Source organism: Pygocentrus nattereri, chromosome 9, assembly GCF_015220715.1.
Source record: "Pygocentrus nattereri isolate fPygNat1 chromosome 9, fPygNat1.pri, whole genome shotgun sequence".
In the NCBI taxonomy this organism is placed as follows: domain Eukaryota; kingdom Metazoa; phylum Chordata; class Actinopteri; order Characiformes; family Serrasalmidae; genus Pygocentrus; species Pygocentrus nattereri.
Genome location: NC_051219.1, coordinates 8,267,947 through 8,410,401, shown reverse-complemented (window position 1 = coordinate 8,410,401; position 142,455 = coordinate 8,267,947). Strand labels below are relative to the sequence as shown.

Sequence of the window (142,455 nt, the reverse complement as noted above, 5' to 3'; positions counted from 1 at the left end):
GTTTCCAACACCTTGTTGAAAGTCTGGCAAGAAGAATTAAGGCAGTTCTGAAGGCAAAAGGGGGCCCAACCTTTTACTAGCAAGGTACACCTAATATAGTGGCATATTTATGACTCTGAGTAGAGGAGATTGGGCTCCCCTTTTTGAGTCTAAATGCTCATAGGGGCTTGTACCTGGACTGTTCTGTAAAGCTGAGTCTTCAAGTTATGCAAAAAACTAAAAAAATAACAGAATTTTTGTGTGACAGCAATGATGAATCGCTTTTTTGTTTCTTTTGAATGCCCTTATGAAGTAACAGGCCAAAGAATGCAAGTCTGGACTGATAAATCTGTGGAGTCCCTGCGGAGCCTCAGCTAAAGAAGCTCATATCATCCTGAGCGATCACGTTCCGCTCATCAAAGTGCTCCTGACGTAACAGCAGGTAAGAGAAGACCCCGTGTTTGTGAGAGTTATGAAAGAAGCGGATGACCAAAAGCACGTAGCGGGTGTAGAGCTGCGGAGAGCGAGGACGCAACAATACAGAAACCCTCCTGCGAGCTAAAGCGTAAATATACACCTTCACTCTGCTGAGAGACCACCAGGGGAGATTTGAAACAGAATGCAGGGTCTCGTATTACAGCACACATAAAGAGGGGGTACGTGTGTTTATCCCTTTCGAAGAAACCCGACTATACATTGCACATGACATCACAGGTTTCGTGCAGAGCGGGTTACTGTAGGAAGGAAACTGTAACATTAGTACTTTTTAGCGTCTTCTCACACAAATAACATCAACTGACACATTATTCAGCACGAGCACCTCCGTGACAACTGCGAAGATTCTAATTGGGAAGGAATCCTGAGGCTTTGATACTTTTAGCCATATTCATCTACATCATTTTATTAGTTTTGCATACATTGCTGATGACTGTCGGTTGGCTGATGGTATAAACATCATTCAGAAAGGTTTGATGACGCCTTTTCTCACAATGGTGGTGATAGGAACCAGGGGTCGCCATGCTGACAACACAAATACACTGACGTGCCAAAAGTCACGGGAGAGGAACTGGTATTGTGTAGGTCCCCCTCTAGCCCAGTGAAGCGCGGTAACTTGATGTGGCGTCGATTCCACAAGTGGACAGAAGACGTCTGAAGGGGATGCTGAGCTGGACAGCCACCCACAGCAACGTGGTGTTTGTAGGTGCAGGGTGTCTGGTGCGAATGGACCTCTTTAGCACATCCCATAAATGCCTGATTGGGCTCAAGTTGGGTGAACATGCAGGCCACATCATTCATTCAAACTCTCTGGAATGCTCCTTGAACCAATTCTGGACAACTTGGACCTGATGTCACGGTGCATTATCTTGCTGCAATATCCCATCATTGTCAGGGTACATGAAGTCCATGAAGGGCTGCAAATGGTCACCAAGCAGTGATGTCAATGATGTTTTCAGGCACAGTTGGGGACCCAACCCATACCATGAGAACACACCCCACACCAGCATGGAACAACGGGGGTCCATGGCTTCATGAGGTCTGCTTCACATATGAACCCTACCATCAGCCTGATACAATTGGCATCAGACCACGCCACATGTTGCCAGTCTTCTAGGGTCCAGCAACCTCACTAACTCAAATGAGGTGCTGTGTCTGCTGTCCATATCCCATGGAAGCTAAAGAACGATGCACTGATCTGCAGGATATGCACGTGGGGCCTCATGCATTGAGTGTGAATGTGATCTTGCTTGTCTTTTTGCATGGACAATTCTAGCCAGATGCCACTGGTCTTTAAAAAGTTTAAAAAAAAGGGAGCTTTTAGAGGTGTGTGTCTGGTTCCTATCACCACCACTGGGAACAATGCTGACTCTGCAAATTTCTCTAGAACAAACAAACAAGCAAATAAAGTGTAATTCTTTAACCCAATAGGTTTTAGAGGCTGCAATCCAGAGCCCTGGCCACCAGGGGGCGACCTAGATTGTGAATGGAAGATCTAAAGTGGAGACCACTTTAAAGACTTAACCTAGCCTTACCTCTGGATGATGTCAAACACAAAACATGAAAGGGAAAGCTTAAGCTTGAAAGCAAACAGTCTCTCAATGAATGATTTTATCTTAAAATGACTGATTTTACAGCCTTTTTATAGACTTGTGTCTGCAGACTGCCTTCATGTGGTTTCTGTGGTGACACAAACTCAATTACATGAAATACCAGTTTACATGTTCTCATAAATGATCTTCTGAGGTTTTGGCTTCACCATTTTTCAGGCTTGCTTTTAAGACGTCTGAAGAGTTTAAAGCCTCTAAAAGCCCTCTCCCAGAAAGCTATTACATGAAATGGTTACAAATACACTGAGATGTCTGAGACTTTGCTTTATGTTAGTTTTGAGAAGGTTTGCCATCATCAGTATTACATATAAAAGCTCAGAAGACGTGTGGATTCACTGGTGGTTATGGATAGTAAATAACGTCTATATTTATGTTGTAGTCATGGCGACCCCTGGTTCCCATCACCACCACTATAAAGAAATCTGAGTCTGTAAGTTTCTCTACAATTAACCATTTCACACCAAACCAGTCTGAATGAGCTTGTTTTACATCTTAATGACTGGATCATTTAGAAAATCAGGATTTGAGGTTCTAGCTAAGCTCTCTGTCCTCTGCGTGACCCACCAAGGAGCTTATGTAAATGAAGGCTTGAATGCAGGCCTGGGTCAATGTTACATGAATGTGGATAAATAAGGACAAACTATGTTCCTAGAACCTCTCACAGTCTTGCCAGGCCAAAAGCCAAGATATGTCATATTAATACTAAATATGTTTAGTTTCTAAAGATCCATACAGTTATTCTGAATGCCGCCTAGGCCTTGAGTCCGGTGGAGTGAGGTGAATCTCCAACAAAGCATTCTGAGTCATTTACCTGTTCCTACAGAACTTTCCTTTGGTGAAGGGGGGTCATTCTTTTTGTCTGAAATAAAAAAGAAAGACATTTTTTAATGTGTGGAGCTATACAGTGGGTTGCAAAAGTATTCAGCCCCCTTGAACTTTTCAACCTTTTGCCACATTTCAGGCTTCAAACATAAAGATATGAAATTGACATTTTTTGTGAAGAGTCAACAACAAGTGGGACACAATCGTGAAGTGGAACGAAATTTGTTGGATATTTTAAACTTTTTTTAGAAATAAAAAACTGAAAAGTGGGGCGTGCAATATTATTCAGCCCCCTTGCTTTAATACTTTGTAGCGCCACCTTTTGCTGTGATTACAGCTGCAAGTGGCTTGGGGTACGTCTCTCTCAGTCTTGCACATCGAGAGACTGAAATTTTTGCCCATTCTTCCTTGCAAAACAGCTCGAGCTCAGTGAAGTTGGATGGAGAGCGTTTGTGAACAGCAGTTTTCAGCTCTTTCCACAGATTCTCGATTGGATTCAGGTCTGGACTTTGACTTGGCCATTCTAACACCTGGATACGTTTATTTGTGAACCATTCCATTGTAGATGTTGCTTTATGTTTTGGATCATTGTCTTGTTGGAAGATAAATCTCCGTCCCAGTCTCAGGTCTTTTGCAGACTCCAACAGGTTTTCTTCCAGAATGGTCCTGTATTTGGCTCCATCCATCTTCCCATCAATATTAACCATCTTCCCTGTCCCTGCTGAAGAAAAGCAGGCCCAAACCATGATGCTGCCACCACCATGTTTGACAGTGGGGATGGTGTGTTCAGGGTGATGAGCTGTATTGCTTTTACGCCAAACATAAGTTCGATTTTGGTTTCATCTGACCAGAGCACCTTCTTCCACATGTTTGGTGTGTCTCCCAGGTGGCTTGTGGCAAACATTAAATGAGACTTTTTATGGATATCTTTGAGAAATGGCTTTTTCTTGCCACTCTTCCATAAAGCCCAGATTTGTGCAGTGTACCACTGATCGTTGTCCTATGGACAAAGTCTCCCACCTCAGCTGTAGATCTCTGCAGTTCATCCAGAGTGATCATGGGCCTCTTGGCTGCATCTATGATCAGTCTTCTCCTTGTTTGAGCTGAAAGTTTAGAGGGACGGCCGGGTCTTGGTAGATTTGCAGTGGTCTGATGCTCCTTCCATTTCAATATGATCGCTTGCACAGTGCTCCTTGAGATGTTTAAAGCTTGGGAAATCTTTTTCTATCCAAATCCGGCTTTAAACCTCTCCACAACAGTATCTCGGACCTGCCTGGTGTGTTCCTTGGTCTTCATGATGCTCTCTGCGCTTTAAACAGAACTCTGAGACTATCACAGAGCAGGTGCATTTATACGGAGACTTGATTACACACAGGTGGATTCTATTTATCATCATCAGTCATTTAGGTCAACATTGGATCATTCAGAGATCCTCACTGAACTTCTGGAGTGAGTTTGCTGCACTGAAAGTAAAGGGGCTGAATAATATTGCACGCCCCACTTTTCAGTTTTTTATTTCTAAAAAAAGTTTAAAATATCCAATAAATTTCGTTCCACTTCACAATTGTGTCCCACTTGTTGTTGATTCTTCACAAAAAATTACAATTTCATATCTTTATGTTTGAAGCCTGAAATGTGGCAAAAGGTTGAAAAGTTCAAGGGGGCTGAATACTTTTGCAACCCACTGTAATTCTCTATAAGCTCTATGTATTTTCTCTTGAATCTTACCTTTCACTTTGCTCACAGCACTCTTGGGTTTCTTTGCACTCATGCTGCCTGCAAACATACGAATTATATGCATTTAGGCATTTTGGTTGAAGCACCTTCAGACGTTTAACTCATAATAACAGTGGAAATTAAATTTGAGTTATTACAAACTCAAGCGACTCGGGTTCACGTAATGAGAACTGAGGAGAAATGCCTTCGTAAATGTACCCGAGTAGAAATAAAGGTGGTAGAAATTTGAAAAGTACGTCTATATCCTTGTCTGCTTTCGTCTCCGCTGACAAACACTGGCATAGGGTGGCATCTAGTGGTGGAAAACGATTTACACATACAGACTACTGAAATGTGTTTATCTACTCTGTGAATTGGTGAGAAATACGATTCAGGCTTAACCAGAGTTGGGCAGTAACTAGTTTCATGTGCTTGGGTAAAAAATTGTTGGGTTTGCTGAGCATTTTCAAATAATAACCATACTGCTACTCAATTTTAGTGAGGAAAATATTCTTCCCCTGAGTTTCCTTTTAAATAAAAATCACAAATGAAAGCATCTTCTTAAGAATTTCTTAAATCAGGCCCCAAGTGTGCATTTTCCACTGAACTAGCTCTACATCAGATCACAAGCCTGTGAGACTGATATTGTGATAGTGTGATCGGAATGGTTCACAGTGGAGGTGATGGGAACCAGACGTCTAATATCTCTAAAAGCTCCATCACAGAAAGTTATCACATCTAACAGTTATCACAGTAGACTGACTGATGTCTAAGACACTGCTTCATGATAGTTCTGTGATAGTTTTGGTCAGAAAGGCATTTAAATCAGTTTATTTGAACCCATTCATGGTGGACGAATACAACTAGGGTACTGTGAGGAAAGATAGTCCCCAAGAAAACATTTTTCTTCAGATTTTCCACTATTTTACCATCATCAACATTACATAGAACATCTCAGGAGACACGTGTAGGTTCATTGGTGGTTCTGGATAGTAAATAAAATGGCTATATTTGTGTTGTAGACATGGTGACCTCTGGTTCCCATCACCACCAAAAAAAATCTGAGTCTCCACAAAGAGCCATTTCACACCAAAACACCCTGAATGCCTCGGGTTACATCTGAACCCCTGAATTACACAGATTATACAGAAATTTTGAAAACTCGGTGGAATTGTCCTTTACAGCTCTTATGCAGCTCTGCTAACTAAACAGCTAGTAGATATTAGCTGAGAGGACATTAACTGAGATCTGAACTATTTAAAAACATTCAGTATGATTAATAGCTAAACCTTTAGTTTAGTTTTGTTTACAGATTTAACCGATATCCAAAATAATAAACCAAACCTCTCAAAAACGCGGTGCTAACTGAGACGAATTAAAGCCCTCCAGTGAACTGAGACCACAGAGCGGCAGCGTTAACCTAACTTACGTCTTAGCTAACCTAGCTTGATAGTTTTAAACCAGATAAAACGCTGAAGTTCGCTTCTTAGTCCAACTTTCCGTTCCACCTTAAGTGATGAGGCAGTCCATTACATTCCGGCGCCTGTACCAACGGCAGAAGTGCCATTTAAGGTGGAACGGAAAATTCGAAGAAGAAACGGATCATACTGTGAAGTTATAACCCTACAAAAAGACACAATTAGTATAAAAACGTAAAACGCTTAACAGTTACAGCATATTTAGGGTGTTGTTACCTGTCAGTCTGAGAGCTCCGCCGCTTTAATGTGCGTTAATAACTTTAAAGCGCCTCGGTTTAGCTTAACGTGGCTGTCTGCACACAAACTACCTCAGCACGCTAACCGTCATCAAAACGGTTGCCAGTGGTGACGAGGGCGGGACTGTTCGCCCGCTCTCTTTGATGGGCAGGAGGCTAGCCCCGCCCCTCGCTGTCTCGGAGCACTGTGGTGTGGAGGCAGTAGCTCAGTCCTGCAGAGCCGAGCCGAGCCGAGCTGAGCCGAGCCGAGTCGAGCCGAGTCTTCATCACTTTCACTCAGGGCTTATTTTTATCGGGCTAATCGCGGGCACCATGTTGGAAATAAGGCGGGGGCGGGGCGGGTGAAGCAGCTCTGGAGGGTTTTTAATGTTTTGGAGTGTTTTCAGGCTTTGGCTGTTCCTGTCCCCAAGCTGCTCTTCTGCTGGAGTGTTCTGAGTGTTCAGGCTGTGGCTGTTCCTGTCCCCAAGCTGCTCTTCTGCTGGAGTGTTCTGAGTTTTCAGGCTGTTCTGAAGTTTTTGCCCTGTTTACTGGCTGATTATTTGATTTCTTTGCCCTGATTTTGTAGCTCTGGGACTTTTTGCCGGCTGGTGTTTTTGCACTTTTTTACTAGATAATTTAGGCTGATCTTTTTGAGTCTTTGCCAGTTTTCAGGCTGATCTTTTGGAGTATTGGGGCATTTTACTGGCTGATACTTGGGAGTTTTTGCAACTTTGTCTGGCTGATGTGGAGTTTTTGCACCATTTTCTTGCTGGTTCTTTGGAGGTTTTGCAGGCTGATCTTTTTGGAGCTTTTACCTGAGTTTTAACCTGATTATTTGGAGTATTCTGAACATTTTTACAGGCTGGAGCTTTTGCTCTTTTTGAAGGCCGAGGCTGGAGTTTTTGAAGTTTTGTGTCTTTTGTGTGGGCTGCTGTTGCCCCTCGGTTGCTCTTGCATGAACAGAAGACTTGAGTCAGAGGAAGCTGTGGCCTCTTGGTGGACAGGAGGAAGGGCTAAAGGTCTCACTCATCAGCCAATTGGACTTCATTATCTGCAGGTGAGTCGGATGTTTTTTCCTCCTGCCAGGGTTTAGATCTTTGCTTTAGGGCCTGTTCTCCTCGCATTCTCCTGGGTGCAATGCAGGCCTTCGGCTGTGGCTCTGCCTCCCGAGATGGAGGACTTTGGCTGGGTTACTGACTGTGAGATGCAGTTTGTTATTCAACACTCCTCGGATCAAAGCTCAGGTAAAGGAGGACTGTTTTTCCAGTCTGTCTCCGGTTACTCCAGTTGGTGAGAGTCATCATTACAGTGAGATCAAGCTTAATAATGTGGCTCAAACAGACTCTTATACTCTTGGAGTAGATGCTCCTAATCGGGTCTCTATTTGGACACATGGTTGTGGGAAAATCCTTTAATTGGTGCAGAATTTCTAAATTACATGGAGGTCCTTAAAGTTTAGAAAGGCTTTTCACACTCATACATCTCACGTTCTATGAAGAACCACAGTGTGAAACCATGAAGAAGCCAAAAAAAAGAGGTTCTTCTATGGCATTGCTCTAAATAACCCTCTTATTATAGAGTGTTTTCACATCTCTACCAAGATCTCTCAGGTGTAACGAGGTCACATGGCTGTGATGGGATCATGTGATGTGAGTGTTTTTGGAACAGGTGGATCACATGACAGTAATGAAAACAATCTCTCAGGAGATCTACATCCCGTCAGTCATTGAGTGCATGCTGGCAGGTGTGTTACCTTTCGCACTGTAAGAACACAGAGTGTGTATGTAGGAGTCAGATCTGAGGTTCTTCAAGGGTTCTTTACTAAAGGAAAAAGTTCTGTTTGGAACCATTTCAGGCTCTTTGCTTGATGAAATTGTTCTTCAGACGGATGGAGAATGTTTTGCATTTTTATATATAAATGTGTTTTATAACATTTTTAAAAAATGTTTTGAAGTAGGTTCCTCTATTGTTATGATGTGAAGCTTACAATAATGGAAGAACCCTTTTTTGGTGCTATAATAGAACCATATACATCACATTTTCCATTAATTAATTCCATGCAAAGAACAATTTAAACATGCAAATGGTTCTATGCAGAACTCATGGTTTTAAATAGTTCCATTCTCTTTACTAAAAATTCCTTTAAGAACCATTTTTAAGCTTGTAGAGCACATCATGACTTCCACTCAGAGCAGAACTGAAGATAACTGATGATATTTGGCTTCTGAAGATCAGATATCAAACCAGTGATGGTAAACGAGGATGCACAATGATATCAGACTGAAGTTTACATTTGACCAATATTTAATGACTTGCTCGTTCTGGAGAAGTGCAGTGTTTCATGGGTGATGTTTCCTCAAACTCATTTTTTTGCTGTTAGACAGTGTTGCAGGTGATGCTAGTGGTACTTCTTGTTGAATCACACGATTTCTTAAAAATGAGAGTTCTTTGGGGTGATTCTGTTGTTCACTAATAAACCTTTCAGTTGATGGTTCCATATAGCAACCATTTGTGGAAATGAGAAGTTTGAAGCACCTTCTTTTAATGTTTAATGTGTAGTTGCTCAGCCATGAAAATCCATTTCATGAAGCTCTTGGCGCTGTTGTTTTGCTGATGTTGCTTCCAGAGGCAATTTGGAACTCTTTCGTGAGTGATTCAACAGATAGGCACTGTGTGCTTTAGCACTCAGCGGTCCTACTCTGTGAGTTTGTGTGGTCTCCTGCTTCATGGCTGAGTTGTGTGTTTTTTTTTTTTTTTTTTTTTTTTTTTTTTTTTTTTTTTTTTTTTTTGCTTCTAGGTGCTTCCATCTCACAATAACAGCACTTACAGTTGTCTAGGGCAGATCTAGCAGGGCAGAAATTTCACAAAAATGATTTGTGGCAGAGGTGGCATCCTATGACAGTGTCATGTTTAAAGTCACCGAGCTTATCATTATGACCCTCTACTGCCAGTATTTGTCTATCCAGACTGCAAGACTATGTGCTTAATTTGATCCACCTGTTAGCAATGAGTGTGGCTGAAATGCCTGAACTCTAACTAGTAGTTGTGCCCCAAAACTTTTGTCCATACAGTGTGTGTGTATATAAGCATACAGCTGTTTCCCACCGCAGGCCACCTGCACTGTACAGTTTGATGTTTTGATGTCCTGCACCTGAATGATGTATTTTAGCAGAGTGAAAACATTCAACTGTGCAATACAAGTGGATGGACTGGAGCTACAAGAGGTGAACAATAAGAAAACAGCTTTCCAATCATGTGAGTTGTGTGTTCTACTGAGTGCTCTTCAAGACCAGGTTGGGCAATAAAACATCAAAGAAGAGGAGTATCAACATACCAGATATATGGATGTGTGATAGTTCAAGGATTACTGACCGCTCGAATCATATACTCACAATGTAGAGACAATGTAATGTAATTTATTTACCCCTCTATTCCTAATGCCCAGCTGCCGTCTGCTAAATCTTTGTATGTAAACCATTAAAGCTTTCTATCCTCTGAAATGACCGTATAGTAAACCAGACATCTAGACTAGCCAGTCTGTACTGTACACACAGAGGAGAGATCACTAAAGTTCACTGGAATGACCTGCGTGGTGTTTGTTTTGCAGCCATGGACGACCCCGATGCTCCGTATTTGGCCTTTAATGACCTGAACAGTAACGGCGGCTCAATGTGGTCAGACATTCTGGCCCGGCAGGAGCAGAGGGAGGTGGAGAGCTTCAGGAGGAAGCTCAAATATTTCTTCATGAACCCCTGTGAGAAGTACCGGGCGCGAGGCAGGAAGCCGTGGAAACTGATGTTGCAGATCATCAAGATCGCGGTCATCACCATCCAGGTCAGAAAATTTTCTTGATCTGGACTTTTTGGCTTTCGTCATTTTTCTGCATGTTATTAAAGGACCAATATCATAGACAACCACCGTTTCTTTCCTGGTTGGAGTAGTGTATATAAACTCGTGCTGTTTACTCTCTAGTCCGTTCAGTCCATATATGGAAATCACAAAAACTAGCTCATGCATATACATCCACCGATTCTGTCTATAGCAGTGGAACTCCCCCCTATTCATACTGAACCTTTAAAGAATATTTCAATCTGGACTGCTGATGGGTCAGGCTCAGTACAGGGCAGCCAATGAGAACAGAGCTTGTTTACATATATCAGTCTTAAAAGCACAGTAACAGAAAAGCCTGGTCAATTTGTAGGGGTAAAGAGAGGTCGGAAAATGGTCATGTAGAAAAGAAATGGCTGTTTTTGGTGCGTAAAACCTATGATGGTCAGTTGGCACTGTACACATTGCCCAACGTTACTGCATAATTCAGTAACTGAAATGTTTCAGAGTAGTTTAATGTGTATAGGTTCACTGTAGAGAACCTTACTGACTGATGGGAACCAGGGGTGGGTGGGTGTGTGTGGTGAAATTGTGGAAAATCTGAAAAAGTTTTCTTTGGAGACTCTTTTGCCTTACAGCTCCCTGCATGTACCTCCTCTATCATGAATGTTTAAAAAGAAAAATAAAATGGAGCCAAAATCTTCATGAATAACTTTGAGGGAGCCTTTGGAGGTGGGCATCTGTTTCTATCACCACCACTGTGAACAGTTCTGACATGCTTCTCTAGAAAAGAGCATTTCATGTGGGTTTATGCATCTTACCTTTTTAAATATGCAGAACCTTTGACATGGTGGAATTCCCCTTTAAGTCATAGACCTGATTATTTGGTGTCTGACACAGCATGACATGTTACCTATAGACATGCATTAAAGCCTCTCTCTCTCTCTCTCTCTCTCTCTCTCTCTCTCTCTCTCTCTCTCTCTCTCTCTCTCTCTCTCTCTCTCTCTCTCTCTCTCTCTCTCTCTCTCTCTCTCTCTCTCTCTCTCTCTCTCTCCCTCTCCCTAGCTGGTGTCATTTGGTCTCAGTAACCAGATGGTAGTGACGTTTAAAGAAGAGAACCTGATGGCATTTAAGCACCTGTTCCTGAAGGACTACACTCACCACAGCTCTAACAGCTACGCCGTGTACACGCAAGCTGAGGTCTACTCTCACCTCTCCTACATCGTGGATCGGGTGAGAACACAGCTAGAACACGGCTCTGAGGTGCTCTGTGGCTGCTGTGAGGAGTCGTTTCAGTTTGGGCCCAGTTTGATTTGCAGCAGTGTCAGCAGCACCTGCACTCGTTCACCCAAGATGATTGGCATCCGCTGCGCTGTCTGCGTTTCTGTTTATCTTTCGCAAAGCATGGTGTCCATGTTCTCTTAACAAAGGCCAGATCTTTAGCCGCTATCAGTTCTGGCCCTGATTGTTTCAGTGATTAAACACTTGCTGAATTTTTACTTGCGGTGAAATGAAAGTGTTTGCTCATTTCCGTCAAGTTTACAGAAATCATTTATGTAATGACAAAAAAATTGGCAGTGAAGACCGGAGTATCAGTCTGAGCGCTCGGTGTAGAGCCATACTGCCAGTTAGTTGTGATTGTTATCAGATGGGTATTTAGTTACTCCTGACTGGCCCAACTCATTTACAGGCAGTTCACCAGCTCTAACTCGTGTAATTGGGGTAAATATCTCCACTTAAAACTTAAGACAATGCTAAATTTAAAATTGTGACTTGAAAATTGTAACAAAACTATTAATCTTATTGAGAGCAACAGTGACCGCACACGCTGAGCCAGTCGGTAAGAAAGTAGCAGTACCTGAACGTCACCTGCAGTGTGAAAGCACTCGAGCACTACGTGACCTTCGACAAGTGTGAGCGGTTTCGCAACAGCTCACGGGACAAGTGCAGAGATGTTTATCAGTTTGGTTCATTGGTTGTCACTTGACTGAAATGTGGGCAGAGAAACTAGCCCTGGATGTGAAACGGCAGAACTGGTTTGCTGTGTGTCACCCAGAGCTGAAAAGGAGCAGACAGTAGGGGAGAGTGGAGAGCAGTGGGACACTGGGTCAGATGGAATATGGCTTTCTTATGCAGTTGAAGTAAATTTAAGAAGTGCTTTTGCCCCGTTTTCCTATTCAACATAGAACATGCAGATTTTGACAGCTGTCTGAATTTTACATCCTGGATGACATCAACTTACGTAATACACACCTGATTTATTTGTCACCCTCTTGGAGGCTGAAAGACAATAAACCAGTCACAGTGAGAGCTAGCCAGGCTAAAGTGCGGCCTCCTCAGGACGGGGTTAGTTTAACACTCTGTTACAACTAAGGCCTCCAGTCTAAACACTGAGGGGTGTCTGTTCTATCATGTGAACTTCATTTATTTACATTTCTTTTTATTTACAGATCAGTTAAAAACACTATAGATGTAATCTAAACACAGAATATTTTATGTATATTTTCATTTATTACAGTTGTGAGCGGGTCTGGTTCATACGTACTACAGTATATTTAGTCTGCATCTCCCTTTAGTCTAGGCATGTCAAACTGGGGACCTTCTGGGCCAAAGTGCCCCACATATTGGCATTTACCCTTATCTACCACTCTGAATCCAGTTCATGAGGGCCATGCTAATGAGCTGATGAGCTGAATTGGGTGTGTTTAATGAGGCAGTGAGCTCAAGTCTGCATTGTTGTGGCCCACAAGGACTGTAGTCTGACGCATGTGGTGTAGTCTGTTATTTATGGGGTGGATTGTAACATGTGCACTGATGCCACATTTGGCTGAATTGTTTGTAAGCAGTAGGTGCTACAAACAAAGCTAACATTTTCATTTGTAGTAGAGATGTGTAGGTTGTTTGTATATAAACATTGCTGCTCGTCAACTTTTACTCCTTTTATCTGTTGTTGTACCACTACGTATAACTGTACTAATAACAGTGTGTTATACAGCATCACAAAGCATGTAAATCTAATTAGGCCATGCTAATTGGTGCCTATAAGGTCCCATTACTTGTGAGCTACGTTAGCCTCAAAGTTCTGGTGCAAAACCCAGGAAACTTTTTCAGACACTTATTTAAACGTGTTACGCTCAAGGATATTAGAATTAGTTCACCGTTCCATTGATTTGTGCAGATAATAGTTTTTGATGTAGTGATTTGAAAGCTAAATCATATTCACCCGGTTCTTCTTAGAGTTACACTCATATCTAACAACGTTCATTTTCTTGTTCTAGTTCCTGAGGTTGCGGAACATAACGGTAGGGAACCACGCGTATGAGAAGGATGGACATTACTTCACTCCTCTGCTGATGTGCCAGCAGTTCTACCACAACGGCAGCATCTTGCCCGGCAATGAGACCTTTGAGATTGACGCTCAGGTGGAGGAAGGTAGGGGTTTGTGTAGACAAAGGCAGACATATACATTTATGGCATTTGGCTGACGCTCTTATCCAGAGCGACTTACAGTTTGATCATTTTACACAGGTAGGCGAAGGTGGTGTTAGGAGTCTTGCCCAAGGACTCTTACTGGTATAGTGTAGGGTGCTTACCCAGGTGGGGGATTGAACCCCAGTCTATAGCATAGAAGGCAGGGGTGTTAACCACTACACTATCCCAACCACGACAAACATCTAAAGCCCATGTGTCAACAAGGCCCATGAGCCAGATCAATCCTTTCCGGTCTGCTATTGTATTTTAATTTTCCATTAATATTAACCCATTTATATTAGTGCTGCACTACAGTCCACAGCAGGCACGCTGACTCTCCTACCCCAACAATCATCTGTGGGGCAGTGGTTACACTTTAACTCTGCACAATTCTATGTTTGACTGAAATAGATTGAACAGAAAGGGTATTTTTTGTTATGTTGGCGGGTTAATGATTAAACAGACAGTTAAATGGGGATGAGCTTTCCAGTGGCACAACTGTCTGAGGTTTTGTTCTATTATAAGGTGATCACAAGTCAGAATCCTGGCAGTGAAATGACCAATGAAAATTCACTATTTCTTGTGTTCTCTGTGATGTGTTGGTCAATATGGGCCGATCTATTGGTCACCCCCAGCATATACTACAGCTTTGTTTCATCAAATTGCTTGTATTGGATTCTTTTGAATGGGATTCTAAAGATTTTTGTTCTGGCAGTTTTGCCTTCATTGTGGTCCCAAAACAAAACATCAGCCCGGCATTGCCACTTTTTTTTGCTAATCTCAGTTCTGCAGCTATCTTCTACTTTGTTTTATTCCCAGAGTGCCTTGAGATTTACCCTGTTCAGCTTCCAACCACTATGGAAGGTGCAGACCTGTCCAACTTCACTCTGCAGTTCAAACGGTAAACAGCAACAACACCTTTTGTCTTTTAGTAGAAGCAACTTTTTAAAGTCCTGTGACATGGTGAAGCATGTTGGCCTAATTCAGATGAGTGTATGTTAAACAGATCATTAAAGTCTTCAAATATACAGTCCCTGGCCACTGTAGTTGGAACACGTCCTGGTTTCTACACTTGCTGTCCACTTTATCAGCTCCACTTACTGTAGAGCTGCACTCTGTAGTTCTACAGTTACAGACTGTAGTCCATCTGTTTCTCTGATACTCTGTTACCCTGTTCTTCAGTGGTCAGTGTCTTATCCACTCAGACCAGCACAACACGCACTAATACACCACCACGTCAATTTTACTGCAGTGCTGAGAATGATGCCAAATAATACCTGCTCTGTGAGCGTCTTTTGGGGGCTAACAAAGTATCAGAGAAACAGATGGACTACGGTCTGTAACTGTAGAACTACAGAGTGGAGCTGATAAAATGGACAGTGAGTGTAGAAACAAGGTGTGCCTACTAAAGTGCTCAGTAGGTGTAGTTTAAAAGATTAAGGTCATAAAGTGCCGTGTTTTTGCTGCGATGGGAATTACATTTGAGAAAAGAGTCTAAATCAGACTAAATTACAGTAGTCTGCCAAAAATGTCCAGCAGACAGTGATCCTGTGGTCAGAAACTGACCGCTAATGAAAAGCTAGAGGACAACAGAACTGATCAAGCACTTTGAAAAGTTTAATTTCCAACCAACATGTTTGAATAAGCGGAATTGACGGTGGACTTTCTTAAAAGGATCTTTAACAGCATTGAGTTTTCTTATTTTAAAAGCTGATCAGCCGCCTTAACACCTTCATGATAGACACTAAACTCGTTCTGCCGCCTCATTTCTGGCTTCGTCATTGTGTCCAGGCTGCTGGAGGTAAATGTTTACTTCACTTTAAAAGCCATAAACCTGCAGACGGTTCAGCACCACGAGCTTCCTGACTGCTATGACTTCAGCATCACGGTGCGTCACATGACCTCTCGCCTCTTCCTCTTTTATGAGGATTGCGATTCTTTCTTACCAAATCTTTCCAGAACTATTAATAGTATAAACTTGCCTGCCTGGGTTCTTGTTCATGGGTTCATGTCTGGCTCCTGTTGTGCCTTTTAAAGCAGTAGTTCAGTTAAATTTGACTTGTTGTTTTCGTTTAGTTTTGCATGGAGTTATGAGGCTATTGTAGCTAACAGTCAATGAAAGCCAGTTCCCACCAATTAGCATAGTACCGACTACATGTCCAAATCATCTCACACTAACCACAAACACGGACACTGTATGACTTTGGTTACCAACCAAACTCCAGGAGATCTACCCTCCTGCGTAGTGTTGTGTAGTCTGTGCATGGATGGCTTTAAAAGGGTGGCTGGGTTGGCCGTGGCATTGTCTGAAATCCATACTTTCATTTTAAAACGTGCAGATTCCCGACTGTGGTTTATATTTTTGTGGTCATGCTTTGTCCTGTGGTGTTCTGTTCCATGTGGCACAGATCAGGTTCAACAACAGGGCCCACAGTGGGCAGATCAAAGTGGATCTGGACAATGACGTGGACATTAATGAGTGCAGAGACTGGAAAGTCACGGGAGCCTGTGAGTGTACCCATGATTCCATTTTTCCCCTTAACCCACGCCACACACATACTCGCACGCAGTTTCCATGGTGTTTGTATTGTAAACACTCCCACGTTCTCTCCTAAACACCCCACCCCACTCCACCCCACCCTCTTGCCTCCCTATCAGATTTTTATATGATTCATGATGAGTTAAGATGATAAACTTTAAATGTCACATCCGCATAACGGTTTGCTTGCATGTGATGAATTAATGTTTAAATTAAAAAGATAAGAAATTTGATACATTGAAAACGGAATCCCTACATAAATATGCAAATGATGTAAATGTTTGTTTGTTTTTGTAGCTGTAGAAACACTATTTCCAAAAGTATTTGCTCATCTGCCTTCGCACGCATATGAACTTGAGTGAGATCCCATTCTTAATTCATAGGGTTTAATATGATGTTGACTCACCCTTTGCAGCTATGACAGCTTCCACTTTGCTGGTTGGGCTTTCCATTTTTGACCGTTCTTCCAGAAGCTCATTTGTGAGGTTGTTGGATGAGAAGGCCTGGCTCACAGGCCTGGCTACTCTCTAATTCATCCCAAAGGTGTTCTATCGGGTTGAGGTCAGGGCTCTGTGCAGGCCAATCAAGTTCTTCCACACCAAACTGGCTCACCCATGTCTTTATGGACCTGCTTTGTGCACTGGTGCGCAGTCATGTTGGAGCAGGAAGGGGCCGTCTCCTAACTGTTCTCACAAAGATGGGAGTGTGAAATTGTCCAAAATCTCTTGGTGCTGAAGCTTTAAGAGTTCCTTTCACTGGAACTAAGGGCAGAGCCCAACTCCTGAAACACAACCCCACACCATGATCCCCCCTCCACCAAACTTTACACTTGGCACAATGCAGACAGACAAGTACCGTCTCCTGGCAACCACAAAACCCAGACTCGTCCATCGGATTTCCAGATGGAGAAGCGTGATTGGTCGCTCCAGAGAACACGTCTCCACTGCTCTAGAGTCCAGTGGCGGCGCTTTACACCACTGCATTCCACGCTTTGCATTGTGCTTGGTGATGTAAGGCTTGGATGCAGCTGCTCGGCCATGGAAACCCATTCCATGAAGCTCTCTACGCTGTTCTTGAGCTGATCTGAAGGCCACATGAAGTTTGGAGGTCTGTAGTGATTTGACTCTGCAGAAAGTTGGTGACCTCTGCGCACTATGCCCCTCAGCATCCGCTGACCCCTCTCTGTCATTTTACATGGCCAACCACTTCGTGGCTGAGTTGCTGTCGTTCCCAATCGCTTCCACTTTGTTATAATCCCACTCACAGTTGACTGTGTGGAATATTTAGTAGTGAGAAAATTTCAAGACTGGACTTGCTGCCCAGGTGGCGTCCGATCACGGTGCCACGCTGGAATTCACTGAGCTCCTGAGAGCGACCCATTCTTTCACTAATGTCTGTAGAAGCAGTCTGCAGGCCGAGGGGCTCGGCTTTATACACCTGTGGCCATGGAAGTGACTGGAACACCTGAATTCAATGATTTGGATAGTTGAGTGAAAACTTTTGGAAATAGTGTATGGGACTTCAGGGTTTTTTTTTTAAGCATAAAGCTACCTGCTGACTGATAAATAAAAATAAATCTCATCAAAGTTAAACATAGCGCTAATATTAGAAGGTAGACAGACAGACAGACAACCAGTGCTGCAGCTGAGTCATTATGTTAGTCATTTCATTCTCTTTGTGAACTCTCTTGATGTAAAACATTAACGATTTTCCTGTAGATTTGTAAAAGTTTTCTCTAAAACCTTTTGTTGTGCTTCATTCACATAATATTTTTAGCAACATTTCAGTTGTCCACTTGAAATTAATTCAACAAATGGATAGAAACCTGGCTAGTGGTTCTCAATTTCCAAACCCCGAAATGGGCAGGGCATTTATTTATTTATTGATTGCACCACTCATACCAAAGTATGTAAATCACAAAACACCAAAATTAAATTTAAAAGTAATTTTTAAAATTAAAAATAAATAAAAAATTGCATCTCAAAACACCCCTGTAGCTAGATTTCAAAAAGTCTAGTTTCCCTTGCCTAATTGCAGTTGTCCGAAACCATACGGCCATTCTCAGTATTCATCTGTCACACTGAAGCCAGTTAACATAGCAAGGGATGGTTTGGAGCTCCATATGCTTGGATCTCTGCACTGCAGAATACAAGGAATAAAAACCACTTTTTAAAAGTTTGACTTTTTATCCACTGCTTTGGTGGTTTTAGTTTCGTCCCAGTAATAAAACAACGTCATCAGCTCTTTTCCATTTTTCCTTCTCAGCCCCAAAGAACATCTACTACACTGTGCTGTTTGATGTTGTGATCATTCTGACCTGCCTGGCGTCTCTGGTGCTCTGCACGCGCTCGGTGAGCACCGGAGTACAGCTGCAGTTTGTGAGTATTTATCCTAACGTTATAGTTAAAGGGGGGAAAATCATATGGTTGATCAGCTATAAGTTGAAGTTTTAGCTTTGTGATTATAGTTTTGCTCGTTTTTATCGATAACGTTAGTCATTGACTTTCATCGGCTGCAAGTGATAAAATGAAAATGCATAAAACAGTTTGCAGTTTAGTTGTTTATCCCCATTAAACTGATTTGACAATAGAAATGCTTTTTGTAATCACATTTTACATTGCAACTTGTGTATACTTGACTTTCCTGAGTAGAGGTAGTTTGGTCTGATTCAACACTGGAGTGGTTACATGCTTTAAAGGGAAGTAAAGAGGTAAATGTTTATCTTGTCTTGCATCATCATTTCTTCTGTACAGGAGTACAGAGCCTTCTTCCTGAGGCACTTCGGTAAACTGGTGTCCTGGTCTGACCGGATGGAGTTCATTAACGGCTGGTATATCCTCATCGTCATCAGCGACATCCTCACCATCACCGGATCTGTGCTCAAAATCGCCATTCAGCTCAAGGTCTGCTCTACATCACTGATGCACAACAACTAGCTCTGCCCGTTTGTGCACAAACACATTTTATATCATTTTTACTTATTTATGAAAATGTTTTGTAACATTTAATTGCATGAAATCTCTTTTCCGAAGTTCTGGGTCGATTTTCTTCACCGAGATGTAAATGGAGTCATTTGGTGGTCTCATGTGACATGATTCATTATAGAGAAAGTTACCGACTCGAAAGTCTTTACAGTGGTGCTGATAGGAACCAGGGGTCGCCATGACTGCAACAACCACCCGTTTGCATGTAATGTTGATGCTAAAATCAGGGGGAAAAAATGGTATGTGAGCCAAATCGCCTTGGAATGCCCTGCTTGTACCTCTCCACCCAGCATGTTTTAAAATGATGTTTTAGCAAGAACCTTCACTGAACTGTCATAAAACAATGTCTTGGACATCAGGCAGGGTATTCATCGCCATTTAAATCTAATAACTTTCTGTGAACAAGCAGTGATTTGGAACTCTTCCCCATTTTTTTTGTTCTCTAATGAATAATAATAATATATATATATATATATATATATATATATATATATATATATATATATATATATATAATTTATTTATTTTTTTCTTTCTTTATGTATAGCATGTTTTCTATAATAAAATACAGCTCAGTGGTTTACAACACAAAGGTACAAGGCAGAAATGATATAATTACCAAATATTAAATAACAAAAAAGACGTGAGTAAAACAACTACATGATAAACAGATATAAAAGAATAAAAATCAATAACATAAAAAATATAATGCACAATTGGTAATTAAATTACCAAGAATAAAACTGCTCTTTCAAAAAAAAAAAAACATACAAAAACATGGTTCTTTAGTAAAGAAAACAGTTCTATAAGGAACCATAAACACTCAAAGAACCCTTTGGATTGATGGAGAATGTATATGAATGTGCTATAGATGTTTCTACATAGAACCTTTTTAAAAAGGGTTCTATACAGCACCCAAACGGATTCCTTCATTTGTTTCAAGCTTGATGCCAGATGATAACAAATGGACCCTTTTGGGTGCTATGTAGAACACTTTCCAAAAAGTTCTATACAGAAACATCTATAACACATTCTCCATCAGTCTGTAGAACCCTTTCACAATGCAAAGCATGCTTTAATCAAGCAAAGGGTTCTTTGAGTGTTTGTGGTTCTATATAGAACCGTTTTCTTTACTGAACAACCCCTAAAGTACCATCTTTTGTGTAAAGGAAAGCTCGGTCCACAGTTTGGGAGTATATCCCTGTGCGTTACGAAATTGGGTTGGAGCATAAATCTGGACCATCTGGGGGTCCCTGTGGACCAGTTTGAGAACCAGTGCCTTAGAGGCATTGAACTCTTCAGATGTCTGGTTCTTACCACGACCTCTGTGAACAATTCTGTCTCTTAACCATTTCATTCAACTTTTATTGTTAAATTTCTCTGAGCAGGGAGTGTCACTATGGGCACTGCGCCATCACCATGCCTGAAATTCAATATGATCAACTCTGTGATGGAATTGTTTGGTATAAGAAGTTTGGCGAGGCTGTAATCCAGTCTTTGGTATGTATTTGTGTTTTTATGTCTCCCTCTCTCGTAGGCTCTGACCAGTTATGACATCTGCAGTATCCTCCTGGGCACCGGCACCATGCTCGTGTGGATCGGGGTGCTGCGCTACATGGGCTACTTCAAGAAATACAATGTAAGCTTCTTTAGTCTTCGCGGCAGTGACGTCAGTATCCCCAAAACATCACAGCACAAATCTTCATAGTGTGAACAAGACGGAGCTTGTAGTCTTTCTCTGCCGACTGGTTGGGCTGAATTGGGACACAAACTCTATAATGTGGTGCTAAAAGTTCCACTTTAAACTTTTTTATAATTCAGGCAAGATTAATTGTGGAGACACTTTTGGGGGAAACTTGCCTCTGCGTCGTTTTATACCTCCCTTATCTCTTCGGTTCAGGCCCAGGGCTCTTCTTTTGCTTTTTGATGATAGAATAGATGTTTGTGTGTGTGTTTTGATACCGATGTGCACTCTGCCTCCTCACAACTGAATGGGTTCTAGATTCTGATCATCACTCTGAGGGCAGCCTTCCCCAACGTGATCCGCTTCTGCTGCTGCGCTGCCATGATCTACCTGGGCTACTGCTTCTGCGGCTGGATCGTGCTGGGGCCTTACCACGACAAGGCAAGTACTGACTTCCAACAAGGAGGAAAGTTTCTCTTTATTATAATAAGTTGTTTTAATTCAGTCTATACAGTTTTCTTTATTTTCAGTGTTTTTATATACAATATGCCAATTTTTGTCCTTCCAGCTGTGTTGGACAAAATCTACACTCAGTGTAGCACCAACATTTAGCCTGATTAACCGATAAATCATGGTTCTATTTATATGCGGTACTTGAAAGAGTTGGCAAATATGAGTTGAGTGATGTTTAGTGTCTAGCGAACGCATGCTGTAGAAAAATCGGTCTTGAAGTGCTTAAAATTGTACATATCTAGCTATGCGTTTTCTGAAACAGCTTCTCAGGCTTCCTCATTGAACTGTCGTAACAATCACTCAACCTTTATTTCAACTACACTGAGGGTGACCCTAATATACAATGCAGCCAAGCAGATTGCACAGTGATCGAAAAAGCTGAAATGAAATGCATCAATAAAAACAAATGAAACTCAGTAAGACAAAAAGATTGATAAAAAATAAATCACATTTACAGCTCAAATAGGAAATGGACATCAAATATATGTTAAATATATAATGAAAACCTGTTAAAATGAAATATAAACCAACTTGGATAATAATCCATAATAAAACTAAAATTTTCATAAAAACTCCAGGTACCTGACGGGTGATCCAGTCGCTGCAGGGTGTCTCATCATTGGTGTTGTTCATAGAAATATAATCTGGCATATAGTTGGAGAGTGATTTATACTTTATCAAACAGTCTGCAGTGGTAAGTGTACAAGGGTCAGCAGTAATGACTCGCATGCACCCACAGTGACTTCCACTGACAGCCTGTGTTTGTTTGACATTGTCCATACACAAAATTAATTACGGGAGTTACGGGAACTAAAGCCCAGCAGACATGACCAAATGACTGAAACCTCTGACGTGGAAATGTGCTATGGAACAATCGGCCAAGCTTGAATTCCCAGGTCCTGGTTTTCTCCATAAAGCATCACTTGGTTATGAAAATGTGCTAAAAACGCAGCGCTAAAAAGGTGTTCATAAAATTCCATCATCTGGAAATATTTGACTTCTGGGTACAGTAGAACATAGCGTAAGGACAGATTGATTCTCCTACTTCCTCTGCTGACTCTCACTGCAGGATTGTCCAATTCTGGTAGGTGCAAACCAAAAAAACTGCAGTGACTTTACTCACTGTGTTCAAAACTCAGCCAGAGAAATCACCAAACTGTGCTCTACATTGAGAGCTGGCCACTGTAGTATTTAATTTGCTGTTTTTAGCTTTAATGGTTCTTTGAGCTGTCCTCCGTCTCCTTCTCCTCAGTTCCGTTCTCTGAACACGGTCACCGAGTGCCTCTTCTCCCTGATCAACGGTGATGATATGTTCGCCACCTTTAAGAACATGCAGCAGAAGAGCTACCTAGTGTGGCTGTTCAGCCGCGTCTACCTCTACACCTTCGTTTCGCTCTTCATCTACATGGTGCTCAGCCTCTTCATCACCTTAATCACAGACACCTACGAGACCATCAAGGTAACAAGCCTCGTAAAGACACGCTCCAGCTGCAGTCTTACTTTTTCAGTTGCAGTAGGTTGCCTACCGGACAGTTTAACACCTGGTGCCCTGGTGAAAGGCTCATGAGTAGCATTACTGAAGAGTAATTATGTTTATTAGTCATTATAAGACGGTTATCCCATTTTCCAAAGAGGATGAGTAATGATTGACCATGTTCTTTACTAAAGAACCTTTTGAAGAACCATCTTCACTACACCAAGAGTGTAGTGAATGAGTATATTGTTGCTGTCAGGACAAAAAATTTATCCCATGTGTTTTGAAGAAGAAAACCTGGATCTGAACACTCCAGGGTGGTAGATCTGCAGGACCATGACTGCGCACCCTTGTTCTAGATCATTATTCCTCATTTTCTGAAATCTTGTGGGAATGACAACTTGCAATGAGATGATAAATTTTTATTTTTTTATTTTTTTTTGTTCAGCAGCAGCAGTCAGATGGAGAGCCTGTCTCTGAACTGCAGGCATTCATTTCAGAGTGTAAAGACCACCCCAGCTCTGGCTGCTACCGTGTGGAAGGCCGATCCTCTACCTGCCTGTTCTGCTGCGTTCGAAGGTGAGATTTTATTGTTAGCGACTGTCAGTTATTGAATTTTTAACCTATGTAATAGGAGCTTTTACTAGCTGTTTATAATTGCCTCTGACTTTTTCTTTATTTGAAACTTTTTCACTTCTAATAAAAAAAGCCACAATCTATAAAAATGCCACAAAATCAATAAAAGTGCCACATTTATTTAACTTTTGCATTGTCTTGCAATAATTGAACACTTTCAAATTCATATAGTTTATATCTTCAGTTATTCTTTTTTTTTTTTTTTTTCCTGTGAAGTTGCTCAACTTTAGCATCTAGATTTAGGTAGGAATCTTGATTTTAATATAAGATTTTTGTCAGGAACATTTATACATCTGTACTGTTCAGATGGTGATGGATCTACCATTGCATGGTGAAAACTTTCTTCTTCTGGTCCTACTGTAGTAATGTTACGGTTAGCATTACTTGCTGCTGGAAGATGCAGTTCATGGTCAGTGGTTACCAAGTACAGTACCTCGCAGGAATAATGCTAATTTACAACCTTGTGAGTCTTGTGACCTGTTTCCTGTGAAGGTATATTAAGATATATTCATTGTGAAGTCATATTAATTTGATATCTTTCTTACAGTGAAATATTTGTGAAATATTTCTGTGTTGAGCTGGTAGAAAGTTCATGGCCTTATTTTGTGTGCAGCTGGTGAGGTGTGGTGTTCTGAACTAAATTGATCTCTCCTTTTTCAGGCCTAACGATTTGCAAGAGAGACTGGAATGCTAAAGTGGGATTGCATCACTCTTGCATTAATGGATTTTTCCAGTGGGTCCTAACCAGAGACTCTGAAAACTCCTGCTCTGTTTCTCTGCTTTAACATGGATTATTCCGGTGGTGCAAGTAATGAACTACTAAACAAACCCCCTTCTTTGAGGTGGGTGTGTTGGAGAAGAGAACATGGTGCAATGCACAGGACAGGGATACTCTAGGACCAGGATAGGCAACTACTGAATTCTTCCAATTTATACTGTTTACATGTACAAGGTATAAGGCAGTAGGGACATATGAATATTCCAATTCTTCAGAAGTGTTGATTACTGTTTTCACACTGGCTTTTTTGTTATGTCTGTTATGTCTTCAGTTTTGATTGTGGCACTTGACACTTTGGCAGATGTTAATATATTAGGTAAAGCTAATATAAATAAATGCTTGTTGCTTCAATAACTTTGCTTATTCTGAATTCATGCATGACATTTATATTTCATAAGTCAAATTACTTAAAAGTGCATTATTTACAGTGGGATATCCAAATGTATTCCAAACGGCCATCAGTATCCAGGCCCTTAAATTCCAGTAAAACCATGTTTTAAATAAACTTCTGGTTTGAGTTAAGATAAATGCATGTTAACCATTAAGGCCATAAATCATTAGCTTATGCATAATTAGATCAGAATCATGATTGCTGACCAAGTGTATGAACTGAGCTTTTTTTGTGCATTTCACATCAGTGGCTTGTATTTGGCCTTCTAGTAGCTGGATTTATCTGAGAGGCGGACCACTGCACGGTTTGTGAATTTAAGATATAGGTGTTAAAAGAATTTGCAGTTGGTTGAAATCTCACAGCAAAAGGCTGTTCAGCTCTGACCTCAGCTCTCATGCTACCTGAGAGAGAAGAACCTAAGCAGCAGTAAACTGCCGGATTCAGGAGTCGAGAAACCAAACAGTGAACTGGAGAAACGGGTGAGATCATCACTAACTTGAGGACGGGGGTTTTGAATAACATACAGAGTTTGGTTTCCTCTGAAACATGAGTGTTTGCTGCAAATTGAATGGTTTAATTCATGTTCACATGTTCACTTATCCTACTCGGCTTGGAATTCCTGGCAAGGAGGAGATATCCAGCAGAACAAAGAACACACACAAGCCCAGAGGGTGGAGCTCTGTAACCAGTAGCCCATGTTGGTTTATGGCTAAAAAGTCCCTTATCTGCATACTGTGAAGGCAGGGCCTTAATAATTTCCATTTAAAGAAATTCAGAATTTTCATTCTGATGCTATTTATTGCTCGACAGCACCACGCCACAGGTCTTTAGTTCTGTTTCCTTGGTGGTCCAAGGTGCGAACCATCTCTCATCACTAACCAGCATGCTGAAATTGTTTTATTGAGGTGACTGGAAGGATGGAGTATAAGGTTAGTGTTGTAACTGGAGAGATGACCAGGGGAGGAACAATGGACAACGTCTTTATCACCCTGATCGGCAGTGAAGGAAAGAGTGAACGTACGCTCCTCAACCAAGGCCGAGACTTTGCATCAAACCAACCGGTAAGATTGCACTCGTCTGAGGGCATTAATCTAAATATGATTATAGAGGACCGTACATGAGCCAACATATGGATGTGAAATGGACAAGCTCCAGAAACTGGTGACAACAAAAGTGTCTGAAATAGTAGATTTGATGTATAATATTGGACTGTATATAATAAGGATATCATTGGTGTTGGATCAAAACCTTGTATCTCCAAACCTTATATTTTTACAGGAGAAAGAAAAAACCTTCTTTCCTTTTAATGTAAATGGATGGAACCAGACATTTTCACCAGACACATCAGTTTGAACGGTTTCTTTTGGTCTGTTCATCATGAAATTTACAGACAATGTAAAGAACAGGCACTTCCAAATGGTCAAAAACTGAAAAATGGTCAAAACCAGCATTAGACACACTGGATTAGATTGTAAATTGGACTACCTTCACCTTTTAATGGCAGTTTCAAAGACAATGAGGCAGTGACTATTTCTGTTATGAAACAGGGTAAGATGATTAAATCAGCTATTATAAACGCCAAACAAGTGATACGGTCATGATCATGAAATGCAGACTGATGCTTAATTGTCATGCAAATGATTGCAATTAATGATTTGACCTATCTAGTTCTTTGTTTTGCTACTATTAAAATATCAGCCTAAAGTGGCCAAATTAGCTTAGTCTAATAACAACTAGGTTTATTTGGTAGCTACCATTGGTTGTACTGTTAAATCAATACTTATACAAATGTCTACTGGTAAACAGAATAATATGTAGAATTAAGATGTGTGTGTGTTTTTTTTTTTTTTTTTTTTTTTTTTTTTTTTTTTTTACAAGCGTGAAAATATTAAAAAAAAAAAAACACACATTCAGCAATGAATAAAATGAAACCTCTGTTGCACAGGACCAGCACTATTTAACACTAATTAGCAAATTAGTTTTACATTATTGCATTGACTCCAAATGTTTATGGTGGTTTAACCTCATATGAATAATGACCTGGATCTTACTAGCACATTTTAGAGCAGAGATGGAAGAGGTTATGACTGAACCACAGAATGAGGTCATCTGTGATGTAATGAAGCAGAAACGAGCGAGAGAGAGAGAGAGACATGGAGCAACAGTGTCCACTTCCTTTGATCAATGGCGTCAAATTTGCTATTCAAATTGAGTTTGTTATCTATGGTTTACTGTAAATTTAAACCCTGAAAAGCAGTTAATATGTTAAACATGGTATCTCTCTCTGTCTGTCTGTCTAGTATATGGATATGAACAGACAAAGAACTAATTAACCCATTTCCTATATTTTTCATGTTTCTTCTGAGGTCCACATGTGATGTTTGTGTGGTTTTCCATCCTTTATCCTTATAACAGGCTGTTTTTGTTACTGCACCTTTAAGACTGATATATGTAAAAGACCTCTGCTCTGATTGGCTGCATTGTATTGTGCCTCATACAAAAAGCATTCTGACTTGAAACACTCACAATAAATTCAACATGGGGCCAAACTGCTATAGCTGAATGCATAAACAATGAATTCATCCTTGTGTTCAAACATGGTGTTCGTGATGGACAAACTGTGGTTTGCACAGAAGTCCAAAAACTGAACACCACTCGGGTTCAGATCAGAGAGGCCATTCCTCCTGATCACACCCTTCCAGCTCTCACAGTCATTGCCCACTTGAGCATTGAAGTCCCCCAGTAGGACAATAGAGTCTCCAGGAGAAGCACTTTCAAGCACCCTTCCCAAGGACTCTAGGAAGGCTGGGTACTCTGAACTGCTGTTCGGTGCATAAGCACAGACAACAGACGGGACCCGTTCCCCAACCCGAAGGCGTAGGGAAACTACCCTCTCGTCCACCAGAGAAAACCCCAACATACAGGCGCCGAGTCGAGGGGCTATGAGAGAGCCCACACCTGCCCGCCACCTCTCACCATGGGCAACTCCAGAAAAGAATAAAATGCAGTCCCTCTCAAGGACTGGCCCAAGCTGTGTGTTGAGGTGAGCCTGACTATATCTCTCAACCTCGTGCTCAGGCTCCTTCCCTGCCAGTGAGGTAAAATTCCAAGTTTCAAAAGCCAGTTTCAGCAACCGAGGATCAGAACGCCAAGGCCCACGCCTTCGGACACTGCCCGATCCACAAAGCACTGAACCCCTACTACTGCCCCTCCCATCGGTGGTGGGTCGATGGGAGGGGGGACTCATGTAGCTCCTTCGGGCTGGGCCCGGCGGGGCACCATGAGTAAATGGCTCCAGGGTGGGGCCCCGGTAACCTTGATCTGGGCAGGGTACACAAGTCCTGTTTTCTTGTTTTCATAGGGGTAATTATGGATCACACTTTGTCTGGCCTGTCACCTAGGACCAGTTTGTCCTGGGAGACCCTACCAGGAGCTTTTGCTCCAGACAACATAGCTCCTAGGATCATTCAAACACACACATCCCTCCACCACGATAAGGTGGTGATCCATAGAGAGGCAGTATTTACAATAAGCATATTTTAATTATGAAATGCAAGAGTCCTATGGCACTGTGGCTAATACTGTGTGTTTATTTACAGGATAAAGAGTATACAGTGAAGACTGAGGCCTCTTTAGGAAAGATTGTTCTGATTGCTCTGGAGAAGGAGCAGTTCCTCCCCTTCTTTGATGATGATTGGTTCTGTTGTAAAGTTGTAGTCAAAACCCCAGACAGTGAGGAACTACATTTCCCATGTTACTCCTGGATCAAGGAGAGACAGCTGGTGTGTGTGAGAGAGGGCACAGGTAAAACATAACACTTAGACCAACAACATAAATGCCTTGATGCATAAAGTCATACTGTATACACCCCTGTGCAGACTGTGTTTACTGATGATTGTGGTCAGATGGCCATCCCATACTAACTTACTGCATCTAATTAATTCTTGTTAAATTACTAACTAATGATTCATGTTAAGACCAATAGAAGCTTAATGTTTTGTCATTTTGGGCACGGAAGTGTATAATTCCATCAAAATTCAGTATAATTGCTGAGATTTAAACAGTCATTCAGAGTGGTTTGATGTGAAATGCTCTGTTCTAGGGAAACGTATCAACTCAGATTTCTATACAGTGGTGGTGATGGGACCCCGAGGTCCAAAATAATGACTGTGAAAACTCCCTCTGAGAAAGTGTTTGCATGAAATGGCTATAACTATGCTTCCTAAGACATTGTTTAATGATAGTTTGGGGATATGTTTCTGGTGTAAGGTCCATTAATGATGGAGAGGTACATGCAGGGTGTTGAGGCAAATACCCTTCAAACTAAGCTTTTTTTTTTTTTTTTTTTTAATTTACCACTATTTCACCATCAGCATCATTACATACATAAATAAACACTCAGAAGACTTGTGTAGGTTCACTGGTGGTTTTGTAACCCATAGTAAGTAAAATGCCTAAATTAGCGTTCGAGACATGGCAACTCCTGGTTTTTATCACCACCACTGTAAAGAAATCTGAGTCTATAAATTTCTCTACAGTGAACATTTGGACCTTTGAAACTTTGTTTACATTTCAACAACCTGACTAACTTGAGCATCATGGTATGTCATATGACCTCGTGTGTGTGTGTGTGTGTGTGTGTGTGTGTGTGTGTGTATGTACAGCTGTGACTATACTGAAGGAGACCAACTCTATGTTAAAGAAGAGTAGAGAACTGGAACTGAAGGAACGCCAGGCCACCTATAAGTGAGTCCCATAACGCTGCTTGTGTGTGTCTAATTCACAGAATGCTGATGAAAAGCACTACTACTCTGCGTCATTTGGGCTGTGTGTGTGTGTGTGTTTCAGATGGAGAGAAACAGCCAACGGTCTGCCACACACTTTGAATGTAGATGAAGTGAAGGATCTACCCGTTGATTTGCAATTCCCCTTCAACAGAAGCCTGCATTTCTTTTTCATGTCCAACATGTCGTGAGTTGTGCAAACACACACTAAAGTTAAGACTAGTGTTTGAGATATGAGACCTGGAGCCTGTGTCATGGAGCATGCTTACCTTCCTGAGTAAGGCTGTGTTTGAAATACCATAATGTGTACTGCATTCTGCACCAGTATAATGCTGTATACCATATACTGTACCAGTGTATATACTGTATATTGCACCAGTAGAACTGTGTACTGTGTACTGCCCCAGTTTATCACTGCTGTTGGAAGTATAGCTGTTGGTATACTGCGTTCTGGACCAGTATATACTATATGCAGCATACTGCATATTTTATATACAGTATTGCACGTGCTGTACCAGTACTACTCTGTATACATGCAATAAGGGTTGTTTTTGTACACCATTGACGTTTCAGCTTCACAAACTCCTAACAAATGCAGGCATCATCAATTTTCCACAAGATTAATGCTAGAAAAGAACATGAATTTAACAGGCAACCTGAAAAGACCTCCATCAGAAAGCTGTCCTTGAGTGGTCCATGATCTCGAGTGCGTAGAATAAGTTGCCATGGTGAAAAAATTGATCCACTGTTGTGCGCCAGAAAATCCAGGATTAGATCAAACTACATGTAAATAGCTGGCTAAGGAAGAAATCCTGCTTCGTGAGACAGGCCCCAGCTCTACTGAATGTGAATATGCATGTGTGTGCAGGCGGGCGGAGCTGAAGATTAAGTTTTTGGCCGACTCCAAAAAGGCGTGGGAGAGTCTGGATGCGATTGGTAGAACATTCTTCTTCAACAAGACCGATATTTACTGTAAGAAACCAGCCACAAACGCCAAGACAGCAACACAAGCACAGTCCAGAGCCAAAAACCTCACGCAAGTATGGGACTGTGAACGTTTCAAGCTAACCAGACTCAGCATTTTTATTATAGTGTCTCATAGTGGGATGTTGGTAGTAGACTGTTGGAGGAGCTTATACAAAAATATCCCACGTATACGCCACACACCCCACCTTCTATTAAGTCGTTTAATTTTTCTCCCATGCAGCAAGCAAAGCAACTGTGAACATCTTTGTCACTGCTGATGGATTAACAGCAGGTCTGTTGTTGTTTACGTTTATTAGTGCTCCTTCTTGAGTATTGAGGCCTATGATCGCTATAGTAATGTAAGCACACATGCTGAGGATGGGTGAGCTGGTCATTGGCATTTGTGTACTTGCGTGAGGTCTGTTTCTGGTCATACAGACCAGACTTGACTAGACCTTAACCTCATCATGTCTGACCAGCATATGTGCAGGCTCACTGGGAGGAAGACGAGTTCTTTGGGTATCAGTTCTTAAACGGAGCCAACCCCACAGTGGTGCGCCAGTGCAGGAGACTCCCGGACAACTTCCCCGTCACTGACGGCATGGTGCAGGCTTCCATGGAGGGCAGCTGTCTGTCTGCCGAGATAATGGCACGTAAATAGCCTAAAGAAAATGTGTTTTGGTGCCAGTGCACAAACACATTTATGCAACATGGTCTCACTCTTATACTGCAAGCCATTAATCTGTTTGCCTCAGTCTACCTGAGAGTTGGACATGATCGAACAGAGCTCCACTCCCTAGCAGTAGTCATTTATTTACCATTGAAGTCAGTTGTTTACTAGTTGTAGTAGTCAATGACTTGTTTTTATAGAGTGATTTTATAGTGTGTGTACAGTGGGATAAGAATGCAATGAATGTAAGGAAGATGTTTACATTTTTTTCACATTATATCAAAAAAGGGTCTAAATTTACTAGAGCAATGAGACATTTAATCTATATGAATAACTCACATTATCAAATACACCGATCAGGTATAAGTTCATGACCACCTCCTTGTTTCTACGCTCACTGTCCACTTTATCAGCTCCACTTACTGTATAGCTGCACTCTGTAGTTCTACAGTTACAGACTGTAGTCCATCTGTTTCTCTGATACTCTGTTACCCTGTTCTTCAGTGGTCAGGACCCCCATGGACCCTCACAGAGCAGGTACTATTTGGATGTTGGATCATTCTCAGCACTGCAGTAACACTGACATGTTGGTGGTGTGTGTTGTGCTGGTATGAGTGGATCAGACACAGCAGTGCTGCTGGAGTTTTTAAACACTGTGTCCACTCCCTGTCCACTCTATTAGACACTCCTATCTTGTCGTTCCACCTTGTAGATGTAAAGTCAGAGACGACAGCTCATCTGCTGCTGCACAGTTTCTGTTGGTCGTCCTCTAGTTCTTCATCAGTGGTCACAGGACGCTGTCGGCTGGATATTTTTGGTTCACATCAGACACATCAGAGAAACAGATGGACTACAGTCTGTAACTGTAGAACTACAACTTTGTTGCCTATTGGCTTGATTTGCAATGCTTTCTGGGAAGGACTGTTAGAGCACCGTTCCAGCCCCTACATTTATATTTATGGCATTTAGCAGATGCTCTTATCCAGAGTGACTAAAGTAACTACGTAAATGTAATCATGTAGTGTTAGGAGTCTAGCCCAAGGATGCTAATGAAGTGGATGGTATAAAATGGTGTGTTTGCCTGAGTGGTGTATCAAACAACAGTCTGCCATGAAGGGCAGCAATGTTACCCACTACAGTACACCAGCCCCTACTTTTTGAGGTACATTGTGGGATAGGTTTGGAGTGCATTAGGGTTATTTCTACACTGACAATTAAGTGTGTTAGGTAAGATAACTAATCTCTATATGGAAAACAAGGGTCAATTTATGACACGGCCATGGTCATATACAGGACTTCTGGGTTGTGTGGTATGACCTTTTATGTTCCTTTTACATTAAAATGCCTTATAATTATGTCATATAATTATGTTTATGAATATAATACAAGACCAATGCACATGCCGTCCAAGCCAGAGCCCGGCTTAGCTGTACAAACAAAAATTAAAAAGTTTTTTTTTCTTTCTTTTATTCCCCAGAAAGGAAATATTTTCCTGTGTGATTATGCACTGTTGGACGGTGTGCAGGCCAACACTATTAACCTGCGGAAGCAGTATGTGGGTGCACCCCTGTGTCTCCTCTACAAAAACAAAGATGACAAGCTTATCCCCGTTGCCATACAGGTAGTCTGGGAAACTGATGGATAATACACACTGCAAACCACCGGGGCTATTTCATCATAGGCATTGTTTAAATTACGTAACTCTTGGTTTATACGTTTTCTAGCTAGTTGTATGGTTACCGATAGAGGGGTTTCATTGGCATTCATGCATGCTGTGCTTAAGTGTAACCAGCAGGCAGGAGAACAGAACCCGATCTTCGTGCCGGGCGACTCTAAGGAGGATTGGCTCTTGGCCAAAGTTTATGTGCGCGCAGCCGACTTCCTCCTACACCAGATGATCGCTCACCTGCTGCGAACTCACCTGCTGGCTGAGGTCTACACACTGTCCACACTGCACAACCTGCCCACAGTGCACCCAGTTTACAAGGTCTATATTATCAGTTCTGCTAACTTGGCTATTGTGGCCTGCTCAGTGGTCAGGTGGAAGAACCCATCCAGAGTTCTAGGACATTCTAGAAGACTGTTACTAAAATAACTGTGCTTTTTCATTTGGGTTTGAGCTGCTTTGACTAGCGTTTTGACTGAATTTGAGCCACGGTACTTATCAATTATATCCTCAATCACTCCCACCCATTGCACACTAATATGCCTTGGTTAAAAATGCTTAAGACTGGAGGTGGTTAACGTGGCTCTAGCTGGGTAAGTTAAAAGGTTAGTTAGCCATCTGGCCATTGAAACAGTAACCAGAGGTGGACGAACTAGCTAAGATGCTAATCTCAGAGGTTGTACTAAACACTATAAAATGGCCATAAACATAGCTCAAATCATGAATTAGTCGACTATACAAGTACAAGTGTACACTGATTGAAAAAACCTGATTTCCCTGCTTGAAAAAACAGCACAGACTATCAGCTAGTCACCACCAAAACTAGCATATGTTGTGTTTTGGATGCTTGTATGCTGGTTTTGTTTAAACTGATTGGGGTCACAACTCAGATTTGTTAACAACAAGGTTAAATACAGCAGACTAAACATGCTAAACCCCTTGTCTGTTAACATTCAGTGTTGGGCTTTGAACTAAAGTATTTACTGAAGAATTCACTGTTAAACTGAAGTACAGAAATATAGAATGTGTCATGTGAATATCTTACAAGCTTCCGATGTCTCTGTTTCTGCTTACATCTTCCAAAGCTAGTATTAAACCCAGTGTGGGAAAACAAATGCATTGCACTGCTAGCTTAATGCTAACACATGTGAATGTGCATTGAGGTGCTAGAGGAAATCAGTATTTTAGATGTGGAGGCAATTTCTGAGTAGAATCTAGTAATAATGCAAAGTTTCTCTGCCAAATACTTCTGTTTTATGACGTTTCATTATTACATGGAAAAAAGAATTCATCACAAAATGACTCTTATACAATGATGGATGACAAAGTTCTCGTCTGTCAGCTGTCCGTATTCGATTGGCAACAAAGCGAACTGTAAACAAACTACATTTTTCTTTGTTTTGCTCTCTGGCAGCTGCTGATTCCTCACACACAGTACACACTGCACATTAACACGCTGGGCAGGGAGAGACTGATGGCAAATAAGGGACTTTTTAACCAGGTACACACACACACACACACACACACACACACACACACACACACACACACACACACACACACACACACACACACACACACACACACACACACTTGAGCAATGACATTAATGACATCACAACCATAAGCGCTCTCTATCTCTGTCTCTCTGTCTGTCTCTCAGTACACTGCTGCGAGTCAGGAGGGAATGGAGCTGCTGCTGAGGAAAGATCTGGCTTCTCTGCAGTACAGCACCCTCTGTCTGCCAGATGATATCGAGGCACGTGGCTTGAAGGACATACCAAACTTCTACTACAGAGATGATGGCCAAGCAGTCTGGGACATACTAACGAAGTACCACAATTACAAGTTGTTTTGGCTGTGTGTGTATAGAGAGATAGATAGAGAGAGAGATACAGAGAGAGAGAGAGAGAGATAATGTGTGTATATGTACATTGAAACAGATTTTCTTTTTGTCAGGTTGTACTTCGTACTTGAGTTGTACTTGAGTCATTTTCATTATAATGTACACACTGGTTCTAACTCTGTACTTCTCTCTCGCTCTCTCTGAGGTATGCGGGAGGTGTGTTAAAGGTTTATTACTCATCAGACACTGAAGTGGTTCTGGACACAGAACTTCAGAAGTGGATTGCAGACATCTTCGTCCATGGTTTCCTGGGTAACGAAGACTCCAGTGAGTATGCACACTGAGTTTTCAGGTTATGTACAACTATCTTGTAGCTACACTCGCTGGCCATTTTACCAGAAACAGCTACCATATAGATGCACAGTTACGGACTGTAGTTCGTATGTTGCTGAAGAGTATCAACCCCTTCTACCTCATTCATTATTGGTCAGTTTTGGACCACAGGACTACTGTTGTCCCATGATGGATTTATCTCAGCACAGCAGTGACTCTGATATAGTAGCGTGTGCGGTGCTGGTACGAGTGTATCAGATACAGCGGTGTTGCTTGGGTGTCGCTGCTAGTTTGAGGAAAAATCCAGACAAGAGTGGCTCTGTGGTCAGAGACTGACCGCTGATGAAGGACTAGAGGATGATAAAAATGGCAGGACTTGAGGACCAGAACTGGGGAAACACTGAAATAAACCCACACTACACATTTCTTTTTGCCCTTCAGACATTCCAAAGTCTTTCCATTCAGTGGATGACCTGGTCAAATTCGTCACCATGGTGATGTTCACTATGACAGCACAGCACTCTGCAGTGAACAATGGGCAGGTGACACATTCACACACATACATAGACTGTGACCTAAACAGACCCCATTAGTGTTGCACTGTATCAGAGAGATCTATATAGGTGACATGTGAGTTGCTTGAGTGAGCAGTTGGCTACTTATTCATTGTGGACATGGGTGTAACATTTTGAAAAGTGCGGAGGATGAGGAAAAAGGAAAAACTTGGCGAGGGTACACACGTCATCATTGGTTCTTGACTGCAGAAACCTGGAATTACCAGTAATATTTTTTGCTGTGTAATGAATGGCATTAGTGTCTGTTTTTAACTGTACAGAGCTGCTATTGAGTGTAGTTTTACTCCAAAGAGGCAGAGTGTCCAATGAGTTAAACTGAATATATTGCATTTAAATGTCTAAATTAAATTAAGTGTCTGTTGCATGAGTAGTAGTAATAGTAGTAATGAGAGATTCGCAGTGCACGTGCGAGTCGTGTGAAAATATTTGGGTGCCCCAGAAAAATGTTTTGTTAACACATTTTTTATACAGAATACACTTCTGCTGTATTTGATGCACCATTACTGATTTTTTGCAGAATTTAACACTCTAAAAAAAGCATAAAATCAGACCTATGCAAAAGTTAAGGCACGTTTTGTGTTTAATTTTTCCCTGTTGTGTTAAGCTCAGCACATCAATAGAAACTGTACTGTAAGGGAGGGGTGGGGGGTGTTTGCTGAAGCCTATCCCAGCGGTTATTGGGCGGAAGGCAGGATACACCCTGGACAGCTCGCCAGTCCATCGCAGGGCAAACAGACAGTCACGCATGCATTCACACCCAGGGGCAATTTAGCATGTCCAATTGGCCTGGCTGCATGTCTTTGGACTGTAGGAGGAAACCGGAGAACCCAGAGGAAACGCATGCAGACACGGGGAGAACATACAAACTCCAAACAGAGAGGACCCCGGTCACCCAGCTGGGGAATCGAACCCAGGCCCTCCTCGCTGGGAGGCGACAGCGCTACCCACCGTGCCACACTTAGAAAATCAATGCAACATAATTTTGGGGGGGATTTTTCAAACATTTCCACATCAATGATGATCTGGAGTGTCCACTAGAAATTCCAAATGCACTGCAATTTTAGTTCCCTCAAATCACTCTGGAAATCTCTTCTGTGATTCAGCTACTATGAGAAGAAAGGCTGGCACAATGCGCCAAAAACTTAAATAGCAATCTATTTTGGTCACTTCTACCAGACCTTATTTTTTTCCTGCATGCCAGTAACTGTGAAGGAAAGTGAATAGTGAAAGTCAAAAACACTGCAGAGCAAAATAAGATGGTTTTTGACGAGCAGCATTGTTCACACAGTTTGTATATTTTAAACATGATTGATTTTTGTAATGAATAAATAAAAAAATTCATCCAGTTAACTTCTCTCTGCAGCCCCCCCCCCCCTAGTGGTTATTCAGCTGGCAGAATGGAAATCAACTTGGTTATTTAATGAATATAATCAAACAAAATATTTTCCCCTATAACTCTGTGATCAGATGAACTAGGACAGCGTTGTGTCTCTGTGAAATATTGAGCTGCTAGTGAGCAATGATGGGCCTCGTACCGGACGCCATAAACAAACATGTAACCACAATAAGCAGTACCAGTAGAACTTTTAGAAACGTTGACTTGCTCTCTCAGTTCTTGCAGTTTCTCTGTTTTTTTAAATCTTACTACAAAAATATTTCGTTAATATTACTGAGGAGAAAAGGCGCAATTTAACTGATGGAGCTCAAAAAAGCCAGCAGAAGTGGCATTTATAGCTACTGTGCAAACGAGTTAACAAAGTAGGCTGAATTAAAAATTAAGATCATAGTAACTTCACCTTCTCTCTCTCTCTCTCTCTCTCTCTCTCTCTCTCTCTCTCTCTCTCTCTCTCTCTCTCTCTCTCTCTCTCTCTCTCTCTCTCTCTCTCTCTCTCTCTCTCTCTCTCTCTCTCTCTCTAGTTCGATTTTGGGGGCTGGTTGCCGAACAGTCCTGTCTCTCTGCAGTCTCCCCCTCCAATGGTCAAAGGTCACGCTACTGCAAGCACCCTGTTGCAGACTCTGCCGGATGTAAATGCGTCCGTGCGGGGCATGGCCGCCACCTGGGTCCTGACCAGGAAACCAGAGGAGTTTGTGAGTTTCTCTGCAGCTTTGAATAAAGTTGTGTAACAGGCGCCCTCTTGTGGTCTGAAGGAAAATTACCAGCAGAGCAAGTTTGCCTCTTTATATTGAAGAAAATAAACAAAATGCAAAACTTGTAATTATATGAATGTCTTCATGTTAAAGGCCTGATTTAGCCTAGATTTTATCTGGATCGTACCAAACCTTTAGAGAAAACGACGTTAGATGTGGCTGTTAATTTTGTATTTTTAAATTTTTTTTGAGATTAGACCTTTTTAATTTGATCACAGTAACATCTGAAATATTGTTCAAAATGCTTATAGACACTAGCACATCCCTTTTAACTTGGGCATATCTCACTGCCAGTGTACCTGCTTAGTGTTGGGAAAATGGCACCGTTCTAACAAGTGTCTGCTAGCTTCCATTCACCGTTAGCCTTGTTAGCATATCGCTCATGCTACTTCTGGAAGTTGTGGAACAGCTCCTCTGCTTTTCTTATCTCAGGTATCCTTGGGGAACCACTCGGAGCAGTACTTCACCGAGCCTGATGTTGTGGCTTTGGCTACCACCATGAAAGATGAGCTGAAGCAACTGAGTGAGAAAATAAAGCAGAGGAATGAGGGAAAGGAGCTGCCCTACTGTTACCTGGACCCGGCCGAGATCGAGAACAGCATCGCCATCTGACCAACACTCGTCAAGATGCTGGTTGTGTTTCCAGAATGTTAGTGCCAAATTTTAGGACACAGTAATCTGAAAAAAAAAAATGAACGTTAAGAAATCAGACTTTTTTTAGACATACTTGCCTATTGAAACAGGCCTTTCTACTTCAGTAAGCTTGCTTATTTATTTATTTATTTATTTATTTATTTAACCAAATAATACTGAGGAATACAACCCCACATAGAGCTTATGACGGGATATATTTTATGTAAAATTGGCTGCCATGCTCACTGTTAGACCTTTGTATATTCATTTTTTCCAAACCCTGCACATAACATTGACATAACCATATCATAAACATGTCAGATGGTATGAGGTCACAGACTGTATTCAGAAATGTGACAGTGTCATGTTACCATCACTTTGAACTGTCATTACAGGTGCCATAACGTCATAACAGGCTATGTGACATTATTTCTAGCTGATAGTGACATCGGTCATTGCAATTACTGGTGATGGTAGAATGACACTGATATATTACTGAACCAAATCTGTTATGGCATGGTCATTACAAGGTTATGGCCCTGTTATATAGCAGAGGTCAAGTAAAGTTGACTGAAAACAGTTTTTCTGTCCTTTCTGTGTGATCTTGTAGACGTTCTATGCTTGACACAGCTCTCCTTTTTAGGTTGAATTCTAAATGTTGAATGAACCCATTTTTAGGAGCTTTTGAACTGCTAAAGGCTTAAACTGTTGCTTACTCTTCCTCGCGTCACATAATGTGATGCTACATTATTTTACTGCTAAATCAGTTGGTGTGACAGGGTGGAAAGCAAAACTTAAGTCTGCTGATAAATGACTATATTACTGTTTATATGGTCAATTAATTAGCAGTCCTATGCAAAACTTTGGTCAAATTATGTGAAAATAACACATTCTACAGTTTATATTTATTTAAAAAAACTTTTGCATAGGCCATATTTCGTGCTTTTTCCAACATGTTAAATTCAGTAAATAAACTGTAATGTTCAGGATGTGTCAAGGTGAATCAGACATCAGAACACATTTTTCTTTTTAACATGTTTCTATTTCTAAGTGAAATAGGATAATATAAATACCTGTGGGCTGGACATGATGTAACTCCTCAGGATTTGAAAAAGTTTGGACATCTTTAGAAAACAGTGCAAATAATGTCAGATATTTTTACTAACCCACTTGTGTTAAAATGAACAGATGTTGTCATTGTAAACAAAGTGACATAACTCATGAACTATCATTTTAAATCCAACCTAAAACCTGAAAGTGAGAGAGTAAAGCGATAAGAAGACAAGAGGTCATCCTCAAACATACATGTATGTGCAGCTGCTCAATGACTGGTCAAGATTGTGGGACGCAGAGGGATAGTATAATTTTTCCCTGCCACTGTAACACAGAGATGCAACCAGGTGGCCAAAGTGCAATATAAAAGGTCTTCCATCACTTACTGTGCAGAATATTGTGAAAAGATTCAGGCGGCCTAAGAGAAAGCTCAGTCCATGTAGGGCAAGGCCTGAAACCACTGTTGGTTGTGTATGGCCTCAAGGCACTGCATGAGAAACTCTAATGTGACTGTGTTTAAGAGCTTTGGCAAACTCGTCACTTAAGTGTCTGCTGCCGCATCAAGAAATCTAACTTGAAACTCTATTAAGCAAAAAGAAGGCCATACAGCAATTCTATACAGAAACACCACTGAGTTCTCTGGGCCTGAGCTCATGTTCAGATGGTCGGGAAGACAGTAGAAATGTGTGCTGTGGTCAGATGAGTCCACGTTTCGGCTTGTCCATGGAGAAAATGGATGTCAAATTCTTGTACCAAAGACGAAAGGCACCATTTAGACTTTTATCAGCGAAAGATGCAAAAGCCAACATCTGTCAGGTATGAGGGGTTGCATCAGTGGCCATGGCATGGGTGATTAGTCTATGTGTGAAGGTACCATTGACGTGGAGGCATATATTGGGATTTTAGAGACATGCATGCTGCCATCAAGACATCCATGATTATTTCAGCAATGTCTCATTGTGCGCATCAGCGTGACTTCTGCATAAATACAGAATGTGTGCTTGACTGGTCTGCCTGCAGTCCTAATCTGTCTGCTATTGAAAATGCACATCATGAAGCGGAGAATCGGATAACAATGACCATGGACTGTTGAGCAGATGAAGTCTTTTATTAAGCAAGAATGGCAAAATTTCGGTGTGTGGCAGGCATGAAAGTCTAAATGAAATGAAAACACTGGAAATCTTTTATTTGTATTTTTGTTGATTAAATACATGTTCTCGAGAATGCTCAAACACAGATTTTCATTTTACACAATAATAAAAAATAAAAATATTTTGCCAGTGACGCTTCTATAATTCGGCGTACCTAAAGCTAGTTTTGGTTATGTTTTTCAATTAAACCTGGAAATGGACAACAACGTTTTAGAATTTGTAGAACTTCTAGATTCCGCACGTTTTATTAAGTCATTGAAATTGAAAAAATTTAAGGAACTTTGAGACGTTGACCATGTTAAGGCCATTGTGTAAAAAAAGGTTTGATTTCATCAGACTGTGGTTCAGGCTTGGATGGTGATTTCCAGTTTCAGTTTGCAGTGGTTTGAACAGGAAGTGTACAGGAAGTGTAGAGTACTTCTGACTTATTTCAGCAGATTTTTGTCGTCGTACATTCCTTAACACTTTTTTTATTCTTTAGTAGATTAATCCAAATTTTAAAAGCTATTTTCCAACAGATTTTCAACAAAATTGGCAGGCAAAACCGTCTTTCCTGCATAACCAATGACAGGCCACAGCCAGATATGGTTCCTATAGTACTGTTAACTCATATTACTGCCTGGGGGGAAAAATGTAAATCAAATGGAGCATCTTGTGTGAAATCCTAAACCTGTTGCTTTTGTTCATTTTATTTCACTTTTACCTGCTTGATATGACATGGCAGTCTACACAGACAGACAGAGAGATACTGACATGAATTTCTTCACAGTGATATCCATTTTAATCAGAGCCTGTTTCATAAAATGTGTACTCTTGTGACGTGTGCCACTGAATGTGCACAGAAACCACACATCCTCTTCTTTACTTTCAGTTATGAGTGTGGGTTATTCTCTTTTGCCATTTTCAGCTGCACGGCTTTTGAGTCACGGCCAAAGCTCACTGCCTTTGTATCAACGAGATCTGGACTAGTGCGCATTCATGCATTTCTCACGTCTCTTTAGTTTACATATCTCATTGATGAGCACTAAAGAAAGGCCTTAAGGAATGGCTTCAATGACATAGTCTTGTGCTGCTTGCTGTATATAACCTGGAAGATCGTACAGCATACTTACTGAAGACGGTTCCAACTTTTATCAGGTGAGTAGAAATAATACGATAATGTTAACTTTATTCCTCAGAGTGTCTGAGTTGATCTACCATTTCAAAAACATTACTCTGAATTATTCAATATAGCATCATCATTAAGCCATTTGGTGAGATCAACTATAGGAAAGAGCCAAAACAGTTAAAACATCTATCTAATATCTATTTATCCATTATCTGGATTGCCTTCTTGAAACTTAAGCATAACACCAGTGAAGGGGCAGGAATTTCACTTGCACCAAAGAGCCTGGTTGGAAAGATGTATAGTTCCAGCCGAGTGAAATGTAAAGCAGGTTAAATGTGAAGCATAACAGTTTTTATAGGAAACACATATGAAAGAAAAAGAAATCTAGTGTAAGAGTAGTGTAAGAAGGGCATTATGTGGAAAACTTTGCACTTCTTCCCATGCCAGCCAGAAAAAAACCCTCCGTTTCACTTCTGTTTAAGAGTAGGAAATCTGTTCCTTATATGGACAGATCATGCAGAGAGAAATAAATGTGGTTTTTTTATTATTGAATCCAGATCTACAGTACACAAAACAATTTTAAATAAATATTAAATAGACCAAAAAACTGGTTTAGAGGTCAAAAATAATGAGCATTATAAAATGTGGCCTACCTTAGTTTGGTCACTCTTTGGTTCAGTATAGATGAAGGAACATTCAGTATTTGGAAATCTGGTAACTTTATTTGTACTTGCATATGACAAAGCAGTCAAATTTACACAGTCCACTCAGCCCAGATATGGTCAATCAATCAAGACATGCTTTGCCTATTTGGTACTGTAGCTTGATGCTAATGTGGCTAACAAACACTGGATGCCAATAGAAACCCATATCTTTTCAGTAAGTGTATCTGCAAAACTTCTATCGATGTACTCAAAGCTAATCCAGGTCTTAGTTAAGGTCATGCAGACTTGTAAATGTGGTTTAGGACAAAGTATGACTGTGAACCAAAGAAATTAACAAACTTCCTCACAATTTTGGTGCAAGACCTGTTGTTTAAACAGCTGACTGCAGTGCTTAGGTCGGCAGTGATCAACAGAACTGGGTGCAGTTTGAGAGGTTTTGCCAATGTATTTATGGAAAACGTTTGGGTGTCTTGACATCTACTGTTGTTTTGTTAGTCTTGGCTGACTGATTATGTCTGGCATCAGTGTAAAATTGTGTACATTTTTTTTTTATTAACTGGACCTAACAAATTACCACATATGACTGTATATGTTTAGTACTCCATCAAAACCATCTCTCAAAATAGTGCTGGTTTTTCTATAAACACATCATATTCTAAACCACCTGTGGTATAATGTAAAGAATGACCAATTGTATAAAATGTTTCTTTGCCAAAATTTGTCACATTATATGTAAATGTTTATAATTTTTCAGATGTGTTTCTATTCACTGGTTTACAACCGGTTTCTTAGCCCTCCAACATGACTCACTCTGAAGTGAGAGACACAGAAGGTTCATTGAGGTAAGAGGCTTTCAGTAAACTGTATCTATAAAACCCAGTCAGTCGGTACTCTTTGCTTTACACACTTTACAGTAGAAGACATCTTGCATTTTTTCAACATTGCAAGGCCTTGTGTTATGTTTTATAATACTATATAATGCTTGCAATGCTTAGAACAATTTAAACCCTCGAAAACCCAGGCTTATTACATACTAAGGCTTATTAATGAGTAACTACAGGGATTTCAGTGCAAACTATCTGAAGTATTCTATTAAAAAGGTATGTGTAATAAAATTTTGGGCCTGTTTTATAACGGTATTTATGTGACATGAAACAAAACACTGTGATGGCCACATATAAAGAGTGGGATACAAGTGTGAGGAGCACCATGATAGGCTAGATAAATTCCTAACAACCAAGGTCAAAACCAGAAAACACCGAACTACGTCAATCACACTTTATTGAGCCTTCATAAAAAGACAGCACTGTGAAATGTACCCTGCACCCCAAAATATTTTGTAGGGGTAAATTGGAAAGCTTTTGAGTTGTATGTTATAAAAGGGCTATGATTTCACAGAAAGGCAGACTTAATGCAAACATTAAACATTTAAAACAAGGGTGGATGGATAAGCTAAGTGCTTTTATGCTGGAGTTTCTTTGCTGGATGTGGTTAATATGCCAAATGTAGTACATGAGTCTGTGAAGTTGAAGTTGTCATAAGACTTCACATGAACCCTGCTATATAACATTGATGTGCTATAAGCATGTTATAGCAGATGTTATATGGTGACATTAATCTGTCATGTGTCATGTGAACATCCCCCTTAATTGTCATGACATATGTCATAATATGTGAGGTAATGACAACTACAGTTGACTTAGCATAAACATTTCATAAGCTTTTACGACATTGAACATTATGACATCTGTCACGACAGTTATTGGTATTGTTAACATGACCGTGTCATATTACTGAACATAATCTGTCATGACAAACCAAGACAGCATATTACAACTGCTATTACATGTTTTTGGCATGGTAATGTCAGTGTTATGTAGCAGGGTGCAAGTGTTACTGATGTTCTAAACAACTGCGATAAGAGTGTAAAGCACAATACATTAGAACGCAGTATCCTTTGTGTTCTATGACAAAAGTGTTTCAATGTGGTATTCAAATCTAGATGCCTATCCATGAAGAGTGACCAATCAATGGAACCTCCCATAACCTTAAAAGAGGGAGAGCTTTCCACTCTGTTCAGGTATGGACAAGAATTTGACCCTTAAAGTTCAACAGAACCAAACAATACTTTTTAAATGCCCTGTCTAGTCATATTTTGTGATCTGGTAATCTGTTATTATGGCATCTTTTGACTTGCTGCTCATATCTTAGTCAGAAGAGGAGATCAGAGCATAGCTATGTGTCCATGGAGAGTGCCTGGTCAATGGATGTCCCTGCAAACTTCACAGAGGGAGCCTTTTCTACTGAGTGGAGGTAAAACGTATTTAAAGAAATATATATATTTTTTTCATCAGTGTCATCATTAATGCAAAGTTATGTTAAGTTTATTTCACTGAGGCTGAGTCGGGGGTACTAGAACATTAATAACTCATTCCACACCAGCTCACCTAGGACCTACCAGGTCACCTCATAGATTTCCACAAAAATTACAGCAAAAACTTCAATTTACTTCATGCAACCATGCCATGTTTTCAAAAACTGTGCTCAAAATAACTTTGAAACTATTAATTTCTATGAAAGATTTGTCCATGTCAGCTTATAAATGGAGTTTAACTGCTCACTGTTTTGGAATTTATCATGATTGTATGAATTAAACATGGTTTTCCTTAATTTTTCACAGAGGTCAATAGCATTCTGGATATTAGGGAACAGTAATTTAGCCATAGTCACCTCGTAACTTGGATTGACACATTTCTTATGTTATTGTCCTGCAGTGGACAACCTGAAGCAATAAAGACATCATATGGAAAACATCTGGAGTCAGTATTCCAGGTACATTAATGAGTCCTTAAAGCTAAGCAACAGGAAAGCTTATCTAGTTTCAGAGATTTGGTATTATTGATTACTATCCACCAACTTCTTTATGATAATTCCCCTGTTGAATCTAAGCTTTAAGAACTGTGTCTAATTTTAGGAACTTGAACACAAGGTCATCTCTTTGGTGAAGAGTGAACTGAATAGATTCAAGAAGCTGCTGAGACCAGATTATTCAGAATGCTGTGAGAGAGAGGCAGAGGAGAAGGAGGATCAAAGTTCTCCTAGACAAGCAGCACTGAAGATCACACTGCACATCCTTAAGAGCATGAACCAGTCAGACCTTGCTAATACCCTATTGACCAGTGAGGGATTTTTCATTATACTGCTGCATTTACATTTTGACCATAGACAGCTGACATAGACAAACTGGATTTTCCATTGCTTCCAAAGGAGTAGTGACTATGACAGCAAACCACAGCTGTTACCAAATATTTGTCTAATGTTCATTTTTACTTCACTTTTTATTTCACTGCAACAGTGAAATAAACCAGCTGCTGATATTTTGAGAATCATGAAGGCAAAAGTCTCATTATTAATTTCAGGTGCACTCTGTATTGTAGAACTAAAAATCTATACAGAGTATCCTGCAGACTTTTCTCTATATTACATCCTTTAAAATGATTCTTCAAGGGTTCTTTAGTAAAGATAATGGTTCTACGTACAAGCATGAACACTTAAATAACCATCTGTATGCTTAAATGGTTCTTCAGATTGATGGACAATGGGTTATATATTTTTGTATAGAACTTTTTTGAATATGATTTTCAAAACCATTTTCAGGACTGTATACAACAATATTCAACACATTCTGCATCAATCTGAAGAACAATGCAAAGAATGCTTTAAGCATATAATTGGTTCTTTGAGTGCTCATGGTTCTATGTAGAGCCATTGTTTTTACTAAAGAACCCTTTTTTAAGAGTGTACATTAACCATCAATAATGCTAAAGCTGTCCTTTGAAAATCACCCCTTCTTTGGCCACTGTCAGTCGTGTTACCCTTTGTCAAAATATGCTACATTTAACTTCCTTCTTAATTTGTTGTAAGCTCATGAGTCATAGAATGCATTTGGTCATGCTAAAAAATACTAACACTTTTAATTGGTAATGTCTTCCTCTGTTTGTCAGAACTAGCACCGGTGGCTTACAAAAAAATCAAATCAAAACTAAGGAAAAAGTTTGAAATGATTAATGAAGGAATTTCAAAACAAGTAAATTCAGCATTTCTGAATGAGATCTACACAGAGCTCTACATCACAGAAGGTGAGAGTGGGGAGGTCAATAATAAACATGAGGTCAGACAGATTGAGACAGCATCCAGAAGACCAGCAGGACAAGAGACACCCATCAACTGCAATGACATCTTTAAACTCTTCACTGGACCCAACAAACCAATCAGAACTGTACTGACTAAAGGAGTTGCTGGAATTGGGAAAACAGTTTCAGTGCAGAAGTTCATTTTGGACTGGGCTGAAGGAAAAGCTAATCAGGATGTCCACTGTATATTTCCACTTCCTTTTAGGGAGCTGAATTTGATGAAGGACAAAAAGCTCAGTTTGATGGATCTACTTCACTGCTTTTTGACAGAAACTAAAGATATAACATTGAGCCACAATGATTTTTATAAAATCTTGTTTATTTGTGATGGTCTGGATGAGTGCAGACTTCCTCTAGATTTCCAAAACAATGAGAGCTTGTCAGATGTGACAGAGGTGGCTTCAGTGGATGCGGTGCTGACAAACCTCATCAATGGAAATCTGCTTCCCTCTGCTTGTCTTTGGATCACCTCTCGACCAGCAGCGTGTGATCAGATCCCTTCCAAGTTTGTTGACCAGGTAACAGAGGTACGAGGGTTCAGTGACCCTCAGAAAGAGGAATACTTCAGGAAGAGGATCAGTGACCAGAGTGTGGCCAACAGAGTCATCACACATATGAAGTCATCAAAAAGCCTCTACATCATGTGCCACATACCGGTCTTCTGTTGGATTGCAGCCACTGTTCTAAAGAAAATTTTGAGCCAAGCAGCAACTGGAGAGATCCCCAAGACTCTGACTCAAATGTTCACACATTTCTTATCCTTCCAGACCAGACGGAGCAGTATGAAGTACCCAAGAAAATTAGAAAATTCTCCTAACCAAATCAGAAAGCACATTCTGGCACTGGGAAAACTGGCATTTCAACAGCTGGAAAAAGGTAACCTGATTTTCTATGAGGAAGATCTCAGGTTATGTGGAATTGATATCACTGAAATGTCAGTCTACTCAGGGCTCTGCACCCAAATCTTTCGAGAAGAGCTTGGGCTGCAGCTGGGGAAGGTGTTCAGCTTTGTGCATCTGAGTGTTCAGGAGTTTCTTGCAGCTTTATATGTGCTTGTCTCATTCACCAACAAAGATGTTCTAGAAATGCAAGTCATCGAGCACACTGGCCTCGTAAATAAGGCAACACTATCTGAGTTTCTTAAGAGTGCAGTGGACAAGACCTTACAGAGCAAGAATGGACACTTGGATCTTTTCCTCCGCTTCCTTCTGGGTCTTTCCTTGGAGTCCAATCAGGCTCTTTTGCAAGGACTGATGACACAATCAGGAAGCAGCTCACACAAAGAGGAAACAGTCAAGCACATCAAGAAGAAAATTAAGATGAATCCTTCTCCCGAAAAATCAGTCAATCTGTTCTACTGTCTGAATGAACTCAATGACCACTCTCTAGTGCAGGATGTCCAAGCATATCTGAGTGGTAGTGATGACAGTTGCCTCCAGGGAGTCAAGCTATCTCCTGTTCAGTGGTTAGCTATAGTGTTTGTGTTGCTGAATTCTGAAGATGAGCTGGAGGAGTTTAAACTGAATAAATATGACCCATCAGAGGAATGTCTTCAAAATTTATTGCCTGTGGTTCAAGTATGTAGAAAAGCTCGGTTAGTATTTCTCAATTTGATTCTCTAATGGGATAAATGCCTTTACAGAAATTTTAATGGCCATTACACTCAAATGTAAGAAATATGAAATAGTTGCTCAATTCTTTTGTGTAGTGTGATGTTTGTAAGTGTTAAATGGTACAATGAGACATTTGGAGAAGCAGTCAAATTGTTTTGTTCATATTAGTGAGTAAGGTCCCTGGCAATGCCATAGCCATATGTAGTTGACATAACTGACAGTTATCATTCTCCTCTATGTGTCTGGAGCTGTCCAGGGACATTTCATTCATGACACACAAAGATGTGGTGACACTTCACATGTCTTGCTGATAGAACATGGTAGCATTGTGTGAAAATCTAGCCAACAGGTGGAATTAGACATAACTAAAATTATGGAGAAAATGGGTTAGTAAATAAAAATAATAAAAAGCACAATGGAAAAGGGTTAATATACATTATTATTTGTTTTTTAATGGAATCATCAGCTATATTGGCCTGGTCTCTCTTGAAAAAATAATTCTTTATGTTCATTAGGACATTTTTGGTAAAATAAAGGAAAATTATGTTATTGTTCTGATACATCTTAATTTCTCTCCCAGGCTTAGCAACTGCAACCTTACGGAGAAAAGCTGTGAAATTCTAGCCTCAGCTATCAGCTCAAGCACCTCAAATTTAAGAGAACTGTATCTTAGTAACAATGAACTGCAGGATTCAGGAGTGAGGTTGCTCTCAGCTGGGCTACTGAATCCACACTGTAAGATAGAGACATTAAGGTAAGATTATCACTTATCTATAGTCCATTATTAAGAGTGTCTCATCAGGAGAATCCTCTGGTGTCCAAACCTAAAATGTGCACTAAAAGCTATACAGGTTACTGAAATATGGTACTTTACATTATACGGGGTGATTTCAAAAAGATTCATCTGATGTCAAAGTGGCATATTTTTACAACCGTGAGGCAGCTAGGAACCAATCACATACCAACTGAAAGAGGGGGTGATAGAGTTTATGACTGTCACCAGAAGATGCCTCCCTTCAGTCTGTAAGGAGATGGTGACCCCTGAGCAGAATCCGTCATAATTGTGCAGCATGATTTTCATCGGCAGTGAACCTCCAACAGCTCCGAGCATTCATCGTTGGTTCTACGACACTGGATTATCTCTGAAATCACACTGAAAGGGCTGTGAGTGCAGTGACAGCTGACATGCTCGGTCGAGTATGGAATTAATTTGACATCCATCCATTTTCCAAGCCGCTTCTCCGTCAGGGTCGCGGGGGGGTGCTGGAGCCTATCCCAGCAGTCTTCGGGCGGAAGGCAGGATACAGTCCAGTCACCAGTCCATCGCAGGGCAGACAGACAGACACAGACAGTCACTCACACACTCACACCTAGGGGCAGTTTAGCATGTCCAATTGGCCTGACTGCATGTCTTTGGACTGTGGGAGGAAACCGGAGAACCCGGAGGAAACCCACGCAGACACGGGGAGAACATGCAAACTCCACACAGAGAGGACCCTGGTCACCCGGCCGGGGAATCGAACCCAGGCCCTCCTTGCTGTGAGGCCCTCATATGGCGCATGTGTAAAATTAAATAATAAACTTTATGCTTACTTAAAACATTTACAATTTACTGCATTGTTCTGTAATCATTTACAAGTGAAATAAATCATTTTAAAATCGGATGAATTTTTTTAATCACCCTGTAAAGTATATGGAATAGGTATGGACTATGCTCACAGCCCTTTCCCATTAATGTTAAAATAACTTTTGGTGGATTTAAGCAGAAGGCATCTCAGGTATGATAAGCTGATATACCAGTCAGTTCTCAGTCAGTAAAATTGGAAAAAGAATGAATTTGAAAGAAACAATAAAATTTTAGATGCCATCTGGTTGCCTAAACCTTTCTGTTTCATGCAGCATCTCTATCAAGAATATCTCTGACTTCATTCATTCAGATATTTTACATGCTTATTTCCAAATAACGTAGTATATGTGCTCTCTCCTAGCCTGAATGGTTGCAATCTTACTGAGAGAAGCTGTGGAGTTCTGGCCTCAGTACTCAGCTCAAATATATCAAGGCTGAAAGAGCTGGATCTGAGTTACAACGAACTGAATTCTGGTATGAAGCAGTTGTCTGCTGGACTGGAGAATTCACACTGTAAATTGGAGAGACTAAGGTGAGACTTTCTATTCTACATTGGCATTGGCCAATAAAAAAAGCACTTGCTGCTTCGTGGTTTGATGACACATTCTTTGTTTCAAACACTGTTTTTAAGTGACAAGGCAAATAAAACTTTGGATTTGCTCGCTGTGTGTGTGTGTGTGTGTGTGTGTGTGTGTGTGTGTGTGGTAATCCTTCAAATTAGTTAAGCTTAACTCTTTCTTTTTCTGCAATAGGTCTCGTACACAACATACACTGTAGATTTCTTTAAATGCTCCAGGTGTTTGTCAATACTGTCATTTGTTTGTTAATTTTTAGATGCATCAAGCTGTAATTATAGGGAATTCTCTCTCTCTGTGCAGCCTCTATAACTGTAACATGGACGAGGAAGACTGTGCTGCTCTGATTTCAGCTCTGAAATTAAACCCCTTACACCTGAGAGAGCTCAATCTGGGCTTGAACAAACCAGGAGATACAGGAGTGGAACATCTCTCTGCTCTACTGGAGGATCAAAATTGCAAACTGGAGAAATTAAAGTGAGTGACTGACAAACAGGCAATCGTTATATCTATAATACTTTTTCTGTGCTGTAAGCTGACTTTGAGAAAGAAATGGAAGAAGATATTTTCAGCAAAAACAGATAAGCTTGACTGGTTCCTTTGTCCATTTCTGTGATCCCATTTACACAACTCAACCACACATAAAATGTTGTATTAAATGAACATGAGCCACTGATAATTCAGGCTTCCTTTTCAATCTTTTATTACTGAAGATGAATTCAGCCAGTTTGCATTCTTTACTATGTAATTATTGAATAATAAGCCTTAATACGCCAGTGAATTTTTAGAGTTTAAAGTTAGTGATGCATCAATTTTATTTTGTGTATTGATAACTGTAGATGATAAAGAGCATATGGGGAACTTTGAAATTATTTAGAGGACTGAATTGATTCGCTGTCTTTTTCCCACTCTCACAGCTGCTTTATATAAAGAAAAGCTTTCTTTTTCTTACCACAGGTTGTTCAACTGCAGTATTAGCAAGGAAGGCTGCGCTGCTCTGGTGTCAGCTCTAACTTCAAACCCATCACATCTCACAGAACTTGATCTGACATGGAACACAGTAGGAGATTCAGAAATTAAGCTGCTGTCTGCTCTAAAGGGGAATCCACACTATAAACTGGAGAAACTACTGTGAGTTACAGTCACACCATGTCTTTTACTTTAGATCAAACGTGTTTGACATTTATATTAAAAGGAGACTTAAAATTTTACAAGACAGAAAAAAACTTAATCCATGGGTGTCCAATCTTATCCGAAAATGGCTGGGTGTGGCTGCAGGTTGTTATTATTAATTATGTCTTGTATGATTGTGTGTTACAGCCTCCATGTACCTGAACAAATGAGAACCTTGGACAAGAAGAGCAGTCAGCGAAAATACCATCAATAACTGAATAACTCTATGTAAGCATTTTTCAATTGTAAGGACTCCCATAGGACCACCACAGAGCAGGTGGATCATTCTCAGCACTGCAGTGACACTGACATGGTGGTGACATGTTAGTGTGTTGTCCTGGTATGAGCGGATCAGACACAGCTGTGTTTAACACTGTCCACTCACTGTCCACTCTATTAGACACAATTATTTTGTTGGTCCACCTTGTAGAAAGTCAGAGAGAGTAGCTGATGTGTTGCTGCTTAGTTTTTGTCACCCTCTAGTCAAGTTTAGTGTCATTACAGGTTATGTCAGATTCTAATATGTGCTGTATACTGTAGTTAGCCATCATGACATCAAACATTCTGACTCTGTCATGACAATTACTTGTAACATGGCTACATTACTGAATATAAATCATGACAGCATATTGTTGCTATGACATGCTTATATAGCAGGTCCAAGTGAAGTTTTATTCAGATTTATCTTTAAGTTCTTAATTTGCTAATAATCCAATATTGCAGCAGATACATTTAGAACATTTATTCACAGAGAAGTGAATGACATTGTACACTGAAAATATAATGCACTGAACTGAACTTGATTCAAATGTGTACATAATTTCCAAGTGAATAAAATTATTACATTAATATAGTTTTGTCTTTTAGTTGACTTTCCCTTGGCAATAATTGATGTCCGGTTTGTGTCAAGTAAAGTAAATGTACTTTTATCAGTGTGTAACATTCTAAAACATTACTATCAACACAAATGTGAACTTAATAATCTAATAACTAAATAAAATCAGATTTCTTCATTAATCAGATCAACACATTTACATAGCTGGAGATGCAGAAACTCCACATCTATAGGAGTCAGGCAGTAATTGGATTTCTGCTTTGCAACCAGCCAATAAACTCACAGCAGAAGTGACATAAACTTATTTATTTATAACTTGCTTATTTATCTCTGGTAACACTAATGTTTTACACATGCTCATACAAAGAAATCAGAGTAAGAGTTCACATATGCTGACAAATGTGATTACTGAGCTAAAATCCAGCCTCTTTATCAGATTTCTTAATCGTATTTTCAGACCTTACTTCGATCAAAAAAAAAAAAAACAGACTGTGCTGTTTACATGACCATTTGATTAATCAGATAACTGCAGAAATCTGATTATGATTATATTTTAATCTAAGCTAATGATAGTTTTGTTCATTTTATTAGGACTGATCCTCTCTTCACTGTTTATATGTATTTTGTGCCCCGCTGTAATTTTTAGAACAGCATAGCAACAACAAGTCTGGGTAAATCATTTTAACTGAGGCTGAACTTAAAGATAATAACCACAAGATGGTGTGCTACCTTAAACAAGACAGCATGACTGAGCTAAGCAGAGCTTGTCCATGACTACAAAAGCAGTATTTATTCCAGCCAGTGTATTTTGTGAGTGCGGAGGTGATCCTACTTATCTTCTCTTTTTGTTTTATTTTCAGCAGAATTATTTTAGTTAAATGAACTGGTAAATGATATATTTTTTTACCAAAAGTGTTACTTTCTGGTACAGAAAAGGGGACCAATAGAGTCCTATTAGTAAATGGCCCTGAAAAATTACTGAATTAGATTTTTATCATAAACACACCAAGTTGTTCACTTTTGCTGGCTACCATATGGTAGGTACTAGCTATAGAAATCACTGGCCTTGATACAGTAGAATTCTACATTTTAGCCATTATTTTAGAGTTTGAGTTATCATTTTAGAGTTTATGTGCAGGTTTTGAACAGTTAGAGTTACAATTTTTTTATTTCATTGTGCTCTTAATGTCAAAACACATCATGCTAGATACAGCAGGTGTACTCAATAAACAGGCAACTATTGTGTGTTTCAATGAATACATAAGACCAAACATTTGCCCAAAATGTAGTATGTCCCCTGTAAAGCACTTCTTGTAAGTCGCTCTGGATAAGAGCGTCTGCTAAATGCTGTAAATGTAAATGTAGTGCAAAAAGGAACAAAAAAATGTTGCATCATTAAACATACATGTACAATATGAATCTGACATCTTCACCTCCTGTTGAGCAGGTGAAGGTGACTATCTACAGTGATATTATAAGTAGTTCAAAGTACCATGATCAAAGTCAGTGACCTTCATATCTTCTCTGTGGACACATGGGTTATAAGTACTATTTGAACAGGATTATTTTTAATAATAAAGGAGGTGGGATAAATGAATTTTTACTATTGTTTCTCAGTGATTTTAGACCTGTCTGAATCTGACATCAGTCATGTTTACTTCACACTCCCACATAGACACTTTTTGTTGTAAACTGAGTAGCTGCTCCTACCTCTGTAATGTAACCTAAGATTCCTAATTCTGTGTGAACTTGTCAGAAACATTACAGAGGTTAAAATCACATTAATCATATAATCCCACCCCAATAGTACTATGGATATTAAAGACATAAAGCAATTATTCCAGGCAAACTTTCTTGGCAGCTATCATGTTTCATATATGATGCATATATAATCCATATCTATAGTACAAAAATATACATACTTACACATTTATGTGGCATCTGTGTCCATTACTGCATTGTTTCTGTGAAAGCCGAGGTAAATATTCATGTTATGCACAAGAATCCTATGCATGTCAGAACTATGTGGTTTTCCTAATAAAAATGTTCTCAAGTGTGCCTCTATTAACTTTTAAGTGTTTTGCAAACCTTGTTCTAACCTTGTGCCTGGAGTCTCCACCTCCTGCTGACTTGCATAAAAGCCGAGCAAGACAAACCAGTTCAGACCAAAGTGACTCTACCTGAGTCAAACATGTTTCTGATTGTGATTGACGACAACACAGGTGAAGTTTACAGAGGAATAGTGAGTATTTTTATTTGCAGTTCTAACTGTTCTAAATGTTCACTCCTTTCACTTTCTATGTGTAGATATTATGTCATAATGTAATCTGACAGAGTGCCAACCGTAACCCCAGATCTAACATACGGGTTGCATTTGCTAAAATGTTGTCAACGACTGGTTGCTGAGTATTAAGAGGAAGACACTGGTTATGATCAACACATTAGAAAACACAACATTGAGTTTGTATAGGTAAATGAGTGAGATTCAATTCAACTGGTCCCATTTCACATTAAGTGCCTCTAATAACTGTGCAGTTATAGATTAACAGTGCTGGTAAAAACAATGTAGTTACTGGTGATGTATTCACCATGATGGATTATTGAATTACAAACTGTGTATTAATATAGATTTATTGGCTCCTATTAAAATCAAAAAGGGCTTATTGCAGAAAGAGCAGTTCGCTATTTAAACATGTGATTTATATTATGCTGTTATATTAGGATGCACAGGAATAAAAACTGAAATTTATACACTTCTCTGCTTATATGAGCTGTATTACTGTAATCTATATGTAACAGTAAATACATAACCAGTAGTTCCTTGCTTACTGCAAGTTGTTGCATGCAATGTTATAGTATAACTACATAGTTATGAGAGACAATATAAAGTTGGACCATTCAACTTTATTTTTATAGCACTTTTTAATAACAGTCACAAGAAATGTATGAATATGTTGAGTAAATTAAGCACTATTTAGAGAGGTGTACATGAAATTTTGTGCAACAGAATAGATAAATAGTACAACATCAGGAAATACAGTAAGCAGCAAAAACACAGCTCAGGGAGCAACATATGACCTTTTATGTTAGAACAGCTCTAAGCTATGAAGCATAACAGGAATAATTTATCTGTTTCCTCCCAGGTCATCATGCTGATGTACAGCACAAGAATTTCCATTTGTAATGGTTATCTTTCCTCACTGCAGAACAGAAGAGATGTTTCAGATAACTGAAACCGTATGCAAAGTTTAAAAAGCGTATTTTCACTGTTGAAACAAAATCTCTTTTTTGGTGATTTTACATTTATTGACAGATGAAAATACCAGCTGTTCTTTATATCATTAACAGTAATCTGTCATTACTTTAACTTACAGTGAGTTTTTCCTTCTCATGAAAAAGTTACCATTTTGGAGATTTTATCCCAACAGTGATGACATTCAAATATGAAAATGGCTTCTGCATTTTCTAAGAATAAATGATGAGTTCTGAGCAGATGAAGGTGACCTTGCACACTAATATGGTAAATATTCATTATCCAAACCTTAGTTATTGAGTTTGGCCCACATGGTCAGGGATAAACATGTAAAGTAATAAACAGAAACACGTATTCAAATGTGAAAATAAGTAGTATTACAATATTCTAAATTCAACAGAAATATTAAAGCCAACAAGAGTTTACTAGATACTTTTTCTTTTGCGGATAACTATGGTTAATTTCAGGTGCAGTTCATGAAAATATGTTTCATTTTTATGAATATATTGACTGTAGGGATTTGCTATGAAGCTGTTTTTGAGCAGTACCCGCACAGACACGTCAGTCTTTTCTAGTCACTTAATGTACATTTTTGCCAAACAAAAATAAGCTACATATCACTATTGTAGACACTCCTCACCATTGCAAACATCATATTATAACTTGGTTGCCTTTCATATTAAAGCAGGTTGAATTAATCTCCACTTGAACAATGAGCAGTTTGTAATTTAAATTGATGTTGTTAAATAGTAGCTAGCTACAAATTACATAATAAAAAAGCTAACGATGTTGTGATTGATCTGGACGGGTGGATTGCAACATTAAAACACACTCTGTATTCATCATGTTTCAGTACAGACTCATCTGAACACCACATATTCAGGAAAAGCTGTTCATTCAGTTTATCATGTGCTGTTTTGTGTGAATGAAGAGATTTTACTTTACTAATTGTCATTGAGGCCTGAATGATGCTTGTTTGTTATGGACTAACGAACAATTGTAGTTGTACTAATGTAATTATTGTAGATGCTAGTTAGTTTGAAGCTGCTGTAAGCACTTAGCTGTAAACATTTTGTTAACAGGTTGGTAGCACTTGTTCATGTCTTAGCACTGTTAAACGATGAGCGGAGGATGTTGCTGTGAAATACACAATCCTTGGCTTTGGCTTAGTGTTATATATACATGTATGTGTGTATATGGAGTGAGAGGGGGTGCGCAACAGGAAGTTTAATGTTTGAGCGAGTACAGTATTGTAAAAAGTTTGGGAACTACTTCTATACACTAACTGGTTAAAAGTTTCCTGCTTTTTCTTTACGACATTTAAATATAGAAGGGGTATTTGGTTACGTTGGTGGTACAAATGTACCTGAAAAAGTGTATTAAGCATCATATATTTGCATAGTAGATTGATTATATTGCTGTAATTTGTAACAGACAAAGAGTATCTTCAGGGGTATAAGAGTAGTGACAATCCTTACTAAAGTACAAGTACTGTTACTTTAGTGATACTTAACTCATGTACAAGTAAAAGTATTAAACAGAATTACTCAAGTAAAAGTATAGCATCCCTGAAAGACAGTTGCAGAGGTTGTTACTGTTTAATTAAGTTAGTTTAAGAGAAAAAAAACAGTCAACATTATAAGCAGATTGCTGAACTAATAAAGTAATTGACATTTACACTATTAAAATGGGCAGCAACACCAGCAATTTAACCAGCTTTGATTTTAACTGTAATACATTTCACTAGAAATCAGGCTGATCACAGCAGCACTTTGGTGAGAATCAATGCACTGACTATGTTTTCACCTATTGACTGCTGATGGTTTTAGGTAGATGAAAATATTCATTTCCATGGGTAAACCGACTCTGTTTCAGCTGTGAAACTTTCTTTAGCATTATGTCCTAAACAGACAAATGTGTGAGTTTTCTTAGTCACACACACTGCTATGTATTTAAAAGATAAAGGCCAAATGATGACAGTTTGTTTTCTTTTCCGAGCCTGCAGCAACTGTAGAAATATGCTGAACATCTGAATCTGGCATTCTCTCTGCACGCACACTCAGCTGACGAAACAGGACAACCTGTTTAGGTTCAATCAGATGTACAACCCCAATACCAATGAAGTTGGGATGTTGCGTAAAACATCAATAAAAACAGAATACGATGATTTGCAAATCATTTTCAACCTATATTCAATTGAATACACTACAAAGACAAGAAGGAGAGACCTTTTCTATTGGAAAGTGATCCTTAAAATTCTCTTAATGTAAACAATTGGTCATTAAGACCACTGCTGTACCTTTAAAGATATATTTACATTGTTTCTAGAGTGTAGTTTGAGATATAACTCTAAATAATTATTTAATTGTTAAATTAACCCCTTAAAAGGCTGGTGCCTGCTGGTGGCCCAAAAGTTTTATTACGCACTTCTATTATCTAAGAATAGCTCAATCAGTTTGCACTGAAGTCCCTGTAGTTATTGTATAATAAGCCTCAGTATGCAACCAGTTACACATGAATAACCTATATTACAGTAACACAATTCTTGCCAAAAGTAAAATTAATGGCAGTAATTGCGTTGATGTGCAGTATTTCATTCATGTGGACCCAACACATTTGTATCAAGTAAATTCAAAGCAACATTTAGTTTCAGTGAATTTGTTTCTTATGTAGTTGCATATGTACGGCTTCCAGAATACACAGAAATATGTCCTGAAGTGGCATAAAAGCCTCATACTTTTATGTAGGTTATTGTTTTAAGGAGTGATAAGTATCTCAATGAAAAATATTAACTTCATCAATGATAAAAAAAAAAGCCACTACTTGATGGTTAAACACCACAAAGGTATTTGATTGATTCCTTTGAATTATGATTTTCTTATGAAGCTGAAAGTGCTGCATAAGCAGAATTGACAGAAACAGCAGCAAATTATTCCCAGTCCTACATTTCTTATCAACGTTCATCGAAGACCAACAACAAAGAGAGAGAACTATGTATTTTCCCTAGTGTATTTTTCCAACCTTGTGTTTGGTTTTACTCTTCAGATTTGAATTTCTAAAGTGTGGTCACTGAAATCCTAATCATGGACAAATTACGGAAATAATGAACTTTCAGCATCTTCAGCAGTAACAAAGGTAGGAGGATTTAAATGAAGGTTGAAACTTAAAAAAAAACACCTGTTGTACAAACACACCAATGCATTGTTAGAGATTATTGATAATTAATTCAATGAATAAATTTAAAGCTAATGCAAAGAATGGCTCCATTACATTGAGTACTGAAGCATGACCATGTAAAGACCTGCCTTGTGTTTGTCTCATTCCATGAAGGAGATCCCACTGACTTGTGCCCAAATGTCATTCTAGCACACTTGTCAAGTCCATGGAGCTTTTGTTTAGGTTAAGAGAGGAAGACCCTCCTACTGAACTGAGGTAAAATTCTTTTACATGCTTTATCTGTTCTTTGATCAGTTGTAACTTGGCCTTTGGCTTGAGAAATATGCTACTGAGGGCTTGAAACTAGACCTGTGTAAATGACATTTGACAAATTGTGCAGCAGAGCAAAAACTAAGTTTAGCTGTACTTTGCATTTACATTTATATTTACAGCATTTACCAGCTGCTCTTATCCAGAACAATTTTTAAAAAATGCTTTTTTCTCAACTCAGAAAAAGTATCTTAGCATGTTAATTACCAATAAGAAAGAAAGCCAGTCCTGGGCTCAGATACTGCTAGAAACAAAAGCTCATAATGATACCTAAAGAAAAAGAAACAATTAAACAATACCTTTCAATAAGTAATTAACTCAGTGCTCACTTAAGTGCTGTTAAAAGAGATGTTTCTTCAGTCTTCAGTGGAAATTTGTTCCACCACTTTAGTGCCGGGACAGAGAAAAGTCTTGATGCTTGTCTAACATATTTCTTGAAAGTTGGCAGATCAAGCCGAGCTGTACTTGAGGTTTGAAGGGCTCAAGGTGCAGTTCGAAATTTGACCATTGCCATTAGTTAGGCAGGTTGGTTTTTGGTGTTGTAGGCAATCAGGGTTTTAAATCTGATGCATGCCGCTACTGGAAGCCAGTGAAAGGAGTGCAGGAGTGGAGTTACATGAGTGAACTTTGGCCTGTTTTTGTATATTGCAGGAACATTATACTGAGAAATCAATCTTTTACTGAAGTATTTGTTAAACTATACTTAACTGTTTAATGCATTTTTAAATAACTCAAATCATGGAAAACCAAATTTGCCTTTAATTTAGTACATAAACATCGTGAAAGTTTCACATTTTTCGCATTTACTCCTCAGTCCATACTGCCCACATGTGGAAATCAAATGGAAAAATTTCTTAAATGCATTATTTTTGTGTTGTCACAAATAACAGAGCATTTCCATAGTTCATAGGTTCTGATGGGTGTTTAAGCCTGCTTTTTGCTTCAGTGTTTCAGGACTGCTTTTTGAATGAAGACACAATACAGGATGGCCAATCAGAACAGAGATAATTTGCATATATCTGTCTTAAAGGCACAGCCTGTTTATTTGTAAGGGATAAAGAGAGGTTCTGTAGAAATGAATGAGTTTTTGTTACATAAAACTACACAAATATTATAAGTATTACACATGACAAGTGTGGCATATAAGCCTTTAAGTGGTTTATTTGTTGTTTTGGTTCAGAGAAAGTGATCAGACTGCATCCATGAACAGTGAACAGTCTATAGATGTTCAATGGATGTTCAAGGAGGGTGACTCTGCTACTAATCTGAGGTAAAACAATGCATTAATCTGAAATAAATAACATAAAATACATTTATATTTATTGGAAAAATATTAAAGAAACTGCCAAGAGTATTTTTCGTACAAAATTACTTAAATAGTGTATTTTACTTATTTTGTAGACTGATTCATAGAGACAGTTCAGAAGCTCCTGAACAAAGCTATAAATTCACAAGGAGTGATCAGTCTTTGTTGCGTCTTCTGAAGAAAAGTGGAGACCCTTCCACTGATGTGAGGTAAAAGTGATACATGGAAGAATTGTCCAGATAACTTTGATTACAGTGTATAAACACAAACTTCACTCTACTTACCCACTAAATAGTGTTTTGGATGAATGTTGTAGCTTGAATCGACAAGAAAGATTAGATTCCCCTGAGGTGGGAAGAATAACCAAGAGAAGTGATCAGTCTCTATATGTGCCTTGGAATTTCAGAGGGAGAGGCTCTGCTGCTGATTTGAGGTAAGAATTATGCAATGACAAATTATGCAAAAATAATATGAACATTCTTGATAAATGATACATACATTTTGCCCCTATTTTGTAGCCTGAACCTACAAGAGAGATCAGATTCCTCTCAGCCCTGCTGTATATCCATGAAGAGTGATCAGTCTATGATTCATCCATTGACGTTCAGAAGCAGAGATCATTCTACTGATCTGAGGTAAAATAAATAAAAATAAAAATAGCAGCTGAGTTTTCTCCTATAATGCTCAATGAGACTGGGGAACACATGGAGGATTCGAGACCATTCCTCCATACAGAACCTCTCCAGATCTTTCAGTTTCTGAGGTCCACACTGTGTTCTCTCCTCTTCAGATGAGAGAATCTCCTGTCTGTAAACTCATTAAACAGCACCTTTTCCTCATTTACCTTGTGTTTCATAGTTTGAGTCCAAGAGAGAGATCAGATTCACCTACATCCAGCTGCATATCTATGAAGAGTGATGATTCCATGCATAGTCCAGGGGGAAATTTCAGAGAGGCAGTCTCTTTTGCTGATCTGAGGTAAAAATTACACTCAAGAATACACAGAAAGCTGAAAAGATCAAATAAAAGGTGTTATTTCATAAACTCATGAGCTTCACACTGTTTAAAGCCTTCAAAATATTTCATATCATTTGCTGGCTTACTCTGCAGGTAACCTATTTGCAGTTTTTGCCATGTAGTAATAAAAGAGTAATTCCACATATATATTTAAACAATGTCTTCATAATTCAATTGAGATATAAACAAAGTTAAAGTAGTTTGGTGTGAAATGTTTAGAATAGGAAATGTAGCCATATTATTTGCTATGTACCCGGTAATAGGTTTTATAAAATATGTTTTAGAGTAAAACCTCAAAACTATAATAATTTGTTTAGGCATCAGACAGTGTATTCATAAATATTTAGAACCATTAAACTCTTTAGACATTAGACATCACCACTGCTGTAAACAATTCTGACTTTGTTTTTTTTATCTGGCTATAACACCTGCAACATTCTGCTGCTCTGGCTTTTTGCCAATGGAACTGCACGACACATCGCTTATTCTGAGCGTGTCATAACTACAGGAATGTGTTTCATCAGGTCACGGAATATGTTTTACCTTATGTTAAATCTCACTGACGTTTTTGTGGAAAATGAATGACGAAATGGACATTTTCAGATGTCATTGCTATTTAAAGGTTACTACAAGTACTGGAATGGCTTTATTGAGGTTGCTTTCATTGCACACACTGTAAGTCCAAATATATAGTTATGCTCTTCCGGCATTATTATATAGCTGTTCTAGTATATTAAAACAAACTGGGAAATTTTGGACTGAAATATCTAATAAACGCGCATATTTGAAAACTACATGCCATGTGATTGTTTGTGAATAAGCATCTCATCTTAACAGTGTTAGTTTATTAGTGTTTTTTGCTGTTAGTCAAGGTTTCCCAGCACTTTATCCTCAAGTAGGGGATTAGCTCAATTAATTAATGCAAAAAGTGTTTAAAACATCAAAACTTAAATATTTGGATTTACAGTGTAGATGAATGACTCAGTTATAAATTATGAATCCTGGATTAATATAGTCACAGAGATTAATGCAAATAGATTCTTCTGAAGCAGGACCATAGGTCACAGTATAATACAGCATTTGTGCACTTAAATACACTGATGTGCCAAAAGTGATGGGATAGCAGTATGTAAATTGACCTCAGGGCACAGCTTGGGAATGTCCACACCTGTATGTGTGACTGAGGTTGAACACTGGCTAGTGTGCTCATAGCAAGGAGATGCGCATTCTTGAAGTTTGATCGAGGCATGATAGTGAATGCCAGATGGTTGGAAAAGTCCATTTCTGAAGCTGTGCGGGCTTTTAACATTCCTTGATACAGTGATTGTGAATGGTCATGTCTTTCTAGAATTGTCTGTGAAAAGAGACAAGCGGATCTGGCAGAAATCACATCCACATTCAATGCAGAAGGCTCATGCAACTCCCACAGTTCAGTGCAGCATTCTTTAACTTTCATGGGATATGGGAGAAGAAGACTCACCAGGTGCCTTTGTTAACACTGCCTCATCTGAACTCATGAGGTTGTTAATTGGACCCTAGAAGACTAGCAATGTGTGGCATCGTCTGATGACTCATGGTACGAATTGTTTTGGGCTGAGAGTGGGACTTGTATGTGGTGCAGACCTCATGAAGCCATGGACCCAGGCTGTCAACAAGGTACTGTGCAGGCTGGTGGTAGTTCTATACTGGTGTGGGATGTGCTCACATGGCATAGGTTAGCTACACTGGTCCACCTAAACTCATGATTGACTGGTAACCACTACTTTCACTGCTTGGTGACCATTTGCAGCCATTCATGGATTCATGTTCCCCTACAATGATGGAATATTTCAGCAGGATTATACACTATGCCATCTGGCCAGAGTTGTCCATAATTGTTTTGAGGAACTTTCTGGAGAGTTCTAATGAATGGTATGGTATGTGGTGGAGAGGTCCATTTGTATCCAAGATCCTGCACCTATAAATACCACAGCGCTGTGGGTGGCTATCCAGACAGCATGGCTCAATATCCCTCTAGACCACTTGTGGAATTAATGCCACATTGAGATGATGCACTTTGCCATGCTGGAGAGGGTCCTACACATTACTAGCTCCTATTCCATGACTTTTGGCTCATCAATGTAGGTTAAACATGCAGAAAACATTTTATGTACATTGCGCAAATAAGTTCTTGCTGCTGGCACTGTTTCTGAAGAGTCTTTTGTTCAGGTGAATTTATCCAATATACGGTATCTGAATATTATTGTACATAAGTATCATTATACAGTTGATTGTTGAAATTAATGTGGTATCTAAATATCAATCTCAATTTTCAAAAGGTTGTATGTTGTCAAGTTATGAACATCTTATAAGTCTTGCTCATAAGTCAATGCTGTGTTTTTAACAGCTCACATCAAAAGTTTTCCAGTGGCAAACATTTTGATTCCATATTCAAGGTATGTATATATGTCTATGCAAATGTATTTTATATGCCCCCTTTCTGAAGTTAAATTTTCAATACCAAACCAGCCTGAAGAGGTGAGGGCTAGCACATGCTTAGATCATGTAACATGTAACCAGTCAAAATAACCTTCTGAGCTGCTGCCCACAAACCATCCTTGGAAATGTCAAGATGTTTGAAGGGAAGCACCCGCAGTTCTATTGGTTACATGTAACCTACTGTTGCACTTGATTGGCTGTGTCACTTTATATCAAACAGAAGCCAGGAACAAAATCAACAATCCCAGATGATTAATGTTCCTGGGATTGAGAACCTGTATTTTACATAAATAGTGTCTCAGTTGGCTAACCAAACATGAGTAAGATTTGACTGGCAAAGAAACTGGTACAGGTTCATTTTGCATCACACTGACTTCACCTAGGTGAATTTTAACACCGCAAATTCATGAACATTGGAAGCACAAGTCAATAAAAAACAAGTGGGCTAGCTGTGGTGTCTTTCTTTCTGAATAAATAAATAGATAATATAGATACATGCATAAATAAATGTCACTTGTTGCTCACTGCTGCAACTAGTTATAACTAGATAATGTGAGATAGAATTGTATGTTCCCTGCAGCACCACATCAAATCAAGACCTTCTGTAACAGCTTGACTTATGCTCTACCCTGGCAAGCAAACTAGTGAAGCAACAACTTTAGAGTTCAAAGAGAGATTTTATGGAAAAGGCTGTTGTTATTGGATGTTCTTTTATCATTAAACAACCAGGAGCTTGAGGACAGAGTCATCTCTCTGGTGAAGAAGGAGCTGAAGAGGTTTAAGAAATTACTTAGTCCAGATTATCCAGGCTGCTCAGAGAGAGAAACAGAGGATGAGGGTCAGAGCAGTTTCAGAGAAGGGGCACTGAAGATCACACTTTATGTCCTGAAAGACATGAACCTTTCAAATCTGGCCACTACTCTACAGACAAGTAAGAGCTGATTTGACTTTAACTAAGGGGAATGTCAAGTAAAAGCCATATGTGGTCAAATGCTGCAAATACTGTTTGATATAAAAGGTTTGATTAATTATATAAAAATTCCCTTCTAAATTAAGAAAAACTACAATCATTTTCCTCTGTATTTCTCAGACATGCTCCCTTCATATCAACGAAAACTGAAATCCAGACTGAAGAAAAAATTTCAGATCATTGATGAAGGAATTCCAAACTATGGAACCTCAACACTTCTGAATGAGATCTACACTGAGCTGTACTCCACAGGGGGAGGGACTGGAGAGGTCAATAATGAACATGAAGTGAGACAAATTGAGACAGCATCCAGGAGAACATCAATACAAGAGACACCCATCAATTTCAATGACATCTTTAAATCCTTACCTGGACAAGATAAATTAATCAGAACTGTGTTGACTAAAGGAGTTGCTGGAATTGGAAAAACAGTCTCAGTGCAGAAGTTCATTCTGGACTGGGCTGAAGGAAAATCCAATCAAGATGTCCACTTCATATTTCCACTTCCTTTCAGAGAACTAAACTTGATGAAGGATAAGATGCTCAGTTTGATGGACCTTCTACATCACTATTTTAGAGAAACAACAGAACTAGGATTAACAGATTGTAAAGACTTCAAAGTCTTGTTCATCTTTGATGGTTTGGATGAATGTAGACTTCCTCTAGATTTCCATAACAATGAGAGTATTTTTAATGTAGCACAGATGACCTCATTGGATGTCCTGCTAACAAACCTCATCAAAGGGAATCTGCTTCCATCTGCTCTTCTCTGGATAACCTCTCGACCAGCAGCATGTAGTCAAATCCCTCCTGAATGTGTTGACCAGGTAAAAGAAGTACGAGGATTCAGTGATCCCCAGAAAGAAGAATACTTCAGGAAGAAGATCAGTGACCAGAGTCTGGCCAACAAAATCATCACACACATCAAGTCATCAAGAAGTCTCCACATCATGTGCCACATACCAGTGTTCTGTTGGATATCAGCCACTGTTCTGGAGAAGATGTGTCATGAAGCAGAGAGTGAAGAGATCCCCAAAACTCTAACTCAAATGTTCACACACTTCCTGATCTTCCAGATCAAACACAGCAAACAAAAATATCAGGGAAAAAGTGACTTTAATCCTGACCAGACAAGCAAGATTATCTGGACGCTAGGAAAACTGGCTTTCGAACAACTGGAAAAAGGCAACCTGATCTTCTATGAGGAAGACCTGAGAGATTGTGGCATTGATGTCAGAGAAGTGTCAGTGTACTCAGGAGTCTGCACTCAGATCTTCAGAAAAGAGTTTGGGCTGCACCTGGGGAAGGTTTACAGTTTTGTGCATCTGAGCATTCAGGAGTTTCTGGCTGCTTTATATGTGTTTCTCTCCTTCATCACCAGCAACAGGAAGACATTTGAAAAACAAGTCCCTGGATTTGTTAGTTCTGCCCACAAGCCAACAATATCTGATCTTCTCAAGATTGCAGTAGACAAGGCCTTAAAGAGCAAGAATGGGCACCTGGATCTCTTCCTGCGCTTCCTCCTAGGTCTCTCACTGGAATCCAATCAGGCTCTCTTACGGAGCCTCCTGCCACAGGCAGGGACAAGCTACCATAAGGAGGAAACCATAAAGTACATTAAAAAGAAAATCAGGGAGAATCGCTCTACAGAGAAATCAATCAATCTGTTCCATTGTCTGAGTGAACTGAATGACCACTCTCTCATACAGGAAGTTCAAACATACTTGTACAGAAACGGCAAGAATCGTCTTTCTACACGACTTGTCTCTAGAAACTTCAGTGGAGTTAACCTTTCACCTGCTCAGTGGTCAGCTCTGGTGTTTGTACTTTTGAGCTCAGAGGCAGAGCTGAAAGAGTTTAATCTGAGCAAATATGACCCATCGGAGGAGTGTTTGCAGAAACTATTGCCAGTGGTCAAAGCATCCAGAAAAGCAATGTAAGTATAGTCAAAAATATTACCTGCACCATTTACTGTTACTGGGTTAATTGCATGAGTTATCAGTGTAATATCAAAATATGTGTGAAACATTCAGTTTAATTTACTTATAGCTCCTAAGGAACACACACTGCAGAACAAATTACATCACGGCAGGCTTGTAATACCACTTATGTTGTCTTTGTATTATGGCATGGCATGACATTTTGCTATGCCTTATTTTAGTTTGCACTCTACAAGTGAGACAATCCTGAAATAGATACACCTCAGCTTCCTTCGCCCTAAAAGGACACAATGTTATTTGTTGTGTTATGCAGTAATCTGTAGCATAGCAATGCAATTAACATGTTCAACAATTTTTTTCCAGTCTTAATGGTTGCAACCTTACAGAGAGAAGCTGTGCCATCCTAGCCTCAGCTCTCAGCTCAAACCCCTCAAATCTAAGAGACTTGGATCTGAGTACTAACAATCTGCAAGATAAAGGAGTGAAGCTCCTCTCAGATGGACTTGAACACCCATGCTGTAAACTGGAAAGACTTAGGTAGATCATCACATATAATGTTCATGAACACTTTCATGCACAAATCATGAACAAAACAAAATATGAACATCCCACTTGGATCAAGACTCAGGATCTGGAGTCTAAACACTTAGGAAGGAAGGCGACATTTTTGACTTGCTGAGTGGGATAAATATATATATTTATCTTTATTCGATTTATATAAATAAATATATTTACGGTATGTATACTGATAATCTGACACTTAAAAAATAGAAATGAAAAAAATTGCTGGTTAGTGATATTCTAATTGGAACACACTTGAAAAACACTGCTTTAGTTACTGATGCCTTATGTGTCAATGAGGTTACCTTAGTGACCTACAAATTTTGCCAGTTGCAAAATCCAGTCCATAGCCATCACTGGTTAGGTTTATGGACATGGGATGTTCAGAAACCTACCTGGTCATACAAGCTTATTTAGTAGAAATCCAATAAAATTCATCTCAATCATTACAATTTCTATAAATTCTTAATTGGTTTGGTAGACATAAAGGGCACCATACAGGAGTTAAAGCTATGTGCATGGCAGCATAGTTTCATAGTATTCCATCATTTTTAAAATTGATACTAGTGTATCCAGAAACTGAAACCTACAGAGGGCATATATTCTTTGTAGAATTTGATGTCAAAATGTTATATCAGTATGTAGGTGACTGCGTAAGATGTATATGTTTGTGTATTTGAAATTTAGCTTTTCTGAAATTATTTTTCTTCCAGACTTTGTGGCTGTATGCTTACAGAGAAAAGCTGTTCAGTTCTGGCTTTTGCTCTCAGCTCAAATGTCTCAAATCTAAGAGAGCTTAACTTGGGCAATAACAATCTACAAGATTCAGGAGTAAAGCTGCTATCTGAAGGACTGCAGAACCCACACTGTAAACTGGAGAAACTGAGGTGAGACCAAGATCATTATTTTAAACAAAAACTGCATTTGCAAAAACTCTCAACTGTTTGCTTAATCCAACTTGGAAGTATGTCTATTCTCTGTGTGTAGGCTGCAAAACTGCAGTATTACAGCAGAAGGCTGTGCTGCACTGGTTTCAGCTCTGAAATCAAACCCTTCACACCTCAGAGAGCTCAATTTGGGAATGAATAACCTTGCAGACGTGGGAGTGAAACTGCTAACATTTCTGGTGAAGGATTTTCACTGCAAACTTGAGAAATTACAGTGAGTATACAACGCTTACTCTTGATTTCTGCTCTTGGTCAGCACATACTAGACACATTCATACTTATTCATTACTTCATTTTGACTTAAGAGTGAATAAACATATTCTTTCTGCAGACTGTGTGACTGTGGTATCACTGAGGAAGGCTGTGTGCCTCTGGCTTCAGCTCTGAAATTAAACCTCTCACTTAGAGAGCTGGATGTGAGCTACAATAAACTAGGAGACTCAGGAGTGAAGCTACTTTCTGATCTACTGAAGGACTCACAGTGCAAACTGGAGAAATTACAGTGAGTGTGTCAGATTATTTATTTTGTATATCTTTTGTCAATATTTTATGTTTTGTGATTTACATTTTATTTTTTGCATATTTGCTCTAGCAGTTGAGCCATAGAACTAAATGTTGTCTATGCCTAGCCCATTCAAGTCCTAAGGCTTTGCCTCTAAACCTATTCATCAAAGTCAAAAGTCAAATGTTTAATTACTGCATTGTCACAGACAGTAAATAATAGATGTTGATGAGAGTATAATAAACTATGACTGAATTCCACTTTCAAAGAACTCATCAATATCTCTCTCTCTCTCTACTGATCTTGTAGTCAAAGTGTCCTTGTGTATGTTCATGTCTAACCATTCTGTTTGTTTCTTTGTCTTATAGCTTCTACACCTGATTCGGTCATGATTGGAAACATCATTCAATTACTGTAGAGATAATTTCTGAATATGTACCTTAATCTATGCCATTGTACTTTGTATTAAAACATCTGTAAGTTCAGCTCTTAACTGCCAGTAGTCCCTCTGAGTAGTATTATTTTCAGATGTCAGTATTGTAGTGTAGTTTTAATATTTCAAGGCTCAATTTGGATTTTTTAACATTGTGCTTTGAATAAAATGTGTATATGTAGCAAAGTTAAAGCTCAAAGCACTCTTTCTGCAGAAGATGATACTATTGCTGAAGCTGAAATATGCCTGTTGGTTTAGAGATTTCAGCATATTTAGTAAAGAATGTTTCTTTAATACTAGTGCTGTTTTTTGCAAAAATTCCTTATCATTAGTTCAACTTCAATGCTAAAAATTTTACCAATCACCACCCCTTGAAATCCTAGACTACATACTGAAGCTTATTGTTCTGTAAGTAAAGGCAAATCAGTCCCAACTAGTTAGGCTATTCTGAGGCTCTGCTCATTTAAGTGGTTTACATGGAAACAGGCTAAAAACTGGCTAACTTTCATGTTTTGTTAGCATTTTTAAATATTGTGCACAATAAAAACTCTTGCACCCAGTCTTTTCTTTCTGTCTCATTCTTTAAAAACCCAGGGCTGCAGATTAGTATATTTATGTAACGTATAGGGTCTTGTTTTTTTTTTTTTTTGGTCAATAATTTGTAGGTAGTTTGGCCAGAGGAGGATTGGTGCCGACTTATGAGCTTTGGTTCCTCCCAAGGTTTCTTCCTCAGCTCTGAGGGAGTTTTTCCTTGCCACTGTCACCACTGGCTTGCTCACCTGGGGGTTACACATTTCATGTTAAAACTTTGTCTTTACTGGAATTCTGTGAAGTTGCTTTAGGACATCAGTTGTAAAAATTGTTATAAAAATACATTTTATTTGATCATTTATTCATTTAACCCCCTGAATTCCCAGTATTATTACATCCTAAAACTTATTATTCTGCAACTATATAGACAGCAAAACAAAATGAAAAAGTTATAGATTTAGGGAATGAAACTTGGACTCGCTGAAGATTTCTGGCCTTTTGAGAGGTTAACGGTAGGCCTACTCAGCAAGCTTAACACCTAGCCTAATCATGATCTTTGAATGCTAACTTGTTCTGTATCATTGTAACTAAAAAAATCAGTTCTGGATTCCAGATTTCCTTAAATTTATTCGGTTGCTAGAATGGGGTTTAATAAGTAATGGATACCAATTAGATATGTCAGTTTAATTTGTGATTGCAGGTACTGTTTTTCAGATATTAAGGAACACATTCAAATGACAGCTTTTTTCCCTCATTTTTAAAAAGTACATGTTTTAATAATCCGTATAAATTAAAAAAATAAAAAATCTTCCAGCTGAGACTCAATAACATAGTAAGAAAATTTTCTTGTCAAGATTATAAGCATGCAGAGTAGCCAAAACCCATACTCAGCTGAAAGTTCTGTTACTTCATGAAACAAAGTAAATGTAAAACTAAACATACATTTTGAGGAGAAATACAAAAGCTGCACCTAAAATTAATGTTTGTAATAATTTATAGAACTGCAGTGAAACGTTTTAGTCCACCCATCTTTCAGCAGTGCAGGAATTGTAGTTTGTTCAGCCGTGATCTTCTATTTGGGGTCTTTTTGATCTAAAATAAAATGATCAAGCCCCAAAGTCAGTGGTCTGCCCAGTCTCACAGTCTAAAAAGAAATTGGGAGCTAAAATGGATAATAAGAAACTAAAATGGAACAGAGTACAAAGTGGATTCTTTTCCTGACCAGCATACTTGATTAAAAGAATAAATATTTTCATTGGAAAACAATCAGACAAGTTGAAATCCATTAAAATGCAAGTGAGTGAGTAAAACGTTTTTGTCTGGGCAAGATTCATAATTACATTCATAGTTTCACTTTTCTAAAAGCATCACTGCACCCTATATCCCAACTTGTTAAAGAAACAAATATATCATAACAAATATTACAGTTGCACTCTCAACTTTTTGTGTGATATCCTCTACTTGTCCACTGCTTTTTAGAGTGCTTTACTAAATAACATGGATATACATTCTTGGTGTGATAGTTATATGTCATTTATCACTATAATGTTTTGTGCTTGGTGTGGAGTAATGTAGTGCAAGAGAAATGTGTTAGTGATCTTGATCATAAGTTTAGGATGGCCATAGTTTCAGGTGACACGCAAGGCCTGAAGCCTCATGGTTGCCTAGTATGCCATCTACTGTTGCATTCTTTTATTACATTATTTGTTTGAAGGCAGAGCAGATGAGAATAAATAAAAGGCAATATATACTTATATTATTAATAACTGTACAATAGTCTCACATGACAAACACCAGTCACAAACAAGGTCTGTAGGTAAAAATGACAATGACACTAAGACTACCAAAATCCTAAAGGTTAAAGAGATACAATCACAATGTGCTCGGTTTGCCTCTTCCATTTTGTAAAGAAATGGCCAAGTCTTCTAACTTATTAAGGCAGTGATACAAAAAACACACTTAAATTTGGCATTTTCATTTTCTTGTTGGAAAAAATAAAACAAAAAGTATAAAATGTGCCATAGCTTCTGCATAGACCGCATTTATTTTCTTATTATTTTCTCAGCAATTCTCAAGCAATAACTGTGCATTAAAATGTGCATAAGTGAGTTCTTTGTTGGGAATGTGTTAACTTATTTTTGTTTAAGTATAAATGTCATGTGAAGATGGTCTGTGCATACTGTCTCCTGGAGGTAGTTTTAGCATGTTTTTTTATTCCCAAATACAGCAGGGCTCCCTGTAACCACTAGCAGGAGTCTGTTAATTTATTATTTTTCTCATGGCTTACATCTTTCCAAGGCTTGGCTGCACAATGTGTCCACAGCTTCAAATGTGAACACGTTGAAACAAATCTCTTCATATTTTACCACTCATTCTTAGTAAAATTCTTCACCTTGACTCGCCAAATGTCAATTTGTCAATTTTGTTAATTTAAATGTGGATATTGCAATGTTTCATAATGAGAGAGATATGTCTGGGTCATGCAGTACATGCCATTATTAACCCTGTAAACAATACTGCACCAGTGTCTCCACCTGCTTCAGGTTTGTATGAAGTCTAGGCAAACAAGTTTTGTGATCAAACAAAGTATAGCTCTCTAAGCAGGATCTGTTATGGAGCATTACATACTTTACGAATAAACTGCTGTGAGTATATATTATATTATATTGCATCATATTATATTATGTTATATGATATTATGCTGTATTATTGTGTCATGCTTACTGTCTCACTATAACTGAAATGATGAGAGAAGAAGCATTTTAAACTGATAATGATGTTTATTCCAAGATAAAGAAAGAAACTTCATTTAAAATATTTATTTCCATTACTCAATGTAAATTAGTCAACATAATTCAAACTAAAAAGAAATTAAAACTCAGACATACATGAGTGACTGCTTACAATTGATTTCCTTAAATGGACTGAGTACTCCTAACTAAAAGAACTCTGATATTAAAGGACATACAGCTGCTAACTCAAAACATTTAAGTTATATCAACTTTTGTGTTTTGCTTCAAATATTGCATAACCTACCATTATTAGCCCTTAGAAAGAACTGTAAACAATACTGCACTGATGTCTCCACCTCCTTCAGGTTTGTGTGACACTAGGCAAACAAGTTTTGCGAGCAGACGTGTAGCTCTCTTTGTAGGTTCTTTCACGGTTCATAAAACACTTTAGGAATAAACTGCTGTGAGCATTTGCTACTACACTTATTCTCTAGTGTGTCAATGCTACTGTCTTGTTATCACTGAAATGATGAGAGAAGGAACATTTTTTATAAACATAGAGAATTCTAGGTAGATGTTTGAGAGACAGTTCATAAAGAATGTCTTTTTTGCTCCCATTTGTGAAGAAAGGCCAAATGGTTGTCTCCAACAGTCAAGGTAATTTTCTGAATCTGCATGTGTGCAAGAAATCTGAAATTATAGATTAAAACTGAGAAGACCAATGCTAAGCACTACCTTAGCCCAGTTAGTTCAGCTTTGCAGCATATCTGTCTGTTCTATCTGTGTTGTCTTTTGCCATAACTACAGGTCTTCACCTCCCGTAAAACACCAGGAGATCAGGACAAACCAGTTTATAGTCAGAAAGTATTCAAACATAGGTTCCGACACACTCCATTTCAAGAGACAGGAATATAAACAACATTGAAAGAAAAAGCAGAGTGAGTATTTCCATCTGAAAGATAGAATTCAGTAGTATTTTCTAACATTGTAGGGTCTGGGGAAGATTCAGGTGGTAAAAAGTGTGTATGGGTTTTTAATTTGGATATGTTTATGGAAAATTGTTATTTCCTCATTTCTAGACTGTGCTGGTCACACAAATAGTTGGTGTGTTTGCATATTTACAGATTTGTTGTGTCTACTTTTGCAAATGCAATGACCTCTCTGGTGAATGCGTCTGAAGAGGACATTTCTCACAAATTTAAGAGGTAACAGAAATTGTTGTGTGTACACTTGCAAAAGTGTATGTCCAAAATTGCATCTGTTGACAGTGATTTCTTCTCAAACTTTCTTACATTTACAATACCTATAAACAAATAGGGATTTAAAACAAATAAACTGAGATGAAAGATGTAGGCTGAAATTTAGTTGTCAATATATATTGGGCAAAAAGCAATTAAGTGAATATAAACAAAAGATTAAAAAAAACTGATAAATACCATAAAAAATAACAAGAATTTTTGGAGTAAAAAAAAGGCCGCTGTGAAAAACTTTTTTATATTAAATTATTTTTTAAATATATAATCATATTAATAAACAACAGAAAATCTCAGAACAAAATGTAACAAAGCAATGTCGATGATGAAGAAATATTCATGATTTTGTGCTATTTTTGAGGCCGTCATTTAAGTTTAAGCAAATGACATTGGTCTTTGTACAGAAGATTTTTTTAGTCGTATCGCTTCCACTGAAGCACATGCCCAGACAGCTCAGTTGGAGTTGATTTCCTCATCAAAGGCTTTTGCACAAAATGAGCTCATGGCAGCTCATGTGTCATTAAAACAAAAGAGGGACATACTATACCAAATACTAAGAAATTCTGAAATTCATGTTCAAATTTGGTAAAATTCTACTTAAATTGTTATGCTGACAAGATCATTTGCCATGAAAGACTATGTATTAAATTAGAAAGAACTATAAATTAGAAACATTTTTACTGGGTGTGATCTTAGACTCTGAGCTCTGTTTCATCCTGCATGTAAACACAGTCACTAAAATCGCTTGCTAGCATTTGAGAAATGTCACTAAAGTTCAGTCTTTCTATCTCAGAGCGATGCAGAGAAACTTGTTCGTGCATTTTTTCAAACAGGCTGGATTACTGTAGTGCTCTTCTTAATGGAATACATCCTCTACCACTTGTACAAAATGCAGCAGCAGAGATCCTAATTAAAATATAAAAGACAGATCATATCATTCAAATTTTAAAAGGACACTACTGACTATCTGTATCTTTTACCTTCTGTAAAATACATAAAACATGGAAAGGCCTCATAGAGTTTTCTGCTTCTAAACTGTGGAACCCAAACCCACCTTTTATTAGAGTCAAGCTCAGTGCTTACTTTTAAGACACATCTAAAGACATCTCTTTAACTTAGCATTTCATTAAAACTCTACATCTTGTGGTATTTATCTTTTAATTGGATCTGTGTCATTTTCTTATATGATTCTAATCAATTCTCAGAATTACTTATATTATTGTTGAACTTCCTCATCTATCTGTAAAGCACTGGCATGAAAAGTGCTATATAAATTAAAATATTATTTATTTATTTATTTATTTGACTAGCAATTTAAACCTCATCCAAACATCAAAGTTCTGGTGGGAATTCTGTTCCCCCCTCCCCCCACATATGGTCAATTATCAGTAGTTCTTGCACTGCTACAGGTATGGTTATGCTAGGTTAGGGCTCTAAAACAGATTAGAATATTGCATGTTAGTAACCTCATATTCATCCTAAACAGCCAAAACAATTGTATGTGAAATGTTATTATTTTTAAGTTTTATATAGCTAAAGCAAAATAAAGGTCAAATGAAACCTTAATAACAGTGACGTGTACAAAATGTGTATATCATATAAAATTATATCAAAATGTAAATTTTATGTTTACCTAGTTGTCTCCTTTAAATTGAGAAAAATTTAATGATGTCAATAATGTATTTAGAGACATTAAATACAGAGCCCAAATAAGGCATACATGTACATTGTTCTTCAGTTTTTTTACATTATTTGAAAGTGCTTGTTTCCCATTACATTGTGTGTAAATTTCATGATCAATGGACAAAAGGCCCAAAATAACTTCCATTGACTTACATTAAAAGTATAGCAAGTTTTTTGTATTTTGGAGACACAAGGTTTTGTTCCGACAGCAGCGATATATACGATAAAAAGAAATAAAAAATTATTTTCCATTATACATTTGCTGTTATTGTTATTTTCACTTAAAACACATTAATGTCATTCTGAAATACACTAATTGTCCACTGTTCTTTTTTAGTAGAGTGAATGAGCTGTTCAAAGATGCCATAGATGAGGAATCAATGTGTGACCCCCACAACCACGGAGAAGACACTGCTTTGAAGTAAAAACAGTCTTAAAAGTAACAAGATGAACTTCCTAGTTGTTAACTGATGTCATTTTTAAGTGTAGCCCTGTCATGTTCGGCACTCCTGTGTGTGTGTGCGTAACGGATTAGGGCGGAGACAGGCAATCACGGGGGCAGCTGGGGTCCTGTGGTTCAGGTATTTAGGTAGACAGCCCGGGGTCCTTAGGGCAGGGCAGTGTGGCTAGGCTAACAGCAGAGTGAGTGACAGCGTTTGGACGAGGAGCTGTTTGTGTCAGGCATGCACATTGTAAAGTGTGGGACCAGCATGGAGGAGACGCCGTGACTCCCTGTAGCGTGTTCATTGTTGGGAAGCAGAGCTGAGGTGGTGTGCGGTGCCGTGACCGTGTTTACTGTGCAGTCCAGGGCATATTGGGACCACATGAAGGTATGTACATCTGTCTGATATTTCTCGCCTATGGTGTTTTAAATTCAGTATGGTAGTGACATGATGCCTTATTTTCTTTGTTTGACAGCTGAGCTAGCCTCCGATCGACGCTGGTCATTTTATAACGCAGATCATACGGCACTTGGGTTGCCAGCTGCTTTTTCTTGGTTTCCTACGTGTGTTCTTTGTTTTAGTACTGTTTGTTTTTATATTTTTATTTCTCTTGTCTCCGTGGTTTTGTGATTTGTACTCCTGTTTTATATGCTCAAAGGTGGTCGAAGTATGTACTGGGCTAACCGTGTGGAGTTGGGATATTGCTAATTTGGGTATCCACTAGTGTGATTTTTGCAGTGCAATGTAGAGTGAGTGCTATGTGCAATATAGTGTGTCACTGGTTTTAAAAATTCTTCACGTGTGGTAAGGATATCTTATATGGGACTCCCAACTCCAGCACTTTGCCCAGCAAGGTAGTGGTTTTTACTTTCTTTTATGGATCAAGCTGATACGAATACTGACAACTTCTGGGACAATTAATAAACTGTTTGACTTGTATTATTCTAAGGCGGTGTGGTCTGAGATTATTAAGGTACACGGAGCTTCCCCTCGCTCCAGGTCTAAACCCAGGGGTGGCGTAGTCTGGCAATAGATAACTTTGGAGCGCCACATTCTGGCGTAGTCGGCAGGATAGAACTAGGTTCCTGAAGTTGTTTTCCTGTCAGTTTGGTTCCAAGCGCATTTGAGCTACAGGAGTAGTTATTTATTTTTTTTGAGAGAAAAGCAGCTGGCAATTCAAAAGAGGATCTCATCAGGACCCGACCATGGAGGACGAGCTGCAGAGGTTGCGGGAACAGGTGGAGCGGCTCCAAAGGGACAATGAGAGACTCTCCGTGGCACAAAATGGAGGTACTGGGGACAGCAACAGGGAAAATGGTACCCAACCTGCACGTCGAGAGCAGGCATTTTATTTGCCAAGAGAGAGAAAGTGTTCCAAGTTTTCCGGCTCTGCAGTGGTAGGTGCTCTTTCTGTAGAAGAGTGGGTGGAAGAGGTCCAAAGCTGTATCCGATCTAGAGGCATGTCTGATTTGGACAAAGCACTGTTTTTATTTGATCATTTAGAAGGGGGGGCTCGTAACGAAATTAAGTACAGACCTGTTGCTGTTAGAGAAAACCCAGGGGAAATTATTAAGGTCTTAAGGGAGGTTTATGGGTGTACTAGGTCTTATGTGTTTTGGCAGCAGCGGTTCTTTGACAGAAAGCAGAGGGAGGGTGAGTCTCTGTTTGAGTTTTCCCATGCATTAATGGAACTCCTGGACAAAGTTAAGCAATGTAAGAGTGATGCCATTGTGGACCCTGACACTGTTTTAAGAGACCAGTTCTGTGAGAATGTTAGAGACTCTGCTTTGCGTAGGGAACTTAAAAAGCTTGTGCGAACTGAGGATAAGGTAACTCTGTTAGATGTACGGCGGGAAGCCATTAGGTGGTTGGAGGAGGGCCAGTCAGGTCGTGACCGGGGACAGCGGGTAATGGGTCACAGTAGTGAGATTCAGCTTACCTCCCAGTGTGAGGCCGCTGTTGTACCGTCACCTGAGTTGGTTGAGTTAAAAGAGTTGGTGTTAAAACAACAGGCACACTTAGATATGTTGGTCAGACATCTAGGGCCAATTAACCAGAGTTTGTATGCTCCCTCTGTACGCAGAGGCAGTCGTTTTAAACGTACGCCTGAGGGCCAGCCTATTTGTAATAAGTGTGATAGATCAGGCCACATAGCCCGCTATTGCCCGGCCTCCCCCCCTCCAGATAGCAATAGGCCAGTTCGCCAGGCGTCACGTAGCATTCCTAGCCAGCCGGAAAACTAGAAATTCCCAGTGTGCAGAGCCACACACTGGGAAGGACTGGTTCTGGCTCAGTCCCTTGTGCTTCCTCCTCTTATAGTCAGCTTGTAGGAAATTGTCCCGTGCTGCATGTTTCTATAGGAGGTATTTCAGTTCCTTGTTTAATTGATACTGGATCAATGGTTACAACAATCACTGAGGGCTTCTTTGTTCAACATTTCTCGCACTTACAAACGAAAGACTGTAGGTGGCTGGGTCTAAAAGCGGCGAATGGCCTTGATATACCTTACATCGGTTACCTGGAGTTGGATGTGGTAGTTCTGGGGCAGTGTGTTCCTAAGAGGGGGGTATTGATCTTTAAAGACCCTGAGCATCCAACACTACAGAGTCGCAAGGCAGAAATACCTGGGTTGCTGGGAATGAATGTGCTTAGGGACTGCTACCGGGTGTTGTTTGAAAAGCATGGTTCTCAGCTGTTTCATTCCCCCTTAGTGCGGGTGGCGGCCCCGGCGGTACGGCATGCTTTGCACCATTGTGAGGCGATGGAAGCGGTTCTTAATGCCACTACACCATTTAAGGCCAAGGTGCAGGGTAGGTCTGCAGTTTGTGTTAGAGCTGGTACCCTTTCCATGGTTCCCGTCACCTGTCCTCAACTAGAATCCATGGAGTTCTTGTTGGAGCCTTTGGGTTACGAAGAGGGGCAGCTTCCAGAGGGCCTGCTCGTGTCTCCCACTCTTGTGGCTGCAAAGAAGGGTCGTTTTTTTGCCCCGGTGGTAAATGTGGGCAGTACGGCTGTGTGGCTTCCACCCCGCCGCATACTTGGCACAGTGCAGGCAGTGGCAGTGGCTCCTCCAGGGCCTATGGCATCTGTTTCTGTAGAACCCTTTTGGGATGACGGCTTAGCTGTTGTAGCCACACAAGAGGCGCTGTGTACTAGCCCTACGGAATCGGCGGTTTCTGATTTTGAGGGGTTGACGGAGGAGCAGGCTGCACAGGTTAAGGCTCTGTTGTCGAAGTACCGGGACATCTTCGCTAAACAAGAGGGAGACTTGGGGTGTACTTCGTTAATCACCCATGACATTCCGTTATTAGATGATGTTCCTGTGCGCCAGCCTTATCGGCGGATTCCCCCGTCCCAGTACGAAACCGTGAAGGCTCACATTCAACAGCTCCTCGATAGCCAGGTAATCAGAGAAAGCAGTAGCCCATTCTCTTCACCTATTGTTTTGGTGTCTAAGAAGGACGGAAGCCTTCGGCTGTGTGTGGATTATCGACAGCTAAACGCAAAGACCCGTCGTGATGCATATCCGCTTCCACGCATAGAGGAGTCCTTGGATGCACTATGTGGTGCTAAATGGTTTTCTACTCTTGACCTGGCCAGCGGCTACAACCAAGTTCCAGTAGCTGAAAAAGATAAGTCCAAAACGGCTTTTTGTACGCCCTTTGGGTTGTTCGAATTTAATCGTATGCCCTTTGGACTCTGCAATGCACCAGGTACATTCCAGCGCCTCATGGAGCGTATGTTTGGGGATTGCCGGTACCAGTCTGTGCTCTTGTACCTGGACGATGTGATTGTGTTTTCGGCTACTGTAGAGCAACACCTGGAAAGACTGGAGGAGGTGTTTTCACGACTGCAAAAGCAGAGCTTAAAAGTCAAATTGTCCAAGTGTCGTTTCTTTCAATGCCAAGTAGGCTATCTGGGCCATGTGGTCTCGGCAGAGGGGGTGACCACTGACCCAGATAAGATTGAAGTGGTCAGGGAATGGAAGCGCCCTGGTCACCTGGCGGAGCTTCGTTCTTTCCTTGGCTTTGCTAGCTACTACCGACGCTTTGTGGAGGGTTTTGCCAAGTTGGCTGCGCCATTACACCATCTGGTTGGGAAGTTGAATGGACCACGGCGGAAAGGTAAAACCCCTCCTGTATCATTGGCTGAATCCTGGAATGATGAATGTGAATGTGCATTCCAATCTTTGAAAGAAAAGCTTACCTCTGCCCCAGTCCTTGCGTATGCTGATTTTAATAAGCCTTTTGTCTTGGAGGTGGATGCCAGCCATGGAGGACTCGGAGCAGTTCTGTCACAAGAACAGGAGGGAAAGGTGCGACCAATTGCCTTCGCCAGTAGAGGGTTGAGGCCCACCGAGAGGAACATGGAGAACTATAGCTCTATGAAGCTGGAACTTTTGGCAGTAAAATGGGCAGTGACAGAAAAGTTTAGGGAATACTTACTTGGCCATCAGTTTACCATTCTTACTGATAATAATCCCTTGAGTCATCTGCAGACTGCCAAGCTTGGAGCAGTAGAGCAGAGGTGGGCATCCCAACTGGCATCCTTTAACTTTACCATCAAGTATCGTCCGGGAAAGCATAACCAGAATGCTGATGCCCTGTCTAGGCAATACGTGGAGCGGTTCGCGGTGGGGACAGTGGTTCCACCACTAGTGACAGCGGCAGTGGTGGAAGAACGGTTAAATGCCCCAAGGAGCCAGTGCAGGGAAGTGGTTGCTTTTCCGGGGCGCTCCCCCAGTGACTTGAGTGCCTTGCAGCAAGCCGACCCAGTAATCGGGCCAATATGGAAATTCTGCAGTGAGGGGCGACGCCCTGGGGTCGAAGAACGAGAAGCTTTGGGTGGCCTTAGTAAGGGGCTGCTGCGGCAGTGGAACCGGCTAGTGGAGTGTGAGGGTGTACTGTACCGCTTGGTTTATCCCCCAGGAGGCGGATCAGAGTATTCCCAACTCCTTCTCCCACAGTGTTTAAAGAACGAGGTCCTCCGAAGTGTTCATGATGACCATGGCCACCAGGGCACAGAGAGAACCCTTCAGTTGCTGCGGGACCGGTGTTTTTGGGTGAACATGGCTCAAGATGTGGAACGGTGGTGCCAAAAGTGCCAAAGGTGCACACTGGGAAAGGCTGTCCAGCCTAAAGTTCGGGCCTTTCAAGGGACGCTACAGGCTGCCCACCCAAATGAAATCTTGGCAATTGACTTCTCAGTCTTGGAGTCTGCCAGTGATGGCAGAGAAAATGTTTTAATTTTAACTGACATCTTCACCAAATATACCCAAGCCATTGCCACTAAAGACCAGAGGGCAAGTACTGTAGCTCAGGCGTTGGTACAACACTGGTTCCATCGGTTTGGCCCCCCAGTCCGCATCCACTCTGATCAGGGGCGGAATTTTGAAAGCTTGTTAATTAAGCAGTTGTGCAGAGTGTACCACATCCAGAAAAGTAGAACTACCCCTTATCATCCTCAAGGGAATGGGCAGTGTGAACGGTTTAACCGTACCCTACATGATCTGCTGCGAACACTGCCATCTGAGGAAAAGAGACACTGGCCACGTCACCTGCCACAGCTGACCTTTGCATACAACACCACCCCTCATCAGACTACTGGACAGACACCTCACTTCCTCATGTTTGGCCGCCACCCAAGGTTGCCTGTGGATTTCCTGTTGGGAACTGGTGAGATCACACAGGACCCGGAACCACTGGAGGAATGGGTATCTAAGCATCAGCAAAGTCTTCAGTTGGCACATGAGCATGTGAGGCAGAGGTCAAAGGAGCAGGCTCAGAGGCGTAGTAGGAACAATAATGAGCAAGTGAGGGATGCTGGGTTTGAGGAAGGTCAGCTGGTGTACTTGAAGAATCATGTTACGGGGCGGAACAAGATTCAGGACCACTGGAACTCCGGCATCTTTCAGGTAGTCCGAAAACCCACAGGCACGGGAGTTGTGTATTCGGTGGCCCCAGCCTATGAAGAGGGGCCAATTCGACAAGTACACCGGGTTGAGTTAAGGGCAGTCCCGGAAGAGCAGCAGCGGGGACAAGAGGAGGTAACTCCGATAGTTCCTGAGCCCGACTCGTCTGAGTCACTATCCTCTGACGGGGATTCATCAGCCGGCTTAATAATTCTGCGCATGGGAGAGGAGCCCCAAGAAGCTCTTGAACCATCAATGTCTCCTATTCCGGATGAAGTAGAAGCACTACCGGTCCCGGGCCTCCCACGACGCTCAGCTAGGTCTACAGCAGGCCAGCATGCTAACCTTCATCGACTCCCAAGGACAGTTGTGCTAAGGAGTGATGGAGGGTCCTTGGAATAGGACCATTATTTTGGCAGGGCTGCAGGCTGTCATCGTCGGGGCGCCGATTCATTTGGGGGGGGTGGATTGTAGCCCTGTCATGTTCGGCACTCCTGTGTGTGTGTGCGTAACGGATTAGGGCGGAGACAGGCAATCACGGGGGCAGCTGGGGTCCTGTGGTTCAGGTATTTAGGTAGACAGCCCGGGGTCCTTAGGGCAGGGCAGTGTGGCTAGGCTAACAGCAGAGCGAGTGACAGCGTTTGGACGAGGAACTGTTTGTGTCAGGCATGCACATTGTAAAGTGTGGGACCAGCATGGAGGAGACGCCGTGACTCCCTGCAGCGTGTTCATTGTTGGGAAGCATAGCTGAGGTGGTGTGCGGTGCCGTGACCGTGTTTACTGTGCAGTCCAGGGCATATTGGGACCACATGAAGGTATGTACATCTGTCTGATATTTCTCGCCTATGGTGTTTTAAATTCAGTATGGTAGTGACATGATGCCTTATTTTCTTTGTTTGACAGCTGAGCTAGCCTCCGATCGACGCTGGTCATTTTATAACGCAGATCATACGGCACTTGGGTTGCCAGCTGCTTTTTCTTGGTTTCCTACGTGTGTTCTTTGTTTTAGTACTGTTTGTTTTTATATTTTTATTTCTCTTGTCTCCGTGGTTTTGTGATTTGTACTCCTGTTTTATATGCTCAAAGGTGGTCGAAGTATGTACTGGGCTAACCGTGTGGAGTTGGGATATTGCTGATTTGGGTATCCACTAGTGTGATTTTTGCAGTGCAATGTAGAGTGAGTGCTATGTGCAATATAGTGTGTCACTGGTTTTAAAAATTCTTCACGTGTGGTAAGGATATCTTATATGGGACTCCCAACTCCAGCACTTTGCCCAGCAAGGTAGTGGTTTTTACTTTCTTTTATGGATCAAGCTGATACGAATACTGACAACGTCTGGGACAATTAATAAACTGTTTGACTTGTATTATTCTAAGGCGGTGTGGTCTGAGATTATTAAGGTACACGGAGCTTCCCCTCGCTCCAGGTCTAAACCCAGGGGTGGCGTAGTCTGGCAATAGATAACTTTGGGGCGCCACATTCGTAATGTGCTTCCTCATTCAATTCACAGAAAGATTTCAGATTCATCTACACCCATCTGTGTGACTATGAGGGGTGAGTCTATGGATCACCCATACAGCTTCAAAGAAAGAGATGCTCCGGTTGATCCAAGGTACATGTCTTTATGTTCTAAATGAAAAAATGGGCTGTGGGAAAACTAATTTAGACCTTAAAATGTACTGAAAGGCTAATAATTAATTGAGGCTGTTGTTGCCGGTTTTCATTACCTCATGCTCACTGTACACAGCAATATTAACTTTTATCCACCGCTAACTGAATTAGCATTTTTAGCAGTCCCTTTACTGCCACTTTTAAGCATTGTGCTTTATAGTCTCATTCACAGACAGAGACCAGAATCTTATTTATCCATGAAGAGTGAGCTATCTGTGGATGAACAAGACAACTTTGAAGAGGAAAACCCTTTTACTAATCTGAGGTAAAAATATATCTACACTAATATTACACCGAGAACCTAAGGAGAACTCCATAGTTGTTATCTACAGTACCTTTCACACCATGTTGTCTGGTCTGGTTAACAAAGAGATCAGATTCATCTTCACCCATTAGTGTATCTATGAAGAGTGAACAGTCTATGGATAATCCATTCAACTTCAGAGAAAGAGATTCTCGTTTTAACCTGAGGTAATTGAGAGAGGATTTCATTAAAATAAAAACAACTTTGTTTTTAACTCCTAAACCAAATGGTGTTCATATGCCTATGAATAAATGCAAGCTAGTTGTGCCAGTGAACGGCAGAATAATTAACTTTTTATTCCAAATTAGCTTTTTTAAAACTGTTTTTACACACTGTTTATCATAGAGAGATTAACAGAGAGAGACCCAAGTCATATTTGTCCACGATGAGTGAGCAATTCATTGAGGATTCAGACTGTTACAGAGAGGACACCTCTGCTGACCTGAGGTAAAAAAATAACTTGAACTACAGTATTTTTTAAAAGTCACAGACCACCATTAATTTGTTTAATAAATTTCCAGTCAAAACTGGAAGACAATTCACAATGCAGTGGGTCTGAAAGGATGTGTACTGGCCAGAAATCCTAATTTTATAAAAGGATTCCTGCAAAATTAATTGAAGAACACACCAAATAATGGGAAAAAATCCTGACTTTGAAAATATCCGACCCTGTTTTGCTTCTTCAATGTCTTTTGAATGGGAATGTACATCTTTTACATCCTGCATATGTAATCATATTTATTCCTACTTATGTGTTTCCAGACTAAGTCAAAAAAAGAGATTAACATTCAGTCGTGCATCTATGATGAGTGGTCACTCTATGGATTATTCACAAACAGACCCTGAAAGTGATCCAAGGTAAAAGCAATTTAGAAACATTTAACAAAATGAAATGTTTCCACATGACACTTCTGTTATACCACATAATAATCACTTATATTAACAAGGGAAACCATTTTCCATGCTTGATGTAGTACTTCTTACCAAAAAATGCTGACAATTTACTTGTGTAAATGGTTATATTTCCTTGTTCAAAGCATAGAATTTCAAAGGACTGTTGTGCATTTTGCTAAGTTATAGGCAGCAAGCGAAACAAGCAAAGCACTGACTACCATAATATTTATATAATTTAATATTTATCAATAAACATATAATATTGTCATACTGTCACAGTGTCCCTATGGGAAGACTGAATATGTAAGAATCAAAACAATATATTTAAACTTATATTTTGTATATATTTTTTGGTTGAATGTTATTTTTGCTATAAATACCTCATATAAGTTAATTTGTATGCTTATTGTATCCAACTGAAAAGGTCAGCAGTTTCCAGAGACAAGAGTATTGATTCCATTTTCAAGGTTTGTGTGCACGAAATCAAACAAAAAAACAATCATTTTCATTCTGATCTTATTGTTTAATGCTGTAACATATTCTCTTGATGATTAATTGTAATAGTTTGTACTAGCAGTGGTATTATCCCAGAATATTATAATTATTGAATGTATGTTACTTTGTCACTAATCCATGATCAGAAAGTTGAGCTAAGAGTCATTTCTCTGGTGAAGAATGAGCTCAAGCGGTTCAGGAACCTGCTGAGTCCAGAGTGCTCTGAGGGACAGATGAAGGAAGATGAGGATCAGAGAGAGGCCAGAGAAGGAGCACTGAAGATCACACTGCATGTTCTGAGGGAAATGGACCAGATAAACCTGGCTACTATTTTACAAGCAAGTAAGAATCTTAAGTCACATGGTTAATTTCTTAACAATGACAGTTGGCCTTAGTATTCAAGTGAATGTGAACATGTATAAAGCTGCTCATACACTTGTGAACTTGTGAACTTGTGAACTTGTACCTTTAAAATGGTGATTAGTGAAAATATACAAATCAACCACATGCAGCCCAAAAGAACAATGTGTTGAAAAATCTTGCAAATGCAGAAATCAAAATTTTTTTTGCAGAAATGACACCTTTTTATCAGCGGAAACTGAAGTCAAAACTTAAAAAGACATTTCAGAGCATTAAAGAGGGAACTGCAAAGCAACAAAACTCAACACTGAATGAAATCTACACAGAGCTCTACATCACTGATGGTGGGTATGGAGAGGACAACAATGAACATGAAATTAAGCAGCTTGAGGAGATATCCAGGAAAAGAGTGACAGAGGAAACAGCTATAAGCCTGAATGCCATCTTTAGCCCATTACCTGGTCGAGATAAGCTGAAAACTGTACTCACTAAAGGAGTTGCAGGAATTGGAAAAACAGTCTCAGTGCACAAGTTCATTCTGGACTGGTCAGAAGGAAAAGCAAATCAGGATGTCCACTTCATATTTCCACTTCCTTTTAGGGAATTAAATTTATTAAAAGGGAAAACATTCAGTCTGAAGGATCTTCTTTATCGATTTTTCTCAGAAATGGCTGAGTTGGCATTAATAGGCCGTGATTCCTATAAAGTCTTGCTCATCTTTGATGGTCTGGATGAGTGTCGGCTTCCTCTAGATTTCCAAAACAATGAAAGAATGTGTGACATTACAAAGATAAGCTCAGTGGATGTGCTGCTCACAAACCTCATCAGTGGGAATCTGCTTCCTTCTGCTCTTCTCTGGATCACCTCTAGACCAGCAGCATGTGGTCAGATCCCTCCTGAATGTGTTGACCTGGTAACAGAGGTACGAGGGTTCAATGATATTCAGAAGGAAGAATACTTCAAGAAGAGGATCAGTGACCAGAGCGTGGCCAACAGAATCATCACACACATAAAGTCATCAAGAAGCCTCTACATCATGTGCCACATACCAGTCTTCTGTTGGATTGCAGCCACTGTTCTAGAGAGAATTCTGAGTCAAGCAAAAAAAGGAGAGATTCCCAAGACTCTGACTCAAATGTTCACACATTTCCTGATCTTTGAAACCACCCAGTGGAGTCAGAAATATCATGGAACACTGAAATCTGATTCAGATCAAATTAACAAGAATATTCTGGCATTGGGAAAACTGGCTTTTCAACAGCTGGAAAAAGGCAACTTGATGTTTTATGAGGAAGATGTGAGAGAGTGTGGCATTGATGTCAGAGAAGTGACGGTGTACTCAGGAGTGTGTACACAAATCTTCAGAGAGGAGTTGGGGCTGCAACTGGGAAAGATTTACAGTTTTGTGCATCTAAGTGTTCAGGAGTTTCTGGCTGCTTTATATGTGTTCATGTTATTCATCACCAGTAGCAGGAAAGAGTTTCAAAGACAATTTCCTGGATTTGTTACTTCCATTCACAAGCCAACAATGTCTGATTTTCTGAAGAGTGCAGTGGACAAGACCTTGCAAAGTGAGAATGGACATCTGGACCTTTTCCTCCGTTTTCTTCTAGGTCTCTCACTGGAGTCCAACCAGACTCTCTTGCAAAGCCTGTGTATACAGACAGGAAGCAGTCCATCCCAAGATGAAACAGTTAAATACATCAAGAAAATGATCAAGGAAACCACATCTCCAGAGAAATCTATTAATCTGTTCCACTGTCTGAATGAACTGAATGACCATTCCCTAATGCAAGAAGTCCAAACGTACTTGAAAAAAAGTGGTAAAAATCATCTTACCACAGTCAGCCTGTCTCCAGCTCAGTGGGCAGCTTTGGTTTTTGTATTGCTGAACTCAGAAGATGAGCTGGAGGAATTCAACCTTAGTTATTATGATCCATCAGAAGAATGTTTCCTGAAACTGCTTCCAGTGGTCAAAGCATCTAGGAAGGCAATGTGAGTATTTAAAAAAACCCTTTTCTGCGTTCATTTTCTATTTTCATAAAACTCTGGAAGAAATTAGTTCATACTAGATTAGAAAACGTAGATTAGAGACATTTGAAATGCAGGGATGTACAAGAAGATAATTCAGTGTGTATTGTTAATAAAATTCAATACCATTATATATTTTTTCAAATATATTACAGTATGAAATGATATTTAAGATAATTTATCTTATAAATATGGTTAGACTGTTTGTACTGTTTACATTTTTTAAAATTACAGTAAAGGCCATATTTCAAACATTAAACAGATGCTAATTGTATTTCCGAATAGGAAATGTAGTATATATTAAATTCTGTACATGCATCACCAAATGACAACATATATGAATATCGCTATATAGTGGTAGAGACAGCATATTGCCCAGACCTCCTTTGCACTTGACCAATGCAATTTCAGATATTCCATGGCAACTGACAGAATACACACCTGATTTTTCATATAAGTTAACAATCAAGCTCTGACACTGAAAACTGTGCAGAGCAGGAGGTCATCAGGAGCAGAATCTACACTGTTTTTGGCTAATCTTCACTTAATTCTTATGATATGACAAAATCAGTAAAAGAGATGCTGCATTTCAGTGTGGAGAAGATGCAAAACTGCCAAATCCACAAACACAAGCCTTTTTTCTCTGAGAGCTTTAACAAATAATATGAGTTATGATTTATAAATCGCCAGCGAGCATCTGGTGGCCGGGCATTTACTCATGGTGCCCGGCCGGGCCCAGCCCGAAGGAGTTACATGAGTCCCCCCTCCCATCGACCCACCACCAATGGGAGGGGCAGTAGTAGGTTTTCGGTGCTTTGTGGATCGGGCAGTGTCCGAAGGCGTGGGCCTTGGCATTTTGATCCTCGGTTGCTGAAACTGGCTTTTGGAACTTGAAACGTTACCTCACTGGCGGGGAAGGAGCCTGAGTTGGTGCGCGAGGTTGAAAGATACTGGCTAGATATAGTCGGGCTCACCTCACCACACAGCTTGGGCTCTGGGTCCAATCTCCTTGAGAGGGGCTGGACTTTATTCTTTTCTGGAGTTGCCCATGGTGAGAGGTGGCGGGCAGGTGTGAGAGATGCCGTCAAGCTGAAGAAGGAGTCCTACCGGGCATGGTTGGCCTGTGGGACACCAGAGGCAGCTGGCAGGTATCGACAGGCCAAGCGATCTGCGGCTTCAGTCATCGCCAAGGCAAAAACCTGTGTGTGGGAGGAGTTTGGTGAGGCCTTGGAAAGTGACTTTAAGTCGGCCCCGAAAAGATTCTGGCAAACCGTCAGGCGACTCAGAAGGGGAAAGCAGTGTGCCACTAGCACTGTATATAGTGGAGATGGTGTGCTGCTGACTTCGACTGAAGACGTCATTGGGCGGTAGAAGGAATACTTTGAGGACCTTCTCAATCCCACCGACACGTTCTACAGTGAGGAGGCGGAGTCTGGGGACATGGGAATAGGGTTGTCCATTACTGAGGCCGAAGTCGCTAAGTTAGTTAAGAAGCTCCTTGGTGGCAAGGCTGCAGGGGTGGATGAGATCTGCCCTGAGTTCCTCAAGGCTCTGGATGTTGTGGGGCTGTCTTGGCTGACATGTCTATTCAACATTGCGTGGACATCGGGGCCGGTGCCACTGGATTGGCAGACTGTGGTGGCGGTGCCTCTTTTTAAAAAAGGGGACCAGAGGGTGTGTTCCAACTACAGGGGAATCACACTCCTCAGCCTCCCTGGTAAGGTCTATGCGGGGGTACTGGAAAATAAAGTCCGGCTTATAGTCAAACCTCAGATTCAGGAGGAGCAGTGCGGGTTCCGCCCTGGTCGTGGAACACTGGACCAGCTCTTCACCCTCTCCAGGATTCTGGAGGGTTCATGGGAGTTTGCCCAACCAGTCCACATGTGCTTTGTGGATCTGGAGAAGGCATTCGACTGTGTTCACCAGGGTATTCTGTGGGAGGTGCTTCGGGAGTACGGGGTACATGGCTCTTTGCTACGAGCCATTCAGGCCCTGTACAAACAAAGCTGGAGTTTGGTTCACATCGCCGGAAGGAAGTCAGACTCGTTCCCAGTGAGAGTTGGACAGGGCTGCCCTTTGTCATCGATTCTATTCATAATTTTTATGGATAGAATTTCTAGGTGCAGTCAGGGGATGGAGGGTGTCCGGTTTGGTGACCTCAGGGTCACATCGCTGCTGTTTGCAGATGATGTGGTCCTATTGGGGACATCAGGCCGCGAACTTCAGCTTTCACTGGATCAGTTTGCAGCCGAGTGTGAAGCGGCCGGAATGAGAATCAGTACCTCTAAATCCGAGACCATGGTTCTCAGGCAGAAAAGGGCGGAGAACCCTCTCTGGGTTGGGGATAGTATAATATTATAATAATATAACATTATAATAATTTATTTTATATAACTTTCTATAATTTATATAATTGTTAATATTTTTATGCATGTCTTATATGATATTGTCTTGTTTAACGTTAACATATTTCTTTGACAGCCTGAATAGTTGTAATCTCACAGAGAAAAGCTGTGCAAGTCTGGCGTCAGCTCTCAGCTCCTCAAATCTGAAAGAACTAGACCTGAGTACAAATAATCTGCAGGATTCAGGAGTGAAGCTGCTCTCCTCAGGACTGGAGAATCCACAATGTAAACTAAATATATTGAGGTAAGACTATATTTTTTTACACATTATGTTCATAAGCATTGTGAATCAGTATGCTGGTCAGCAATTATGTCTAGTCCTGGACTTGATTTTTTTGTGTTCAATGGAGGATCTCTATTCAGAAACCAATGTCGTTCAGCACAAGGATAAATCCCTGTTTGGGAAATTGTCCCCATAAGAATAGTTTACTTTTTCAAAATCTTAATTTTTTTTTATTAGGAAGCACAGTATAAGCGAATGTTGTGCATGTATATGTAAGAGAGAATCTGAGATGTGTAAGTTTCTTGTTTGCGTTGAAAATTTTCTGCTTTTGTTTCTTTCCCAGACTTTGTGGCTGTAGGCTCACAGAAAAGAGCTGTTTAACTCTGACTTTCACTCTCAGCTCAAACACATCAAGTCTAAAAGAGCTAAACTTGGACAATAATAATCTGCAGGATTTAGGACTGGGGCAGCTGTGTGAAGGACTGCAGAATCCATACTGTAAACTGGAAAAACTGGGGTGAGATCAAGACTCTCATTGTCTTTGTCCAACCACACACACACACACACACACACACACACACACACACACACACACACACACACAGTACTTGTACAAACAATTTAAATAATATATCCATGTCTTCTCTCTACAGGCTGTGTAACTGCAACATAACACATGAAGGCTGTGCTGTTCTGGCTCCAGCTCTGAAATCAAACCCCTCACACTTGAGAGAACTGAATCTGGGAATGAATCAAATAGGAGACGCTGGAATTAAGCTGCTCTCCATTTTACTGGAGGATCCACACTGTAAACTGGAGAAACTAGAGTCAGTAGTGCTTTGTGTGTCCATTAATCTTCTTGTGCTGTCAGAGATGCACTTTTCATTTCAGAAAAATGTCACACTGTCATGTTAAATTTTCATATATTTGTAATAATTTATTTTACTGCATTTTGTTTTCTGAAATTGTGTGCATTCTCTTTACAGGCTGTTTGACTGCAGTATTACAGAGAAAGGCTGTGCTGCTTTGGCTTCAGCTTTGAAATCAAATCCCTCTCACCTGAGAGAGTTGGACCTGGTACACAATAATACTGGAGAGTCTGGAGTGAAGCTACTGTCTCCTCTACTGGAGGATCCACACTACAAACTGGAGAAACTAGAGTAAAGTTCTTTAATTAATTAATTCATTCATTCATTCATTTACAAAATCAATAACTTGCCTTTGAATTTTTTAAATAGGAGGTTATGTAAGATGAAATAATAATTTTTGTATTAATAACTTGACCATAATATGTATATAAAAATTCAGAACACATATTCAATTGTATTAGATAGTAGATTACCTGGCTTTAACTTCTTGATGCTAAACAGAATGCATTTTGCTCCTGATATCTGCTGTGTTGATTCTCATAAATCAAAAGTTATTCCTATTGTTTTTCTCTATTATTTAAATGTAATTGCATAATTTCATGATTAACTTGATTGACATGATTCATGATTCATTCAGTTATATACATTTGCATTAATTTACATTCTGCACTGACATGCTTGAGTCTGTAATTTCACCTTTTTCTATTTCAATTTGATATCTGACAAAAATAAACAATCACATAGAGACATAAAAATGTTTTCATTCTTTTTGGACCCACTGTAATAAGAGATTCTCTAAACTGTGTAATTACATGTTAACAATGCATCTAACAACTATTGCAAACAAGCTTGTGATAAAATATTATATATGTATTATAGTAGTACAACTTATACAAATAGACAAGTATCAACTTCTGTTTTTACTCATGTAATTTTCTCATTTTTGATAGTTGCAACAGCTTATTTAGTTTTTTTTAGAATTACATGTGTTATAGGGTGCACTGTTCTTTTTCCAAAAAGACTTTTCTTACTGTAATAGGAGATGTAATTACCTACATTATGAGAGTATACACAGGAAATGCACAGGAAATGCAAACTTTCATAACATTAGGCTAGCTGCAGTAGTTTGGTTTGTGAAACGTGAATTAAGTAATCACTCTACTGATAATATAACCTCAACAACTTTGACTGTTTTTTCTTTATTCTCTGCTTTACAGCTTCTACACCTGATCTTGTATGAGCCTCAAGGAAAGAGTCATGCAGCTGACTACAGATGTAACCCAACAACTGTCCAGGAATACAACAGATTTTCACTTTAAAAAATGTTTTAAATGTAGTATTTGTATTATATATGGAATCATCCATTGATTAACTGTGATCAGTTATCCCTTTAAAGTGCCATGGGCCTACTGGTGGACCCAAAGATTCACACACTTCTATAACCTAAGAACAGCTCAACCAGTTTGCACTAAAGTCCATGTAGGTGCTGAATGATAAGCCTTTGTATGTAAAAAGTATAAGATGTCAAAGGGTTAAACAAAAACGTCGCATCATGTCAAAAAATTAGAGACCATTATTTTTAATGGAGGTAGGTGTGATATTCTTCAAAACACATTCCAGCACTTAGTGACTCAGAGCACTGTTTCATTATTCAACACCTCACAGTGCACAATGCAGCACTTTACCAGAACCAGAATAAATTAAAGTCATAGTAGATTACATGTGGCTTGAAAAGGCACACAGAGAAAGGCAACTAGTCTTTTAGGTAATCCAATAAATGTAATGGTAAGTTTCAGACATTCAGCTTGTATTTTTCAGCTTGAAACCAGCTGGTTTGCGAAGAAGTAGTAAACTGATGCCAATCGTGATGAGTGATGTTGAAAACTTTATTCCATTCAATTTTAATTAACAGAGTTTAACCTGGCAATTATTGGTTTCTTCCTGCCAGCCATTCTATAGAATTGAATTGAGAACCATTTGTCACTGTGTTTACACACTGAAATTAGACCTCTGCATTTAACCCATGCAGTGAAGCACAATACATGTACACTAGTGAACACACACACTAGGGGGCAGTTAGCACACTTGCCTGGAGCAGTGGGCAGCCCTATCCACAGTGCCTGGGGAGCAATTGGGGGTTAGGTGCCTTGCTCAAGGGCACTTCAGTCATGGACTGTCAGCCGGGGGATCGAACAAGCAACCTTCTGGTCACAGGGCTGGTTCCCTAGCCATTTTGATGGATAATTATGATAATGATGATATTCTTGCTAAAGCTCACATTAGCCAGTTTATCTGAAGACTGCAGGGAATGATGTTACATTCTCAAAGAATGGTTCTTGTGTAGTAGTGCTGTTTTATGCTTAACAATTAAGTGCTATTAAAGCAATGGTTGTACCAAAAATGTTCCATGTGGAAAAAAGTGAAAGCAGTCACCAGTTAGCGTTATTCAAAAAAGAAAAATGCTAATGGTCAGGTAGCTTTAATCCTTTGAAACACCAATTAACATTTTGGATAATTCCTTTTAAGCCCTAGTTCAGCAGAGAAAAAAATAAACTTGTTGATGACCTGTTGCACACATTTAATTGTTGAATATTAGACTGATTTTGCATACACTGAAATCAGTCTATATAGACCTGTCATTTTATTATTCTTTATATTTAATTTTATTTTCAGGACTTTGATGAATATGACATTATTCTTAGTTGATTATTAAATGAGACCTGAATCTGTTAAGAGATTGCCTGTGATATGGCACAAGAAATGCAGTAAGAAATGTTCATATGGAATTAGTTGATGCTCTTGTTTCTGTATAATTTCATCTGCATTGCAATATTTAAGATTGCCATTTCTGAGTTTAGTTGAATCAGACAAATTCACTGAACTAAGCCTTTCTTCATTCGTTCATGTTCAATAGATGATAATGATGCAAAATTAAGGCATGGTTAGTTTTCACATAAAGTCTCTGATGTCCTATGAGTAGTTGTGGTATATTTTATATATGTAAATATTAATTCTAAATTATGCTGACTACCTAAAGAAAATGTTAACACATAATAAATGGACCAAGATCTGAAGGACAAAGTGTGTTTGATGATTTCTGATAGCTGTGTGCATACTTTACTCAACAAAAATTTGCTTACATTATTAATGAATACATTTGTACTGAATTCCTTTTGCCAAACAAAATGGGCTGTAAGATGCTTTAAAACAAAACAACATTAATATTGATCTAGCAAAAATTGACAAAATTAAGCTACACTTAACATTGCGGCAGTTGTATGGCTCAGCCTGTACTTCAAAGGGTGAGCCTTACAGCATATTCTGCAGTGAGTGGGATGTTACTGCATCATGTACATGTATGTAGGTGTGTGTATATATATATATATATATATATATATATATATTTATATACCCAATTTTCTCCCCAATTTAGTTGTTTCAAATTCTCCCCCAATCACAAAATACTACCAATGCTAGGAGGGTGACGGCTTGCACAGGCTTCCTCCGAGACCTCTGAAACCAGCCACCGCTTCTTCTTTTCGAACTGCCACTCACACAAGGTCATGGGACAGCCGAATGCTCTCCAAGGAAAGCGCTAACCAACAGATCTGTTATGTCAGCTTACAGACATCTGCACTGACTAGCATTGCATTGAGTGATGGGAGGAGAAGGGGGCCACCCTACCTACTCAGAGAGCAAGGCAAATTGTGCTCTCTCGGACTCCCAGCTACGGGCGGCTTTAGCATCACCAGGGATCAAACTCATGATCTCCTGATGATAGGGCCAACACTTAGATGGTTGCACCACTCGGGAGCCCTAAAAATACTTTTGCATTAAAAAAAAAAAGTGCTGACAGTTGTCTTCATGGAGTTTGGCAGGACCTTGCTGCACCACAAGTTTATATTGGCTGAATGGGTTGTAGGCGGCCAGAGTACAACGGCAACACCCATTTTCCCTATAAATCCTGCTGAAGTATTATCTAGCCTCATAAGCAGAGTGCTTGAGGCTTTGGATACTGGCTACAATGACATTACATCTGAGGATTACTGTCATGGAAGAATTTACACAATTATAAAACGGTGCTCTCTATCTGGTGACAGGGTTGTCATGATGAACTGACTTTGCCTGGTTAATGTTTTGTTTGTTTTAGTTTGCAGGTGATAAAATGTTGTGAAAAGTGACATCAGCTGTAAAAAGTGCTACACAAATAAATTTGATTTGACTTGTTTTGAGAATTGTGTATAGAATGATGAGAATGAGATTGGTGTTTCAATAAATGCATTTAAGCAATTGAGAAAAATGTACAGAACTTATAAACTGGAATCATCAGTGGTAAAAGCATCATAAATAATCACTGAGAAGATGTTTGTGTGAGAGCAAGGTTCCTGTCTGCTGGTATTCTTTAATGTTTGTCAGACTTTAAGTTTGACATTTTGATGGTTAATAATCTTACAGTTACTACAGTTATGTACGTCTTGTGTCACAAGTCTAATTCACTTAAATTAACTGGCAACATCAAAGCAGATCTTGCTTTTTATACAGGCCCAGTTTGGAAAAATACTTCAAAGGGCGTGTTGAGCAGAGTGACTGGTTCAACTAGCACTAGCGCAAATCTGAAAAGTATGCATGTGTCGGGGGGTGTGTGAGAGAGAGTGAGAGAGAGAGAGAGAGAATGGTAAGAACGAGTGTGCTACACCTCCTCTTTAGGTTAAGAGTCTAAAGCAGGGCTAAACACAATGATGAAACTCTCATCAGTTTTTTGCAGCAACAGGGTGAACAGGGTAATAACAGGGTAATACAGAGCATCTTAGGACAAACTTGCAGTGAGTATCTGAATCCAAAATATAATTTGTTATGTGTCTAACATTCATCTTAGTCATCATAACATCTCACATATGTTTTTAAATGTGAGCTAGAGGACTGTATTTTAGTGTTTATGCTTTTTTGAATTGGTTAGCCACACTCTTCTACACAAAAGGAAATAACATATAATGAAGCAGGGGGGTTAAATATTGTTCTTAATATTAGTCTAATGTAACTTAACAAAATTCATCATTAAGTGAAACTAAAAGATAGTTCCTCCTGCTTTCCAACTTATTGCATGAGTACAACTGAATCTTACACTCTCATAAAAACAGCATTCCTTTCACCTGATTTCCATGAAGGCTCAATTCATTATTTAGCATTTGAACAACAAAAATGTACACTCAGTGCAGATAAGCACTGGCAAGTGTAAGATAAAGTGTGACAAGCTTCACAGCAAACAAAGCAATACACACAATGAATTGTAAGTTTATTAATTATGATTGTCCTTCTATATACGCTCATTTTGTCAGGTACAAATACCATAGAGATGCACTTTGTGGGTTTACAGTTACTGACTGCAATACATCTGTTGCTGCGAAGCATCAACTGTCCCCTAGCCCTTTCAGTACCACAGAACCACAACTGACCACATAAAATTTGGTTACGGATCATTTTCAGCACTAAATGCTGGTGGTGGTTTGCTAGACAGGTGGAAAAACATGATCAGTGATGGGTATTGTGGTGTAAGCCACAAAATAGGTCAAATACTGTACAATATTTTACATTGTCTTTTTTTTCAGACTTCATAGCTGGAAGTATATATGTGCAATACTAATTCCCAGGAGCATTTACATTACAGTAGTTTGTTTTTATTTTGGGTAAAATATATTAGGTAGTTTTTCGGCACAAAGTATAAAGAGTCTTATACAAAGAATGTGAACCAATTTATTACATATAGCACTAACACTAACACTACACACATAACACTGCTTTCTTGTTATCTGATAGTATGAATTCTCATAAAATTTGGAAATATTTTATTTTGATTATCCACCAAGTACACAATATGGCAGGGTGGAATACGCTGCATGCTGTTTTTCAGCATGCAAGCATCCTTTTGAAGCATAAATTATTTGGGCTATTTAAGGTAGAAGGGGGAAATTTGTTTTTTTTTCGCCATTGGCCAACCTGTTTATTAAGAACTCTTACAACATACTTCTTTCTTATTCATCCCATAGTTTGTCTGTTTCGTCTTTTTCATTGTCCCATTTCACATAACCTTAGTGATAGCCACTGTATATCCACTATTTTACTCACTGTGTTGTGGCCTAACCACAGACTGCTCATTCAGGATTTGAACATCTTGCACTGAAGCATACCCTAGACATCACAACGGGCTTTGCTTAGCAGGTGTTATCCATATATCATTTACTATACTGAAGGTCTTTCATATGAATAATGTACAATTTACAAATGATTCTGTATTCATGTTCCACTGTTACATACATTATGTAATGCAATAGCATCATCTAGTGGCCATAGCAAGAACTCTAGTAAAGAGTAAGAAAGAACTTTCATTTTAATATTCAAGTGATTTGTTTTGAAATCTTCTGTTTATTGATTACAGAAAGCAATGGCTTTAGGTTTTCATAAAATTGAACTTTATTACATCATATAGTCAGTAAATGAATAATCAAATAGCATTCAGCCTTGTATTTCTTTCATGCCAGTACAAAAATCAGGCTTTTATTTTGTTTTCTATTTTAGGGAACAAATGTTATGTTTAAGCATGTATGTTGCATATGTGCTTACATGTTACACATATAAAACTGTAAAGTAAATATTATAATAGTGCTTTACATTAAACATATTTCTCCTCTGTAACAAGCCTTTACAATGTTTTTTGTATTGTTTATTGCTTCACCACATTTTTAAGAATAACTCCTGGAGGTGCAGAAGGACACCTGTCTCTATCATTTTCTAGAAAGGGTTCAACTTACTGACAAAATGTATAGCCTAAAGGGACCATATTGTCCTATCATACACACCGTATATTTCTGTTGTACTTGATCTTTTTCCACTTAAAAAGCTTGTTTGATTTTAAGTACCACAATAGTCATAATTCATTTTTACATGAACATTTCGAGTTAATATATTTGCCACACACACACACACACACACACACACATTATATATATATATATATATATATATATATATATATATATATATATATATATATCGCTGCAGTTGGACTGTTGGAACAAAACCTCATATCTCCAAAATGGCAACTTTACAGGAGAAGGAAAAAAACATACACTACTTTCAGTGTAAGTCAATGGAACCAGTCAACGGAGTGTAATGCAGTGTAAGTCAATGGAAATATCAAAACATATCATTTGGGCAGATGTGTTCAACCTTTTGCATACGACTGTAATATGTCACATATTATTGACTAAAATTCAAACCTCACCTAACCAACGTCATCAACTAATTAATTTATCTATAATGCTGGATATTTCCTTTTTCATTCTATTTTCTATCAAAACTACAATGTTGAATATTTTATTTTTGTAACCCAATGAATTAACACATTTTCAGCCCAGTGTTGAGCATTGCTGCCAATAGTTCTTATAAAAGGGTCTGTTGCTTTAAGAGTCCTTCCCTCCCCCCAGCCGGCTGCACAGTTATTCATGTATGTGCGCTGAAGAGAAGTAGTAGCATCTACAGAAATAACTCGTCATCGACACCTATAGATGTTTAAGTTATAGATTGTGTTGTATTTATCTCGGATTACACTGGATTGGCCAGCAGTCTGAGTGGGGATTTTCAGCATGTCTGGGTGAGTTAAATGCACAGTAAAGAGTTTGTACTGAAAGTGACATCTGTAATGAAAAATGGGCTCATGAACCTAATTTTGTTAAATGTAAGTGTCTAATTGTTTGTGGTGGTTTACATTGTGAGTGGACACCACATATGATCAGCCACGCAGACTAAGGAAAGTCTAGTTCACTGCTCTTGTGCGTTTCCTCATGAGGCACACCCAAAACGACCACTGAGTGAACACTGGATAGTAGCCACCACCATATTTTAATACGATTAAAATGACTTTGTCTTTAAAAACATTTCATATTCACAGCACAGACCTGAGACTGAGCTTGTTTCAGACTGAGTTAGTGTCCATCGTTCTCAGTGTCCAGAGATTCTCTTGAAATTTCTCATTTTTGAGGGAATTTACACCAGAATAAAGAAGAGTTTTGGACACTTATGTCAAACACTGTAAAGCAAACACAGCATCTACCAGATAAACTTTTCCCAGCTCACCCTGTTTAATTATTAACTATTTATTCTCAGCTGTGCCAACACGTTGTCTCTCTGCACCCTTACACTTGGTGACGGGCTGATATCTCTGGTAGGGGCGTGTAGGGGCACTTCTCTTTTTAAATGTTAAAATCCACTAATAGTATCTAGGTTTGAACCTGACTGAAGACCTGTGGTGTGTTTTAAAGAGGGCCATCAACAAGCAAAGATGAAGGAACATTAAGGAACTGAACATGCTCTGCATGGTGTGGCCCAAGAATCCTCGACAAGTGTTCTCCAACCTTCTTAAGCAGTTTCAAACCGTTTGGTGTCACTGAAGAACTTTAAAAATAAAACCATACAGCAAAGTTTATTTAAGTCTAAAATATCATTTATTGCATGTGCGGTTCATTTAATATATTGTTTTTAGGCACAATAACAATATGTACAGTATGGTTGCACAGTATACTGAAAATGAAACAGTATACTGGTTATCATACTGTGTACATTTGCTTATTATCAGTATTGAAAACAGTGCAACTAAACGAAGAATCTCACCTGCTGTAATGGCCAGTAAGAGGTGTACAGTCTCTAAGATGCACCCTCGCGATGTACATTGAAGCAAAGCTCTGCTGTGCAGTAGAGATAAAATTAAGCTGTATCTCTTTAGTTTTTTATTTATTTCTGTAAGAAACGCCACTACGAGGCTTTGTACTACTTTTACTTCATGTATGAATGAATGTAGCCTACAGTCAGAGCCATGAGACCCGCTTTATATGGTCAAGTAGTTAATTAACTAATTGGAATCTGCTCATTTCTCATCAACAAAGCTCTGTACTGTCTGGGTTGGAGTAGAAGTTGGAAGCTAGGCTGACTCCTTTTTTATATGCATCGTAAAAACTGATTTTAGGGGTTATAAAGTCAAACCGCCTTCTGGTTAATGAGTCAACAATATGATACCAGTTCTGTTAGCGTCCTATTTAGTGTTCAGTTAATCTGACATTTTAAAAACTACTTACATAAGTGTGAGTTTATTCCCTGTATCTGATTTACCTTTTCATTAACAGACATTTCACTCTTTATTCCTTTGCAGTGTAATTACACACACTTTTTCTTCATGTGCACACGTTCTGTCTTTATCTTTCTCTCTCTCTCTCTCTCTCTCTCTCTCTCTCTTTCTCTCTTTCTCTCTCTCTTTCTCCATATCTAACTTTCTCTAACATGCTGCATGCTCTCTCTTTATCTCTTGCATGACCCTTCACCCACAGTTGCTCTCTGGCTTTCTTCCATTTTTCTTTCTGTCTCTCTTTCCTCTTTTGAGAAGAGGGGGAAAGTTTAGGTCCGTTTAAAATATAGTCAGGCCCCAAGCCAGGCAACGCATCTGCTGTTCTGTAGTGTCTGACATACAAGTGTAAACTGTCCCCGATCTGACCCCATAAAGAAACCGCACAAACTTTCCAAACATGGAGGGATGACGTGGGTGTGTGTGTTCTTGTAGTGCTATTCTTGTGAGGACCCCATGTCCTCACTATGACAGGGCTGTATGAAATTTTTGCTCAAATGAGGACATTTTGCTCGTCCTTACTTCAGCATATGCTGTTTTCACCACAATTACTTTTTTTGTTCTAAACTAAAACGAAAAATTGCCTTTTGGATACTGAGGTCAAGGTTAGGCTTAGGTTTAAGTGTACTATTATTTAGCTACAGTAACAGAAAAATAAATAGAAACTTATGGACGTCCTCATATGTATAGCAAGACGTGTGTGTGTGTGTGTGTGTGTTAAGGGTACAGATCTGTCTGGCTGCTCTGACCCCTCCACAGTAAAATGGCAACTATTTTGATAATTGTTTACAGCGCTTGTGACGGCATTTCTCACTATTTTCAGAATTTTTCAAACCAGATCAATCAGTGGAGAACATAATCGGCCGATCAGTCCATAATGAAAACAGTCATTAGTTGGACACAAAACAGCTCAAAAGAGCTCCACCTCGACCAAACACTACAGTAAAATCCTGCTTTTAGTAATTATGAAATGCTGTATACCATGAAACTGAAGTTTTCTGAAGTGGTTCTCATACAGTTGAGAAGGAATAAAAGTTAACAAAGGGAACAACACACAGTGCACTAACCACAGGCTTTGCAGTTGGCTTTCTTCCAAGAACATAAACATTTTAACCAGAGGAAGTAGCTCTAGGCTGTTCACTCCCTGTGTACATCAACACTGTAGCCTTGAGAGAGGAGGAATCCTGCAACACACACACACACACACATATAGATGGACTCCATATGTTTAGCAGTAAATACCCTGTTAAAGAATGATCCAGCTGAAACTGTCCAGTAGAGGATTTTTATTTTAAATAACACATAACACAGTAAAAAAGTAACTTAATTACTAATGTAGTGTTACAATAAACCACTTATTTACTCGTATTTACTAATTTTCTTTAATACTTGTAAACCAACAAATGATCACTATAGTAATAGTTCTCTTAAGTACAGACTTTATGTAAATCAGATGTGGTTTGTTAATATAAGTGGAAAAATACCTAAATGCATACTTAAACACACACACACACGCACACGCACACACACAACGAGAAAGAGAGATATCCATATTATCAGGAGAGGCCCTCAGAAACAAGACAGCTACAAAGCATAAATACTTTTTACATTATAGACTTTGTTTATCACTCAGAGACAGGAAAAGACACATTTCCTCTCTTTCCAACAAGCAAATCCAGTCCAAACTAGTTTAAAGTGTTTTAGCAGCGGAGAAAGAAAACTTTGTATCTAGTCTTTAGAGGGAAAGCAGCGAGGGGAGTTTCAGCTGCCATAATTTACCTTCTGATTGATATTTAGACGGAAGATGGATGCTCAGTCTCCAGGTCGCAACACTGCTGAACGGACCAGCGTTACAGCTCAGGAAAGAGGAACGGCTGTTGTTCCCGTGATCGATAGAAATAATATTCAAGGCCCTTTGACAGTGAACATAAACCACATATATAGAGGTAAGTGATGTAGTCTTTTACAGGTTAAAAAATTAATTCAAATACAGATGAAAAATTTTGTTCAGAGAGTGAAAATGTCATTATTTTGTTACTAATGTACGTTCATTGATGTTTAAAACAAAAAAAATTATTTCATTGCAGAAAACATGTATTTTGGTTGTGACAGTTCTTAATGCTAAGTACTGATTTTAGACTTTGGGACACACTTTCTTAACAATAAGATCTATATGGCTCAACATGTTTCAGTTCCTGCTCTAAAATGCAGTGGGGTGGCTAAAATTAGGCTCCGTCTATGGACTGAAAAAAATTAATTAAACTCATGATAAATGTAAATCTTACAATATAATTTTAAAAGAAATGGAACAGATAAAAAAGCAGAAAAAAATCAGATTAGGAATTACATCTTCCCATAGAAAATATCCTATATATGAAGATTTTGCATACTTTTAGTTATTTCCTATTTGTATTAATGCCTTGAGTTCAAATAGATATGCTTGAGATAGATATGTTATAGAGATGTTTGAGAGTCCACCAACCAAAGGTATCAAACCAATATAGTGAGATAATTTGATACAGAATACTGTAGAAGTAAATTCCACAAAGTAATTAGTAATGTAATCCTATTGACCGTTTAAGAGAAGGAGCATGTACTTGATTTGATTTTTTGAGTAATCCACTCGTGTGAGGCTGTATTAAAATGACTGAAAATAATCATTCCAATCGCAAATAACAGCAGTTTTTAAACACATACAGTACATCTAATTTGGATTGAGGCCCTTGGCTGATGTGACTCTAGCCAGCTGCCTACCTTTGCGTAGTGCAAGGATAGAGGAGTATGTATTAGCAGTGCTGGGGACAGTCTATAGCAGCTGGCTCAGTAGAGTAGTAGAAGACATAATTTCTCCAATACCAACAACTCTGTTGACAATAAGTGGAACAGCCATTAGTTAAGACGAACCATCTGGTGGAACTGGTGTTAGCTGTTGGTGGTAGATAGTACTCCAATATAAACAAGATAGAAGATCTCGAAAGCCATGTTGAAATGTTGAAGCTGTACTTTTGTCCATGTTTGCATGTTAAATACATTAGTCTCAGTGGTCCAAAGCAAAATTATACATGTAAATTCCATCAAACGGGTATTTGCTTTGCTTATTTTTAGAGTAAAGGTAATTGTGTAATAAGGTTTAACTCTCACTAAAAGAGTCAGTTTTTAACACAGCTTACTACAGAATAATATGGAGTTACTTGTTCATGGTGTAGTATTGGATATTGTTTAAAAAGTAGTTATTATATTTTTCTTCTTTCTGCATTTTTCTTCTATTCTTCTTTCCTACTAATGATTCAGATGACAGAAGTACAGGGGCTGCTGGCCAGGTAAGTGATTTGTAAGTTCATAAAGAACTGCATGTGTGTCAGCTATGAGTATTCAACTTTATTCAAAGATTATTAAAAAATGTATCATTTAAATGGATTACTAATGAGTTTTAACCTTTTCTCTTTTTCCCTGAACTTAATTTGCCTTGGTCTTTTTTCACATTACAATCAGGCCAAAAATATATTGTATCTTAACAAGCATTTATACTGATTCTACTTCATTTTAATAAATTATGACAATAAACAAATAACAGTAAAACAGAAACACTTGAAAAACTAACTGTGGGCACATGCCCCCAATGCAGTTTATACCATGTAGACCTGTTGTTGTAGACTCTCTCTAATCTGTATTTTATGATCTACGCAGTCGTTGAGTGTTCTCAAAGTTATGACCATATGATCACATGCTTTGAAAAGTTTATTGTAATTAAATAAATGTAATTTGAGAAAAAGAAGCTCCCCCCCCCCCCCCTTTTGGTTAGGCAGGTAACTTCAGCTCAAAAACAAAGACTGTCCAAAAAGAACAGGTATCTGGCAAAATCTAATTTCAACACATTTACTGAATGGCTGTTGTCAAATTAATTTAGAAATTTTATCTGGAATTAAATTACTATAAATATATATAAATACATGTTAACAAGAAAAGTTGTGGAGAGAGCAGTACATTTGATTCTGAAAGCTAAGAATATTATAGCCAGAGGAGTTCCTCCAAGAAACTAGGTAGTGTCAGGATTATCATATATATAATAATATATATAATAATAATATGATATATATAATGTGTGCGTGTGTGTGTGCGCGCATGTGCGTGTGTATATATATATATATATATATATATATATATATATATATATATATGTATAAATTAAAATAATGTTACTATGAAAATTATTTTCATATGTACTCTTTGTGCATACCATTATGTCTGTTATAATTATCTATGGATATTACACTTTATTTGGAAGAGTAAAAAATGCATAAAATAATAAAAAATACAATAAGGCAATCATTTTGTGTGAGGGCGTCATTCTCTGCATGTATAGTCAAACATGTTCTTTGCACATGATATGAAATGTTTAATGTTTTTGATTGGTTTAAATTGAATAATAATAATAATAACGCCATTAAATTAATATACATCATGTTGTAAAATTCATTGAATCACAATAGCCACTTGCTTAATTGAATGAAGTCACATTTCAAGTGTTTACGTAACTGTTATATTTCTTTTATCATAGTTACAATGAAGTGGAATCTTTCATTTTCAAATGAAGTGGAATCTTTCATTTTCAAATATAGTATTTTTATTGCTGTTTTTTGGTTAATAACACAGCTTTTATAAATATTTTTTATAAACACAGCTTTTATAAGGCATAAATGACACTAGGTTCTATTAGTGTATGTTAACGTCTCTTAGATTGCATTTTCCATACAAGTTAAAGAGAATTTGAAAGTAATAAAATTGTCTTAAATGCAAGGGAAACTATTCTACTTCTGTTCAAATGCATCATAATTCACATCTAATTTGATTAAAATAGTGGAGAAAAACAAAAGCATTTTGTGTTGTGTTGTAATGCCATATTACAATCCAGTGTAGTTATTATCAGGCATAAATTGTGTCATGATTGCAACGTAATTGTTAATTCTTTTTAATAGGATGGTGTAGGTATGAAGTCAGCAGATGGGACACAAAAGAAAGATTCAAGTATCAAAATTCCAGACTTCATCTACAGGCTGCATTTAAGTAATTTCTATCCCAGTAAACTGACAACTGCAAATGCCTTCAATATAAGCAGGACTTCATTTTTAAAAGAAGAGCCCCAGTCAGAAAAGAAGCCACTGAAAGTGGAGGACTTGGCCTTTGTGTACCTACATAAATTGCTCACACTTGATTACAGAGCCAGGTCCTTAACCATTCATAATGAATGTGTCACCACTAAAACAGGGAAAAGATCTGCTGAAAACAAAGATTTTTATTCTTTTCTGAATGATGAGTGTGAGTATACTGATAATGAAGATGGAAACACACAGATTCACCCAATGGACGTCCAGATGGCAGTTTTCTACTGTGCTGACAGTTTCCTGAGGCAGAACATGGTGACTAAACTCTCCTCCTGCCAATACGCTCTGCCTCTGCTTGTGCCCAGTCCTACATCTACAGACATTGAACTCCCTCTCTGGACCTTTCGGCAGATCAAGAAGATCTGGAAGTCAGTTGGTGGTCTCAGCACATCATTGCCAGTCTGTCAGATTAAAGCTCCAATGGTGTTTTTCTGCAGGCTGGGCTCTGTTTCCACTTCCAAATCCGAGCTGCTCAATTCTGTGATTAACCCAAAGCATGACACCTTCTTCCACAGAGACAGTCCAGGCAGCAGCAGGAGCCGCCTGTTCATGGAGGGGCTGGTGGAGATTGCCTGGTACTGTCCTGCAGGGAACACTGATGACCTTTTTAGTGAATGCATTGCATTCTGCAATCTTCATGGTGATGCTGTAAAGAACAGAAAACAAACTAACTTTCTGAGTGAACAAGCAACAGTCAATGTTGTCCTGATGGAAAACACAAAGAAGCATAACGACAAAGACAGAGAGATGGTACAGAAGCTCCATAATTTGTCAAAGCCTTTGATCTGTCTTATGAGTGAACAGAAAGGTACAAACACAATGGGAAATGGATATAACATAAAATATAAAATAGGACTCAGAGACAGAAACCAGGCGGAGTTACATGAAGAACTGATATCAGTAATCAGTACCTGTTTGCAGAAATGTAATTCAGCTCCCACTTTCAGTCTTGAGGCAAGCACAGAACTGGCTAAAAGTTATGGATTCAGAGTTGATGAAGACAGTCAGGAATGCCAGGCAGGAAAGACTGGAGCTCTGGAGGTCATAAAGCTGCTGAAAGGAGGAGACATCTCCCGAATCAAGGCCAAGTTCCTGCCATGTCAGGGGAAACTGTGGCAGGATTGGAGCAGGAAGAACAAAGAACAGTATAGATTGTATGGAGATGTAGAACAGACCAAGAGCAAAATACAGGACCACATGAAATCAATACGGAATCAACAAAGGAGGACTTCACTAGACTTAATGAAAGCTGTTTGTAAAAATTTAACCTTCAAACAGATTTCAGAGAAAATGTACTTTGTGAGATGGCTTGGAGTCTACCTAGACGTCTCATTTTTAGAGAAGCTTTCAGAAGTTACTCAGCAATATTACAAACAGTTGTCAGACCTGCAAATTTTGAAACAAAAACGAGAAATAACTGATGAGTTCAGAAAAAAGCAGGAAGAACTTATACAATTATCAGAGAAGGTGGATGCAGTGACGTTTGGTCTGGAGCACATAGTGAGAGAAATGGGTCAGATTTATGAGGCCTGGGCTGAAACTCCTGACAGAATGACAGCAGAGGTTTCTATTCTCCCTGTTCTGGCTGCAGACCTCCTGATCTCTGGACATCCACTGGAGCTGATGGATGGAGATGCTGCTCATGTCCCTCTGACCTGGATACAGTCTGTTCTTGACAAGGTCACTGAGAGACTGGGAGACCAGAGAGTGTTCGTGCTGTCTGTTCTGGGTCTGCAGAGCTCAGGAAAGTCCACCATGCTGAATGCCATGTTTGGGCTGCAGTTTGCTGTGAGTGCTGGCAGGTGCACAAGGGGAGCTTTCATGCAGCTGATCAGAGTGAAAGAAGAGGTTAAAGACCAGCTGAAGTTTGACTACCTGCTTGTGGTCGACACAGAGGGGCTTCAGTCTTTACAACTGGTGAGCAAACAGTCAGGACTCACTCATGACAATGAACTGGCCACTTTCGTCACTGGTCTTGCAGATCTGACTCTGATCAACATCTTTGGGGAAAATCCAGCAGAAATGAAGGACATCATTCAAATTGTAGTCCAGGCATTTCTAAGAATGAAAAAAGTAAAACTCGCTCCCAGCTGCATGTTTGTTCACCAGAACGTTGCAGATATCAGTGCTGGAGAGAAGAACATGGAGGGAAGAAGTCAACTGCAGAAACAACTGGATGAAATGACTCATTTGGCTGCAACTCAAGAAGTGTGCAGTGCAGAGTTTTTTACTGATGTGATCAAATTCAACATACAGACAGATGTGCATTACTTTGCCCAGCTGTGGGAGGGAAACCCCCCCATGGCTCCACTAAACCCACGTTACAGTGAAAATATTGAAAATCTCAAACAGGCCATTCTCAAAACTGCAGCAGGAAAGAAATGTCTAAAACTCTCAGAGCTCAAAGTCCGTATTAAAGACCTGTGGAGTGCAGTGCTGAATGAAGACTTTGTGTTCAGCTTCAAGAACACTCTAGAAATATCAGTGTACAGGAGACTGGAGGTCATGTATGGCAACTGGACATGGGAGCTCAGGGAAAGCATGCTTTTTATTGAGAAAAAACTGCACAACTGGGTTGAAAATGGAAAAGTTGTTGCTATTAATCAAAGACGGATTCATGAAGAAATCAGCGGTACTTTCTGTGCTGTGAAAAATAAGACGGAAAAATTCTTCGCTGAAGATAAAGATGCTGAGATCCTTTCACAGTGGAAAGCAAGAACAGAGCAGAGAATTAAAGCCGTACATGATAGTCTCGTTGAAGCGGCTGCAAGAAAAATGGATGAACTTATTAAATTAAAGAAAGCATGTAAAAAGCTAGACGAGAAGAAAACCCAGTATGAGAATGACCTGTTCAACAGGAGTAAAGATTTGGCTTCTACACTGGAAGATATGGACATGAATGAGAGGAGCCTTTGCAGAGAGTTTGACTCAATGTGGGGAAAATGGCTTTCAGATTTGAGGGCAGAAACGCCTCCAATTAAAGACGTCAAAGTAGAGCAAGAAGTGATGAACATACTGAGTTCATATTTTGAGCGTCGCACCATTTATTCCAACAGAGACAGTGGACATTACAAATGGATTTATAACAGAAGAGATTATTCTGACTATGTCACAGTGAAGAAAGGCACGTTTGGCATTTCATATTATAGTTTGGACACCAAAGATCATGACTCAGTCAGAAAGCTAGTGCAGCAGACAGTGAGAGAAGCCAAGGAGATCATTAGAACTAAACCAGTGCACAAAACAGGCTACAGTGACGCTTACACACAGGAGATTGTGAACTGTGTGAAGAAGAGAGTGGCAGAGTTTAAAGCTGAGAAATTCACCCTGAAGAATGAATTCACAGTGGATTTGTCTCTGTATGTCTGTGACATTGCAGTAAGAAGGTTCACTGATCTTCACAAGGTCTTCAGAGACGCTAATGATCCTGTGATTTACCTGGGAAGTAAGAAAGGAGATTTTTTCTCCATCTTCAAGAAGCAATGTGAAGGAGTATCAGCCACCGTGGTGTTTGCAGACTTTGTCTGTAACAAACTCAAGCCGTCTATCCTGCAATCTGTCTATGATCAAACTGCCATTGATGCAGCTGGAGAAATGAGGGCAAACTTCCCAGCATTCAATGGAAACAGGTCAAACCTGGAAAAACACATCCTGCTGGATCTGGCAGAAGCTGAAAGCTTTGAGAGATTCATGACCTACATCGAGGATCCAAAGAAACACTTTTCAGATTTTATTGAAACAGAGTTCAAAGAGCAAATGCTGGAAGGCAGAAACCCCAGAATATTGAAAATTCTAAGGGATGCTGCAAACATGAAGCATTCCAGTGTTTCCACAGCCATCCAGAAGGCCACAGAGGAAACTAAACGCAAAAAAGATGTGCATGAGTGGCTGAAGAGGTTTTCACAGGAGCTCGAAGGTGAAGTGATATTTACTGTGAATGATGTTGAAGGAGCTCATTACCAAGAAAACACTGAGACAGACTTTTTTGGTGAAGTGATGAATGAAACCCTCCACAGTGTTTTTAATGAGATGACCAGCAGCTTTGACCACATCTCTTCAATCAGGATGGATGTGTTCAAACCAGAAATCAGACCAGAAGATATTCTGAAAAACCAGTTGTGTGGGTGTTGGGTTCAGTGTCCCTTCTGTGCAGCTATTTGTACAAACACCATAGAAGGACATGATGGGAAGCACAGTGTTCCTTTCCACAGACCTGAAGGAGTCACTGGGTGGAAGTGGTACAAGACCGACAATCTATCAGTAGATATCTGCACCAGTTCAGTAGTGAGTGATGCTCAAATAGTCTTACCAGATGAAAAGTGTGTCCCTTACAGGAAGTATTGGGAAGCTGGACCAAAATATGCTTGTTGGAGCATCACACCTGACACTTCAGAACAGGCCTACTGGAAATGGTTTGTGTGTCGGTTTCAGAGAGACCTGGAGAAGCACTACGGCAAAACTTTTAAAGGAAAGGGGGAGATTCCTACAGCTTGGAGGAACATCACTAAGCAGAATGCCATAGAAAGTTTAAATAATTAATTCTCATGTGTAAGGGCCAAAAACTAGAATGCCAGAAATACATGGTCTTCAATATAATTTAAATTGCCATTATTATATTTCTTTCCTTTGTTTTTTTTTTCTCTTGATAATCATTTCTGGAAAGCAACTGTTGTCTTAAATATTTAATGCTGAACCAGCAGGAAATGTAAACTTACACCTAATACCCAAAAGAATATAAACATCATCTGATGGTTTCAAGTAGTTTTGGGAAATGATGTCTGATGGTTCTTAGGGATTCCTACCAAGCAGCAAGTATCTATACAACAGAATGTAGGATGTCAATTAATTTGTGACCTTTAATGTAAAGTGTTACCCGCTACTTACCGTGAATTCAAAAGATCTATCAAACCTATGAATTCTTGCCATGTCCAGTGAAAAAAAAGTTGGAAATTTTGAAAGCACTGAGCCAAAGCCCCACAACTTGACTAAGTTCAGACCACTTATTTTGTTAAGAAGAAAATCTCTCCCCTTACCTTCTACAGGTCACTGGCATGAAGGTTTGAATAGACAGTCTCAATGGCAGAATGAAATAAAAACTCCCAACATCTCTCATCTCTAAAATTGATCTCTGAAGTCAATCTCTAAAATTACATCGTGTTTTGAAGTGTGGCATCACCTCATGGCCTTGATACATCAGCTCTAGTGCAGATAATTGTGTGCACATCTCAACACCATTCATTTACATTTGGAAAGCTAATAAAAAGGGGGACTAAGGACTGCAAGCTAGTTTTATCTCGCTTGGCCAAGATGGATTTGATTTTCTGGGATGAACCACAAGAGGGAAAGCAGAACATCTCTGAGGATTACCTGTAAAACTGATTGTATGAATAAAATGTGCAGCCACACTATGTGAGTTTTTTCATGAACATTGTTTGTTCCATATATTTACATGAATGACGGACCATGCCCTATAAATATATTCAGCTTTAGAGACTTAAAACCATCTGATAAGAAGACAAATACCTGGATCCCATGTGAGCCAAGAGGATGTAGTCTGGTGCCTGGTGGTGATTTATATACACGCCACCATATCTGTGCACATTTGATTCAAGTCTGAAGGACCTTATTAGATCCTACTGGTTACAGACTCTGAAAGTCAAAGACGTGAGGCTGCATTTACATGCGAGAGGCTACAAGACAACATGCTACTGAGTGATGTGCTAGTAACCTCTCCTCAATAGCCTACACATGCCTGTTCTACATGGTGTAATGTCACATACAGGCCAGAAGATGGAACATTTAAGCTTCATAAACTTATAACTCCATTAACTTTCCATCATAAGACACTTTATACATAGGATGTCTACATAAACATTCTTGTCTTACATATACACAATGTTTTATTAATGACAGTTCAGTACTGAAGATGTATTAATGTTTTATATTAATTTGAAGTACTAGTGAAACTCCCTACATTTGACCAGGTAAACAAGAGCTTTTTAACAGTGTAAGTGATGAAAACCTTGTTAACGTGACTGAAATGCATGTTATGAGGATCTCTTAATTAAAGTAGTCCACTTCAATTCAGCTGGTATTTCAGAATCTACAGGGAATAGATGAGTATTATGCGATGATAAAATTCCTTTAAAGGGAAGAGAGTACCCGATGAAGGACTAGCAACCTGTCCTGCCTTCCACCTGACGAATGCTGGCATAGGCTTTGGTGTATTGTATGATGCTACAAACCCAGGGGGTGTATGGTGTTTGTTTTGTGCTCTCTTGTAATCACTTTTCCCCTAGGGTTGGTGTCTTGAGGGCTCTGATTTTGTACAGCCGTAGTTACTTATGGGCTGGTGAGACTTTGCAGAAGAGAGGGCTGTTCCAGTGGTCGCACATGTGCCATCAGCCTCCACCTGACCAGACCAAGCACCCAAAGCTTTGTTTGTGAACTCATGTGTTAGCCTGTTGTATGAGTTTGCCTAAATACTTGTAAAGCTCTCTTTTTGTACGTTGTTTTTTTTTTTTTTTTGTATTTTGCTTTCTCCTGGTTTGGGACAGGGAGCTAGCCTTAACAATTTTGTTTTGTGTTAGCTGAGTTATCTTTTTGGTTTCTAGTTTGTCTTTGGCATTATCTCACCCCCTGAACTTTTCTCTTCATTATGTTCACCTACACCTGACCAGTTTAAAGCTAGATTTACCGGCATTTATAAGATGGTGTTCTTGTCTATGTAATAGCTTTGGCCAATTTGCAGTTAATTTTGCACATAAGAAGAAAGAGATTATGTCCTGTTTGCCTTTAATTTACTGATTAACCTTAGTAACTATATTTCTATTGATTTGCTGTGATTAGCTCTATATTCACTTTGGTGCAAACGTCTATAATCTTGTCTGACTTTTAATGCCAGATGTGCTGTTACCAAGTATGTGGTTTCATCCTAAAACAGGGCTCTTAACTGGTATCAGGTATGCCCCAAACTGTTTGACCTTTTTCCTAAGAACAGTTTGAGGGTTCATAGTTGTCTTACCAAATGGCTGTAATGGTCATAAATTACAGGTCATGCAGAGCCAAATCTGTTTTGACTAGTTTTAGCAGGTACATGGAATGTTTAACTCTCCACTTGCTTAAGCATCGGATAATGGCAAAAGAGTCAGTATAAAAAGGGTTTAACCCAGGAGATCAGCAGTTAAGCGGAGTTAGTAGTGGTTAAGGGGCTTATATCACAGAGGTCACCTGCAGTAGCAGAGACTTCTTTATCTGTTGATTATGAACAGAGAGATGGCAGACTTTTGAACTGCTGAGAGCAGAGAGACATGCTAGAGCCTTTTTGACTTTAATTAGTTAAACTTTCTGAGCATTAAACCAATGATTTTTGCATGATTTATAAATCTTTCTTAAGGATTATGAAAACTTTTTCTCTGATGCATTCTTTGAATAAATCTACTATAGATGTTTTTGGACTGTTTCCCGACTCTGGCTGCATATTCTATGGTTCACAATTCACTTTTAAACTATACAAAGAAAAAGCAAGTAATAGTGTTTCACTTCAGTTAAATGTCAGAAAACATTTAAACAAATAAGGGCTAAAGAAACCTGCAATGCACTTACCACAGAAAAGTACAGTTCCTTTTAAAGAAGAGAATTGAAAGTAAGGTAAAATCTTACTTATGTAATGCAAAAGTTACAGTATTGTAAAATTCATGAGCAATGCAGCAGTTAAAGCACATTACGGAGTAATACCTGTGAACCACGGGCTTGCTAGACATTTGACAAAATATCAAATATGATGCTATATAAACAATAATAATATAAACAGTATAAACATTTTATTAAAGCATCTTTAAAGGCTCTAGATATTATAAAACCCTAAATGACTCTGAAGGACATGGTCACTAAAGCTAAGCTTAAAACACATTTTTATCAATTAGCATTCAGCAATCGTTGATCTGTGGACTGATCTGTTGTCTGTACACTGTTGTGTGAATGTGTTAGTGGTTTTCGGAAGGTGGGAATCCTTTTTGTTTTCTTGTAAAGCACTTTGGTTTTAAATGTGCTAAATAAATAACATTTATTTACTTACACTCTACACTCAATTCAAAGCTCTAGACTGACACAGACATTTTTTTATATATTGTTAATGTAATAGTAATATTAATATATTAGTAATTTATGTATTATTGTGTTTCTTATTTCTTCTCTTAAGGCCAAACAATATTGTTACTCTCAAGAGCGGTTGGGAGGGAAATGATTAATTGTAGAGAAACTCACAGACTCTTTACAGTGGTGGTGATAGGAACCAGGGGTCACCATGACTACAATACAAATTTAGCCACTTTATTTACTACACAAAACCACCAGTGAACCACCATGTGTCTTCTGAGTATTAGGAGTAATACTGATGGTAAAAAAGAGGAATGTCTATGGAAAAAAAGTAAAAAGTTTTCTTTGGGCACATCTTTGTAATGCCTTGCATGTATCCCTCCACCATGCATGTAATTGAAGAAATGATTGTGTAGTTTGTGTAAGTAATTGTAGCAATGAACTGCTGTTTCTAAAAAATATGCCAATATCCTACCGACCTCAGTGCTGTTTGAGAATAAAACATTATAATGTTGGAGGTACTTCAGTGATAACTGGGCACTTTAGCAGACCACAGGAACATATTTTGACCATACCTCGACTTTCAAATTAAAAACATATTCATAGGAAGTGTAGACACATTGTTAAACTGAAAGCTTTACTGAGCTCATTGCACACTGCAATGGTTTCTATGCAGTGATTGGGCAACTAAGAAAATAAGGCAGATTTTAAAATACTGGATTGAATATAATTACATTTCAGGAATGACCTGAAGTGCATATAAACAAAATGACAGGACTCTTTTTTTCTTAAGAAGCATAGCTGAAAAATATTTTATTTAATGTTTACTCATCACCAGGGACCAACCCAAACACCAGTTTAGGCTTATTGGTACCACTTTATAATGAGAGCTACCTTCTTAAAACTTTATACTCAATCATGACACTCACCTGTTTCTAATTAACCTGTTCACCTGTGGAATGTTCCAAACAGGTGTTTTTTGAGCATTCCTCAACTTTCCCAGTCTTTTATTGCCCCTGTCCCAACTTCTTTGGAATGTGTTGCAGGCATCAAATTCAAAATGAGTGAATATTTGCAAAAAACAATAAAGTTTATCCTTTTGAACATTAAATATCTTGTCTTTGTAGTGTATTCAATTGAATGTAGGTTGAAAAGAATTTGCAAATCATCGTATTCTGTTTTTATTTATGTTTTACACAATGTCCCAACTTCACTGGAATTGGGGTTGTATGTTTTGTAACTGCTGATAGATGATCTTTAATTAATTAGTTTTTTTAACTAATTAGTAGCCATTAATAAGTCATTTTAAACCATTCATAAACCATCATATTGTCTTTTATTAAGTGGTTCTGGTTTATTTACAGTTTTGTAAAAGTCTCCAATGGCAAGATGTTTCTTGCTCTGTGGGGAAATGTGGCTTCAGGGATAAGCATGTGTTTAATAAAGCAAAAGAACTAATGGTTTCATCCAGACAATAACAAAAAAGCTGAATTCTGTTACATAACATTAACATAATTATGTCCTAAACATGTCATGACAAATATTGTCCTGTAATATAACAGTGTAGTGTTGAACTTACTGGTAGTTGCCATAATGTTCAATTGCAGAAGGCAAATTTTTTTTATTTATTTTTTTATTTACATTTACAGCATTTGGCAGACGCTCTTATCCAGAGCGACTTACAGTTTGATCATTTTACACAGGGAGGTGAAGGTGGTGTTAGGAGTCTTGCCCAAGGACTCTTATTGGTGTAGTGTAGGGTGTTTACCCAGGTGGGGATTGAACCCAGTCTACAGTGTAGAAGGCAGAGGTGTTATGAGAGCTTTGTAAGAGTAGTTGAAGACAACTCAGTCAAAACTTGGTGAAGAATTTATTTTCTGAGGATGTGAGTCAACTGTCTACTATTGTTACCATATCTTGAACAGTTTAATGGTAATTTTGCATTTCAGACCTAAACATCATAAAACTATATGATGTGGTCTTAAAAACCCCTGCCAAACTCATCCTGGTACCTCACATGCTCACCATATTTTGGTGTGTTCTTTCCTCCATACTGAGCAATTCTACTTCTTTCAGTTTGAACGAAAATATTACATAAAAGTCATTTTAAAAAGGTTTACTGAATTTAAAATTATTTACATTGTCACACTGTCACAACTGGATTGCTATAATGTCTCTTGCAGCTCCCTAACTGAGCAGTCTAATACATCACTGCCTCCTAGTGGAATATAATATTATTAACAAAAACCACCAATGTTATCTTATCTGTGTATCTCACATTCATGTGTGTACTTCTGTAGTCTTAGTAAAAATCTGTTAGACTCAGAGCAGGTAAGAAGGTAAGAGTCTCTGTGAAACTCACAGCAGGTCAATGCTGTAAGAAAGTGGAACAAGAGATAATGATCAGACATAAATGAAGTAAAATGAAACTAAACTATTGAATCATCTCCTTATCCTGACTTTTCAAACTGCACTAACATGACATGCTGTGTGCTCCAGTTCACATTCTGGTTGAGTTTCTATGCTGTGTGGAAAGCTTTACATCAACTCACAACTTAACAGCTGGCATCTTTCAGATCATCCTTTTTATGAGTGTGTGTGTGTGTGTGTGTGTGTGTGTGTGTGTATTACAATATTGTTTAGTTTCTGTAGTTTACAGAGTGGATCCTCCAGTAGCTCAGAGAGCAGCTTCACTATAGACTCTCCTGGTTTTTTATAGTCCAGATTTAACTCTTTCAGATAGGAAGAGTTTGACTTCAGAGCTGATGCCAGAGCAGCAAAGCTTTCTCTGTAATACTGCAGCATTCCAGCCTGCAGCATGAAAGAAACATTCCTTACAGATTACAGTCCATCAACTATTTTTCTAGTTGATGAGCTCATATTTATGAATCTAATGAAATGCTTACATTTGAATGGAATTCTAGAACACTTGTATCACAAATGTGATTCGTCAACGATTAACACCAGAAACATTTGTAGTGTCAGTTCTACAATTAAAATTACTTTTGTGTTAAATCTACTGTCAGACCTGCTGTGTTGAAAATTAAAGTTTGGGAAAAGAAAACATTTTCAACCAATGTGACACAGGGCAGATTGATATGCTAGAAAACTGGATTTATCTGGTTTAATCAGTTTCCAAAATATGACCCCCCCCACCAGACAGCCATTAGACTTGACATAAGGAAAATCACCATGTCAAATATGTAAATAATGTCACACACAAAGAGACATACATACATTTTTACGGTGATCAAAGATGAGCCAGAAGAAAGCTACACTGAAAAAGAGGTAACCCTTTATGCACCAAAGATATAGTGTTGATATGGTTATAATTTTTTTTTGCATATCAAATTATTGGGGAGAAGAGCACATGTCTTGCAGATCACCCTAATGATGTGTGTGTGTGTGTGTGTGTGTGTGTGTGTGTGTGTGTGTGTGTGTGTGTGTGTGTGTGTGTGAGTGTGCTTCTATGCATAAATCATTTAAGTTAATAACTCACTGTAGTTTCTCAGGTTTACAATGTGGATCCTTTAGTAAATCAGAGAGCAATCAGAGAGTTTAACTTTCTTGGGGTAAATGCTAACACTGTTATCCCAATTACTTTTAGGTTTTATTTTTAGTGATGTTCTTCCTCACTTATGGTTTTGGAGAAGGGACAAGTGTAACTGTGCATTGGCTATCCTGTGTAACAAAAAACAAATAATTAACAAATAAAGTCCAAAGGGATAAAGCCAGGTCAGTTTTTTATGCTTATAGTTCAGAAATGAGGAATTTCCCTGAAAAGAATAAAAAGAAAAAATGAGGACTTTTATTTTAAAATGATCTCTCGGTAGTCCATATTGTAGTCCATATTAATATTATGTAAAACATGTATAGTTTATGAATGTTGGTTTAAGCTTTCAAGAACATGTTATCAAGTGTTTATGTAAGGTGATATGAATGTGTTATGTAGACACTCTACAAATAAAGTGTCACTGCTTATTCTACAGCCATGTTTTCTGGCTTTTATCTGGTGGAACAAAAAGTCTGTAAAACTGATTATGTTGTCCATGCATCAGACCATAAAAGACAGACTAGGTTATGCCCCAAAACCATGTTTAAGGCATATCAATCAAAGGATAAGCGTGGCTCTGTACAATGTGCTGGTGAGGTGAGTTGGATACTGTTCCTGTTTATGTTGCTGCTATGTTGTATATTACAGATGGGGATATGGGAGAAGGGGCTGGTAGTGAGGTTTAAGGTTGCCAGATAGTTACTCATGTGGTGTTAGGGTACTGAATTTAAAAATGTTGAAAAAGTGACCTTCACTGTTAACATATTGAACAAAAAAACAATATGCATTGTTAATTTAATCCTGCAGTTTCTTAGCATATTCATAGATGTTCCTACTAGAACTAATGTAATTCAGCAAGATATTGAAGTTACTAATTCTGCTCCAATTAAGCAGCATACATAAGTTAAATGCTCTCACAATTTGAGATTCTTATCTGCTGCCATATATTGAGGATTGTGTAGACAAGGTTGGTTTTGATCACTTTAATAGCAAATTAGATTTGCTAAAGGGTTATTGGCAGGTTCCATCAACTGACAGAGCTTTCTATTAGTCAGCTTTTGTAATTCCTGGTGATTTTGTACAGTATCAAGTTATGCCTTTTGCGCTTAAGAATGTGCCTGCAATGTTTCAAAGACTTGTAAATACTGTCTTGGCAAATGTACCTGATTGTACAGCCCATTTAGCTGATTTCATAATTTATTCATCTGATTGGCCTAGTCATTCACAAACCTTAGAAATTTTTTTTATCTAACTTGGCTCAACTTGACCAAATGTGAGTTTGCACAAATACTATTGCATACTTATGGGAATAGAAGGAAAAATAGACATGGGCAAGTGCCTCCGCTGCAAGTTAAAATTGTATCAATATTAGAATTTCCTGTTCCCACTAACAAGTTGTAAAGGAGTGTCAGCATACATTTCAGCACATAAGGCTTCATTATGTATCACTCCAATACTCACTGCTCCTGACCTCCCTAACCTGTTAAGTTGAAGGTGGGTGCTAGTTGCAGTGGGAGCAGGTGCAGTTCTCAAGCAGAAGGATGACGATGACATTGATCCTATGTTTTGTCTGGGAAAGTGTAACAAACATCAGTTAAACTATTCAGTGATAGAAAAGGAATACTTAGCCTTGCTTTTCTAGTGTGTCTGTTATGGTTTTTACTAACCATAACCTGTTTGTTTTTTATCATGCATTCAAAATCAGCAATTAGTGACTTGGTCTTTAGTGGTTGGTTAGTGTAGTGGTTAACACCTCTGCCTTCTACACTGTAGACTGGGGTTCAATCCCCACCTGGGTAAACACCCTACCATATACCAATAAGAGTCCTTGGGCAAGACTCCTAACACCACCTTTGCCTTCCTGTGTAAAATGATCAAATTGTAAGTCGCTCTGGATAAAAGCGTCAGCTAAAATGCTGTAAATGTAAATGGTCTCTTATGGTCCAGGACTATAACCTGGTCATTCAACACACAAGGTGATGAAAACATGGTTGATGATATCCAGTCCAGAGCCCAGGGTGATGTACAGAAATGTTCCCTGGTGGTGTTTAGTTTAATTGTAGGGTTGAAAACTTTTTCCTGGGTTGGCATGTTATGTGCCATAGCACGTACGTATGTGCTTTGTGTGTTGTTTAGTTTTCTCCCTTTGCTGTAGTCTGCCACAGATTCATTCCTATTGGTGGATTCATTTCTACTCAGATGATTTTTCAAGATGAACAACATCAATGGAAGCGGAGAAGCTTCAGACTTAAGATCCTGCAAGATGGTAGGAAGGCTGCCATACATCATTCAGAACATCACTTTCAAACACACTTACAAGATATACTAGCTGCTATCTTTTTCCACACATCTGCACATTTTGCCATGTAGCTTGTTGTTGCTGTTTTATTTGTAAAAGAGATGCTGTAGAAAAATTACTTGATAATATCTTACACAACTACTAGCTTAGCTTAAAATCCTTGTTAGTCTTGTTGATAGTCTTGTGAAGTCTACTTGGCAAGTTCAGTCCAGTTGGTAACTTTAAAACCTAGAAACATTCAAGCCAGTTTGGGCACACCTGTACAGAAACAAAACTAGGTAAGAGGGCAAGTACCACACATATATTCATGTTTTGTTTAAGTAGATCAGGTTTGGTTTTTTTATTATTATTATATTTTTATAGGGTCGAGACTGGAACTTGGTATATTTGTTAATGTTGAACTGTCTCTTGCATAATGATGTATGACACGTGTTTTTTTAAAACATAAAGCTTCTTTAAACCAGTCTCCATACCAGCTTCATGTTAATGATCCCCCTGTTACCTAGACTTAACCAAGGGTCAGAATACTTGTGAACAGCTCATGCCAAGATGACATAAGATGTTTTATGAAGTAAATGTCATTTATATTAAAGTGACTAATATTTGATCCACTTATAACAGTTATGAAACATCAGGAGTTTCTCAAAACCTAGTGAGCTCTGTACATAGATGGCATTTTACATGACCATTGATTTACGGAGTAAAGGTGAAATAACAAATTATGTAATTGAAGAACTAGAGAGTGCACCTATGTGGTAAGTGGAACTGATAATATAGACAACAAATGTAGACACAAGGTAAGAGCAAAGTGCTCAGTGAATGAATAATGCAACCAGGCATTTACTTTATTCTGAACAAAAAAATTCACAACTTCTACATTCAACTGGAGATTTCTCCCTGTTGGTGTTGGCAGATCTATGACCTCAATCCTCATTAGGATCTTAAATGAGATCAATAAAATGTATGGTATGTACAGTAAATGTGCAGTTAAACATTATTTTACAACAGTAGTACACAAACACTGTTAAAGTATAAAGCATACCTTGCACTCCTCAGTGCATACAGTCCATATATGAAAACTAAACTGCAAAAACAGCCTGTTTCAAACTCTCTGTATCCATGAGATCACAAAAGCTGATCATTTACATGTATTTGTCTATTCAGCCTATAGCGTAAGCCCCACCCATTCCTGTTGAGGTTATAAGTAGTGTTTCTGCCTAGACATTTAAAATAACACCCAAAACAGGGTAACAGCCAATCATAACAGAGCTCAACAGAGTTGACATATGTCAACCTTACAAGCTCAGTACAGAAAAACAGCCTGTTTGTGTTTTAAATGTTGAAGAGAAGTTGGAAAATGATTATGAAACAGAACAGAAACTGTTTTTGTCCATAAAATTGCACAAATGTTTCCTCAGAGGAGCAAAATAAAATACAGAAAGGCCCCTTTTACAATTTAGTTTCTGACTTTATTAGTTTTTAACACCATCTGTTAACAAGTGTGAGATTAATTGTAAAATGGTCTATAAAAATATTATAAATTAGTCATTATATTACAGGTTTTTAGACATTTGAAAACACAATGATGAGAAATTAATATAAGTTATATAAATTCTGTCTTCTTTTACAGTCCTTTAGTCTTTAGTGCAGCTGCATGAGTGGCTGTCAAACTTTGCTTACTAACTGAACTATGTTCATGGACACACAAAATTACTTCCAGCTTTGTGAAAGAATTTGAAGTGTGCTTGCAGGCTCAGTCAATTGTTTCCAAGAGCTCTTCAAAAGTAAAAGAATGACCTTTTTTAATTATATTCACTCTCATGAGCTCACACAACAAAGCCACATCCTGCGACAAACATCAATGTTCATGTTTCTTAAATCCATCATAGTGGCTAGATAATGACTACTATCTGAGATGCACCTGCACTTTCAGTGTTAAGCTTTATGCTGAATGGAAACTGTAACAATCAGATTTACCTGTAACTATGAGATTTTGTCATTAGAAGCAAACTGAACCGATGGATGGTGTCTGTATTCTTCTGGGTACTACAAGATGACTCTTTCCTGTTCCTGATGCTGGAACTTTCATTGTTTTTGGCACACAATTTCTTCCTGTACTTTAGAATCCATATTTTAAACTTTCTATGGCATTTTGTTTCGTAAATCTCCTCCAGCTTTTAGGAATCTCTCCCTGTCCCTAAAATGTTTTGCTATGGTACTTTTCCAAATCTTTTTGAAAGCGACACACAAACCATTTCCAGTAGGGCTGTTCTGAAGTGTCAGGTGTGATGCTCCAATGGGTAAATTTTGGGCCAGCTTCTCTGTATGTCTTGTAAGAGACACGCGTTCCATCGTGTAAGACAATGTCATGTTGACTAGCTACTAAAATGGTGCAGATCTCTACAGACAATCTGTCCGTTTTATACCATGACCACCCATTAACTCCTCCAGGCCTGTGGAAAGGAACACTGTGATCCCCATCATGTCCTTCCATGGTGTTTGTACAAATAGCTGCACAGAAGGGACACTGAACCCAACACCCACACAACTGGTTTTTCAGAATATCTTCTGGTCTCTGTCTGAACATGTCCATCCTGACTGAAGAGATGTGGTCAAAGCTGCTGGTCATCTCATTAAAAACATTCTGCAGGGTTTCCTTCATCACTTCACCAAAAAAGTCTGTCTCAGTGATTTCTTGGTTACGAGCTCCTTCAACATCATTCACAGTAAATACCAACTCGCCTTCGAGTTCCAATGAAAACCTCCGAATCCACTCATTCACATCTCCTTTGTTCTGTTCAGTCTCCTGTGTGACCTTCTGGATGGCTGTGAAAACACTAGACTGCTTCATGATTGCAGCGTTCCTTAGAATTTCCAGTATTCTGGGGTTTCTCCCTTTCAGCATTTGCTCTTTAAATTTTGTTTCTATAAAATCTGAAAAGTGTTTTTTTGGATTCATGATGTAGGTCATGAATCTCTCAAAGCTTTCAGCTTCTATCAGATCCTGCAGGATGTGTTTCTCCAGGTTTGACCTGTTTTCACTGAATGCTGGGAAGTTTGCCCTCATTTCTCCAGCTGCATCAATGGCAGTTTGATCATAGACAGACTGCAGGATAGACGGCTTGAGTTTGTTACAGACAAAGTCTGCAAACACAGCGGTGGCTGTTGCTCCTTCACATTGCTTCTTGAAGATGGAGAAAAATTCTCCTTTCTTATTTTCCAGGTAAATCACAGGATCATTAGCCTCTCTGAAGACCTTGTGAAGATCAGTGAACCTTCTTACTGCAATGGTACAGATATACAGAGACAGATCCACTGTGAATTCATTCTTCAGTCTGAATTTCTCAGCTTTAAACTCTGCCACTCTCTTCTTCACACAGTTCACAATCTCCTGTGTGTAAGCGTCACTGTAGCCTGTTTTGTCCACTGGTTTAGTTCTAATGATCTCCTCGGCTTCTCTCACTGTCTGCTGCACTAGCTTTCTGACTGAGTCATGATCTTTGGTGTCCAAACTATGATATGAAATGCCAAACATGCCTTTCTTCACTGTGACATAGTCAGAATAATCTCTTCTGTTATAAATCTCTGTGTAATGTCCAGTGTCTCTGTTGGAATAAATGGTGCGACGTTCAAAATATGAACTCAGTTGGTTCATCACATCCTGCTCTACATTGACGTCTTTAGTTGGAGGCGTTTCTGCCCTCAGATCTGAAAGCCATTTTCCCCACATTGAGTCAAACTCTCTCCAGAGGCTCCTCTCATTCATGGTCTTACCTTTTAGCCTAGAGGCTAGATCTTCACTCCTGTTGAACAGCTCATTCTCATACTGGGTTTTTTTCTCGTCTATTTTTTTATATGTTACCTTCATTTTCACAAGCTCAGTCAGATTTCTTGCAGCCTCTTCAACAAGCTTATCATATACATCTTCAATTCTCTGTTGTGTACCTACTTTCCACTGAGGAAGGATCTCAGCATCTGTACCTTCAGTAAAGGATTTTCTCACCTGCTCTTTTACCTTGCAGAAAGTACTGCTGATTTGATTATGGATTAATGTCTGATCAGTAGATTCTATCTTACTCCTTTCAATCCAGGTGTATAGTTTGTTTTGTATGAAGAGCATGTCGCTCCTGAGCTCCCAGGTCCAGTTGCCATACATGACCTCCAATCTCCTGTATGCTGCAATTTCCAGTGTGTTCTTGAAGCTGAACACAAAGTCTTCATTCAGCACTGCAGTCCACAGGTCTTTAATACGGACTTTGAGCTCTGAGAGTTTTAGACATTTCTTACCTGCTGCAGCTTTGAGAATGGCCTGTTTGAGATTTTCAATATTTTCACTGTATCGTGGATTTGGTGGGGCCATGGGGGAGTTTCCTTCCCACAGCTGGGCAAAGTAATGCACATCTGTCTGTATGTTGAATTTAATCACATCAGTAAAAACCTCTGCACTGCACACTTCTTGAGTTGCAGCCAAATGAGTCATTTCATCCAGTTGTTTCTGCAGTTGACTTCTTTCCTCCATGTTCTTCTCTCCAGCACTGATATCTGCAACGTTCTGGTGAACAAACATGCAGCTGGGAGCGAGTTTTACTTTCTTCATTCTTAGAAATGCCTGAAATACGAATTGAATGATGTCCTTCATTTCTGCTGGATTTTCCCCAAAGATGTTGATCAGGGTCAGATCTGCAAGACCAGTGATGAAAGTGGCCAGTTCACTGTCATGAGTGAGTCCTGACTGTTTGCCCACTAGCTGTAAAGACTGAAGCCCCTCTGTGTCGACCACAAGGAGGAAGTCAAACTTCAGCTGGTCTTTAACTTCTTCTTTCACACTGATTAGCTGCATGAAAGCTCCTCTAGTGCACCTGCCAGCACTCACAGCAAACTGCAGCCCAAACATGGTGTTCAGCATGGTGGACTTTCCTGAGCTCTGCAGACCCAGAACAGACAGCACGAACACTCTCTGGTCTCCCAGTCTCTCAGTGACCTTGTCAAGAACAGACTGTATCCAGGTCAGAGGGACATGAGCAGCATCTCCATCCATCAGCTCCAGTGGATGTCCAGAGATCAGGTAGTCTGCAGCCAGATCAGGGAAAATAGAAACCTCTGCTATCATTTCTTCAGGCACTGTGGCCCAAGCCTCATAAATCTGACCCATTTCCCTGAAAATATGCTCCAGTCGAAGTGTTACTGCATGTTTCCTGAGGTTTCTTTTGGAAATATAACTTAGCGATTTGTGTTGTGTTCTACGGTTTACTTTCAGCGGATTCACTTCTAACACCTGCTCTGAAAATAAGCCACTTAGGTAAAGGTCAAGCCATTTCACAAAGTACATTTTCTCTGAAACATCTTTGGAGATCAGATTTTTACAAACAGCCTTTATCACATTATTATGTGAACACTGCCTTTGCCGATTTCGTATTGACTGCATTTCCTGCTGTGTCATGGTCTTCATATGTTGAGAATCTTCATCTATGCCTGCACGTTTAAGCTGCCTGTTTAGACTGGTCCATGTATGCCACAGCTTTCCCTGACAAGGTAAGAACTTGGCCTTGATTTGGGAGATACCACCACCTTTCAGCAGCTTCACAACACCTACAGCTCCAGTCTTTCCTTTGTGGCATTCCTCACTGTCTTCATCAACTCTGATGCCACAATCTTTTGCCAGTACTGAGCTTTCCTCAAGACTGAAAGTGGGAGCTGCATGACATTTCTCCAAACACATTTTAATTCCTGCTCTTAGTTCTTCATGTAATTCCTTCTGGTTTCTGTCTTTGAGTCTAATTGTACATTTTATATCAGTTCCACTTTCCATCATGCCTGTACCTTTCTGTTCACTCATAAGACAGATCAAACGATTTGAAAATTTTTGGAGCCTCAGGAACAACTGCCTTTGTTTGTCATTATGCTTCATATTTTCCATCAGGACAATGATGACTGTGGCTCGCTCATCCAGAAAGTGGCTTTGTGCTCTGTTCTCTGCAGCATCACCATGAAGATTGCAGAATGCAATGCAATCATTAAAAAGGTCGTCATTGTTTCCCGCAGGACAGTACCAGGCAATCTCCACCAGCCCCTCCATTAAGTGGCGGCTCTTGCTGCTGCCTGGGCTGTTCCTGTGGAAGAAGGTGTCATGCTTTGGGTTAATCACAGAATTCAGCAGCTGGGATTTGGAAGTGGAAACAGAGCCCAGCCTGCAGAAAAACACCATTGGAGCTTTAATCTGACAGACTGGTAATGTCATATAGGAGCCAACTGCAGTCTTCCAGGTTTTCTTGATCTGCTGAAATGTCCAGAGAGGGAGTTCAATGTCTGTAGATGTAGGACTGGGCACCAGCAGTGGCAGAGCGTACTGGCAGGAGGAGAGTTTAGTCACCATGTTCTGCCTCAGGAAACTGTCAGCACAGTGGAAAACTGCCATCTGTACATCCATTGGATGAATCCTAGTACTTCCACTGTTATTTCCATGCTCATCATCTTCAATTAGAAAATGATAAAAATCTTCATCAGAATTTTCCTCCATGTCACTTCTCATGTCTTCCTTAGGAAGTGTCACATATCTGGCTCTGTAATCCAGTGTGAACAGCCTTTTCAGGTATGCAAAGGCCAGGTCCTTTTCTGTCTGTGGCTCCTCAGTTTGAAGTGAAGTACAGTTTATGCTGAGCACATGTGCAGCTGTCAATTTATGAGGATAGAAATGACTTAGATTCAGTCTACTGATAAGATCCACACTGCGTTCTTCAACTCTGAACCCACAGCGTTTTCCCCATTTGGTGCTTTCTTCCAGACTGAAAGTCGGAAGTGAATTCCATTTCTGCACACATACTTTGATTTCCATTATCAGTTCCTTCTGTGATTCAGCCTTGTCTCTGTCTTTGAGTCCAATTTTGATATTATTCCCTCTTTCAGTCTTAAACGGCCCTTGCTTTAGGTCATTAACAACACATATCAAAGGCTTTGAAGAATTATGGAGCTTCAGTAACAACTCTCTCTCTTTGTCATTAGGTTTCAAATTTTGCATCAGGACGACGTTGACTGTAGCTCGTTCAGACAGAAACTCATTTTGTTTGCTGTGATCTACAGCATCACCATGAAGATTGCAGAATGCAATGCATTTACTGAAAATATCATTAGTGTGTCCTGCAGGAAAGTACCAGGCAATTTCCACCAACCCTTTCATTAACAGGGAGCTCCTGCAGCTGCCTGGACTGTCTCTGTGGAAAAAGGTGTCATGTGTTGGGTTAATCAGAGAATTCAGTAGCTGGGATTTGGAAGTGGATACAGAGCCCAGCCTGCAGAAAAACACCATTGGAGTTTTAATCTGACTGACTGGCAACATCACATTGGAGCCATCCACTGACTTCCAGGTCTTCTTGATGTGTTGAAATGTCCAGAGAGGGAGTTCAATGTCTGTAGATGAAGGACTGGGCACCAGCAGTGGCAGAGCGTACTGGCAGGAGGAGAGTTTAGTCACCATGTTCTGCCTCAGGAAACTGTCTGCACAGTGGAAAACTGCCATCTGGACGTCCATTGGGTGAATCTGAGTGTTTTCATCTGTGCTACTATTGCTACACTCACCCTCCTCATTTAGAAAATGATCAAAATCAGACATTTCCTCTATCTCACTTGTGACAATTTCCTTAGAAAGTGTGACATATCTGGCTCTGTAATCCACTGTGAACAGTTTATACAGATACACAGAGGTCAAGTCCTTTTCTGTCTGAGGCTCCTTTCTCTGAAGTGAAGTCCTGCTTAAACTGATTGCACCTGCTGTTGTCAGTTTATGGGGATAGAAATGACTGAGATTCAACCTACTGAGGAGATTCAACAATCTTTGTAAACCTTCGTTCTTTAACCCATCTTCTGACTTTTTACTTGTACCCTGTTAAAAAGAATAAAGAACAAAATGAACACATTGAGCGTTAAAGCAGTTTGTATTTATTAAACAATCAAAGCTACAAACTCAAACACTGCTTAGTGCTCAGCCTATTTTATAATATTGTCACTCACACTTCTGGCCTCGACTCACACAAGGACAAAGTTTCCATTTATTCAATGACTCCTTAGTTTAGTATTTAAGCCCGGGCTTTAGTCTAGGATATTTGTGAGGTACTGCTTCTCTTGTAGAGCTACTGAGCATTTCTACTGTGTCATTGTGATTGCCTTTATTGTGTTTGCACGATTTTTCTGGATTTCTGGTTTTTGCCTCTTGTCTTTGCCCCTCTGGTTTTGGTTGCCTTATTTTATGCAGTGGTGGACAACCTAACTAAGTAAAAGTAATTTTTTACTTTTTGGGCAACTTTTTACTTTCACTCCACTACATTTCAGAGTCTAATATCTGACTTTTTCCTCCAATAAATTTTGAGAAATCTATCATTCCTTTTGGTTTCTGTGTGTATAAAAATGTAAAAATTTGAGTAAATCGACCACAATATAGAAATATGTACACACATGCAGTCGTGACTGGCACATTTCTTTTTTTCTGAATTCATACAAACACTTTAATTTTATAGTAAATTAGTTTCAGTTAGTTTATGTTTATGAACAGAGGCCAACAGATGAACACAATAAAGGAAAACCTATTTGTGATCCTGAGTTTAAAGCAAGTTTTTATTCAGCTTGTAACTAAGTTACAAAGTTATCTTAAACTGAAACTTTGCTTGTGTGTAAAAGTGATTTCAGAGCCACTCGGTTCTCCCTGACGGAAACTGTTTACCTTCAGTGTTTTGTGCTTATTATCATTTTAATAGACGTCAGCGTCACTAATTAATGACGTTCTATTAAAAGACTGGTTTACCAAGAGAGACGCTGGAGGACTTTCACCTGAAATTAGTTCATGAAGCCAGTCTGGTTATAAAAATGATAACAGGACATCAGAGCCAGAATTACTCTTTTAGTATTTTTACTTTATACTTAAGTACATTTGAAGGCAAATACTTTAGTACTTTTACTCAAGTGGAGGTCTAAAGGGAGGAACTTCTACTTTTACTCTTCTGCAATACATGCAAATTCTTAGTTTGGCCTTATTAACTGATGTCAGTTCTTAATGCTGCAATAATTTCATCACATTAAGTGCATCAAAGGCAACAAAAAGTCCACTTTTCTACTTTAAGAAACTGAGCACAAGGATAATCTCTGACAGTACATTATCACAAACCATGTAATCCATATTTAGATTATACATTAATCATTTTAATCTGCTCATATCAGATTTTTTCACTGTAAAATCCAGATCTTAACATTGTCTCATATTATCCATCTATTAGAATTTGGAACAACTGAAAAATTGTTGAGTTACAAATAATTTTAAAAAATCATTTTAATTTAATTTTAAATATAATCAGTATGCGTACCTCATTTTGTTGTACCTGTTGCCACTAAGCTTATTTGTGTATTTTTAAAAGTAATATAACTCTAATATGAATAATAAGATGAATTTGATTACTACATATGTTTTCTCTTAAATTTTCAATACAAAACTGGTTCACTAAATTCACCCTTAAAATGCAGCAATACACATATAATTATAAATAACTATACCTAATTTAATGAAGAATATATTATGAAAAGATTTTTTATTATATCCCCCAGTACAAGGTTGAAACAGGAAAAGAGAAATAAAGCAGTTTGACTTTGCCATCTTTAAAGTCACTAAGCTCCTCAGTACAACTCATTCTACAATCAGTTTGTCTACGGAGATTGCATGGCTATGTGCTTGATTTTATACACCTATAAGCAATAAATGTAGTCGAAATGTCTAAACTCAACAATTAGGAGAATGTCCACATACTTTTGGCCATATAGTGTTTTTTTAGTTAACTGGTAATACCAAAAATCTAAGTATTTGTTCAGTGGGTGTTTTGAGATCATATATATTTCTAGTACTTGTCAGAAAAGCACATATGTCTCAACTTACTGATTACTTACCTGTGCTGATGTTCCCATCTTGTAGCTGTCTGACACAGTTCCATATCTTGAGTCTTGAGAAGGAGCTACAGAAAGATGAAATGAAAAAGAACAAATGAGTTGCACTTAGACTTTCACATATAAAATGCTGCAAAAAGAATACGGGTGTTACTCATTTTTATATTTTCACCTTTAAGGAAAACAATTCTACTTCATAGGTCTATCATCACTGTTAGAATTAGCAGTATGAATCTCAGGGAATCCAAATATACTATAACCCAAATTCTGTAGTTATTGTGTATTACTGTAGGCAAGTGCGTTTATGTACATTTTCTTGCATTTTCATGTAATGAGATCATAGTTCACTAATAGGGCTGGACACTATTGGTTTTCTTTATCCAGCTCTAACAATGTCCTCAAAGTTCACTTCGCTATCTTTGCCATTATTGCCAACCTTTAAAATTTTGTCACAGCCCTTTGCGGTGTACCCTTTGCAGAAACCCAGCACAATGATGATAAAACTACAATATGCAGTGATTGAAAAAGATTCATCCGATGTGAAAATGATTTATTTCACTTGTAAATCATTACAGAGCCGTGCAGTAAATTGTAAATGGTTTAATTGAGCATAACATTTATTATTTAACTTTAGAAATACTCAATATGAATCTCCTCCAGCTGTACGGACAACATCAACACCATAGTCAAATTCATCCCATACTCAATTGAGAATTTTGGGTGCCACTGTACTCACAGCTATTTCAGGCCGATTTCAGAGATCATCCAGTGTTGTTGGTACATAAGATTAAGTGACCCTTATTAGTCCCACAGCGGGGAAATTTCACCTCTGCATTTAACCCATCCGTGAAGTGAAACACCACATACACTCTAGTGAGCACACACACACTAGAGGGCAGTGAGCACACTTGCCCGGAGCAGTGGGCAGCCCAATCCGCCGCACCCGGGGAGCAGTTGGGGGTTAGGTGTCTTGCTCAAGGACACCTCAGTCATGTGCTGTCAGCTCTGTGGATCAAACCGGCGACCTTCTGGTCATGAGGCTGGTTCCCTAACCTCCAGCCCAAGACTGCCCCTACACAAATAGAATCCTTACGAATCCTTAATGCACCCCCACAAAACAAGTCACATGCCGTGAGACCTTGTGATGCTGGTGACCTTCTTGGAATTGCTGGTACCAATGACGAATGCTCTAAGCTGTTAGAGGTTAACTGCCATACTGAAACATCAGAAACTCTGACCCCCTCTTTCAATTGGTATGTGATTGGTTCCTAGGTTCCTCACAGTTGTGAATATATGGCACTTTGAAATTGGATGAATCTTTTTGAATCACTCTGTGAAGCCCTAGTCTAATTTACTTCCAGCTATAAGCTATTCTGCATAACAAAGACTTTTTGTATAATTTTTAAAATCATGATTCTAATTAAATGAAGGTCATTAAAGATTTTTAAAAAAGCAAAAGTTTTCATTTGCTTACCAGCTAAATGCTGATGCTTCGGTCTTACTACAGGTTCTTCCATCTCGTTGTCTGTGTTGGTGTACCATCTACCACCATTAGCTGCTACAAGGTTGTCTATGTTCACTAAGAGCTGTCCCACCTGATCTTCTTCACCAGAATTGTTGTTATTGAAGACATGGTACCTGCTGCCACACTTCTGCACCAGCTGCTGAAGACTGTCCCCAGCAGTGCTGATATATTCCTCAATGGAGGTGTTTTTTAACCTGTCTTTAAATGTGAAGAGGATGATGGTGAACATGTAAAGTCTCATGCCAAACACCTCCACCACCCTCTGCACAGTGTCCTTTTCCTCCTGGGTGAATCGGCCCAGGCGAATCACTAGTAGGAAAGCGTGGGGCCCTGGGGCTGAGAGCTGGAGGCACTGGAGCAGTTTCTCTTTAGCTGTACCCGTAACCATTGTTGCAGTCAGTCCTGGAGTGTCCACCACTGTGACCAGTCTGCCTCCAAGTGTCACAGTCTGTGCCTCACACTCTTGGGTAACTGGGGAGGCACTGAGGCTACTGGAAAAAGATGGAATGCCTAGAAGTGTGTTCCCTGATGCACTCTTGCCTGCACCCACTTTCCCAACAAGGATCAACCGGAGGTCCTGCTGTCCTGCAGTGAAAAGACAACCAAAGAAAAATGAAGAAAGAAAGTGTGTGGAAATATATTTTTTTTCACAACCACAGTTAGTTCTGAGTTATGAACGCACATCCAGTAAAACACATTTAAAAGCACATACCAATTACCAACTGATCATTTTGCCAAATGGTGTCTTTTTCACACAGTTTTGCTGTTATTTTTCTAATCTTCCACAAAGTTTTTTTTTTCATTTAAATACATTTTGCATGAAAAATACCATTTCTGTATGTTCCAAAGAAAAACAAACAGCTCCACTCTTGTCCCATCTCCACGTCGAATGCTTTCTTCCTAAGGTGGAGCATGTGGCCAACATGATGAAATCCAAACTGAGTATGCAAGCATCCTTTATAGGTGCGAGTCAAAACTCCAGCCCTCAGTACTCTCCATCTGCAGAACCCCAGTACCGTGACTTTAGCTCCAGCACTGTCAGATACACACTTCAGCTCCTGCGCCTGTTTAGGAACCACAGCTGCACTTTCGACTCTCACGAGTGCCAGAGTAAACGGTGGATTGAACAACTACTACATTACTCTTGTTAGATGAGAGAAAACATTTTTAATAGAGAAACTGTTCTTTAGAGAAATTTGTTTTTATAGTAACATTTTTGTTCTTTCAGTACTAAAGTACATTTTGGTGCTGCAGGCTGTCTTCAAGTATAAATCATTAATGGTGCAAATAAGCAAAAGACGTTGCTTGGATGGCAGCAGATGTTGCTCCAAAACCTGTATGTACCTTTCAGCATTAATGGTGCCTTCAGAGATGTGCAGGTTACCCCTGCCATGGGCACTAACACCCCCCCCCACACCATCAGAGATGCTGGCTTTTGAACTTTGCGCTGATAACAATCCGTACAGTCCTTTTCCTCTTTGGCCTGGAGGACACGACGTCCATGATTTCCAAAAACAATTTGAAATGTGGACGCGTCAGACCACAGGACACTTTTCCACTCTGCGTCAGTCCATCTCAGATGAGCTCGGGCCCAGAGAAGCAGGCGGTGTTTCTGGGTGTTGTTGATATGTGGCTTCGCTTTGCATGGCAGAGTTTTAACTTGCACTTGTAGATGGAGCGACGAACTGAGTTCACTGACAGTGGTTTTCTGAAGTGTTCCTGAGCCCATGTGGGAAATCCGTTACAGAATGATGTGGGTTTTAATGCAGTGCCGCCTGAGGGGTCGAAGGTCACAGGCATTCAATGTTGGTTTTCTGCCTTGCTGCTTACTTGCGGAGATTTCTCCAGATTCTCTGACTCTTTTGATGATATTATGGACGGTAGATGATGATAATCCCCAAATTCCTTGCAACTGCACGTTGAGAAACGTTGTTCTTAAACTGTTGGACTATTTGCTCACGCAGTTGTTCACAAAGTGGTGAACCTCGCCCCGTCCTTGCTTGTGAACGACTGAGCCTTTCAGGGATGCTCCCTTTATACCCAATCATGACACTCACCTGTTTTCAATTAACCTGTTCACCTGTGGAATGTTCCAAACAGGTGTTTTTTGAGCATTCCTCAACTTTCCCAGTCTTTTGTTGCCCCTGTCCCAACTTCTTTGAAATGTGTTGCAGGCATCAAATTCAAAATGAGCGAATATTTGCAAAAAACAATAAAGTTTATCCATTTGAACATTAAATATCTCGTCTTTGTAGTGTATTCAATTGAATAGAGGTTGAAAAGGATTTGCAAATCATCGTATTCTGTTTTTATTTATGTTTTACACAACGTCCCAGCTTCATTGGAATTGGGATATTCATATATTCATTACATACAGACATGAATTGGTGACGATTAGCCTATGATATTATTAATAATTGGAGATGTCAGAAGAGCGGACATGATTCACTCTATTCATGCTGTTCTGGCACTGGTCAATAGGGCACACCCAGCCCGTGACAAGCAGACCACTGCTACACACACCAGGAAACAGAACAGACGGTCATGATTTCTCTCAGACGAAACCACAATAATGCCGATTCGTAAACTTAACGGCAATCAACAGTCAGCGGACTTCCCCGTTCCGCCCCTCCTGTTGCTCGCAAACCACCTCCTAAACCTCTGAAAGTTCTCGTGGTGAAACTCGTGGTGAATCGTGGTGAAACAGACAACAGACTACAGTGATTATATTAGGACGCAGTTCCAGATCTTTCCGTTTCACTGACTGTCTCGGATCTAAACAGCCGAAATCGCAGCAGCCAGCCCTGATGAGGCTAAGAGACCGTCTGTAAGGTGCGGATACTCCTTAAAAACGTAAAACATTCACAGACCTTTTCGTGCTGTAAAGAAAGACTTGAAACCCGCTGAAATACACAGACGGTGTGAAAAACAATAACTATCATTAAAACGTTTAGCTCAACTCTATCAGATGGTTGTTTTTTTAACAGTTTATTAAATAATATTACTACTACTAATAATAATATAAACAACAACTAAATGTTAATATGATATGTCCATGAGTCAATCAGATCTAAAATCGCTGATTGATAAACTGCTACTACAGTTTGTCTTGATTGAATAATAATAATTACAAAAATCATTAAAATGTAATGCATTTAAAGCTGTTTTTTTTCTCTGCACAGTACTATTTTAAACTTCTTTAAAGTTAAATTGGTTAATGTTATGTCTCATATTATTGTCTGTGTATTTCAGCTGGTTTCGAGTCTTTGCAACATAAAAAGCCTCGCCTGTGAATGTTTTACGTTTTTAAGGAGTATCCGCACTTTACAGACGGTCTCTTACCCTCACCAGGGCTCGCTGCTGCGATTTCGGCTGTTTAGATCCGAGACAGTCAGTGAAACGGAAAGATCTGGAACTGCGTCCTAATATAATCACTGTAGTCTGTTGTCTTTCAGAGGTTTAGCAGGTGGTTTGTGAGCAACAGGAGGGGCGGACCGGGAAAGTCCGCTGAATATCCACTGGGAAGTCTGCTGGCCCGCTGTTCCAGTTTAAGGTCTTCTAGGACTTACCGCGTTTGCTGGGACTGCGTGCCATCGCCGTAGCCTGTGGGCGCAGGTCTGTAGGGTCATCCTTTTAGCAGAGACATCAAAGACGCGTTAAAGCCATTTTGCTACATCATCCATATGAGGCTGGACAAGGAGTTGTGGAGTTGTGGAGTTGTGAGGAAGCCACGTCAAACGCATCGCTCCAGAGACGGAGTCTGCGCAAGAGAAAAGTTCAACTTCACAGCGCAAGCGCACTGAATTCCCAGCACTGCCCACCTTTGCCCACCACTGCCCACCCAGACTCCATTATCCGAGGTCATCATCGCAAAATGGCAGCGAGAAACGACGACCCCGAACTTTGTGAGTGAAAACGATCAAATCAGCTTTCTCTCCTGTAAAGATTAAACTATTGCGCAGTAGGGGCGTCAGTGAGGACCCCGACTCTGATTACACCGACCTCCCAGCAGAAACCCCATCAGAAAATGTTCTTTCGGTTTTGAAATGTTTGCTGTTGAAAGTTTTGAACTCTGCTCTGAAAGCCTGGATACGGTCGTCACGCTGGCGCTGCATCCTCGTTTCTTTTGTACCTGAAGTTTTCTGTCACTGAGTCATTTTGCTTTGGTTTCTTGTTTCTGTGCCTTTAGCTGATAAAGAACCAGGAGAGACCAGCAGCATGGATCGACCTCCAGACTGTAAGTACCCACCTGGAAAAATAAAGATGCATGTAAACGGAATAAATGCGACTGAGTAATGTTTGTCTGCCTGTAACAGCTGGATCAGTAGACGTGTGTGTGTTATCAGGGCTATAACATTTCTAATGTATCCACAGCGTTATTACAGTGTAGATCCAGCTGCAATCTGAGCTCCTCCACCACTTTCACTGCTTTCTCTGATCAGCCCAGGACTGATAAGCATGACTGAAGAGCAGCTTCACTGCATATGGAGCCTTTAGAAATATAAAGCAGATGAGTAACACTTTATTTGAAGGCTACCTACATAAGGACTTCATGATGCATTCATAAGCGCTGAATAATGTGTTTATGAAGCACTACTTGAACGTTTATTAAGTGCTTATGTCGGTTCTCGCAACCTGACATAAGACGTTTTATGAAATAAATGACATTGTACTGATATAATAAGAATAAACGTTGAACATATTTACAGCACTAAACATTTAAAACACTATACATAACTATTTATGTCAGCATTCTTATCGTACTGATATCAAGTTAAATATGCCTGGAAACCACCCCCTCTTCGCTCCATGGCATGGATAAGATGATTGATGCAATTATGTACAGGGTTTTAAATGTTTAGTGCTGTAAATATGTTCAACGTTTATTCATATTATGTCAGTACAATGTCATTTATTTCATAGAACATCTTATGTCAGGTTGCGAGAACCGACATAATCACTTGTTCAAGTAGTGCTTCATAAACAAATTATTCAGCGCTTATGAATGCGTCATAAAGCCCTTATGTAGGTAGCCTTCAAATAAAGTGTTACCAGCAGATGTTACACATGTTGAAAGTCACGGGAGTTATGCTTCGGGAGTGGCGCTGGCTGGGTGACAGAGAAAACGACGGAGTTGCTTCCTCAGTGAAGCCATTGTGAAAGTCCTCGGCACATTCCTTCTCTCTTCACGTCATCCGTCTCTCCTACACAGCTACTGTCTAATGTTCTGATAACAGAGGAACATTTTATCTACAGTTTTATACATTTTAGCTGAAAAACTCAGAGAGAGTGAGTGAAAAGAGCGAGAGAGAGAGAGAGCGAGAGCAAGAGAGAGAGACAGAGAAAGACAGCGAGAGAGTGAGAGACAGAGAAAGAGCGAGAGAGACAGAGAAAGACAGCGAGAGAGAGAGAGACAGAAAGACAGTGAGAGAGAGAGAGACAGAGAAAGACAGCGAGAGAGAGAGAGACAGAGAAAGACAGCGAGAGAGAGAGACAGAGAAAGACAGCGAGAGAGACAGAAAGACAGCGAGAGAGAGAGAGACAGAGAAAGACAGCGAGAGAGAGAGAGAGACAGAGAAAGACAGCGAGAGAGACAGAGAAAGACAGCGAGAGAGACAGAGAGAGAGAGACAGAGAAAGACAGCGAGAGAGAGAGAGACAGAGAAAGAGCGAGAGACAGAGAAAGACAGCGAGAGAGAGAGAGACAGAGAAAGACAGTGAGAGAGAGAGAGACAGAGAAAGACAGCAAGAGAGAGAGAGACAGAGAAAGACAGCGAGAGAGAGAGAGAGAGACAGAGAAAGACAGCGAGAGAGACAGAGAAAGACAGCGAGAGAGAGAGAGACAGAGAAAGAGCGAGAGAGAGAGAGAGAGAGAGAGACAGAGAAAGACAGCGAGAGACAGTCCTGTCCATGTACTCCTTTGTTTTGGTTTCAGTCCTGCCCCCTGTTTGGTTACTCCACCCCTGATTGTGTTCACCTGTCCCTCATTGTCCCGTGTAATTAGGCCCTGTGTTTGCCACTCTTTGTATGAATGTATTGGTCTTTGTTTGATGTGTTCATTCTGGTTTTTGTCATGTCTGTCCCCCGATCTGTCCATATCGGCTATATGAACCTGGACTGTTTTGACCACGACCCTGGATTTGCACCTAATAAATCTCGCTTATCTCAGCGTGTGTGTCCGCCTCCTTGCTCCCCCTTACAATATGCGCATATATATACAGTACTGTGCGCAAGTCTTAGGCACCCAAGACACATTTTTAAAAAATCTATTTGTGTAGTTTTTGTTTATTTGCTGAGGAAAGTGTTAATATTTGAATAAACAAAATTTATAGAATATTAATTAATAATGATTATATATATATATATATATATATATATATATATATATATATATATATATATATATATATATAAAATGTGACCGTTTATTCTGTTGTTGCTATTTCTTGATATTGCCACTGACAATAACAATAACACCCATTTTCTCACCTTTCAGTGCTGGATGTGAAATAAAACTGAGGACCAAAAGATACACAGACCTTACTCTGCTTGCTAGTTTGATTTACTCTGATTGAACTTTGGTCAGCAGTGCTGGACTGAGGCTGCTGTGTGTTAGGGGTCAGTAGGTTAGTTAGTCTCAGACACTGCTGACAGAGGGGACTGGGTTTAAGGCTGAGCTCTCGGGTTTTAAGTGCTTTATACTGTGGTGAGTTTGGTTTACTGAATTATAGATGCAGCCGTAATTTTAAAGCTCTTTTCTGAATGGATGTAATCAATGGAGATCAGCCTAATTCTGCACTGCATGCAGGGACTCTGCAGGATGCCTGTAGTATTGCTTACTAAGTGGACCCCATAGCTCACTCACACTCAGAAATGTTATATTTTATTTGGAACGTCTATTTTGTGGATTTCTTCCTGACTGAGTAGAAAGCTCTCAGTGCCTTTTCTTTTAGCGCATTCACTCCCAGATCCAAGTTTCCTGAGGCACTGATTTTCAGTCCTAGGTAATGATGAAGGAGTGTTCTAGGGCGTGTTCTCTAGAGTGGAAATGTGTGTTTTTTCCTGAGACTGGGCCTTTTTCTGGAAGATTATGATTCTAGTTTTGACCAGATTGACTGCCAGGAATTTCACTTCCGTGTTGTATAGAGTGAGTGCAGGAGCTGCGGAGTGTTAAAGTAACACTGCTTATTTTTTTATATAAATATTGAGCAGGATTGGCTGCAGCCCTGTCTCACCCCATGCCCCTGAGTGAAGTACTCTGTTCTTTTAATTCCACATTTGTTTAAATATATAAACTTAATGATGTCACATACTTCACACCTTACACTACACTGGAGAATCTAATAGAATAATAAGCCAAATGGAATTAAAAGCTTTCTTAAAATCAGTAAAATGTTACTGCTCCGGTGGACATGCTGGTTGATTAGGGTGTGTACGCTGTTATATTTAGAAATAAAGCTACTTTACTGGTACGTTTTTCGTTATTCAAGGTACAAACAATGTAAATGTACCCTCCAGGGAACAACAGTGGTTTTAAGGTTCAGTTGTGAACCTTATGTAGGTTTCTCCCACTGGGAAAGTGCATGTACACACCTTTTCATAACCTAATGTTTTAAAACAGAACAGTAAAATAAAAATCCTGGAGGCGAGGCAGGGTGTGTGGAGTCAGTACAGCTGAAAAAACATCATTTCAGTGGATTATGGTTCCATTATGTTCCCTGACTGCAAGTACTGAGATGTTCCTTGGAGGTTACCACTACAGTGACAAGAGGGGTCCTGCCCAAGTGACAGTTTCATGCCTTTATTTCTGAGAGTGTAGGGTGTAAATATGATCAGTAGTGTGGTGATTCACTAAAAATCTGACTCTTACTCAAGACACTGGATTCGGCAAGAAAGGCCTGCATTTGGGCGTTAATACAGCAGAATACCTTTCCTAGATTACTGCTCACACAGATGCCTCAGTAGTTGTTGGTGTCAAATTTCTCTCTACTCTTAAAGATTGGGTCCCCTGAATCTAAATCACTGTAAATTTTGCTGAAGTGTAAATCATATTAAATTAAACAACTGCACATTTTACAGGTTAATTAAAAACAGTAAACTGGGCTGACCTCTGGATCTCCACACACCCTGCCAGTTCCCTTGATATTTAGCAAAAGATGGAAAAAAAAACCACAGACTACAAAACAGCAAAACAAAAATAACCTTGCAATGAAAGAAAAATCATTTTCCAGGGCACTGCATTTTTGCTATCAGTTGTAGCATACATACATCTAACTCCTGATTATCACTAAGTGTGGAGGCATTTAAAATCTAATGCCATCAAGTAAATCAAGTTACAAAAATAAATGATGCTATGTAACTTCATCAGGCATTAGTATTACTGGAATAATCCTTTTCTATGTGGACTATTAATAACCATAATATATATGTAAAATGTAGAAAACTATTATTTGGATTAAACAAAGTCTTGTTACTCAATTAGTGACCTTCCTTAACATTTCTGTGTTCTCTGATTTAAGTGTCTATGAGGACGGTGCTGGTGGGGAAGACTGGTGTGGGGAAGAGCTCTACTGGAAACACCATCTTGGGCCAGGAGGTCTTCCACGTAGCCTGTTCTGCCCAGTCAGTGACCAAAGAGTGTATAAAGGCCAGAGCAGAGTTTGATGGTAAAGAAGTGTCTGTGGTCGACACTCCTGGTCTATTTGACACTGACCTGACAGAAACAGCAGTGATGAACAAACTGGTTGAATGTATCAGTCTGTCCTGTCCTGGACCACACGTCTTCCTCCTGGTGCTCTCATTGGGTCGCTTCACTGAAGAAGAGAATCAGACGGTGAAGAGACTGCAGGGGATCTTTGGTGAAGAGGCGCCTAAATACACCATCATTCTTTTCAGTTATGGAGACCAGCTGAAAAACCAGACCATAGAAGAGTATTTGGCTACAGCGGGAAACGAGCTGAGTCAAGTGGTGGAGATGTGTGGTGGACGCTATCACGTCTTTAACAACGAGAACATGGCAGACCGCGCTCAGGTCTCCAGCCTTATGGGCAAGATTTTTGATATGGTGTCAGAAAATGATGGTGGATACTACACCAATGAGATGTATGAGAATGTGGAAAGAGCAATTCAGGAAAGAGAGGAAGAGCTGAGAAATGAGATGCATGATAACATGCAAAGAGCAATTTATGAGAGAGAGGAAGCACTGAGAAATGAAATGTACATAGTGGTCAAGGCTAAAGACAAGGAAATAGACAAGCTACGTAAGGAGCTCAGAGAAAAGGCAGAGAGAGATGTGAAGACGAAGAAATTTCCACAGTTCAGGAAAGTCACAGAGCAGTGTCAACAGCAGTGATATAGATCCTTCTTCCTTTAATTTCTCTTCCCTTCTCCCCCTGCACAGCGTCCTCATTCTACTTTCAAATCTGTATCTACACTCCCACCTCTTTAATTTAGCACAATGAAGACAAATACTTATGCACTTCATTTATTTATTATGTTTAAAATAGTTTTCTGTTTTTTTACAGAATAAACAGGCGGTTGGTTAGTGTAGTGGGTATTACCTCTGCCTTGTAGACTGGGGTTCAGTCCCCCACCTGGGTAAGCCCCCTATAGTATACCAATAAGAGTCCTTGGGCAAGACTCCTAACACCACCTTGGCCTACCTGTGTAAAGTGGTCAAATTGTAAGTCGCTCTGGATAAGAGCGTCAGCTAAATGCCGTAAATGTAAATTTACGTTCAAGCACACTTAACTTTATTCTTCCACAAAGCACAAATTGTGTGGATAATAATAGAATTGACCACTAAACAGTATGAAGGTTCTCCGTTTACACACAAATTAACCCCATGTTAACTCTGTTACAAAACATTTGAGCATCTTAAATCAGGTGAAGGATCACTGACTGTAATTTTATATCTAACTGTAACTGGCTGTAATTGTACACCATCTGTTGCTGCAGAATTAATCAGCTCCCCTTTTACTGCATTGATTGTTGTCCATAAATTATTTGAGTTTTGGTCCATTTTCAGCACAGCAGTGACACTGGCATGTCGGTATGAATGGCGCTGGTGATTTTACCTTCATAGAATCACTGCTACATTGTGAGTGGACCATCACCCAAAAAAAATCCAGACGAGTTGCTCCGTTGTCAGAAACTGACCATTGATGAAGGACTAGAGGATGACGAACACAACCTGTTCATCATCAGATGTTCTACAGTCTCTAATTGCACATTTACTAGTTGTGTGTTTCTTATTTAGGATTTTGTAATGAATGGGTAAATATAAATTAAGCGTTTAACTGTGTCCTGAGAAGATGAGTACAATTTCAGCCAAGTTTCAAACAAGTGTCATTTCTAGGGACAGGCCTTGTGTCATTTCTAGACTTCTCCGTCCATGCTTTTAGAATATTTTCTTCATCTGAGCCCATAGGTTTTAACTGGGCTTTAGATTAACTGTGTGGTCAGTGAACCATAGTTTAGATTTGGGAGATAAGCTTTGGGTCACTGTCCTGCTGGAATATATAACCAGGACCCAATCGTCCTCATGTCAGATCTAGCCAGATGTCAATCTTCAACTTTTAGGCAAAATCTTCTTTGGTAGGATGATGGCATAACAAGATACCCAAGGGTTTTTGAATTAAAACATCCCATAACCTCACAGTTCCACCACCATATCTCCCAGCAGGGAAACTGCTGAGCAAGTTTTAGGGGAAATGTTATATAGCCCCATTTCCCATTTAATTCATTCTTTATTATTCAACAACCACTGCATCTCCAAAATCACAACATGTTGCGATAGCAAGGCATAACCTGGGGGAGGTGCTGCAGTGGGTCCTCTGTTGTGCTACCAGAAATTTATTAACGTAACATGAAAAAAGTGGAACACCCGGCTCAGCCCGTCAGTCTATTGGTCAAGACCCAAACCAAGGAAACATACCAGCTACGTTGGAAGCTTAGAGAAAGGGCAAGAAGAGAGAGCCGTAAAGAAGAAGACATTTCCACAGAACAGTGTAAACAAGAATGACATTAGCTGTTCTCCCATCATTTCTCTACCCTTCTCTCTCCATCCTCGTTCTATTCCCAATCTGCACTAAACTCCCACCTCTTTTATTTGTTTAGCACAATGAAAATATGTGAATTATGCACCTCATAATTCATAATTCACCTCATAGTTTATTTACATTCAAAGATGTGTGAAATGTGTGGAATTGGGTCAAGAAGCAGAACAAAGCATATTTACTGTAAAGTTAAATAATATTGGTACAATGTTTAATTGACAATGCATAGACCTATACATAGTTATCAGAATTAAACAAGAACAGCATTTTTAAAAATATATATCTATATTGCTTTGCTATCACTATAACTGAAGAAGTCCCACAGTGCACCTTTCTTAATTTTATCATCTAAGGTTTCTAGAATACATAATGACATATGTATAAAAGTATAACATGTTTGTTATTAAGGTGAAACACTAACAATGTTTTATGAATCTACTTGATTTCAATAAACTGTGCCTAATGACAAATGACTAAATGTTTAATGTTTATTTTGATTGAAATAGTTTTTAAATAATGAAATAATTGTTGTGTGGGAAGTAGTTTTTATGCTAGCTAGTCAGTAAAACTCCAGTGAGCAACTTTGTGTCCTTGTAATGAAAATGTAAGTAAACAATATTTTTAGGGTAGTATGCTGAAGGGTCATTTTGTATGGAGTCAAATTAGGGTCTTTAATGGTGACAAGAAAAAAAATATATCGCAAATATAAGATTAGCATTTTGCATTTTACGTTCCTATTTTGTTTCTGCA

General features: G+C 39.3%; 9 protein-coding genes across 22 annotated transcripts in view; 7 read left to right on the top strand and 2 right to left on the bottom strand.

Moving 5' to 3' along the window:
• The window catches only part of dnai3 (dynein axonemal intermediate chain 3), a 40,576-nt gene extending 34,158 nt beyond the window's left edge, over positions 1-6,418 (bottom strand). Inside the window, exons 1-3 of one of the 2 annotated variants that reach the window (XM_017721117.2) lie at positions 6,317-6,418; positions 4,635-4,682; positions 2,896-2,943 (exon numbers count right to left, since the gene is read on the bottom strand). In XM_017721117.2, coding sequence (XP_017576606.1) covers positions 2,896-2,943; positions 4,635-4,677 — 91 coding nt within the window. In that variant the 5' untranslated portion in view covers positions 4,678-4,682; positions 6,317-6,418. Of the gene's footprint in view, positions 1-2,895; positions 2,944-4,634; positions 4,683-6,316 lie in introns of those variants that run through there. The other variant, XM_017721118.2, reaches the window with a different exon arrangement.
• Positions 6,419-6,672: 254 nt separating this feature from the next.
• mcoln3b (mucolipin 3b) lies at positions 6,673-24,576 on the top strand. 3 transcript variants are annotated; one of them, XM_017721122.2, is made up of 14 exons: positions 6,673-7,372; positions 9,923-10,149; positions 11,209-11,376; positions 13,422-13,575; positions 14,434-14,515; positions 15,406-15,502; positions 16,023-16,122; positions 18,419-18,531; positions 18,907-19,056; positions 20,675-20,776; positions 21,140-21,262; positions 22,587-22,793; positions 23,257-23,387; positions 24,105-24,576. In XM_017721122.2, the coding sequence occupies exons 2-14, from the start codon at positions 9,925-9,927 to the stop codon at positions 24,136-24,138; spliced, it is 1,686 nt and encodes a 561-aa protein (XP_017576611.1). In that variant the 5' UTR covers positions 6,673-7,372; positions 9,923-9,924; the 3' UTR covers positions 24,139-24,576. The 3 variants fall into 3 exon arrangements, with proteins under 3 accessions (XP_017576611.1, XP_017576609.1, XP_017576608.1); XM_017721120.1 differs by lacking the exon at positions 6,673-7,372 and adding an exon at positions 7,406-7,559 and having other exon boundaries at positions 23,260-23,387; XM_017721119.1 differs by lacking the exon at positions 6,673-7,372 and adding an exon at positions 7,406-7,559.
• Positions 24,577-25,432: 856 nt separating this feature from the next.
• Positions 25,433-38,816, top strand: LOC108441546 (polyunsaturated fatty acid lipoxygenase ALOX15B-like). Of its 3 annotated transcripts, none has more exons than XM_037541008.1 (14): positions 25,433-25,674; positions 28,213-28,417; positions 29,278-29,359; positions 29,462-29,584; positions 30,266-30,369; positions 30,843-31,012; positions 32,511-32,654; positions 32,817-32,966; positions 34,114-34,200; positions 34,363-34,532; positions 34,751-34,872; positions 35,320-35,420; positions 37,371-37,541; positions 38,034-38,816. In XM_037541008.1, the coding sequence occupies exons 1-14, from the start codon at positions 25,531-25,533 to the stop codon at positions 38,211-38,213; spliced, it is 1,953 nt and encodes a 650-aa protein (XP_037396905.1). In that variant the 5' UTR covers positions 25,433-25,530; the 3' UTR covers positions 38,214-38,816. The 3 variants fall into 3 exon arrangements, with proteins under 3 accessions (XP_037396905.1, XP_037396904.1, XP_037396906.1); XM_037541007.1 differs by having other exon boundaries at positions 32,817-33,020; XM_037541009.1 differs by lacking the exon at positions 35,320-35,420 and having other exon boundaries at positions 32,817-33,020; positions 38,034-38,225.
• A 2,534-nt stretch (positions 38,817-41,350) lies between these two features.
• On the top strand, positions 41,351-52,245 carry LOC108441550 (NACHT, LRR and PYD domains-containing protein 3-like). The gene is made up of 12 exons (XM_017721130.1): positions 41,351-41,575; positions 42,966-43,053; positions 44,214-44,291; positions 44,423-44,524; positions 44,986-45,043; positions 45,186-45,390; positions 46,216-47,998; positions 48,598-48,771; positions 50,006-50,176; positions 50,523-50,696; positions 51,177-51,350; positions 51,540-52,245. The coding sequence occupies exons 2-12, from the start codon at positions 43,013-43,015 to the stop codon at positions 51,604-51,606; spliced, it is 3,027 nt and encodes a 1,008-aa protein (XP_017576619.1). The 5' UTR covers positions 41,351-41,575; positions 42,966-43,012; the 3' UTR covers positions 51,607-52,245.
• A 2,156-nt stretch (positions 52,246-54,401) lies between these two features.
• Positions 54,402-69,680, top strand: LOC108441548 (NACHT, LRR and PYD domains-containing protein 3-like). 5 transcript variants are annotated; one of them, XM_017721126.2, is made up of 16 exons: positions 54,402-54,469; positions 58,526-58,615; positions 58,847-58,912; positions 60,147-60,236; positions 60,368-60,481; positions 60,589-60,705; positions 60,791-60,907; positions 61,131-61,250; positions 63,676-63,724; positions 64,497-64,698; positions 64,858-66,673; positions 67,041-67,214; positions 67,952-68,125; positions 68,226-68,399; positions 68,517-68,687; positions 69,056-69,680. In XM_017721126.2, the coding sequence occupies exons 3-16, from the start codon at positions 58,863-58,865 to the stop codon at positions 69,066-69,068; spliced, it is 3,381 nt and encodes a 1,126-aa protein (XP_017576615.1). In that variant the 5' UTR covers positions 54,402-54,469; positions 58,526-58,615; positions 58,847-58,862; the 3' UTR covers positions 69,069-69,680. The 5 variants fall into 5 exon arrangements, with proteins under 5 accessions (XP_017576615.1, XP_017576617.1, XP_017576614.1 ...); XM_017721128.2 differs by having other exon boundaries at positions 58,811-58,912; positions 60,679-60,705; XM_017721125.2 differs by having other exon boundaries at positions 58,811-58,912.
• Positions 69,681-73,190: 3,510 nt separating this feature from the next.
• On the top strand, positions 73,191-93,048 carry LOC108413651 (NACHT, LRR and PYD domains-containing protein 3-like). 5 transcript variants are annotated; one of them, XM_037540848.1, is made up of 15 exons: positions 73,191-73,321; positions 73,508-73,588; positions 75,657-77,052; positions 83,185-83,286; positions 83,506-83,610; positions 83,995-84,096; positions 84,412-84,507; positions 84,968-85,010; positions 85,218-85,380; positions 85,611-87,393; positions 89,911-90,078; positions 90,401-90,574; positions 90,711-90,884; positions 91,044-91,217; positions 92,144-93,048. In XM_037540848.1, exons 4-15 carry the CDS (start codon positions 83,222-83,224, stop codon positions 92,154-92,156), a joined length of 3,060 nt encoding a protein of 1,019 aa, XP_037396745.1. In that variant the 5' UTR covers positions 73,191-73,321; positions 73,508-73,588; positions 75,657-77,052; positions 83,185-83,221; the 3' UTR covers positions 92,157-93,048. The 5 variants fall into 5 exon arrangements, with proteins under 5 accessions (XP_037396745.1, XP_037396743.1, XP_037396746.1 ...); XM_037540846.1 differs by having other exon boundaries at positions 85,185-85,380; XM_037540849.1 differs by lacking the exon at positions 91,044-91,217 and having other exon boundaries at positions 85,185-85,380.
• A 5,388-nt stretch (positions 93,049-98,436) lies between these two features.
• LOC108413650 (interferon-induced very large GTPase 1-like) lies at positions 98,437-113,869 on the top strand. The gene is made up of 4 exons (XM_017686267.2): positions 98,437-98,574; positions 101,893-102,041; positions 103,387-103,415; positions 105,072-113,869. Exons 1-4 carry the CDS (start codon positions 98,567-98,569, stop codon positions 109,794-109,796), a joined length of 4,911 nt encoding a protein of 1,636 aa, XP_017541756.1. The 5' UTR covers positions 98,437-98,566; the 3' UTR covers positions 109,797-113,869.
• A 6,149-nt stretch (positions 113,870-120,018) lies between these two features.
• Positions 120,019-134,388, bottom strand: LOC108413647 (interferon-induced very large GTPase 1-like). Its single transcript, XM_017686265.2, has 4 exons — positions 134,219-134,388; positions 130,599-131,234; positions 129,128-129,192; positions 120,019-127,082 (listed from the first exon to the last, which is right to left on the bottom strand). Exons 1-4 carry the CDS (start codon positions 134,241-134,243, stop codon positions 121,404-121,406), a joined length of 6,405 nt encoding a protein of 2,134 aa, XP_017541754.2. The 5' UTR covers positions 134,244-134,388; the 3' UTR covers positions 120,019-121,403.
• LOC108413648 (GTPase IMAP family member 7-like) lies at positions 134,376-140,251 on the top strand. Its single transcript, XM_017686266.2, has 3 exons — positions 134,376-134,554; positions 134,839-134,886; positions 139,168-140,251. The coding sequence occupies exons 1-3, from the start codon at positions 134,524-134,526 to the stop codon at positions 139,998-140,000; spliced, it is 912 nt and encodes a 303-aa protein (XP_017541755.1). The 5' UTR covers positions 134,376-134,523; the 3' UTR covers positions 140,001-140,251.
• Positions 140,252-142,455: the final 2,204 nt, after the last annotated feature.

Excerpts from the sequence above, each read along its gene's own strand:
- mcoln3b (XM_017721119.1), top strand. The coding sequence starts at position 7,487 with ATGGAGGACTTTGGCTGGGTTACTGACTGTGAGATGCAGTTTGTTATT. Across the intron at positions 10,150-11,208 it reads TCGCGGTCATCACCATCCAG|CTGGTGTCATTTGGTCTCAG; the intron begins GTCAGAAAATTT and ends CCCTCTCCCTAG. Across the intron at positions 20,777-21,139 it reads GCTACTTCAAGAAATACAAT|ATTCTGATCATCACTCTGAG; the intron begins GTAAGCTTCTTT and ends AATGGGTTCTAG.
- LOC108441546 (XM_037541007.1), top strand. The coding sequence starts at position 25,531 with ATGGAGTATAAGGTTAGTGTTGTAACTGGAGAGATGACCAGGGGAGGA. Across the intron at positions 28,418-29,277 it reads GTGTGTGAGAGAGGGCACAG|CTGTGACTATACTGAAGGAG; the intron begins GTAAAACATAAC and ends GTGTATGTACAG. Across the intron at positions 29,360-29,461 it reads GAACGCCAGGCCACCTATAA|ATGGAGAGAAACAGCCAACG; the intron begins GTGAGTCCCATA and ends TGTGTGTTTCAG.
- LOC108441550 (XM_017721130.1), top strand. The coding sequence starts at position 43,013 with ATGACTCACTCTGAAGTGAGAGACACAGAAGGTTCATTGAG. Across the intron at positions 45,044-45,185 it reads ATCTGGAGTCAGTATTCCAG|GAACTTGAACACAAGGTCAT; the intron begins GTACATTAATGA and ends GTCTAATTTTAG. Across the intron at positions 47,999-48,597 it reads CAAGTATGTAGAAAAGCTCG|GCTTAGCAACTGCAACCTTA; the intron begins GTTAGTATTTCT and ends TTTCTCTCCCAG.
- LOC108441548 (XM_017721126.2), top strand. The coding sequence starts at position 58,863 with ATGGAGCTTTTGTTTAGGTTAAGAGAGGAAGACCCTCCTACTGAACTG. Across the intron at positions 60,237-60,367 it reads GACTCTGCTACTAATCTGAG|ACTGATTCATAGAGACAGTT; the intron begins GTAAAACAATGC and ends CTTATTTTGTAG. Across the intron at positions 60,482-60,588 it reads GACCCTTCCACTGATGTGAG|CTTGAATCGACAAGAAAGAT; the intron begins GTAAAAGTGATA and ends TGAATGTTGTAG.
- LOC108413651 (XM_037540846.1), top strand. The coding sequence starts at position 83,222 with ATGAGGGGTGAGTCTATGGATCACCCATACAGCTTCAAAGAAAGAGAT. Across the intron at positions 84,508-84,967 it reads GACCCTGAAAGTGATCCAAG|GTCAGCAGTTTCCAGAGACA; the intron begins GTAAAAGCAATT and ends CCAACTGAAAAG. Across the intron at positions 90,079-90,400 it reads TGTAAACTAAATATATTGAG|ACTTTGTGGCTGTAGGCTCA; the intron begins GTAAGACTATAT and ends TTTCTTTCCCAG.
- LOC108413650 (XM_017686267.2), top strand. Across the intron at positions 102,042-103,386 it reads CATAAACCACATATATAGAG|ATGACAGAAGTACAGGGGCT; the intron begins GTAAGTGATGTA and ends CTAATGATTCAG. Across the intron at positions 103,416-105,071 it reads GTACAGGGGCTGCTGGCCAG|GATGGTGTAGGTATGAAGTC; the intron begins GTAAGTGATTTG and ends TCTTTTTAATAG.
- LOC108413647 (XM_017686265.2), bottom strand. The coding sequence starts at position 134,243 with ATGGCACGCAGTCCCAGCAAACGCG. Across the intron at positions 131,235-134,218 it reads ACGCAGTCCCAGCAAACGCG|GACAGCAGGACCTCCGGTTG; the intron begins GTAAGTCCTAGA and ends TTTTCACTGCAG. Across the intron at positions 129,193-130,598 it reads GAAGCATCAGCATTTAGCTG|CTCCTTCTCAAGACTCAAGA; the intron begins GTAAGCAAATGA and ends ATCTTTCTGTAG.
- LOC108413648 (XM_017686266.2), top strand. The coding sequence starts at position 134,524 with ATGGCAGCGAGAAACGACGACCCCGAACTTT. Across the intron at positions 134,555-134,838 it reads AAACGACGACCCCGAACTTT|CTGATAAAGAACCAGGAGAG; the intron begins GTGAGTGAAAAC and ends CTGTGCCTTTAG. Across the intron at positions 134,887-139,167 it reads CATGGATCGACCTCCAGACT|TGTCTATGAGGACGGTGCTG; the intron begins GTAAGTACCCAC and ends CTCTGATTTAAG.